Genomic DNA, 142,067 nt, shown 5'->3' on the forward strand with positions numbered 1-142,067 from the left:
TTAGAGCCAGATTTGGATAGACAAGCAAAAGCTATTAACGAGGTATAATAATAGTTTGTGACCTTTATATAATGCATTTTGTATATGTAATGTGCATTAACAAAAAAAAAAAATTGTTAATGATGTAGGTGAAATTATTTGTTGACGGCCAAGGAGAATTTGGAAGTGCACTCACAAAGAAAGCAATAAATCAATCTCTTCCAGGTACTCAATACATTTATGTCTATTACAAATAAGAAGTTATCATCATTTTTTGTTAAATATATCATAGTGATTAATAAGTATGCATTTTCTTTATTATAGCTGAATGGTGGAACAACTATGGCGACGAAGGTCCACATCTACAAAAGATTGCTGTTAAAATTTTAAGCCAAACTTGTTCTTCATCAGGTTGTGAAAGAAATTGGAGCACATGGTCATTGATTCACACAAAGTTGCGCAACCGTTTGGCAATGAAAAAGTTGCATAAGTTAGTTTATGTGCACTACAATATGCGACTTCGAGTTAAGAATTTGATGCAAGAGCGAAGCAATGAAGATTTATACAATCCAATTGATCTGAATCATATCTTTAATGATGATGATATATTAGATGAGTGGATACGAGAAGGAGAGGAGCCTATTTTATCATCTGATAATTTGGATTGGTTGGATAAAGGTCTTCCCACTAATGAAGAAGCTAGAGAAAGAGATGTTGATTCTCGTCGTAAAGGTAAGGCTTCTAGAACAATTTCTTCAAGTTCTAGTAGTGATGATGGTGACAATAGGGGCAGTAGGCGGAGTGGTGGCACTAGTGGGGGCAATAGAGGAGTTGGTGGCACTAGTGAGGGTATTGGGGGAGATGGTAGCACTGGGGGCGGTTATGTTAGTCAAGTAGATCCTGGCATGTCATGGGCACAAGGAGGTGAAAATTACTATGCCACACAAGATACAGATCATGGATATCGACCAGGGATATGGGAACAACGAAAGCATTTGGAAAGACTAACTACATTTCCCAGTGATGATGATTATTCTAGTGGGCATGATTATCATAGATCAAATCATCACCGTATTGATGAGCACTTACAAAATTTGGGTATAGGATCAAGGCCGTATTTCAGAGGGGTAGATGATAGATCATATCACAACTTTAGAGACCGTGATAGCTCTTCCAGTACTTTTAGTAGAAATGATTTTAATCAATTTCCAATGATGCATCCAGAGGGATATTCAAATACTGGAACACGAGCTAGTGACTCATATGGATATGATCAATCTTCTAGTAGCAGTAGCATTGCTTATCGAGGTTTTGGATACTATCAAGCTGGTGTTGATCCCGAACAGCCTTCGAAACCATATTTTCTTGATTCTGGATCATCAAGCCAATCATCTCACCCACCATATTTGAGTTATGAACCACTCTTTCAATCATATCCTCACTACGGGAATTGCCACCCCAATTTGTATGCTCGTCGTAGGACTGATGATGAAGATGATTTTGAACCCTCTCGTCATTCAACATGGAATTGATTGTTGTATTGTATGTGTTGTTAGTAAAAATGTTATTATATTTGAAATAAAATAACTTTCTTTTTATTAGCATTATCATAAATAACTTTGAGCAGATACTTTTATAACTATTTAAATAATGTTAAATGTGAGACGATTTTATTTTTTTAATTTTTTGAGCTTATTTACTTGTATATATTTTTTTGATGATTTACATAATATTTTTATATTTTTTTGAATTTTCTAATTAGCTTATTTTACGTATCGCCCGATACCAGGCCGATACACCGAGACCGATACGCCTCGGGACCCTCCGAGTCAGTGACCGATACCGCGACTTTGAACCATGTCTTCAAGATCAGCAGCAGCAATAACGGCGCTGCATGGGTACCATGATCATCAACAAAAATCATTCCATTGTTTGAATGTGGGAATATTTTTAACGAGATGACCATTTGCAATTTATACGACCACCTCCCTCTCATACCTATTTTCCTCATACTCCCATCACACAACAAGCCAAACCATTCCATCATTCCCCTCAGTACCTCCTGCATGCAAATCCATTGTTCCCAAACCCATTGCCCATAGCCGATACCTATCTCACCGTATTCTTCTCATTTTTTTCTTCAAACCCATTGCTTATACTTCGTGCAACCATACCCACTGCTATCCACCCGCGTACACATCCACCTTTCATAATGCATGCATGTTGCCACCTTTTCTCTCTCTACCCCACATACCCTTCATACCCATTTTCCCCCACTACCCATTTCCTATCTATGTGCATGGAACCATGCGTACATGGCCACCCTCATCCTCATGTCCCTCATACTCACTACCCATATCTCACCCCCTTATGCATTTCCATTATTTCCATTACCCAGGATGCCTATATTCTTCTCATAATGCATCTAATAAACCCATTTTTTCTAATTCCATTTCTATTACTTACCTCACCTATCGTTTTTCCCATCATTCTAATCATTGAACTCACACATCTCACTTCCTCTCACCACTTCCATACCCATCTTTCATAATACCCATCTTCTCACCACCTTTTCTCTCTCATACCCATTTTTCTAACATACCCGTCACCACCCGTTTCTCTCTCTAAACTTATTCACACCCATCTCCTGCACCCAGCAGCCGCAAACCACCCATTTTCCATCTCAACCCGTTCGGCTGTTCTGTGATTGATGGACCTCATGGTGACATGGGTCTCACGACTCTTAAAAAATAGGTTTTCGTTGAAGAAGCTCCATGTCGTTCTACGGTATTTGGAGGACGCCCCAGCCCACGAGCAAGTATTTGCTGAAGCCTTTTTGTTTCCCGCTGATGACATTGTTTAAACAAATTGGTGGATAAAAGTTAAAGACATGAGTTTTTTATATTATTTTTTATTCTTCATTGGTGGCATGGTTCCAGCAGGCTTTATTATTATTTTTTCTCTTTTCTCCCACGTGCCATCTTCTTAATTCCACTTTACTAAAATTTTCATTTTTCTGAAAGTCCTGTTATCAAATAATTCTTTTAAAAATCCCAACATTTCAAATTCATTCATTTATTTATTTATTTTATCTATTTTATTCATTTATTTTTTATTTGTCTATTTATTTATTTATTATTTTATTTAAGAATATATATATACATGTATCATTTCCAAAATAATCTCGTAAAATGTTATTTTTAAATTTATTTTACGAAACTTCATATCTAACATTCAATTTTCCAAAACTCCAATATTTTAAGTTTAATTTTTCAAAATTCAATTCTCGAAATAATTTTCTAGAACTCTAACTTTAAATTTAATTTTCCCAAAATTCAATTTTTCAGTTCCAATATTCCAAAAATTCCATTATTCAAGTTCATTCGTTTAAACATTATTTTTGTTAATATTATTATTATTCCATATTTATTTATTTATTTCTTTTAAAAATTTCGATCATTAAAGTTTAATTATTCAAAAAAATCTTACTTCCGAATTTAGTTTTCAATCTAAAAAATTTTCACTATTCACTTTCATTCGTTTAAACATTATTTTTGTTATTATTATTATTCCATATTTATTTATTTATTTCTTTTAAAATTTCAAATCATTAAAATTCAATTCTTGAAAAATCTGACTGCCGAATTTAATTTTCAATCTCAAATATTCTACTATTCACGTTCATTTGTTTAAATATTATTCTCATTATTATTATTATTATTATTATTATTATTCCATTCATTTATTTTACAAATTCTAATAATTAAAGTTCAATTTTTCAAAATTCCGTTTTCCGAATTTAATTTTCAATCTAAAAAATTCCACTATTCACATTCAGCTGTTTAATGATTATTTTTGTTATTATTATTATCCCGTTCATTTATTTATTCACTTATTCATATATTTAAAAATCTCGTCTCCAAATAATTTCTCAAAATCTCAATCTCTAAATTCAATCTCACATCTCTAAAATTCTATTTTTTGCAATTATTTACCTAATCTTTATTATTTCACTCATTCATTCATTCACTTATTTGTTTATTAAAATTCCATATTTAAATAATTCTTCAAAATTCCGATTCCCAAATTTAGTTATCTGAAATTCCAATTCCTTTCAAATTTAATTTCTAAAATTCTCATTCTTATATTTAATTTCTAAAAATCCAATTTTCAAATAATTTCTAAAACTTCAATTTTCAAATAAATTTCAAAAATCCAGTTTTCCCTCAAATAGTTTTAATTTCTATTTGGTGACGCATGTGATATGTTTTGTGCTCTTTATTATACACTGACCCCATTTTTATGATAACGCATTGCTCGTTCGTGGCCCAGGTATGCATCCCTTCCCATTCTGATCATTCTCTATGCATGTTTTGATTCCCATGTGTGCATGGTCGATTTGAGTATCTGTTGGTTTTCCTATTGATCGCCACGTCAGCTTCATCTTATTAGTAGAGATCCGATTTTAGGGACTTAGAGGGGTGTTACGGTCTTTACCGTACCTTCCTGATAAGTAACCTAACCCCCGAGCCCAATCCGGTTTTTCACAGACCACCTTTTTCAAAATAAGGAGTCACATTTAGGGTTTTCTTTCTTATTTTGTTTACCCTCTTAAAAATAAAACAAATATAAGTGGCGACTCCAAGTCATATTTTTTTTAATAAATAAAAATTATTTTAGAATAAAGATCGAGCTTGCCATCGAGTGGAAAGCGCATGAACTGAAATACGGGGTCCACGAAATGGCATTAAGATTCTTCCATATCTCAACTTAGCTCTTTGATGGCTTAAATGTGTTTAAAACGCCGGATGATGAATGTTGTTGTAGTGGTTACAAGGATTAAAAGAAAGAAACCACGAGAGTAAAAGCTTGTAGCACCGGTTGCAAGAACCAGAAGAGGACAACTTAGGGAGCCAATTGAAATAGCCTTCTTGAGCAAAGCACAAACCTACAAGATTGAAATGAAACCCATTTGTAGGGTGAGTTTATTATTGTTGATATGGTTCTTATTCCATATGACTAGGAATCTTTTGGTATAGATCCATAGCTTGGAGGAGGATTTGGGCTAGGAGTGATGATCTCAATGGATCTTTACTCTTGGTGTTTTACACGACCATAGAATGGTTTTGGACCCGGTATCTCACGGGCTGCAGAAATAGGCCCAATTGGCCAGGGTGTGCAAGGTCGCGGAAATAATCTGATAGTCCCTTCTCCTTCGACAATCCTCTTTGAAATCCCATTTCAGTAGCCCTAGACTCCGACGATCCTACACCTTCAAATTAAGGTAAAACAAATTTCTCTCCCGTGTTAGATTCTAAAATCCCATTTCTGAACCCCTTTTTTCTTCTCTCATTTTCCTTTCTCCTCTTTCCACCTCTCCATTGCATCAAAATCGTAAATAAGATGGATTTGTTTCTATTCAAATCCATTATCAATGGTTGTTAAATTTTCTTTTTGATTCCTTCAATTTGATTTTTAATCTCTTGTTTAACAAATCATTTGATAGGAATTTTTGTGCTACCATTTCAGTAGCAGATTGCATATTCATGTGGTGATCACTCTTCACAAAATCGTCATTGTCGCTCCTCTGGTACTTCTTTTTTTTCATTTACACGCGCTAAATTTTCTCTAACAATTTGTATTCTAGGGTTACTCTGTTTTTGCTATTTTAGTTTGCGAAGCCTGTTTATTTTGCTATTGCATTTGCTTTTGGGCTCTCTAGAGTTCTATCACTCCTTTTGCCTTGAAATTGCAGTTACCTTTAGGAGGAGTGGAAAGAGAGGCATAAGGAAACTTCGGAAGATATATCTTCAAAATTCTTCAATTCGCGATTTGTCCCACTTGAGGTATTAACTCTAGCCTTAGCAGGCATAAAGAAACTGTTAAGACTTATTTATTGCGTTGCGAAAAGAGATTATAAGTGAGGAATTGCCTTTATGCTGTTTCTAGCAGCCTCCTTATCATAGGAAGGAATGACTTTATGATGATATACAGAAATGGCTAAGGGGGTTGATTTAAAGGTTTTTAACATATATGCATTTAATATTTACTTTTGTTTGATATTCAGATTGCAAATTATATTTACAAAATTTTGATGCAAAATATTGTGGGAATTTAGCACAGAACTGGGAGCTGATCAAGAATGGTGATCTTGATTAATAATGCAGGTCAAAAGATTTTGAGGTAGGGTTGTAGTTACTTGTCACAATTTTGTGGGACTCTGTAGAAACTTTCTTAAAGATATGGAAAAATTAACCTGAATTTCTCTCTCAAGATTTCAAAGGAGATTACGAGCAGTTTTGTGAAAGAAAATATGTGGTCAAGTTTTGTTTTATTAACCTGAATTATGTTTTTGTTGAAGGTTTTACAGGTTTTAAGGAAGATATCCAAATTTATTTCTGATTTTCCTGTAGCAGCGTTTGATCGTGTACCACTTTCATATTTATCAGCTAATTTCACTTTCAACACTGTTAACTACGTAAGTTTTTTGTAGATAAGTGATCATGCATGTGTCCAGAATAGACAGTGGTTTTTTATCCTTAATCAATTTGTTTGAATGAATTTACATTTGATAGGTTGCTGACTTGTATGGAATTAGAGCTAGCCTTGTGGATGGTGGTGAAATTTATTATCATAAAATCATTGTTGTTTTGTGATAGGTGATTTATTATCATGAAATTTATTACCAAAAGGCCTCTATACTTCATGTATCTTGTGTCCCACCAATATCTGATTCTGTATTTTCTTCTTTGTGGATGATCATATCTCGGTAGCAGTGGGTTGCAACAGTTCTATTTTTTTGGCTCCCAAGTTTACTAAAATTAGGTTTTGTATATTATTTTTTAACTGGCTTATGGAATTTAGATTTCAGCACATCAATCCTGGGCCTCATACTCTGTTTCTTTTATTGTTTTCAAACTGATCTATGGTTTTACATTTATTTAACAGTTTTTTCTCCTAAAAATATGTTCAGAGAGAAACATAAGCCACCATACTGATATTTCCTGCTTATTTTTCAATCACCATCTGGTTGTAGCCATTTAAAGTCTGAAATGTTGTCTGCCTACCTATAGTATAGGTTTCTGTCACATTATATAGGGACAAAATCCTTCCCTGGTTTTGGGGTTTATTTTAAAATTTAAATGCTTCTCTATTTGTAGGGAGGAAAAATCCGGGACTTGCTTTTCCAAATACTTGAACAAGAAGAGGATGTCATGATAAAACAAGGTGCACAATCTAGAGAGAGTCGACTAATGGCTTCTAGGTATGGTGCTCAATCCAAAACTTATTCAAATAGGGCCAAACCAGCCTTTAAAATGAGATGCCTGTATGTACATTTAGCAACCATATATGTTTCTCAACAATGATCAATATTTATGCCCTATATTGCTGTAATTGAATTTGTTTTCTATGCATGTCTTGTTTGAGTTGTGATGCAGTGGTTTAATGATCACCTGGATTTCATCCAAAGAGCATGTTTAAATCTTTTTTGACTGATTGTGGTATTGTTCAAACTTTAAATCTTTCTTGACTTGATTGTGGAACTGTTCAAACTAATTCTTGTTTCCTTTGATAAAATATTTAGAAGGAATGGACAATACCAATCAGGAGAAGCATTTAATGCATCATCTTGCGACAGATTTTATAATAGTAAAACCTTATTTGGTAAGATCATTGGATGGAAATTTATTGATAGAGGGATCCTTATTCTTTTAAAAAAAATTATGATATAGGAAAGTGATTGGAGCCAGGTATTATTTGAGTGGCTATGAAGCTGAAGAAGATCTGATAACGTCTGTGTCATTGAAATCCCCTAGGGACAGTTCTGGTCATGGCAGCCACACAGCCCCAACAGCAGCAGGCCGGTATGTGACAAACATGAATTATAAGGGCTTGGCAGCTGGAGGCGCTAGAGAAGGTGCTCCAATGGCAAGGATTGCAGTGTACAAGACTTGTTGGGACTCAGGGAGATTATTTTAATGATGCCATCTCCTTGGGGTCATTGCATGCTGCTAGCCATGGGGTAGTGGTAGTTGCTTCAGTTGGAAATGAAGGAAATTAAGGTTCAGCAACAAACCTTGCTCCATGGATGATCACTGTTGCTGCTAGTTCAACAGATAGGGATTTTATATCTGATATCGTATTAGGAGATGGTGCTAATTTCAATGTAATGCTATTTCCTTGTTAATGTCTGTAGATTTATACATTATTCTCAGGCTCTTAAAACACTTCTTGGTCATTGAATAGGGTGAAAGTCTGAGTCTGTTTGAAATGAATGCCTCCACAAGCATCATCTCTGCTTCAGAAGCCTATGCAGGATACTTCACTCCCTATCAATCCAGGTGAAGCAGAAGGTACCTGACAATAAGTATAGTCTTATATATTAATGCATAAATGAAAAATCTCAAGTTATGTTTTCTTGTTTACTTGTCCCTCTAGCTACTGTTTGGAGAGTTCCTTGAATAATACTAAAGCCAGACGGAAGATTTTGGTATGCCAACATGCTGAAAGTTCAACAGATTCCAAGCTGGCAAAGAGTGCAGTAGTCAGAGAAGCTGGTGGAGTTGGAAGGAGCACGGGGGACAGGATTCTATCCTATATTAATCATACAAGGTTTTTTTCTACTCTTTGACGATGAAGATTCGGTGTGAGATAATTGAATTACTTTGTGTTTCTCATTTAAGGCTATTCCATTTACATGAATAGCAAACCGGTTTCTAGAATTTTCCCTGCAAAAACTGTATTGGGATCTCATCCTCCTGCTCCTCGAGTTGCAGCATTTTCTTCAAAAGGTCTCAATGCCTTAATCCCAGAAATTTGTAAGGTATATTCCTACTAAAGATCATCAAATTTTATGTGGGCTGCTCCTTTAATTACTTGTTTTTAATTTTATTCATGCTTTATTTCTGATTATTCTTCTTTTTAGCCTGATGTCATGGCTCCAGGATTGAATTTCCTTGCAGCCTAGTCTCCAGCAATTGAGAAAATGCATTTCAATATTCTCTCTGGAACTTCTATGGCTTGTCCGCATGTAACAGGAATTGTGGCCTTGGTCAAAGCCACCAGCTTTGTATAATGTCTTGCATTAAGGAAGCACTCACCAGTGATTTACTTACTATCAAATATAAGGACCTAAAATCCATGGTAACCTTGTGACAAAATACATGCTCCTCTAGGCTTTGTCAACAGTGTCATCCAAAGCTCGTTATGCTAGCTGTTACAAGCACACATATAACTAAAAACCATAGCCATGGAAACAAATATTTAAAATCAAAAGGAGCTTTTACTGAAGACAGCTCAAACTTCTCAAGCTCTGGAGCACACTTCCCCATCACATTTCCATCCTTCACCAGGTTTTGCTTTCTCCAATTTATTATCATCTTTGATTCCTTTGTCTTCGTCTAGTGCGCACTTGGGATGGAGGTCGAAATCACATTCTGCACAATAGAATGACCACAAATGTCCCTCCTTCTCACAGCCATTACATCTATACATGCGACGCTTAGTGAGCACAAGCTCATGCTGTTCGTGAAGGGCGTGCTTCACCTTTGCTGGCCACCCCTTTGCCATCTCCTCATACTGCGCTTCGATCTCCTTTATATGTTCATCAGTGAAGGGATAAGCATCAGCCCCATGAATCATAACAAGATTTCTGGCTTCTGTTGTCACTGTCCGGCCAGTTGGTTCAATGGCTATGAGCTTGGGGATGCTCCTGACCTTGAAGGTGCGGCCCAAGGAAGCTTTCCTTTTGTCCCCAAAGGGAAGTGCCAGCCATGGCATACCTGAAAAGAATTCATCAAAGGAGGCCTGATCCCTGTCACTAGAGATGAAAATCACTTCGAATGCTTCATCCTTTGCCTTAATATTCTGGTATGCTTCTATAAGTTTTGGTAGAAAAGCGCGGCATGGGGGGCACCAATGTGCTGAGAAATATAGGAGGATGTTCTTCCCTGCTAGGTGAGACACTGGAATCTGTAACAAGTGCAATTTGTAATTGATTGGGACGGAAAAGTGCAAAATGAGAAAAAGAGATGGGATGCCGTGTCTCATTCAAGAACATAGAGCAGATGTTCACGCATCCTGTGAAAGCAGATCTTACCTTGACTCCATCTTTCGCAATCACAAAATCTGTGTCCCCTGAAACCAAAATTGACTCAAGCGTCTGCGCTTCTCGTTTTGCCTTCTCAATCTCCTCGAGCTCCACAAACTTCTCTGGTGTAAAAGGGTATGCCTGAATCCCATGTTGCTCGATAGCTTCGGCAACATTGGAATGGAGAGTCTTTCCATCTTGCCCAATAACAACCAAAGTGGGTAGGACTCTGAGCTCAAAGTAGCGAGCCAGTTTCCCGCAGCTCTTGTCATTGAAAGGCAACGCAAACCAAGGCATGCTTTCAAAGTATTTTTTGAATGATTGTTCCTCATCATCAAGCGATATCATGACTATTTCAAAGCTCTCCCCCTTTGCCCTTAGTTTCTCATAAACTTCCGCCAGTGTTGTAGTAAATTCCTGGCATGCTTTGTAGGAGGACAATGAGAAATACAGTCCCACTAACTTCCCTTCTAATTCAGACACGGATACCTGGGATTGAAATACATCAGGAAGAAACAATAAACACCAAGTTCAAGCTCATAGATGTGAGATTAACTGTGCCTAGAATATTTGGATAAAGAGCAGTGCCTTTGAAACTTACCTTCCTTCCATCAGCTGAAATAACATGGTCACGGGATTGTGAAACCAAGATGGATCTCAAGGATTGTTCCTTCTTGGCTGTTTCTTCCTTTTCCTTCAGTTCTTTGATCTTTTCAGCTGTGAAAGGATACCCTTCCACTCCATAATCTTTTATGATCTCAACTCCCTCACTGCTCAAAACCTTGCCAGATTCATCAAGCATCGCAAGGCTTGGAATCCCCCTCATCTTGAACAATTTCTTCAAGTGATCACGCGTGTCCGAATCAGAAAATGGGATTGCAAGCCAGGGCATCTTGGAGAAATATTCATTGAACAACTGATCGCCTTTGTCAAGTGAAACAAAGATGATTTCAAAATCGCCTTTGGAGGAGAATTCATCGTACACCTCTACTAATTTAGGGGTAAATTGCCGACATGGCCCACACCATGATGCTGAAAAATATAGCCAAATTTTCTTCCCCTTCAAACTCTCTACTTTTACCTGTAAAACAAGAATTTAACACATGAATTCCCTCTTCACCACCCAAAACCAATTCATAGTACTAGGCCAAGTAAACTCTTTGCTGCTTAGGAGTCTTACAACAACTCCTTTGCGTTATTCCCTTTATCTCCATCGCATTTTTCCACAACCTTTTTCAAAAAATTCAGCTAACCGGATTGTTGAGAGAATTGAGAAAAAGGGTGTGGCCAAAAGGAATCTTTTTCATTAGAATTAAGCTTGTTGTTCCATTCAATCTTTCTTTTATGGTAGAATAACAACAGAGAAGATCGGGAATACCTGGTGGCCATTATTACGGACAAGGAAGTCCCGATTCTCACTAGTGAGGAGCAAAACCAAATCGTGAGAAACGCCATCGATTTTATCAGTAGCCATGTCTTCGATTCTCACAAGTCTTGAGCCTTCACCTTTGCGCTTTGGTGGCCACCTCTTATACTAGTCTGAGCCGTGTAGAATGATCCAATCTACAAGACTCAGCAATGAAGCGAGACAAAATGATTGGATATGTCAATGCCCAACGACGGATCGACCATAGTGGCCACGCACTTGAGAAAAAGACACAAGGTGAGGAGGGGAGCTGATGAGCTGGGTCTATTTTAATACGAATATGATACAAATATGCTTATGATATAGCCTTTTAATTCAACCTTTTTGTGGAAAGAAATTGCAGTTTCCCTCCTAATCAAGTAACTTTGTCATGCTCGTGACCAAGAGCCACAACCTTTTACATCAAACAGATGAATTGGCCAACAGATTGGAACATTTTCATGATATGAATAGCATCCAACAATGCTCTACCGGGAAAAATGGTCGTTTGAAAAATGATTTTTAGGATGAGTGTATAATATTGGAGATGGTTAGGCACCGATATAAGTCTCGGGGTAAGTCAAGACCTGAAATAAGTGTGTTTTATGGAATGGGTTAAGTGCCTTTTGTGTAACTTGGGATGATTAAACCCTAAGATGAGTGTGAATGAATGTGAAATTGAATGATATAAAGAGAATTAACGTGAACTCATTTATAACTGATTGGTTTCGATATGAGATAACCAGATCCTTAATTTTTTTTAAAAAAAAATTGGCTCTGAATACTATTTACTCTACTTGATGTTAATATTAGAGAATAAAAGAGAAATAAAAAGGATAATATTTTATAATGAAAAATTACATGATTAGCCCGTAAAGTTGTTGACAACTGCACACATTCCCTTATTTTTCTAATGACATCCAAGTTTGTTACATGCCCATCGTTAATTCATTTAATTGATAAATGAAATATATATATAAAAAAAAAACTCTTATTTAAACTCAAAATCACTTCTTTTTAAAAAAAAAAAATTAAAAAAATTATTAAACCAATCCCTTTCTTTTTTGTTTTCCTCCTTTTGTTCAATCTTCAATTTTTTTTTCTTTTAATTTCTTTTTAACAAAAATATATTTAAAGAAAAATTATTCTTATATTCCCTAAGATTATTGATAATTACATGAACATACTCTTAGGTTTTTAATACTACATCAACTTAAAAATATCATTGTTTATTTAAATCTAAAATTACATTATTTTCTTTTTCTACTTTTTTTATTGTTCCCTAGCCCATTATTCTATCCTCTCTCTCTTCAACAAAACTAAATTCTTTTTTATTGAACTTATACCATCAATGTATTAATATTAGTCAACAATTTTATTCCATTGTTGCACTAAGTTCAATGTTATCACATTCAAGGCTTAAAGATTGAGGTATGCCTTTGAGGTAATTAGAGTGTAGGGGATGTCTATAATGTGTTTATCAAGTGACATGTTGGAGAAAGTATCAAAAAGTGGATTCGAATGCGCAAAATAGATGTAGGGGATGTTAAAACACCCAAAGGCAGCCATTCAAACCTCTCGAGGAATGTTCATATGTTGCCTCACGATGTTTTCCCCATGGGTCACTCAAATATTGATCCATTTTTCTAACATATTTTTCAACTTTTTTCAAGGGTTTGTTTTTCTAGGATTTTGGTATAAATATAAGATTTTTATAAGCATAATAACATAGTCATCCCTTTTTACCCTAATATTCATCTCTTAAGTTTTTGATAATGATTTGGAAAGGCCTTTTGAAAAAAGAATGGAGTGATTTGTTAGTATAGAACCTTTAAAAGCATGACATAATATAACTAACAATAAATGAATTTTATTAATATTTATATTATGATCAATTTCAATTTCACTATCTCATTTATGTATTGTATATAATGAGAATTTAGGTCTACACTACTTGCATTATACATAACTCGGGTGCATTAAGAACTGCATAAGATCCAACTTATGAGTTCCATACAAGTAGATGAATTGTCCATAGCTGATTTATAAACCTAGGTAATCAATCTAAGGAAGTAGTGCACTGCGTCTTAATTAGAGGGATGACTTGTTTTCATCATCGAGATGAGTTTCTTATGGTAAATGCACTAATGTGCATGGTTATATATTAGATGAACCCCCAACAAAAGACTCAACCTGCAAGTAGGCTACCACTAGGGCAGTTTACCTCTTAACCAAATATATAAATAATAAAAGTCATTATATAAACAAAATATTAAAAGAATATTTTAGAGAACAAATTAATTATAATTATTTTATAATTAAATGAAAAAATCTCATTTAATTGATTACCAAAAATATAAAAATTATTATGATAATTTTTTTCATAATGTTTTTAATATCATTAATAGATTAATTAAATATTAAAAATTTGTACATATATCATTTAATACAATTGAATTAAATGGATTATAATTTTAATATTAAATATATTTTAAAATTACACATATTATAATCAAATATCATAATATTATTATGAAATAATATTTGATGTAATTTAATAATAAATGAACACTTATAAAATTCATTTTTTTTTTATCAACGTATAGGATATTATTATCAAATATGATAGTGAAATCAATATTTGGTTAATCTCAGTTTTGAAGATAACAAAATAAAGTTTAGAACTAATTATTATATTTCAAGTGTGATTAGGCAAGACGGTTTCCAAAATAGCAATCACAAAGACAAATCAAGCAAAAGAGAAATTATTAAGAAGAAGAAGACCTCAAAGAGAAGTGTTTTTCAAGACCCAAGCTTCATAAGATTTCTTTGTGAGGTTGTTGGTGCACTAGGATTTTCATGCATTACATTCTTTACTTATGCACCAAAATTATCCAAGAGCTATTTTGTTTTAAATATTTTAAAATTGGATGATTTCATGTTTTCAACTAAAATCTTGTATCAAATGTTTTCCAAACTTGTTTAAAAGGTTTTAAGTTGAAAAAGTTGGTTGTTGAGCCAAAAACGGTTCAACCGGTTGAACCGGATGAGGAACCGGTTGACCCCCAGCTCAATCAATTGAGGGGTGCAAAAAAACTATCTCTCTTCCAGAACGGTTGTTCAACCAGTCAAGGTTGAACCTCAATTGGTCGACCCCTATCTCAACCAGTCGAGGTCCAGTCAAGGGGCGGTCAAAGTCCAACAGTCACCTGTCAAACATTAAATGCTAGCGGCTAGTCAACTGGTCAACCCCTGGCTCGACTGGCCGAACCCCCAATGGCTAGTTTGGTTGTTTTCTTCTATAAAAAGACTTCAATTTTCATTATTTTATGAGCTTAGTCTTTCTAAACATTTTTTTAATATATTTAAGTCTTGGGAGAGTGTTTTGAGCGCACCATTGTTCTAAAACTTGCATATTATTAGTGCACCATTTAATCCTAGTTTACTTGTATCATTTAAGTTTAAAGCTTTGTACTAGGAGTTTGTGAAATTATTTGTATATCTTTGAGAGGAAGAATCTAAGTGTGAAGTATCACTTAGGGATTCTCAAGTGTGTAGTATCACTTGAGGGGTTGTTCAAGAGTGGGGTATCTCTTGAAAAGTGTAAAGGGTGCTTAGAACCAAAAGTCTAAGAGGGTGGATTGGAACCATAATCCAATTGTATTACTTGAAGGCTTGGTTTAAAAACCTTGAATTAGTGGAACCTCAAACTTGGGATTGAAGTTAGAGGATAGTGGATATAGGTCGGGTTGTGCCGAACCATTATAAAATCTTGTGTTTCCATTCTCTCTTCCCTACTCTTTTACTTTATATGCAATTGTATTTATATTGTTTTATTATATAATTGCATATAATTGTCTCTTACATTCACATAGTTTGAATTTGCAAAAAGATACCATCACCCTTTTCACCCCCCCCTCTAGGGTGATTACCTTAGATTGTATTAAACTAATTTTTCTAACAATGATAAATCATATTATATATATATATAGCAAATTATTTAACAAAATAACTTTAAAATGTCCATTATACTTCTAATTACATTTTTATGAGTTTTTTCTTATATTTCCATGAATTTTGATCAATTTTAGGCCTACTAATATTTTATTCCAAAATATCCGCCGATATATCTCCAATATTTCCAATATATCCAATATATCCGTAAAATCGAAGTACCAATATATCTATGATTATTGATATTTTCATCCTTGGGTGAGTCATGGCATTGACTACCAAGTAATCAAGACTTCACTAAGTTATTATATTGCATGAGCTCTTAACCTTAAGAGAATATTGAGTTAGTGTTGAGACCTTCATATAGCTTTAACATACAGGTAAGAGCCTAAGGTAGTCATATATTCTTATGGATTAGGTCACTATTGATCAAGATAGGTGACAACATGTATTCTTAAGATAAGCTCCATAATATCTCATGGGTTTGAGATAGTGTGTCCCATTATGTAATCCTAAAGACTTATGATTATGAAATTTGTAGCCACAATAATTCTTTAAGTGAAATTTGACATGCTCTTGTGAGCTAGCGTGTGTCAATTGACCACATAATAGGAGGATCTAAGATTTAAGAATGGTAGAGGTAATCTTAAGAGGTTGATTACATTTATCTCGTTAGATTACATACATTAGTTTATGAAAAGTTTATATACAACCATTAGTAGGTCATGAGCCCAAGTTTTCTATCTAGATCTAATCTCATAGGATATTGGAGTACAGTTGATTCTCTATAGTGAGATACTAAATCAACTTTAGAATTGGATTATGAATGAGCTAGCATTTTTCTATGGGTTCTAATGGTCCTCCCTTAAGTTCATATTCTTTGGTGGCACATTATTTGAGGGGCATTTTAGTTCTTTACTCGTATGTTTACTAAATACATTTTAGTAAATATACAAGTTGACGCAAAAGCTTATAAATTGTTTTTCTTGATTGGGCTAATTAATTAATTAAAGCTTAAATTGAGTTAATTAACAAACTAAGACCTAATAGGTTAGATTGAGTGGTTCAAGTCCAAAATGGGCTCTAGTAACTTAAGGCCACAAGCAAACTTATACAAACCTCCTTAAGGGTTTAGAACTTAAGAGTTTTGTCATTCAATTTTCAAGAGAGAGGAACCCTGACCTCCATCTTTATAAGGAGGATTCTACCATCCTCACATGCCAATATCTATAACAGAGAGCGACTAGGAGAAAGATTACAATGTTTTTGAGATTCACACTACCTTCTTCACCAGCTGGAATTGATTTGGGAACATCCAAATCACATGTATTATTTTTAAGCGCCTAGATTTAAGGTTCAAATTTGTGAATGCTTTTGTTAGATTGATCTGGAAATCCTAATGATAGTCTTACATGGACCCCTATGATTCAAGATTTGGAATGAAATAATCCAAATATTCCAATAGTGATCGACTTGCTAGCCTTAACATGAGATTGAGTATTCACTAAGGAGCATAGAGTCTTGCAATGAGGACGTGAAGGATTGCGTAAGTTCTTAAGAGCATTTAGATTAGGTAATTTTGTGTACAATTCCTTAAGAGCATAGACCCATGATTTTTGTTTTACATATAAGGCATTTCAAGAAAACTCCATTACATGTGTTCTTATGTATGATTTATTTTCTATCTTCATTATTAAAATTATTGAAATTATTAAGATGCAGATAAAAATTAAAATTTGGATTAAATTTCTTGGATTACCTATTCACCTCTTCTCCCCTTCCCTTTTAAGCAATTTTGGATATTTAAAAACAAATTTTCATGTGGTATCAAAGTAGGTTAAAATAATTAAATGTTTTTCAATTCCTATTGCCTAAGTCTTGAGGTATGGAACCACAAAGAATTGGAATATCTATCTATTATCTTTCATTCTTTGATGGGAGCAACCACCCTCAAGAGAAAGTACTAATTTTATTTTATTTTATTTTTAAAGAGTTTGGAAGTGAAATATGGGTGGTTACCCCTAATTTCTAGATTAGGATGGTAGGTCAGGAGATAATATAAAGCCCAAGCAAGAATGGGATAAAATAGACAATGAGGGTACTAAAACTACTACAAAAACCCTTTATTGTATTTTCAATGGTGTGAGTATTGATAGGTTTAGTAGGATCACAACATGTAAATATGTTAAAGAGACTTGGAATATTTTAGCAGTTACTCATGAGAGTATTGCCATAGTGAAGTTGTCTAAGTTACAAATGTTTACTACTAAATTTGAAAATATGAAAATAAATAAAGATGAATCCTTTTTCGAGTTTTCTACTAAACTCAATGACATTGTTAGTGTTTTTTTTTATATATATTTTTTTATGAGAGTGGATGAGTTAGTATATTCACCATAAACTTTTTGCATTTAAGATAAAATATTTATAGTCAAAGACTTTCAAAAAGTTAATATTGGGTTTCTTGTTTTTCCATATTTTAGCAGTTACTCATGAGAGTATTGTCATAGTGAAGTTGTCTAAGTTACAAATGTTCACTACTAAATTTGAAAATATGAAAATAAATAAAGATGAATCATTTTCCAAGTTCTCTACTAAACTCAATGACATTGTTAGTGCTTTTTTTTCTGTTTTTTTATGAGAGTGGATGAGTTAATATATTCACCATAAACTTTTGGAATTTAAGATAAAATATTTATAGTTGAAGACTTTCAAATAGTTAATATTGAGTTTCTTGTTTTTCCATAATTTATAGAGGGTTTTCTTTATAATAAGTTTCATTAAAACTCAATTTAGAACTTAATAGCTTTAACCTAAAAATATTTTGGTAAATCAATTTAATTAAGCATAAATCAAGTCATTTTTTTTTTATGTTGTATTTTTCCTTTCAACTATTCTATATTTTTGAAAGATTCTAGGGGTTGAAAAATTATGGTGATTAAAATGGCAATCACCATTCAGAAATAAAAACCATATTCTTGATTAGAATCCTAATTTTTTTGAAGCCATTTGGAAATGCCAATGTTTGGCATCAAAAAATGATTTAATGATGATGGAAATGGTAATTGGAATGAAAATTACCAAGAAAGAAATGATTGATCATTCATCATATGAGAAGTAAAAATTTCATTCACTGGAAGCCATATGTCATATGCATATGATGTAAATGTAATATCGTAAATTATTATATTATTTTACCCGATTTTTTAATGTTTATCATCTTACAAAAGAACATGGATAATTTTTTTTTTAAATTTCAATTTTTTTATACATGATTAATAATTGTCAAGTTAATGGATAATATTTTATTTTATTAATTTAAATCATACTATATTAATGTTATTGATTTTAATTAAGAGATATTTGTTTTACTTATCGGTGGATGAAGGCTCCGACTGTCCTTGAGATACAAGGATGATAGAGGGTAGGTGACCTTTATTATGACTTTACCCTAATTATTTAAATCAATTATGTCTTCCAAAAGAAGCAAAACAAAAGATTATATATATATATAAAAGTAAACTAATTTCACTTTTTATAAAGGGAAGAGAAAAAAGATACCTAAGATCAGAACTCGTAAGGAAGGACCACAGGTACAAAGAAAGACCAGGAGCCATATCCTAATCCTTTTGCTTTTATATATATATTTTTTTCATCTTCCCTTGGTTGCAGTCGAGAATTTGATATATTTCTGCACAATACATCGAGTTAAACAAGCCATGAAGCGGACCATTGACATGGCTATTCAAGTACCATTTCCTCCTTCTAAGCTAATAGAAAACAAGGAATGAGTCATAAATACATTTCTAGTAACACGGCAGGAGATACTTGCTTAGGGGTGTGCTAAGCTTAATTATGGCCTCCTACATATGCAGTCCTGTTACATGCATCACTAGGAAAGTCAATAAAAATCAACCTTAGCTGCAACCTCTAAAGGTTGAGCCTCTCAAGCTTTGAAACAGACTTTCCCGTCGCATATCCATCCTTCTTCTGGTTTTTCCTCATCCATTGCATCATCTTCAGTTCCTTTGCTGTCTTCCAAAGCACACTTTGGATGGAGATCGAAGTCACATTCTTCACAACTGAAAGCCCACACATGTCCTTCCTCATCACACCCGTCGCACTTATAAATCTGATGTTGAGTGAGCGCAAGCTCGTGCTCCTCATGAAGAGCATGGCTCAGCTTATCAGGCCACCCCTTTGCCATCTCATATTGTGCCTCTATCTCCTGTAAACGTTCATCAGTGAAAGGATAGGCATCGGCCCCATGATCGGCTACAAGGTCTCTGGCTTGTGTTGTAATAGTCCGGCCAGTTGGTCCAATGGCCACAACCTTGGGGATGCCCTGGACCTTGAACATCTTGCTTAAAGATTCCTTCCTCTCATCGCCAAAGGGAAGTGCCAGCCATGGCATTTCAGAAAAGAAATCATCAAAGGAGGTCTGGTCCCTATCGCTAGAGATGAAAATCACTTCAAAACCACTGTCCTTGGCCTTAATCTTGTGATATGTGTCAGTAAGTTTTGGCAGAAAAGCACGGCATGGAGAGCACCATTGTGCTGAGAAATATAGGAGGATGTTCTTACCCACAAGATCAGACACTGGAACCTGAAACAGGAATAGTATGTCATTGATCACAAAATTAAAAAGGGGTGGGGCGAGGGGAGAAAGGCGGCAGGGGAAGGGATGAAAGCCTCGTTAACAATACTACCCTGTACTATATCCAAGAAAAAAATCAAGAAATGTTCACACATTTAGTGATGAACATCGTGCTTGAGTGCCCAGATTATGGAATTAAATAAATAATAGGCTAAACATAGAGCTATCAGCATCCAACACTCCTGGAAATCTTACCTTGACCCCATGTTTCCCAATCAAATAATCTCGATTCCCTGAAACCAAAATGGACTCTAGAGTCTGTGCTTCCTGTTTTGCCTTCTCTATCTCCTCAAGCTCTGCAAACTTTGCAGGGGTAAAAGGGTATGCCTGAATCCCATACTCTTCAATGGCTTCTACAACATTGGAATGGAGTGTTTTTCCATCTGGCCCAATCATAACCAAAGTGGGTACTGTCGAGAGTTCAAAGTACCTAGCCAGCTTCCTACAGCTCTCATCCTTGAAGGGCAATGCAAACCAAGGCATGCTTCCAAATCCTTCATTGAATGATTCTTCATCATCATCAAATGATATCAAGACAATTTCAAAGCTCTCCCCCATTGCTTTCACCTTAGCATAAACATCCACTAGTTTTGAAGTAAAATCAATACATAATTTGTACGAAGATAATGAGAAATAAAGCCCCACCAACCTCCCTTCAAGCTTAGAGATAGGTACCTTGCATTCATATTGTCACAAAAAAAATTTAGATTAAAGGCAAAACATTCCATTTCAAGTTAAAGTCCACAAAAATGAGAAACAATTATATCTTGATTATGCGATAAAAAGCATTGCCACTGAACTTACTTTCATTCCATTGGCTGAAATTACGAAATCACGTGAGTCGGAGACTAAGATGGATCTCAAGGACTGTTCCCTCTTGGCCACTTCCTCCTGCTCTTTTAATTCTTTAATCCTCTCTGAAGTAAAAGGAAAACCTTCCACTCCATACTCTCGTATAATCTCAACCCCACTATCAGTCAAAACCTTCCCATTTTCACCAATGATCACAAGGTGTGGAATACCACTCACCCTAAATAGTTCATCCAAATGATCGCGTGTATCTGAATCAGAAAATGGTATTGCAAGCCATGGCATCTCAGAGAAATACTCCTTGAACATCTCATCATCCTCGTCAGCTGAAACAAAGGTGATCTCAAAATCACCTTTCAAGGAGAGGCCATTGTACACCTCTACTAACTCTGGGGTGAATCGTCGACATGGGCCACACCATGATGCTGAAAAATATAACCCAATCTTCTTTCCCCTCAAACTGGTAATCTTAACCTGTAAAGTTCAGAATTTAAAAGATGAGTTCCCATTTAGATCAACCCAAAAAATAAGCACATTTCCACAAATATAGCCATCTGGTCAATGAACATTTTCCTGCTTAAGACAGCTACATAAAAGTCATCTAGTTCATCTGAGAGTATATTTGCCAAAAAGTGCAGGTTCACATGCTTAAAAGTAACCATTAAAATTTCAAGACCCTAAATTCTCACAGTTCAAAGCTACTTTTCCTGCAATCAACCCACATTCAGACACAATTATCATATGATCTACACTAGTTAATAGGCAAATTAAGCCACATGTACATAGAAGTTGCCTGCATCACCAAATTAATCACCATTTGCTATCTGAATGGCTCAAACATTTTAATCATCAGTCTGATGTCTTTATTCTCCAGATTTTGCCTAGTTTCCAATCATCGGTAAGGAAAACATTAGAACCCAAATTTAATAAACTCTTCTGAAAGTTCCAAATTTCACTGGATTCTAAAGAAACAGGGGAATTAGTTGTCTGCCAAATCTACATTAATCCCATTTTAGAGCGGCTTTTCTGTCTCCAAACCCACCTCCTAGCCAACCTCTTGAAATCCACCTTCTAGTTGCAGAATCTAAAAACCATTCCAGTGCAGTGGTCTTGTTATCATTTCATTTATTCAATTGTTGAACTGATGAAAAAATCAACAGGGCATACAAAAGTCCATTATCAAACTTAAATTTTCTACCCTATTTTTAATGGGAAATGGGTAGGGGTCGGCATGGTTCGTTCAGGTTGGTTCTTAACAAACCCAAGGACTAAACCACGTAGAACAATTTTGATAAAATCAGAAGTAGAACCAATTTAGTCATTGAACAAACCTGACTTGCTATAGCATCAGTTCATTTTGATTCATACAGTTTGAGACACACATGTTTTTTGGAAAAACTGCAGTGAAAGAAACCCGTTTCCCATGTCAAATGACCAACTACAAGGTGTAGAATAAAATCTAGAAACATGATAATCCAACCTAAAATATTACAATACAATCTAAAAATATGATAATCCAAACTGAAAATATTTCAATAAATATTCATCATCCAAAAAATCTGTTATTGACGTTGAGAGAAAACTGAGAAAGAAGAGGAAACAAGTGAATTAAGGTAAGCTTTAAGAGGGGAGGGGGTGGTGAGGTAGGTAACTTTTTATGGTTCAGATCAACTCGGTTTAGACGGACCAATGATTTTTTACCTGCAAACAAAACTGATCATTTTGGATTTTTCATAAAATTGAACCAATAAGTTTCAAAAAGAAAAAATTGAAAATACCAGCGTAAATCAATTCGGTTAGGTCAGGCTGGTTCTTTCAGGGGATCAGCTTGGTGGGTTTTTTGCCCAGCCCCAGAAATAGGCCCGAATCTCCCACTTTTTTTTAAAACAAGAAATCAATAAATAAATGACTATGGATGAGAGTCATGTGAGAAGTAAAAATTTTCTTACTTCAATCATAGGCTTATAGCAAGCCTATTTCTAAACTATCCACCCCACCAAAAATCACACAAAGCAATTTTTAGTTGCAATTGCAATGAACTCATAAAGCTTACCCTGCGTTTGCTTCTTGTAAAAAGACGGAAGAGAAAGAAAATTTTAAATGTTATGATTTATATTCTATCCTTCGTTTCCTCTCTGGAACCAGGAAGAGCACAATCCAGCGAAAATTCAGTAGAGAGGAAAAACAATTCTATCCGTTTGGTTGCCAAGAAACCAGAAGAAGCGAAAAACGAAGTTCCATCCACCCAAAAACCCAACTCAACTAAGCCATATAGTTTGATTAGATTCAGGTGAGTAGAACATTTTCTGTTTCTTAGATTCCCTCAATAACAAAAGCAACAATCACAGAACATTTAGTCAGAATTTCAATTCATTACATCTTCCCAGCAACACAGAAGCATACGAGAGAGAGGAATGACAGAACAGAGAGATGGTTTACCTGATTGCCATTGTTGCGTATAAGGTAGTCCCTGTTGGGGGAAGAGAGGACGGAAACGATATCATGAACTGCAGACCCATCCTCACAGTCCATATTGCGATTACAATCAGAGTAGCTGTGGAAGATAAAACGAGGAATTGGGGTTCCGTGGGAACAGAGGAATCGTATTTATAAGTGGGAGTGGAGTGTGAAGTACGTGCTTCTCCCGGAGTTGATATCCCCACTATTATCATAATTTGCTTGGTGATTAAGAAAAGTTGATGTCCTGTGCGTTGAACCAACGCCCAGCCTAGATTCTCAATCCTTTATTACTGTAAGATAAAAGCTATAAAGATGAACTGACACGAGCGCCATATAAGACTGGCATCGTCCTCATATAATGTATGTACGCCACATCATTTTATTTTATATTTAATTTGTGGACTAAGGTAAGCATTTATGCTGTGGATGAAAACAAGGATACCCATAAAATAAAAAGGCAAGTAGTATAATGTAAGCTTCTCAACTGGACAAAATTAAAATAAAACCAGGTGATACATAATATCAATTCAATTGAAACTTAGGTCATAAGCCTTGGCACCATCAAGTCCAAAGATCCCAAAGTGCCTCTCATACTCATCCCCGCTCTTGAGGTTCTCATCAAACAGGTCAAACACGAACACTTCAACCCCAACCCCAGGCCTTTTAGGCGTTCCAACCGAGTTCCGTGCCCGTCTAATCACATTGTTGTTATAAGCCAACGCATTCTCCGGCGTTGCCGCGTCACCCCCGTCCCTCGGCCACCCTGTCTCCGCCACCACTACCGCCACTCCGCCGAATCCTTCTCTTTCCATGGCCCAAACGAAAGCGTCCACCGACGCGTCGAACAGGTTTGTGTATGTCAATGCGCCGTCTTGAACTGTAGTTCCCGATCCGAATAGTGCGTAGTCCAAGGGTATGTACTGTTTGTTCCTGATGTAGCTGATGTACGGATACACGTTCAACAGGAACGGTGATCCGTGGTCCTCCAGGAACTGGAGGTACGGGACCATGACGGATCGGAGGTAGGGATCGAAGGTTCCGGTAGAGGGAGGGGACGAACTGGAGAGTACGGACGCTGCGTGTGGCGACGACACCTTTATTTTGTCTGCCAAACCTAGGATTTGGAGAGCTTGGTAGAGGCTGATGATGGAAGGAAGTACGTAGGGAGTGTAGAACGGATCCTTAAGGAAGACCTCGTTGCCGACGGCGATGTACCTGACTTGATCGGAGTAAACATATGCGAAAATGTTGGATTGAAGCCAGTCCAGCGAGGCATTGACGGTGCCGGTTGCGAGAGAAGGGAGGACTTCATTGGGAACTCCGATCATGAGCTGAATTCCGGTACCGGAGAACGGTTTTAGAGTGTCCGGATCGGCGTTGAAGAGCCGAATATTGGAAATTCCGTTGGATTTGAGGAGGTTGACGACATTGGACGCCGGTGGGAGGTTGTTGGCGACGATACCGTAACAAATGCCGACGGGTGCAGCAGCTGGGACAACAGCGGAAAGAGAATTTAAAAATCAATAAACGGAGCCACTCTTGGTTTCTGAGAGAATATGAAAAAATGTAGAACTTGAGTATTCATTAATTGTTAGATAATTCATCTCAGGCCATAACCGTAAGTATTTTATCATTGAGAAAGCAAAACAATGGAAAGAAAAGACTCAAAGTCTCTTTGTATTATTCTCTGCCATTTTCTTAGCAACTCAAAACCTAATCATACATTAGCATAGGTAATCAAGGAAAGTTAATTTTGCTTGTAGTTTAGAAACCTGTAGAATGTAGGAGAAGCAAAAAGACAGAGAAGAGGAAAGGTTGAATCCCCATTTGTTATGTTGGGTGTCTGCGTCTCTGTTCGTATGATTCTTCAGTTAGACTTATTATTGGAATTGGATTTGTTGGTTTGAATTTGGTTTGAAGTGTGTTGTTATTTAGGTTGATGTCGTGTATTGGTTTGGTTTTGTCAATACGGAGCTTTTGCATTTTGACCCGGTTTATTTGGATTTGGGACAGCAAAACTACGCCTCACCGGTCACATCTCACACCCTTTTCTTCTCTCTTCACGTGTAAGTTTTGTTCTGTTTCTTTTTCTTATTCTTTCCGATCGTTCCAGGAATTTGTGAGAAAATGCTATTCAAATAATGATTCTATTTTTTTAATATTAATTTTTTAGCATCGGATTATGTGACAAAATTTCCCAAAAAGAAAAAATCAAATCAAGTTGGAATATGGATGTAGAATCGCCCAACTTGAAAACAATCCAATTCTTTTAGTTAGTTTAAACAATTGATCATATTTAAATTTATTCAACAATTAACGATATATATATTTTTTGTTTGAATAAGGAAATTCAAAATATTTATTTACTTTTTTAAAATTTAAAATAACTTATTAATATTATTAATATAATTAAAGTTAATTTATTATCAATAATTTCAATTCAATTTATATTAATTGGTATCAATGAATTACTTATTACTTTTAATTGCATAAAAAAATAAAATATTTTGATATTTTCTATTCAAAAAAAAAAAAAAAACAAGTATTACCTAAGTTTATGTTAAGTTAAATCAATCCAAGTCTAACCTTAATATCATTTAATAATTTTATAATTTGTACTATTATGAATTTACTTATTTTTTGTGAAATAAGATTAGAAAAAAAAAAAATTATGATGGGCTTAACCAACCTCCATGCAACCCAATTTAAACTGGACCTATACAGCCCAACTGAGTTGAACTTACAAACGAATTGAAAAATTAAGGCCCAGTTAAACACCTAGAGCAGCAAAGCTAGAGGTTTGATCTTGGGTTAAGCATTTTTAAGTTCAGACATGAATCTAAATTGTCCACTTATAGCCCAGTTAAACTAGATTTATAGGACTTTATTTGTCTTGCTACATAACAATTAAAGAATTAAGAAATACATAAGATTTTAAATAATTAATTTCATTTTTTTTTTCTTTAAACACTTTAAATAAAATTCAAACTGCTTGTATTTTCTCTTTCTAACTACCAAGATGATAACAAAATAAAAATGAAAGGGAAAGGGGCATAGGTGGGGATGGGCAAGGATGAAAATATCGGTAATTACGGATATATCGGTATTTCGATTTTACGGATATATCGGTAGATATTTTAACATCAAATATCGATAGATCTAAAATTGACCAAAATTTATAAAATTATAAAAATAAAACTTTTAGAAATGAAATTAAAAGTATAAAAGACATTTTAAAGTTATTTTATTGAATAAATTAATGCATATATATATATATATATATATATATATATATATAATATTGTATGTGTCAATAAAAAATATAAATTTGATAAGTGTATATTGATTATTAAATTATATCAAATATTATTTAATAATTATATTGTGATATTTGATTATAATATATTTATATATATATAATATTGTATGTGTCAATAAAAAATATAAATTTGATAAGTGTATATTGATTATTAAATTATATCAAATATTATTTGATAATTATATTGTGATATTTGATTATAATATATTTAGGTGAATATTTTAACACAAAATATCCGTAAACCTAAAATTGATCAAAATTTATAAAAATATAAAATAAAACTCTTAAAAATAAAATTAAAAGCATAATAGACATTCAAAAGTTTTTTTTTTAATAAATTGATGTATATATATATATATATATATATATATATTGTACATGTTAATAAAAAATATAAATTTGATAAGTATACATTGATTATTAAATTATATAAAATATTATTTGATGATAATATTGTGATATGTGATTATAATATGTTTAATTTTAAAATCTATTTAATATTAAAATTATGATATATTTTTACTAATTAATTAACATAAAATAATTATAATTAATTTGTTATTTAAAATATTTTTTTTAATATTTTATTTATATTCTAACTTTTGATATATATTTCTTTAATGCATATTATATATCAAATGTCAAGTTTGCGTTAACTCGAGTTAGATGCATGTTGAAACTTTTTGTTTGGGTTCGAATCCCGATACACCGATTTTATGGTGATATTTTCTTACTGTGGATGAGTTGGCGCATGTAGAAAGAAAAATGGTGTATCTTATCATAATTGGATATATGATGATTGGGACTCAACTCTCAAGCACAGAAAAATGAATGCTTTCTTCACTACCCGGCAATGATTTGGAAAGTCATAACAGGTGGATGATGATTAAACTATATGATTGCTTCAATCATCATCATCACCATAACACATAAGGCAGAACTCCCTTTTGGAAAAGAAAGGAATAAAGATGACAAGCAAAAGAAGGGTGACCCCCACGAAGCCCACGATCTTTGTGCCTAGGAAATTGTTACCTGATCTTTGGACAAAACCCCTCATCAAAGCAAGATATTATCTTTCACCTATGCCTTTATCACACCCTATTTACACCGGAGCTCACGAGTAATTTAAATTTCTAGCAATGTAAAGAAAGTGGAGCTGCCATGCCAGTGCCTGCTCTTTTGATGGGGCCTTTGGGATTGTGATATCCAAAGCCTCCAAAATCTTCCTTTCTCTTCTTACAAAGCAATCGGAGGGAGCGCACCCTTCTTCGGCAGTAAAGGACAGGGGGAATATCTTTGGTTGTCTCTTTATTAAAGAAAGTTGGTCCTTTTCTCACTTCAAAAACCTTATACTACACAACCCGGTGTGATCATCAGGGGAAATGTTCTTGATTCTTTCGTGACTTGAGCCAGGTCTCTCTTTCTCAGCACTCAAGGAACTACCCACAACTCATACTAAACCCAATTCCCCATCTTCTCCTCTTCTCAAAAAACCAAGGCTAGAAAATGTCACTCCCCCAGCAGCAGCCACCAGTTATTTACCCCAATACTGTCACCAGACAGCCTCCTTCCCACTCCAATGGATCATTTGGGACCGTCTTTATAGTCCTGGGCGTGATAGTTGTTATATCTGCTATCGCTTGCGTTCTTGGAAGGCTCTGCAATCGGCGCCGCCACCACCATCCGAATCCTAAACAAAACTCTGCTTTTCGCCCCAAAGAACCAGACTTAGAGTTTGGTTTTGACAAGGGAAGGCCAACTGCCAAGCCGGCAGGCAACGGAGGACCCAAACACAATGGACACAGACCATTTGAAAATGGCGAAATCAGAGCCGAAAACAAGCCCACGGAATCTACTGCTGCATGATGATGGTGCAGAATTCGTAGGAGCTTCTTCATGTGTGTTATTTTCTGCTGGCTGTTGTTATTTAATTACTTCTGGAAAAGTCATTCTGGTTTTTATTTCTTCCTTTTTGTCTCGTGCTCTTTCCTTGTTGCTAATTTGAACTGGACCTTGAAATATGTAATTAAACACAGTATAATCGTGACATACGATATGGCCTCTATTTCATCTCAGAAATGCCAAGGGTGAATTGGGAACAAGATTTAAAAAGCCTCAATAATTTGTACACGGTGGTCTTGGCTTGATCTTGCCAACTGTGGTTGTGCCCGGTCATTAAGACGCCCTTGGACAAGTTTTGACGGCAAAGATGATGTTGTTGGATGAATGGGATTATTTTGCTCCACTATTTTAACCTCTCAAGTTAAATTGTCTAGCTAACATATCCGTTTTGATCTGGCATCAATTCCTGGAATTGAGGGAACTACCATAACCTTACCTATTAGCCAACTTAATCATTACAGGAGCCTGTGTCACATCAGGATATCTGTATCCTTCAATAAACGGCCCAGGAAGATGAAAAAGTGGTAATTTTGTGAACCCTTTTCCCATGGTGATCACAATAATGGGAAATCGTCTATAAATAGGATAAGAGAGAAGAAAGAGAGGGAGAGAGACCTGGGCCCAACTATAGCAGTATACTGGGAAATTATTCTCGAGAAGAGCTAGCTAGGCTCACTTGAGGTAATAATAATTGGCGCTATTTGTAGACAGAAGACAACAAAAATGTCACTTTTCTCTCTCATTTCTTTTTCTTTATATTGCTTGCAGCCTCTCTTTATGGAGGATCATTTGCATAGAGAGAAAGAATAAGATTGAGAAATTATATCTCATTGATAATTAATGAATGCTTATATATAAATAAGCTTTAAGGAGATAAATTTTGATTAACTAAAATTAAAAGAATAAGTCTATCTTCTACTCTAGATTCAAATGTAAGTTTATATTCTATAATTTTATTCTAATTCAATCTTTGCTCTAATTTAAATATAAGTTTATCTTCTATAGTTCTATTATAATTCAATCTTTGCTTTCTATTCTAAGTTAAATTAATAATAGATAAATACTAATATTTAAATTAAGAATAAAAATAAACTTTTACTAATGTTACATGTCCTTTAAGCTTAGATGAAGGCCTGATAGGCTAAGCATAGTTGACAATTGAGATGTTGCTTAATTATAGGTAGACTTTAACATCTCTGAGAGAAAATGAGTTATTGCATGTTTTGACCATCGGCAACACATCAAAATGGACATGATCTAAATACAATCGCTTGATCCTTAGTCGTCGTGGGTGTGTGCGCAAATCTACTTCTCTTTCCCAAGATGCCACACATAGCTATTAAAAGGCAGTCTTGTCTACTCAATATGACTATTGAAATTCTTGGGACAATTATGCTTAAAGGCTATTAGGGCTGAAAATTATTCTTTGATATGAAAAGTAACACAAATTTGTCCTTATCACTTGCCACGTCAATGAACACATCACCGGTTGAGTGTGTATAAGTTGAGGAAAGGTTCTCCTAAAATTGCTAACCAAACATGCCTTAACCTCATATTAAAACGAAACAGAACATAAGTGTCTTACATTTTAGAAACCCTAATCATTTATTCATTCATCATTTTGGGTTTATCATCCAACAAAATTGTAGCAGAAACTGATGAAAGAGGAGAGGCGCGTTGGGCTGAACATAGGCTTGTTATGGAGGCATAATGGGTTTCTATGTTGTTAGGCACTGAACGTATGAAATCTTTGTTGGTTGTTTTTTTGTTATGCCATTAAGGCATGTTTGGTTGTCGAGAAAAATCAAACAAACACTTTTCTTTGTACGAAATATTTTTTGCACACATTGATTCTACTTGCACATATTCTTCTTTCCGGATTTTCAAGAGTGTTGGTATGGTTTGAGTAAGGGGTTATACCCACATATTTGGTTGACATATGGTCTTGTTTCCCTAGATTTTTTAAATTAGAGATAGTAGTGTATTTGTTTTCTTTCGTTTCATGTTTTCACGACTTTTAAATTCAATTAGAGTGTTAAATTTTTATGGTTTCTTTGGGGCCAAGTGAGGGAAATCTTGACTAGAAAATATTTTGCATTCCATCCACTCTCAAATTGAAATAGTAAATAAATTCACGTAATATTTTTCAACTTGTAGGTTGTTCTTCACATGGTTTTTTTATTTTTTATTTTTGGTACTTTATGGTCTTATGTTAGGCATTTTGTAAGATTTTTTTTTTCTTTTTTGCTTTGTTGTGAATTTATTCCAAATAAAGAAATGTATTGCTAGTCATTTTGTTTGAAATTTATTCCATTTTATAGGTTTGGAAGAGAAAAGTTGAAGAGTATTTAGCACACTTTGGAACACCTTCTACAATAATGAAATTTTTGTAAGAATAGTTGGTTTTCTTAGGTTCATCATAGAACTTTTTTGGGAGTTCCCCAACATCATTCTTGATTCTATGACAATTATCTATTTTGTTTCAATGCAAAGTAATTTTGGATCCTAAATTAATAAATTTTTATGTACATTGTTTAACTATTAAGTTGTAACTACCTAGTTTACATATACTTGTATGTTAGAAAGAGGGTTGGAGGCTTGCAAGATATAAAAGGTGGCATCCAAGAATTAGGCAATGAGCAAGGATGATGAGCTTCTTAAGACAAACAAAAATCATAACTAGGAATGATGTTGCAAAAGTTTGCATTCAATTAATTGTTTACTTGGGGTTATGTATGTTCATATATGAATTTTTCCTATCTTAATTCTTACTTGTGCTTCTCTACTTACCATCAATCATACATAATGTTAGAATTACATGTTTTCTAACCAAGCACTCCAGTTTGAGGAAGCTAAATTTAAGGAATACTAGTTGGAGTTCAGCTCGTACCAAATGTAGTTTGATGATGTGATGCTTGTTTTATTGATATTAATGTTAAAAGCACAGGTTTTTGTGAAAGTTAGACACTCCTTATACATTGTAATAACTTAGTACATGTGTTATAGATTTTGTATGTGTTTATCTTGTTAAGATTCATGTATTTATTGTCGTGGATCAAAATTAGAGTTGAACTTCAAATTTGCAATCATAGTTGAATTAATATTGTGGCAATGACTTTGTTACATTTGAGGAGGCCAGATGATTAATTAATTGCTTGTTTGGCATGTCAGTATGCTTACAACCATAATTTTCTTATTGTAATTCTCTATTGTCAAGTTTGCAAATTCCTCCCATGTATACTCAAGAGACAAGGTTGCAACTTTTGCTTAGTGTGAGGTTACCCAACCCCATTATCATTTAAATTTAGATTTCCCTAGAATCTTCAACTATTCCTTATTTTTTATAATACTCTTATTGACTTTACTTCTTTCAATATAGGGAAACTTGTGTTTTGATGGGGCCATTTGGGAAATATATGGTTTTCGGAACCCAACTTTATGAAATCTGAAAACCAGCTTTTAATGTGGAAAGTTATATATTTTTCATGCACTTTGAGCCAACTGCATATTTTGTGCCGAGATTGCCCCTCGGGTCTAGTGATTTTCCAAAATTATCCTTTTTGTTCCTTTCTTTTTTCCCTCCCGTACCCACCATCCACCTCTCCTTATCTTCCCAGTGAAACCGACTGGCACATTGCCAACGTCATCACCAGTCGCCACTACTCTCTTCTCTCTACTTCTTCACACTCTACACAAATCTCCACCACTCTCTACCTACTCTCTATCTGTCTCCAATATTCAAAGCCCACATGGAATCCAGTTGTTTTTTGGTACTTAGACAATGTTGAATGCCACCCAAAACCATTCAGGGGTTTGCATTTCTTCTAGGATTTGTGTACCTACTCTCTTGATTTTGTTTTTTCAAGTCTTTTCAACTATGGTATTTTCTGGGTTTGGTTGTAGCTGTGTTTTTGTGGGGGGAAATGTGACTTATACTGATGATGGTGGTTGCCATTTCTGAAGTAGCTTCGACCAACCCACCAAACCCCAAGGCCTCCTCTCACACCCACGATACCCATCTTCGAAATCTAGCTAGACCTCCATTTTTGCCTTCTAAGAAGGATAATGGCATCGTTCCTAAACAACCCAAATCGAGACAGGTCTCTTCCAGATACATGTCCCCATCTTTCTCCACCTTCACTTCTGTGTCCAGGCGCTGCTCTTCGCCACTTATCAGCTGCTCCACGAATTCCACCGCCTCATCAACGCCATTGCCGGTGGCGGTGGCGATGTTGACCACTACCAGCGACCCACTGCTCTTGTTGTCTCTCATCGATAGCAAAACCGGACTGCACTTTGTCGGCTTCATCACCGGCCGTCGCTCACAGCTCTCTCCGATCGGCAACCTCCCTCTCTCTTCCCTCTTTCTCTCTCTTGGTGATGTTGAAAGGGAAGGAAAAAGAGAGAAAGAGGGAAGAGAAAGAAAGAAAGAGGAAGATTGTCGACTGGAGAGAGGTGTGAGTGGCGGCGGGTGATGACGTCGATAAAGTGCCAACCGGTTTCACTAGGGAGGAAGGGAGAGGAGGATGGTGGGTATGAGAGGAAAAAAAAAGAACAAAAATGATAATTTTGGAAAATCACTAAACTTGGGGACAATCTCGGCACAAAATATGCAGTCTGCTCAAAGTGTATGAAAAATATATAACTTTCCACATTAAAAGTTGATTTTCAGATTTCATAATGTTGGGTTCCGAAAACCATATATTTCCCAAATGGTCCCATCAAAACACAAGTTTCCCTTCAATATATGTGTGGGATGCCTTCTGTATGAATATTGTAAGATTTAAACCAAAAAATAATTATTTCCTAATTTACTTTGCTTTCTCAAGCTTTTTTCCATGGTATAAGAGTGAACACTAAGTGTTTGCTTCTTTTCAATAGTATATTACAACTTTTCTTGCTTTTATGCAACCCAAGTGATTTAATCACTATGTTTATAGCTCTAAAATGATTTGATTTTTGCTCTGTCACATTACTTTGTTAAGAATAGCTCTCTCATATGTTGATGAATTTAAGTAAAGTCAACATTTTTTTTTATCTTTCTCCACTTTTTTTTCCCTCTTTAGAACATGGACTTGTTTAGATAATAGGATTATGTCTCTAAGTATGATCACCCTCTTTATATTCCTAGCTTCGTGTGTGATTTATGAAGGGAGCATTAGTTTACCAATCAAAGAATATGATATGTTTGTTAGGTATTTTTTATTATTTTATTGTAGATGTTGTAAGTAATAATTAAAAATATGAAAAACATTTTTTAAGTTTTTATATTGTACATAATTATCCAATATTTTTAGGGAGAATAAGTTGACAAAGTTATTTTCCATATATGAATTACACAATTTCTCTCAACTGAAATCTTGCATTAATACTAATAGGGAATTACCATGATTGTACCAAGGTTTTACATAAGGTGTACAAGGTATTTACCCTAATTGTACAAGTCCATTTGCCTCACTATACAAAAGGTGTACAATGTTATCCTTTGTGAAGCAATTTGAGGCTCTTTACCGTTTGGAAAACTCTCTTACTCTTTTCCCTTAATTAGTTCTTTCATTGATAGTTTTAGGGAATTATCATGACTATACCAAAATTTTACCCCATCTATACAAGGAATGTACCCGAACTATACAATTCTAAAAGCCTCATTGTACAAGGGTTGTACAATGGTATCCCTATGAAGCAATTTGAGGGACTTTCCCCATTTAGTAACCTTGTTTCTCATTTTCCTCCATCTAAGTCTTACACTAATACTAATAGGGAATTACCATGATTGAATGAAGGTTTTACATGAGGTGTACAAGGTATTTACCCTAATTGTACAAGTCCATTTGCCTAACTATACAAGGGGTATACAAGATATTAACTCTTAACTATACAAGTCCATTTGCGTAACTATACAAGGGGGGTACAATGGTATCCTTTGTGAAACAATTTGAGGGACTTTCCCATTTGGAAAACTCTTCTACTCATTTCCCTTAACTAGGTCTTCTATTGATAGTTTTAGGAAATTACTATGATTCTACCAAAATTTTACCTCATCTGTACATGGAATGTACCAAATCTGTATAATTCCAAATGCCTCATTACAACAGGGCTATACAATGCTATTTTTTAAAAAGCAATTTGACAGACTTTTCCCCTTCAACAACTGTGTTTCTCATTTCCCTCAACTTAAGTCTTGCATTAATATTAATAGAGATGTGGACCCCGCATTTCGGCTCAATGCGTTTCCCACTCGATGACGAGCTCGATTTTTATTTTTAAAAAAATGATTTTTTATTAATTAAAAATTGACTTGGAGTCGCCACTCATTTTTGTTTTATTTTTAAGAGGGTAAACGAAATAAGAAAGAAAAACCCTAAGTGAGACTCCTTATTTGGAAAAGGTGGTCTACGAAAAACCGGATCGGGTTCGGGGGTCAGGTTACTTATCGGGAAGGTACGGTAAGGACCGTAGCACCCTTCTAAGTCCCTAAAATCGGGTCTCTACTAATAAAATGAAGCAATCATGGCAATTGATGAGGGAATCAATGAATACTCAAAGTGATCACGCACATGTGAGAATCTAAACATGCATACAGAAAATGACTCGAGCGGGTGTGGATGCGTACCTGGGCAGTGATCCATAAAGCGCTATCAAAAAGTGAGGTTAGTGCACAATTAAAGAATAATTTCGAGCACGTCATAGAGCGAAATAAAATCGATCATGCATGACAATTAAATCAAACAAACAATCAATCAATCATAAGGAAATCACATATGTTGGGCCCCCACCAAAGCCCGATCTATCTTGCATGAATTAATCTCATAAATTCCATTATTCGGAATTACGGAAAATGCGTTCTTGCTTATATAAAATTAAGAAAGATAGAAAATTATTTGAAAACCAAAGTGGAATTAAAATTGTTCGAGAGAAAATTGAATTTTTGAAATTTATTTGAAAATTGGAGTCTCGAAGATTATTTGAGAATTAAATTTAAGAGTTGGAACTTTGAGAATTGAATTAGAAAGAAATTTAGAATTTTGGGAATTGGAAATTAAGTTCAGAAGTTGGAATTTTAAAAAATTGTTTAAAATGGAATTTTAGAATAAATAAGTAAAAATAATAATAATTAAATAGATTAATGTGAATGTTGGGACTTTTGAAATTGGAAATTAAAATCGGAAGTCGAATTTTCAAGAATTGAACTTTAGTGATTTAAAATAATAAATAAATATGGGATAATAATACTAATTAACGAAAATAATATTTAAACAAGCAAAAATGAATAGTGGAATTTTTGGGATTAAAAGTTAAATTAGGACGTTAGATTTTTTTAATAACTGAACTTGAATAATTTGAATTTTTAAATGAAATAATTAAATAAATATGGGATAATAATAGTAGTAATAATAATAATAATAATAATAATAATAATAATAATAATAATAATAATAATAATAATAATAATGACTAAATAAACAAGTGTAAAAAAAATGGAATTGGGGATTAGAATTTGAAATCCGGAACTTGGAGGAATCATTTAAATGGGTACACGGTAAACTAGAAACACATATAATAATAAATAAATAAATAAAACCCATGTCTCATAACCTAACACTTGGTCCATCAAGTGACCTGGGTTGTTTTTTTTTATTGCTACCCTAAGAACATTCCCTTGGCTTGCACGTGGCCATTGACTTTTTTAATAAATTAAATAATCTTTCCTCTCCACATTCTCCTCCATGCTTGTGCACCTCAATATTCAGACATTCAACTGATGCACTCCCTTCTGCAGGCCCAGTAAAACGTCTAGAAATTCAAGCTCAAATATTCAGATTTTTTTTTTCTTTTTTTTTAAAAAAAAAACTTTCTAACACACTCTGCAGTCCATGCGCGCAAGCTCATTCCCACCCCAAACTTCCCACTTCCTGATCTCTTTGAGCCTTCCCTAAAACCTACTGAACACAGCTCTCACCCTTCACCTCCGAGTCGGCTGCAGCGGTAGAGCACTAGACGACGCCGTGCTCTTCGAAATGGCCTTGAACCCGATCTCCCGCGGACCATCCCGCGACCCCGCTGTTTGGTTTGCGGGAAAGGAAGAGAGCCCAAAACAGTTTTCCGGCGAGAGAAAGTATAGTAGAGAGAGAAAGGTGGAGGAGAGTGCGCGAGGATGACAGTCATGCATGAAAAGAGAAAAATCATATTGCTAAATCAAGCCTCCTTTCACGGAAACCACTAAGCTGAACACAGGTGGAAAGAAAAACTCGAGTCTATCCCAAGCAAAAGTGAGAACAGTGATCTTAGACACCTCGTAATGGACGTGATGAAGTGAACCTCACCAGTTTTTCTTTCAAAAAACCAATCAAGGAAATAGAGTAACCAAGCCAAAAAATGAAAAAAACCTCCAAGAATATGGAAATACAGGGTTAACAGAGAACGTACCTCGGGTCTCTCCTTGGTCTGGATTCCTGCTCCCTTTCTCAGCTTGCTCCTGGCGTCAAAACCCTCCCATCTACCTCACCCACTCTCCTGTGGCTTCCATCAGCAGGCATGACCCCTCTGAAATTACGGCCATCCCTCCTCTGCCATCTGCAGCTGGTCCCCCCTTTGTTTTAAAAGAGAAAATGCCCCCCCCCCCGAAGAAAGAAAACTCTCCTCCCGGACCCCCACCATAAAAGGGGTCTACAAATATGCCCCTCTTCGGTAGAGCTCACGAGTGTAAGGAATATGAACACTGGAGTGAAAAGTAAGTGTGACAAGTGAGTGGAATGAAGTGAACTCTACCGAAGAACAAAGGAGACCCCCCAAAAGGATGTTAGTGAAACACGAACTCACTCAGGCCAACAGAATGAACAAACGAGGCTCTAATCCTAAGAGAAAAATGGGTCTCAAAATGACTCCGAAGCCACACTAAAGGATCTAGACTCTCTCTAAGACATCTCCGAGAGTGACTCAAAGATCGATGTCAAAGATGAGTAACGGTCGAACCACCTTGAAGTACGAGAAAGAACGTGTCCGAAGGAGACTCCCTATATGAACTACATGAGAACGATACGTGTAGAGTGCCCAATAACATGACCAAAGTATGTGTCATGAACTCAAAGAACTATGTCGTGTGCAGTGGAAGGGGAATCCCAAAAGAGCAATGACGATCAAGCAATAAGCTCCAAGTAACCGAGTGAGGGGAATGACTCTGAACAACCAAAAACACGTAAAGATGGTGACTCAAAATCAAACAAGACTCAACTATGCAGGTGTGACTCGGAGGTGAACAAGACACAACTCAATCTGAAAAAACAATGACCGATCGATATAGGTGCGGTCCCGACTAAACTGACATGACAAGGAGATGGCCGATCGATATAGGTGCGGCCCCGACTCAAACTCAAACTGATAAGATGATGACCGATCGATATAGGTGCGGTCCCGAAAACTGAACTGTCATGACAATGAGATGGCCGATCGATATAGGTGCGGCCCCGACTCAAACTCAAACTGATAAGATGATGACCGATCGATATAGGTGCGGCCCCGACTCGAACTGATAAGATGATGACCGATCGATATAGGTGCGGTCCCAGAAACACAAACTGACATGATAAGGAGATGGTCGATCGATATAGGTGCGGCCCCGACTCAAACTGACACGATAATGACCGATCGATATAGGTGCGGTCCCAGAAACTGAACTGACATGACAAGGAGATGGCCGATCGATATAGGTGCGGCCCCGACTCGAACTGATAAGATGATGACTGATCGATATAGGTGCGGTCCCAGAAACACAAACTGACATGATAAGGAGATGGCCGATCGATATAGGTGCGGTCCCAGAAACTGAACTGTCATGACAAGGAGATGGCCGATCGATATAGGTGCGGTCCCGACTCAAACTAACACGATAATGACCGATCGATATAGGTGCGGTCCCGGAAACTGAACTGACATGACAAGGAGATGGCCGATCGATATAGGTGCGGCCCCGACTCAAACTCAAACTGATAAGATGATGACCGATCGATATAGGTGCGGTCCCAGAAACTGAACTGACATGACAAGGAGATGGCCGATCGATATAGGTGCGGTCCCGACTCGAACTGATAAGATGATGACCGATCGATATAGGTGCGGTCCCAGAAACACAAACTGACATTATAAGGAGATGGCCGATCGATATAGGTGCGGTCCCGACTCGAACTGATAAGATAATGACCGATCGATATAGGTGCGATCCCAGAAACTGAACTGTCATGACAAGGAGATGGTCGATCGATATAGGTGCGGCCCCGACTCAAACTGACACGATGATGACCGATCGATATAGGTGCGGTCCCAGAAACACAAACTGACATGACAAGGAGATGGACGATCGATATAGGTGCGGCCCCGACTCGAACTGATAAGATGATGACCGATCGATATAGGTGCAGTCCCAGAAACACAAACTGACATGATAAGGAGATGGTCGATCGATATAGGTGCGGCCCCGACTCAAACTGACACGATAATGACCGATCAATATAGGTGCGGTCCCAGAAACTGAACTGTCATGACAAGGAGATGGCCGATCGATATAGGTACGGCCCCGACTCAAACTGACACGATGATGACTGATCGATATAGGTGCGGTCCCAGAAACACAAACTGACATGATAAGGAGATGGTCGATCGATATAGGTGCGGCCCCGACTCAAACTGACACGATAATGACCGATCGATATAGGTGCGGTCCCGGAAACTGAACTGACATGACAAGGAGATGGCCGATCGATATAGGTGCGGCCCCGACTCAAACTCAAACTGATAAGATGATGACCGATCGATATAGGTGCAGTCCCAGAAACTGAACTGACATGACAAGGAGATGGCCGATCGATATAGGTGCGGCCCCGACTCAAACTCAAACTGATAGGATGATGACCGATCGATATAAGTGCAGTCCCGACTCGAAAACTGACATGATGGTGATCTAATCAAGTGGCCCAAAGCCAAAGGATATCTAGGATAACGATGCAAGCAAATTCGGAAGGATGAGATATGCCCCAGTATGACAACTCATGAGGATTGACAACTAGGTCAAAAGATAGTGAAGCAAGTGAAAGGTCCGATGATCCTAAAGAAGGCTAGAAAAGGAGGGTATGCCCTAGTATGCAGCCCGCAGGGGTTAATAACTAGGTCAAAAAGGTGAATGAAACCTGTGAAAGGTCCGGTGTTCTGAGAGGAGGAGGGATGCCCCAGTATGTAACGGTGAGGGTCAACAACTAGACCAAAAAGTGAATGAGACCTATGGAAAGTCCAATGATCCTAGGGAATGGGGGTATGCCCCAGTATGTGACAGTGAACAAACTGAGATATACAATGTCTCGAAACTACTGTACCCTGAAATATGCTCATCCATCATGTAATGAAAATGTCCAACCTCAGATAGGTAATGCCAAACAGGACCATGTATCGTGACACCATGCTGACAAAACAAAACTAATTGGTGAATAACAACAATAGTGATCAGTGCTCAAAATACAAAAAACAAGCAAATCAACCCTCAACATGCCAACTGTCAAAGTGAAAACATCGTCACTAATAAATCAACAATCTGTCAGGCCCTGCTATCATGGAAGATGTTGAACCTAAAGTCCAAAAGAATGTATGAAAACACAACCAAGGTGATCGAGGACTGATCTACATCTCCTCCTAATCAAGAAAATAGTGAGGTCATGTGCCACAGTGGGATGTGTAGGATAAAAGAAGGTGATGATCAGGCTCTGGTAAGATAGAAAGTACAAAAGTATCAAGGGTGAAATGTCTGAGTACAAAGTGAAAGGTAAGGAGATATCCGAGATCATCCAAGTATGCCGAGAAGACTAAACCCGAGGTGTCAATAGCTCCATAATCCATCAAAAGTAGCAGTCACAAACAGAAAGTCAAGTCTTGATGTCTAAACATCCGACTAGGTGGCTATGCCCCAGTATGTCATGAGGATAACATGAAACAATCCAATAATCTCCATATCACTCGTCGGATGCTCCAACGTCAAGAATCAATCTGATCTCCCTAAAAAAAAAAAGGATATGCTCCAGTGTACAGGATCTGATAGGGTGACTATGCTCCAATGAAAAATCAAAGTCCGTCACCAATGATAGGGCTACACCTCAAAATAAATCGTCATCTCAAGAATCAACCAGCGATGAGTAGAGTGTGTCCCAATGCAGAATCATCGAGTAAAGTGACTGTATCCCCAATAAAAGCGCTCTCTGAAATGGCTATGCCCCAGTGTAGGGTCATCCAACAACTCCTGATCCATCATAATCCAAGTGAAGAAGCGAACTAACTATGCCTCAGTGCAAAGCATCATCCTGAAAGAAAACGTCGTCGATGAGTGGGGTATGCCCCAGTGTAGATAGTGTCGTCTCTGAAGATCCATCACTGATAAGAGGGGTATGCCCCAGCGTAATCCATCACCTCGACTCCTCATCCATCATGCTCCGAGAAATAATCTCCAACTAATCTCAAGTATTGCCCATGTGTGAGCCGTCAAACACAATGTGAAGTCACGGCCTCAGGGTGGTCTTCAGACACGGGACGTAACGTAGGCCAGGGTAATAAGGTGAAAGAAATGAAAGAAAACTAGGCTCAAAGATCCCAATGATATAATCCCCATATCCCTCATGCATGAAATGCAATGCATAGAAAACGTCATGAGTCCCGAATCTAGGGGTCCCCACACCAAAAGTGATGATAAAGGGATGAACATATCGAATAAGCAAGAATAAAGTGTAGATGTTGAACTCAAGTCAAACATCAAGAAGGATGAGAAAAGAAAGAAGTCGTATGAGGTATGGTGAAAATGGAGTGATAAAACAAAGATAAAAGAAGGTAAAGAGATGGGAAAGTGAGTGATGGTCAACCTGCATCAAAGCATGGAAAATAGTCACATCCGAAAATAGACGGAATGATGGATGGAGCAAGGATCCAGAGATACTAAAGAAAGGTCACTCGACTCTCTCACAAAAATCGAATGGGTGACTCATACTCTCACCCAAAATATGCATCAAGATGAATCTCAGAAAGAAGCTCTCATACGAACTCTCTCTAACACAGGAACTCAATGAAGCAACCTGGCACGTCCATATACATGCCCAATGAAGAATGATATAATGAATAATGCGCTTTTTTTTTTTCTTTTTCTTTTTATCTTTTTTTTTTTTTTTTTTTTTTTTTTTTTTTTTTTTTTTTTTTTTGCGCATACCCTGATCAATAATGAATGAACTCCCATGAAAATGCATACCCAAATAATCAAACCCTCTCCACATACGAATGTAACATGAATCCTCACCAACAAGACAACCTCTCAAAATAACATCTCTGAACCACTGCCCATGGGGCGAACGGGGGAGGAACGTGACAATCCTCCATGCAGTGACATGTGAAAAACCACCACTCAAGGTGAAACACGGATAATGTCGAGTAAGCAATAATGAAAGAAAAGACAGAGAACGAATATCACAAGTGGTGATATGTGATATAAGAAAAATAGTGATGAAATGATGTCCAAGTGGAAAATATCACAGTCAAGAGTGAAGAAAGAGGCTCGAATATGTATGTCAGGTCTGGAACTCATGACGCATCCAAACATAGCATGCAAGCACTACAGGGCCCCTAACCTGGTGTAATAAGTAAATGAGGTGATGAAAGAAAAGGTTATGTGCTCGTGTGAGGCTTAAAGGGCTAGCAACGGGTAACTCTATATGTGAGGGTGATAAAGTAAATAGGCTCAATGAAATGATGGACACCCATCCTTTGACCAAAACCTCGAACATTGTGCTTTCAAGATCCCACATGGCCAATACTAAAGACTGGCATCCATTCAACATAGTCATGGTGACTCCTCTGAAATCATGCAAAAGCTCCCACTGATGCTCTATGATAACCATCAATGTCCTCTAAAAATCGACTCACAGTATCATCACAAGCCACTCACCATCATCTCATAAAGTCACCATCTCTAATCATCCCGACTCCGAAGTCATGCGTAATGACTCAAATATGGATGCTCCATGGCGATCCCTCTGTCTTAGCAATATAATCAAACAGTCAAGCCACTCTCTCATCACAATCCATCTATCACTGTGTAAAGCTCACCTCGGGTCTAACCATCTCGGACTCTACCTAATCAGATCAAGGAAATGATGGAAAGGAAAGGCAATGGTACTGTAGCATGATAAGGCGAACAAGGGTAGTAAAGTCGTGTAATGGTACCAAGGCGTGGTGTCATGTCAGGCTTAAAATGGATAGGTCATCAAGTCCATAGAGTCAAAGTACGAATATGGATATGGTACTGCTCCGAACAGAAGGTGAAAATGGGTCATGGTCTCAAACTCCCTAAGTCGATCTCCTGATCCTAGGTCAATAGGCTCAATATCCTCCATGATAGGTCAGGCCAAAGTGATCATGACGTATAAGTGAAAATCTGTCTCAAATCAAAAGCATAGCACACATCAACGCAAAATATGCAAAACATACTCATTAGAAAAGAGAATAACACATACTCAAAGTAAAAAGATCATATCACTAAATGAACCAAATGAGTACATCATGTGTGAAGCGATAGAGGACTACAAAAGACTAGACTCCCAGCATGAACTATAAACAACAACTCTGAACCAAACTGGACTCGACAGAACGGGAACGACTCTGACGACGACCATAAATCAAAATGAAAGGTTCTCTGAGCTAAACCACTGCAAAATGATGTACCCATGTCAACTGAAACAAGTCCCCAACCCGAGATGTCCCAAAATACTATGCGATCATCGATACCATCAACATCCAAATCAATCTACTGAAGACCAGGAGGAGGAGGAACTGCATGTGTAGAATGCGTAGGCAGAGGATTGGTGGTCACACTTGGCCCAGCCAAGTTGACCAACCCTGAATCGATCAAGTCCTGTACCGCGTGATGGAGTGCCGAACAACGCTCAGTATCGTGCCCCGGAATCTGATGATACAAACAGTGCTCATGTGAACGGAAATGAGGAGGAATAGGATGGGGCAAAGGCCTCAGCGCCAAAGGAACAATCACTCCAGCGTCCCTGAGCTTCTCAAAAGCTCTAGTCAAAGTCATGCCCAACGGAGTGAACTATCTCGCGGGCCTCTGTGCAAAAGGTCTAGGCGGTGGGTGAGTAGCGGCTCTCGGATGTGGTGGTCACGGCTGCATGCTAGTCTGAGCAATGTAAGGCTCCTGAGCATAATCTAGCTGATACTGATACTATGGAAGAGAGAAAGGAGCTCTGACTGTAAGAGGCCTATAAGCTGAGTGATGCGCAGGCCTCTGGTGCTGATAGCTAATAGCACCAACCTCTCCAGGTCTGGTAGATGATCCAATCGGCCTCTTCCCCTTACTGTCAGGGGAAATAGCAGTATCTGTCCATAATCCTCGAGCAATAGCCTCCTCAACACTAAAAGCCACCTGAACCAAACTCTTGAGGTCCTGAAATGGGACGCCCACAAGACGTCTCGCGAACCTCAGTTGTAGGTTCCGAAGAACCATATCAATCTGATCCTGCTCCTTAGGCCGGTCTATCATACCAGCCACCTTTGCCCTCCAACGAGTGACAAAGGAAGAAATAGACTCGTCTGGCCTCTGCCTAGTGGCCTCCAACTCTTGTCTAGATACGTCAATATCAGCACTGAAAGCAAACTGAGTCAGGAACTCATGAGCCACATCCCCCTAGGTGCGGAGTCTCGAAGGCTCAACCGAAGCAAACCACCTCTGAGCTACTCCACTAAGTGACATAGGAAAGAGGGCCACCAACTGCGCATCGTCGATACCATGTGCCCTCATGACCGTGTTGAACAGTCTCAAGTGGATCTTGGGACAACCAATCCCACTGTAACGCTCGATGTCTGGCATGCGAAACTTGGCGGGCAAGCTAGCCGCCGGTATGCCGTCTCTGTCATCCCAAGTCAAACCTCCGTCCTGCAATCTGATCCGTCTCATCATGGACTCAAGCCTCTCAACCTTGGCCTCCTGCTCAGCTAATCGAGTATCCTCGATAGTGGGAACCATGAGAGGTGGCACTGTGACAGTAGGTGGTGGAATGGTCTCATAATGATCTGCCAGATGGAACGGAGTACCAAGTGAAACCCCAGGTAGACGAGTCTGTACTGTCTGAGATGCATGAGGAATCGTCTCGTCAGTGACCATGCCAGCCGGATGAGGATCCTGGCGAGAACTCTCTATCTGATCCAAGCGTTTACTGACTCCGGCCATGAACTCCTGAAAGGAAGCAAGTGTGGAAGCTAGCTCGTCCGACATCTCAACTGAACTGTCTGAACTCGGATATGAATCTGCTCTGATCAATCGTCCTCCAACTCTCCTCCAAGAATGTGACTCCAGACTCAAATGACTCCTAAACTGACTCCCTACAATGAAAACAAAACGGATGAAGGACACGAGATAAAACTCTAAAATACGACAATACAACATGCAAGCACATGGTCCTGAGATGGCAATTCAAAATCTGGATGTATGACGAAAACTTTAGAGTCATAAAGGTGTCCACTGTGAGATGGCTACAAATGTGACCAGAGAATTCCTATCAATAATCCGAGATAAAAGAGGTGTGAAAAAAAAACACGCTATCACGAGATCAATACTCCATCTATAACCACATATCCTTGAATCAACCTTCAACTCGAGCTCCATAAGAGAAAAATAATAAGGTGATCAAGGCGACTCTCTCGAAAAAAAGTGTGAACATGAAAACGTGTCTTTCACCTTTCCGTAATGAAAATATGAGCATCGAGTCGAAAATTGAATCAAGGATCAAACAAAGAATGAGGTATCGGGCTCATGATAGGTGTACAATGCTAAAACAAGATGATCATGATCGATGAACATATCCCGGAGTAACAAGTAAGTGTCAACAAAGTGAAAGGATGTGTCGAGCCAAGAAAGAAAAACGAAAGCCCTAAGGAAAAACATGACAAACCCATCGAGTGAAAAACATAATCCAAGGTGACACAATAAAGGTGATTCGACTGATACTCAAACTCAAACCGATCTCTAAGCACTCTCAAATGGAGACTAAAAAAAAAGAAGGAGCAACAAATCCAAACTATGACTACAAAGGCTCTGAAGGCTCTCAGATGCACCCACGTGTGAGGAAGGGAGTCCTAATCGAAGGACTACGGCTCAACCTACGAGGTGAAGGTGGCTTTAAATGAATATGGGTGGATTTTAAAGATCCCTAGCAGAAGTGATCATACCCTCCGACGGTACGCAACCCTCTGCACGCCTCCGAAGAGACGGGGTGCTTCCATGCAAGGTGGTCATCACCTCCATACATGCACTACCTCGACATCCCAGGGGGTTTCCTATGGTAAATCCTCTCAAACTCTCAACGCTCAATAGTCAACTAGAGTGCACAGTGATCAGTGTGGGTGCATCTGAAACCCTAAGAAGCTAAAGCAGAAGATGGAACACATTGGTCGCACAAATATCCATGAAACCTAGCTCAGGGCTATACAGGTCTTCAAAGTTTGGACTCCAATCAGCATTAATATATCGACCACCTCCAGAATGCTCCCAAACATAGATATAGCCCGTCGCTAGACCCTACTCCTAATCACTAGCTCAGTCGAAGAGCAAACAGAGCAAACAAGTCTCATATCAAATACGAGATCAAGAAAAACAATGTCGACCGAGACTAGGGACTTGGAAATAAGGGGATAAGTGTGTGTCCCACATAGACACGCAACTCATGCAATCACAACAGGATGAGAGAAGTCATGCAACAGACAGTCATACAAAACAGGTATATATCATCCAAATCTACACACAAGCTAATCGGGAAGAATATCTGACAATGATAGCATGCTTGATTACTACCAAAAAGTGCTATTTTGTAGACCTAATTATAATGGTTTTAAGCACCTTTGTGTAGTAATCATATTCATTTAACCCAATTAATTCATTAAGGTCCTTAGTAATTGGTTTTAACCATTTTGTGGCAAGTTTACATGTTTTTATCAGCTTATGAATCAATTCAAGCATGCCAAATGATGGAGGAGCTAATTGGACAAGTTAAAGCAAGGATTTTGGAAGTTTACAGGCTTGAATTTCAAGTGGAAACACGAGCACAAGCAAAGAGAATGCAAAGAGGAAAAACAAATGGAGAAGAGGAAAACAGAGGACAGCAGCTGCAGTCTTCTTTCAAACTTTTGGAGCACTTCCCGAAGTCCATTTTCTACATGATATATACCATTTCAAAGCTCAGGAAGTCAAGAATCCAACGCTTCAAACCGTGTACAATTTGGAGCTGAAATGAGGAAGATATGGCCTTCGGAAGACAACTGCATCAAATCTTGTGAAAATTTCGCAAGGTGAATTTCTCCTTGCGAAATTTCGCAAGAAGGATTTAGGCACATTGCGAAAATGCCGAATTTCCTCTGTTTCTCCATGCACGCACCACCGACTTCTCAGATATTTGTAGCTTGATATTTTCTCATGTAAATTCCTTTTGTAACCTTGTATTCAGCCATCATAAGGCTTTATCTTGTAATTTTGCTATATATAGAGGTGCACAACACCTCCAAAAGGGGAGATTGGAAAATGGACGGATGGGGTGATCGATCCTCTGTACATTAGCTTAGAATAATATAAAGCTCTGTTTTTCTTCTTTTCTCTTTTCTTTCTCATTTTCTTAGTAGCCAAACAGCCTCTGAGGACTTTTCCTCAGAGGATGATTGGCTAAAACCTTTAAGTTTCTCAAAGTATGGATGTTATGTGATGGCTTGGATGCAATCCCATGGAAATTTCTCGCACCCGGAAGGTAAGGTAGTCGTTTTTCATTAATGGTTCATTAATGTAAATTTTGGTTTTTATTTCCTTTGGACAACTTCCAACGGCCAATACTTGATAAGCTTTTGGATTTCTATCCATTAGTTATCTCCTACGAGCTATTGGAAGGTGAGGTTTTCAATTCCAAGTTTTCCATTAATCCATTAGAACCAATTTCAATGGCCATTGAAAGGTGAGTTTATCACCTGGAATGACTTTGAGTTGCCAATATTTGGTAAGCTTTTGGCTTTAGACCATTAGTTATCTCTTACGAGCCATTCAAAGGAAGTCTAAGGTGAATAACCATTGATAAAATCCACTACCATCTGTTTTGCCATTTTAAAGGATTAAAACTTGATTTGCTAAATCCATACCGGTTCGGGAAGCAAGCATCACCATAGTTGCAACCCCAACGCGAGGAGCCTATCCTGAGATTTCCAATTTGCATAAGAGCCAAAGCATAGCTATCCTATCTTTGAGAAACTTGTTTTTACACCCTTTCATTTTAGTCTTTAATGTTAGCTTAAATTAGTTTAAATCTTTCTCAAACATTTTCATTTTCTTTTAAAGCTAACATCCATAAGAAAATCACCTATTTTCCTAATTTGAATATCACTTGTGTTTGCGAAAACCCTTCCTAGTGAACGATCCTAGAACCACTATGCTATAGTAGCTTGGCTACTTTAGTAATAGTATTTAAGGTATAAATTTTGTTGATACGCCTTTAAAGCTAAGCTACCATGAGTCGCATCAATGCTCCATGATAATCAAGATAATATATAGCCGAGAGAAACAATCATGTCAAATCAAATGATATACAATGGTGAGTCTATACATGTGAGGTGATCAGAACAAATATGGAAAAATCAGGGTCACGGTGCTAAGCAAGGTAAGATGGTCAGTCAATATAAACAGCATATCGATGTCTCGAACAAATAATAACAATGAAGCACGGGAAAAATCACCACAATCGGAATCCTCAATTAAGATAAACAAGCATCATAATCAACATGTCAATGTCCCCTAGTAAAAACAAACACCTAAGCATGCATCCAATGGCATTGGGAACTCTCAATGTGCAATCAAGAAATAGGTACTCACTGATCGACTCATCAAACGCCACATTTGCTTCATCTTAAGTTCAAGCTTGACCCTCTAATGATCCCCAGTGGAGTCGCCATTTTGTGGACCCCGCATTTCGGCTCAATGTGTTTCCCACTCGATGACGAGCTCGATTTTTATTTTAAAAAAAAATGATTTTTTATTAATTAAAAACTGACTTCGAGTCGCCACTCATTTTTGTTTTATTTTTAAGAGGGTAAACGAAATAAGAAAGAAAAACCCTAAGTGTGACTCCTTATTTGGAAAATGTGGTCTACGAAAAACAGGATCGGGTTCGGGGGTCAGGTTACTTATCGGGAAGGTACGGTAAGGACCGTAGCACCCTTCTAAGTCCCTAAAATCGGGTCTCTACTAATAAAATGAAGCAATCATGGCAATTGATGAGGGAATCAATGAATACTCAAAGTGATCACGCACATGTGAGAATCTAAACATGCATACAGAAAATGACTCGAGCGGGTGTGGATGCGTACCTGGGCAGTGATCCATAAAGCGCTATCAAGAAGTGAGGTTAGTGCACAATTAAAGAATAATTTCGAGCACGTCATAGAGCGAAATAAAATCGATCATGCATGACAATTAAATCAAACAAACAATCAATCAATCATAAGGAAATCACATATGTTGGGCCCCCACCAAAGCCCGATCTATCTTGCATGAATTAATGTCATAAATTCCATTATTCGGAATTACGGAAAATGCGTTCTTGCTTATATAAAATTAAGAAAGATAGAAAATTATTTGAAAACCAAAGTGGAATTAAAATTGTTCGAGAGAAAATTGAATTTTTGAAATTTATTTGAAAATTGGAGTCTCAAAGATTATTTGAGAATTAAATTTAAGAGTTGGAACTTTGAGAATTGAATTAGAAAGAAATTTAGAATTTTGGGAATTGGAAATTAAGTTCAGAAGTTGGAATTTTAAAAAATTGTTTAAAATGGAATTTTAGAATAAATAAGTAAAAATAATAATAATTAAATAGATTAATGTGAATGTTGGGATTTTTGAAATTGGAAATTAAAATCGGAAGTCGAATTTTCAAGAATTGAACTTTAGTGATTTAAAATAATAAATAAATATGGGATAATAATACTAATTAACGAAAATAATATTTAAACAAGTAAAAATGAATAGTGGAATTTTTGGGATTAAAAGTTAAATTAGGACGTTAGATTTTTTTAATAACTGAACTTGAATAATTTGAATTTTTAAATGAAATAATTAAATAAATATGGGATAATAATAGTAATAATAATAATAATAATAATAATAATAATAATAATGACTAAATAAACAAGTGTAAAAAAAATGGAATTGGGGATAAGAATTTGAAATCCGGAACTTGGAGGAATCATTTAAATGGGTACACGGTAAACTAGAAACACATATAATAATAAATAAATAAATAAAACCCATGTCTCATAACCTAACACTTGGTCCATCAAGTGACCTGGGTTGTTTTTTTTTATTGCTACCCTAAGAACATTCCCTTGGCTTGCACGTGGCCATTGACTTTTTTAATAAATTAAATAATCTTTCCTCTCCACATTCTCCTCCATGCTTGTGCACCTCAATATTCAGACATTCAACTGATGCACTCCCTTCTGCAGGCCCACTAAAACGTCTAGAAATTCAAGCTCAAATATTCAGATTTTTTTTTTCTTTTTTTTTTAAAAAAAACTTTCTAACACACTCTGCAGTCCATGCGCGCAAGCCCATTCCCACCCCAAACTTCCCACTTCCTGATCTCTTTGAGCCTTCCCTAAAACCCACTGAACACAGCTCTCACCCTTCACCTCCGAGTCGGCTGCAGCGGTAGAGCACTAGACGACGTCGTGCTCTTCAAAATGGCCTTGAACCCGATCTCCCGCGGACCATCCCGCGACCCCGCTGTTTGGTTTGCGGGAAAGGAAGAGAGCCCAAAACAGTTTTCCGGCGAGAGAAAGTATAGTAGAGAGAGAAAGGTGGAGGAGAGTGCGCGAGGATGACAGTCATGCATGAAAAGAGAAAAATCATATTGCTAAATCAAGCCTCCTTTCACGGAAACCACTAAGCTGAACACAGGTGGAAAGAAAAACTCAAGTCTATCCCAAGCAAAAGTGAGAACAGTGATCTTAGACACCTCGTAATGGACGTGATGAAGTGAACCTCACCAGTTTTTCTTTCAAAAAACCAATCAAGGAAATAGAGTAACCAAGCCAAAAAATGAAAAAAACCTCCAAGAATATGGAAATACAGGGTTAACAGAGAACGTACCTCGGGTCTCTCCTTGGTCTGGATTCCTGCTCCCTTTCTCAACTTGCTCCTGGCGTCAAAACCCTCCCATCTACCTCACCCACTCTCCTGTGGCTTCCATCAGCAGGCATGACCCCTCTGAAATTACGGCCATCCCTCCTCTGCCATCTGCAGCTGGTCCCCCCTTTGTTTTAAAAGAGAAAATGCCCCCCCGAAGAGAGAAAACTCTCCTCCCGGACCCCCACCATAAAAGGGGTCTACAAGAGAATTACCATTAGTGTACCAAGGTTTTACAGGAGGTGTACAAGCTTTTTTACTTTAACTATACAAGTCCATTTGTCTTATTGTACAAGAGGTGTACCATGTTATCTGTTGCAAAGCAATTTAAGGGACTTTTCCCTTTAAACGACACTTTTGCTCTTATCCTCAATGGATATCTTTAACTATCAGCTTTAAGTAATTACCATAATTGTACTAAGGTTTATCCATTTCATGATTTAAAAATCTTCTCCCATCATAATAATAAGTGTCCCAATGAACAACAAGTCACTCACATTGATTATGAAGTTAATATAATCTTTGTTAAATGTGAAGTAACAACAACAAACCTTAAAGCAAAATTGGATCTTTTCATGCCATTAGGAAACTAGAGGAAGTTTTATAGCAACTCATACAAGCAGCCAAATCCATTGGAGAGACCAAGCTTGAAGCAAAATTTGAAGAGGTTGTTTCCATGGTCAAGATGGACTGTTTTTGCAACATCATATACTTGTAATTCTGCACTAGTAATTCTGCTAAGAGCCTAAGGAGATTCTTTTTTTTTACACTATTAAAGGATTCAATAAAGGGAGAATATCTCTATTTTTAAAGCAATAGGAAACCAATATGTAAGTATATGTATATGTGAAATAAGAGACTCGTTTGGGGTTGAGCAAAGTTTTGACACGTATTGACATATGCTCCTTTTTTTCAATTCATTATTGTAGTAAGAATGACACAAATTGTTGAAAACACTCCAATTTTTAGGCCATCCCACCTTGAAAACATAACCGGGATAGGGATGACATTTTTAGTTTTTTGGTAAATGGGAATGGGGTACATCAACCCGTCGCACCCCAAGTTTGGGATGGGGATGAGAAATAAATTATATAACTGGGACGAGAATAGGGTAAGGGTGTCGTGTCTCGACCCCATTACCATCCCTATGCTCTAGTATGCTAAGTCGTAATACTTAAAAAGTGATAAGTTTTTTAAATGATTTTACCATTTTTTAAAAGTAAATATAATAATTAATATATTATTATACTTTATTTTTTTGGCATCTATTATGATTAAGGGAATTTAAAATTAAAATAACCCATTTCTTTGTATTATTTAAAAAAGTGATAAGTCTTTTAAATGATTTTACCATTTTTAAAGCCAATATAATAATTAATATAATATTATAGTTTTTTTTAGCATCGATTACCATTAAAGGAATTTAAAATTAAAATAACTCATTTCCTTCATGCATTGGTACACTAAGACAGAGTCCTTCCCATGTCCCCTTCACAAATTGACTGCTCTATGGGGCTAGAATTTTGGTGCTTTTGCAAAGATTTGGCAACTTATTTTCTAATAATAATGGCATTATGTGGGAATTGCTTTATAGGGAATTTCCAATCTTAAAATGAACCATATTTTCTTTTAGTCTAAATCTTTTCATTCCAAATACAATATAAATAAAAAATAAATTAACTAAAATTAGAGTACAAAGAAATAAAATTAAAATAAAATATTTATATCAAAATAATATAGGTTGGTAAATCAGAAAATTTAATCTACTTAGCTTGGAATCATTTCTCAAGTTCAAGTGTTTCATTTTCATATATTCAGATTTTATGGCCACATTTATGGGGCCATTATGTCTTTTAGTAAATAACAAATGAAATGAAACCAAATATTAAATTATGGCAAATAGTTGAACTCTAACAAAAAAAAAAAGTAATAAAAATAAATCACAAACTTTTTGCTCTCATTTTCACTCCACTTTTCTCAATAACCAAACAAAGGACTGAAATTAGAGATTTTACCTAGTTTGGTACCATCTCAAATATAATTCTCATACGCCCCCCAATGAACCAAAGCTCCCAAAAGCATAGTTTTGTGATAAAGTATAGGAATGCCAATTAGATTTTGAGTAGATTTAGAGTTTGAAAACTTGAGGGATTTTAGGTAAGCCAGTAGGGATTTGGGACTTTCATAGATTTTAAGGATGTCGATTCAATTTTGAGAAGATTTGAAGCTTGAAAGATTTTAGGACACTTGACAAGAAATGGACTATGAGAGATTTTAGGGTTTTTAAAGTCACATTTGCTAATGTGACGTAAGGACTCCACCTCATTTTTAAAGGACAAAGCTCTTAAGGGTATTTTTGTTGTTTACAACTTATAAATTACTCTCATATATTCCAGAGCAATTTCATAAGTTTCTCCAACTTTCTACACTAATTATCTAAAGTATAACCCTTTTACACTAATTTTCAGCCCCAATAGCCCCTTAAGCATAATTATCCCAATTTTGGGACAACCCTTAATAACATATTGCTAATTCTAGATTTGTTGAGTCATAGAAGTCCACTTGGAAGACGGTTATCCCCAATTCATTGTTCATACCATCTCATTTTTTGGTGTTGCAATTTGAATGCATTGGTCAAGTTAATGAGTAATATGAGGTAATCTAAACTTAACTCAAATTAAAAAATAATTAAGACAATCCCAATTCAATCTCATCTTTAACCTAAGGCACTCAACACAAGCATAACCCAACCTCATTTATCTAAACTTAGGTTAAGTTCGGATTGGATAGGTTACCTTCGAGTTGATCGGGAGATTCAAAATCCATCAATAATGTTCTTTTTCAAACTTTTTTCTATATATTTATACCAAAATTTAAATAGTAAATATTAAAAAAAAATAGCAATTAAAAAGTAAACTTAAAATTTTATATTTAAAAAAAATGAAAAAGTATACAATATCATGTAATTTGATATTATTTAAAAGAAATCTAAAAGGAAAATAAATATTATTATATAAGATAATATACATTATAAATGTTATAAAAACATTAAATTAAGTTTAGGTTAAGTTCAAGTTGTCCAAACCTTAACATAAGTCCAACCCAAATTGAAATCAAGTTGAAAAAATTTAACCCAAGTATTGAAAATAATTGTCAAGTCTTGCCCAAATATTAGTTTGGTTCATGTTAACTTAGGTCATACCAATCCGTCCAAATTACACTCCCATCATTTTTATATAGGATTTTTACTAAAAACACAATTACATTAACTTCCCTTCCTTTTATGTTTTATAAAATTATTAAATAGAATATGTCATGTCATTGTCCAATCCAAGAGAATAATATAATGAAAAAATGAAATATAATAAAATTATCTTAAAATTAATAAATTTTTAATTCAATATGAAAAATAATATTCTTTTTAAAAAATAATGATAGGGAGTTTAAAACTTAATTTTTGTTTATTTATCCTTTATTTTTTTTATTTTCCTTTGCTAAAATGGTTATGAGCTTAATAAAGTTTATATAAAAAAATTACTCAATTTTTTATGACGTGATGATATTTAAAAACTAAGGGAAGTTTGTATTGCGGTTTTAACTTTAGTTCTTTTAATTTAAAATGCAGTAGAAACAATTCCAACGCACAAAACTTAATTTTCTAGTAATCAATTTCACTGATTATGATTTTTTTTAAAAATATTTTAAAATGATTATTTAGTTATTTTCCAATTCAAAATCGAGAACAAAATTCAATAGAAATCACTAAATTATAACTTGATTTGAATAAAGATATTTTGTTCATTAAAAGAAGAATACCATAGCATAAAAAAATCATAACACAAAACTTGAAAGCTTTTAAAACTTTTAGAAGCAAAATTGATACCAGTCAAAAAAAAAAATTATAATAAGATATTTTCTTTATAATAATAGAAAAATATTTACCAATACTATAAAAGATAACAATTTTAATAATAAAATTTATAATAAGATGTTTCCTTTATGATAATAGAAAAGTCTTATAGGAATTATACATTGTTGTGCTCCATAAAAATATTCTATATAAAAACTAATTACCTAATTATTATTGTAATAGAAAAAGAGTTATTTGGTATAAAACTATTAAAGTAATTTTTTTTATAAATAACATAGATTAAGAAAATAAAGAAAAATGCCCCTATCATTTAACAATTATAAATATTTCATACATATTTATTTCATTATTTCAATATATGTATATTATAAGTATTTCATATATATGTATATATATATAAGAAATTAAAATTGTGACAATTATTTCAGATTTTTATGTTTTCTTTCCGATATGATTTCAATGTCACATCTACACATAAATGCAATTTAAGTTTTTTAAAGATATTAATTCTTATAGAAATTATAAATATGGTAGAAACCTTTAATTCAAGTTAATATCATTTTTTATATCATACAAAATTATAATAATTAATTCTATCTAAAGTTTTTTTCCATTTTTTTCATAATATGGAAAAATCATTTAGGAAAAAAATTAAAAATAGGATTCCCATTTGTAAAACAAAAAAGAAAATTATAATTTAATGCACCTTCCCATTACTTTCAAAATGCCCCAAAAATATCCCTTTTTGAGTTTGTGGAGCCATCCCACAAGTCTTTGATTAGCTTTTAAATTTTAAAATAGTTGAATATTTTAAAAATTATTATTCAAATTAACTAATTTTTTAAAACATATCAACTTGTTTTAGTTTTTAATTTAATGAAAAAATGTATGTTATTTTTAAAAATATTTCTTATTTATGTCATGAACTTCTTGAGTTACCAATAATAATTAATTCAAAAGTTTAGGCCATAAATAACAAAACGCTTAAAAATCAATACTCCATGTAATTTTTATTGATGAAGATAAATGTAGGATTTTTTTTTAAATATATATATTTTTTAAAAATGTTATTAAATATAGTTGTTTGAAAAATAAATACAAAAAAAATTACACTTTTCATTACTTTTTTTTTTTTAATTTTAATTTTTGTACTAAACATACCTTTGCAAAAGACGAATTCGTTTTTATACTTAACTCGTCTTTTTAAAATATGAGTTCATTTTTTGTATTGAATTCATCTTTTAGTTCACATTTTTTATATTGGACTTATTTTTTAAAAAGATGAATTCACTTTTACATTGAACTTGTCATTTCAAAGACGAATCCTATTTAAAATTTAAAATTACTGTAGTTTTAGAAATATTTTTTATATTAGGGTTTTTTTAAATATATTTTTTAAAAATACACTACTCGTACAACAAACCTAATAAATGTATATATAAATATAGGCTCATCACTTCTATGTCATATTAGTAATTAAAGTCTAAACTTTTAGACAATAAATTCATCAATACTATTTTCATTGGGTAATAGTGAAACATAAAGTCAAGATAATTTTCAAATAATTAACCTCTTTTATATATATATATATATATATATATATATATATATATATATCTATTTATTTATCTATTTGTCTATCTTGTTAGATTTTATAATTAAAATAAAAGCATGGTAGAGAATTTCAATTTCAATTAATATTAATTAATGGTTTTATATATATCTTAACATTGGCATGGCTGAAGGTTACTTGGTGGTTCGTACTATGCTTCGTCAAAATTTGAAAAACAAATAATGTGGGTTGAAAGATTTGGCATGGTATTAAATGCTTGGTACCTGGAGTGAGTAACATATCCATATTTAGATTGATTACGATATTAAAGTGCTCTTATCTTGCTACAAGACCAATTCAGACTCCGTGGAGCCTATTTGTAAGAGGAGGAATATCTCATTGGCTATTTTCCATGAATTATCAAATGAAAACAAAAAAAAAAAAAAATAGGGATGAGACATTCTCAAATCAAATTACATAAAAATACTAATTTGTGTTTGAAAATTCATAGTTCTTGAGAATAAAGACGGCAACGACAACAAGGTAGAAAAGTGAACAAATGAAAGCGGAACAAAGCCATAAAGATACTAGAACATAGCCAAACAATCTATCTGGTTCCTAAAGAAAAGAAGTTGTCATAGTAGACAAAGAAAGAATGGAGTCCTTCTGCATTTAGGTTGTCTGCAACACTGAATGTCTGGGTCTGGATGTTGTAGTAGTAGTAGGTCTGGTTGGATGACATAAAAATCAATAGATTTCCGTCATCATGATTACTAGGGATGAAGCCCTGAATCATACAGTGATGATCAAGTGGAGGCAGGTCGATGCGGTGCTCTTTAACCCAAATTCCATTTGCTCGATCCTTCAGCATCCATACATCCAAGACGAAGAAAGGCTGATACCTGTTCACCAAGCACACACAGCCTTTTAACTCTTGCAAAGAAAAAGATATGAAATCATCATCCTCATGATCAAGACCATATAGGTAATCTTGAGGACCGGATATGAATTCAAACATTTCGGTTTCCAGATCCAAGCGTAGAATGTGGTTCCTTTGACTGCGAAGAGCATGGTCTGAAACCGGCCAATAAATGGCTCCTTCTACGCTAGCGTGGCTTGTCTGCGAGACTGAACAAGGGCAGTCTCCTATCAGCTTCCAAGAGCCTGAGTCTACATGCTCCCCATCTCTTATGGTGAAGACTTCACAGCCAAAATCGTAAGCACCATTTTTTTCAACATTACGCATAAACAGGCGTACAATTTTATACTGATCCAAGGAAGGTGCACGTCCTATTGCTAGGATGTGATGTTGTTTAGTCAGAGTGAAAAACCCCATTGGAGGAAGAGAAGCGGAGAAACGGAATGAGTAGGGAGAGCTGGGCACCTCCGCCAATTCTTGGGTGCTTGGGTTGCAAACGTACAGTTTGTCATGATTGAGAGAAAAGCAAATGAGTTCACAGTAAGTGTATCCAATGATGGCAAAAGAAGAGGTTACCGGAAGATCCACTATGAAGTGGTTCAAAACAGCTCCACCCATGTCACTCACAGTGATCACATACGTGGTGGAGTTAATGTTGTCTAGGACAAGCATTAAAGGGTGTTGCCTCCAGTGCTGCCGATGAAGAGTCCGGAGGTTGGGATTGGAGATGACGCTCAACCATTCCCTAGACACACATCTGCAGCGGTGGAGGCCTTTGACTGTCAGTCTTGAGAAGAAATCAAGCATCACATCGGTGTGCAGGCTGCTCCAAGCCATAGTCTTAGGACAATGGATCACTCTCCTCTCTTCCTCTCTTTCTCTGCCTTTTGCCTCGTGTGTTGTGGAGGAGAGGGGGATGGTAAACACCTTTATATAGAGAAAGGGCGAGACCTAGAAACCATACTAGATGTTCATGTATACCCTAGAACCCTACTCCCTTCTTTTTAAGGAAATGTTTCTCACTATATGTAGACAATAATGAGTTAATGACTATATAATGAAAATATATTTTTGATAGTAAAATAAGGTAGCCGATACCCTAAGAACCCTAATTTGATTCTTTGAAACATAACAATAACATAAAAGTGAAGATATGTTTCAATAGTAGAATAACTAAGAAAAGTAAAAAGATAAACTACGTAACTTCTTGTTTGTTTTTGTCGAATTTTAAAATAAAAGTTGTTTGTTTGTAGGAAATAGGCATTTTAATTTGTTTTCTGTTTTTATCGATTTTTAAATAAAGATCATTTAACTATGTAGTTGATCAATCTTATCGCACAATTTTAAAAAGATTAAAAAATAAAACAAAATTAAATGACTTTGAGTAAATGTTTCAATGAACTTCAATAATAAATATAAGTTTCTCTAATTTGCTTATTTGTTGAACCACATTCAAATTATAAGCTTCAAAATAATTAAACTTGTTTTTACCTAACATAAGATGTTTCGTTGTTGGAAATGGATGTCTTAATTTGTTCTCTGTTTTTCGATTTTTAAATAAAGAGCATTTAATTGTGTAGTCGCCGACCAATCTTATTGCATAATTTTGAAAATACTAAAAAATAAAACAAAATTAAATGACTTCGAGTGAATATTTCAATGAACCACAATAGTAAGTATAAATCTCTCTAGTTTGCTTATTTGTTGAACCACATTCAAATTATAAGCTTTAGAATAATTTTACTTGTTTTTACCTAATAAAAGATGTTTCGTTGTTGGAAATGGATGTCTTAATTTGTTTTCTGTTTTTTCGGTTTTTAAATAAAGAGCATTTAATTGTGTAGTTGCACGCCGGCGAATCTTATTGCATAATTTAAAAAAGGACTACAAATTAAATGACTTTCAAGTAAATATTTCAATGAACTTCAATAGTAAATATAAATCTCTCTAGTTTGCTTATTTGTTGAACCACATTCAAATTATAAGCTTCAATATAATTTAACCAGTTTTTACCTAAGAAAAGATATTTCATTGTTGGAAATGGATGTCTTAATTTGTTTTCTGTTTTTTTTTTTTTTTCAGTTTTTAAATAAAGAGCATTTTACTATGTAGCCACCAACCAATCTTATCTAGGGATGGCAATTTCATGGGTTAAACAGATTATTTGTCCCGCTCCGCTCCTATTAAGACGAGTATGGAACTATACTGATCGGGGATGAGGCGAGTATGGAGCTCTTGTCCAAAACCCAAATTGGGTTTAGCACAAGTATGGGTGTTATACGAACTCACCCCACCTTGCCGTAGATGAGAATTTATGAATTGACTCGTCTCATAACTAGTTGTTTCAACCCGTATTTTAGGGCTTCTCTTAGACGACTCCTCTTCTCCCCCATTTCTTTTGCCCTAAAACCACATTCTTCCCCAAAACCAGATCACTATTTCCTCAGTATCTCTTTTTGTCGATTTTCTAATTTGCAAATCCCAAAGGGCTTTCTAAGATTGTTTTGGCAATGAGGTGTTAGGGTTTCAACCATGGCAACACCTTTATCCAAGATCGAGGCTCGTGATGTTGGCCTGTCATGTCTTCTAACAATGCCAAGGGCTTGGTGTTGGCCCTTTCCTCTAATTTCTTTCATTGGTGTTAGCTTCATCAGCAAGAGAAAGAGTTTTGAAGAAAGTGGATGCTTTTTAGGGCTAGCATTTCCACAAAAAAAAAAAATAAAATAAAATTTGTGCAATGGATTTTGGAGTATTTGATACTTATGTGCAATAATTTTGTAAAACTAAAAATGAAATTTTGGAATTGTTTAATTGTTATTGTGCTTTTTGGTTGTTAGCCATGGGATTTATAGATTTGTTTTGCTTGGTGTATGATTTTGTGTTACAACCTTGATCCGACAAAAATACCTCTTTAGGACGGGATGAGATTATTATTCTTTTTTGTAAACGTGGATGAGAACACATCAACCCGCCCTATCCAGGGTTTGGGATAGGGATGGGAAAAAATATATAATTAGGATGGGAATGGGATAAGGGTGCCCCGTCCCAAATCCTCTCCGTTGTCATCCATAATCTTATCACATAATTTTAAAAAGACAAAAATAAAACAAAATTAAATGACTTTGAGTAAATATTTGAACGAAGTTCAATAGTAAATATAACTCTCTCTAGCTTGCTTATTTGCTTAACCACATTCAAATTATAAGCTTCAAAACAATTTAACTTGTTTTTACCTAATAAAAGATGTTTCATTGTTAGAAATGGATGTCTTAATTTGTTTTATGTTTTTGTTCGGTTTTTAAACAAAAAGAGCATTTAACTATGTAGCCAACCAATCTTATCATATAATTTTAAAAAGTATAAAAAATAAATAAATAATTAAAAAATTAAATGACTTCCAATAAATATTTCAATGAACTTCAATGGTAAATATAAATCTCTCTAGTTTGCTTTTTTGTTCAACCACAATCAAATTATAAGCTTCAAAATAATTTAACTTGTTTTTACCTAATAAAAGATGTTTTGTTATTGGAAATGGATTTTTTTTTTTTTTTTTTTGGTGTTGTTGGGTTTTAAATAAATAACATTTAATTGTGGAGCCGATAAATCTTACTGCATAAATTAAAAAAAAAACACTAAAAAATTAAATTAAATTCAATGACTTTGGATAAATATTCCAATGAACATCAATAGTAAAAATCAATCTCTTTAACCTACTTCATTGTTAAACATACCACTTCTAAATTATGTGCTTCAAAATCATTGAGCTTGTTTATCATATATGAATAATTAATTATTCATATACTTGAAAATTTAAAAGAATGACGAGTTGTTCCTATTTTACACTAGATTGGACATATTTTTCATTAAGTTAGATGACAATTAATAATTAAAACACCTCTAATTAGGAAAAACTAAGCACGATCCAATTCAATCCGAACCCAAATCCAATTAAAAGATAAGTTTATTTGAGAATTGGGTGTATACATTTAAAACTACAACTATTTGCATTTATATGTGTTGCATGCTATCCTCCATGTTGTCTTGCCATTACAACATATTCAACTCCCCCCTATTTTTGGATTGTTTTTTGGATATCCTTTTAGCAATTATGAATGTGACATGTCAAACTTTAAGTCATTCCATTAAAAATAAATAGGATATCTTAATATGAATGAAAACTTTAATTCCCATTTATATCAATCATAATTATTTAAAATCCCTAAAAATCATAATTATTTATAATCCATATAATTTTATATATTACAAATTTTTACATGCAATAAATTTCTTCTCTCTTTATACTTCAATGAGTTATTTTGTATAATGAAAATTTGAGTTTTGACCAAAAGCACCCCTTTTAAAAATAAAAATTAAAAATATAGATTAGGTTCTAAATTTTTCTCAATCTAGTACGTTACAATCACACAAACATCTACATCATAGAAGCGTAGTTGGTGAATACGATTTTGAATTTTTTTTTTTTTTTAAATGGTCAAAACTATAATCATCCATTATAATTTTAAATTTAAGCTTGAAATCGTTGTTAGTAACTACAATTTTGAACTTTAAATTTTTTTATACATATAAAATTATGTTGTTTCATTTACAATATTTTAGTTTATGTTTTAAATAAATTTAATATCATGAATTTATTATATTACTTTTATTTTCTATTTATTAAATTTATGTGATTATTTTTTAAAAAACAATATGTGAAATTAAATAATTGGTATTTTTAATTTTATATGAAAATATTTTTGTTAGTTTTATTAAAAAAATTGGCATTATAAATTATTAACCACTTACATATTAATAAATAAAAAATAAAAATAATACAATCAATTCATGATATTATGTTTATTTTAAAAAATAAACAAAAATACTTCAAATGAAATATTTTTGCAACCAACTACCGTCGTATGATGTGTGGATGCTTACATGATGAAAACTCACTAAATTTGAAATGATTTTGCAACCAAATCTAATTTATGGATTATTTTTTTGAAATGGCTATTTTTGGTCAAAACTCTAAAATTTTCATATCGGATTTAAAAATAATTATAGACATGAAAGAGAACCATTTCAAATTGATAATAAATACTTTCATTTTATAAAACATGATAAAGTGAAGGTGTAATAAGCAATAAGAACTCTTTTAACAATATAATATTGTTGAAAAGTGAAAACATTAATTTTGTTTTGCATCAATTGTTTCTTTCATATAAAAATATAATTATTTTTCTATTTACATTTATTACAAAATTGATTGTTAGAACATATCAAAAGTTTGTAGAGCTTGCTTACTTATGGAGATGAATAGATGTTTAAATCTTTTGGCAAAAAGAAAAAATGTAATTATTTTTTAATCCTGTAGTAATAACTTTTCAATTTTAATTTAATTAAACTCCATAAGCAATTATGAATGATTAATAACAACCCAACACAACTGAGACAAACTATTTTTACTTGGAAAACCATCCACACAAATGTGTGGATATAATAACCATGGGGCCAAACACCTTGAATCAACAATCCACTATTTAAGAAACTAATACATATAATTACTTAACAAATATTATCCTTAAACTTACTCTCTAAAATTTATACTACAATCCATGTTTGCAATACAGTATCTTGTGTGCTTTAATTGATTTTGTCTTAACTCCTAAGAGGATGTAGGTCTCCTTCACATCCAAATGAATGAAAATTTAAACGTATTTGAGAGTTTTGGGTAAAACATAAAAAATAATGACTTAAACGTTTAAGCGCATCTTGTGTGCTCCAATTGATTGTCTTAACTCCTGAGAGGATGTAAGTCTCCATCAAATCCAAATGAATGAAAATTTAAATGTCTTTGAGAGTTTTGGGTAAAACAAAAAAAATAATGACTTAAAAGTTTAGGCACACTTCACATGAAAACACTTTCTCAATAAGAATATATAAAAGAAAACCTAGTGGATTTAGAATAAATTTAGAAATCATATTTTACCAAAACAATAATTTAGAAACTTAAGAATTTTAGATAGATTTGAAAAGATTTCATACTTTAAATTCAAAAATATTTTGAAAGATTTTCCTTTAAAAAATTTTAATTTAAATTATTTTCCAAATTCGTTATAAGATTTGTAAAGATTCTCTTTTTAAATTTTCATAAGTCCATTTTATGTCTTTTATGTCATTATTCTCAAATAACTCAACTATATTTACTTATTTAATCCAAACTTAATTCTACAATGACCTTGAATCTTCAAAGGAGTATAAATCACATATATGCAGAGTTCTAAATTAGAATTGACGAAACAAAATTATGAACTCAATCTAACTAGCCTAATGCACTAACACATATTTTAAATGCCAACCCACCTATTTATGTAATGAGATACTAACAAATGCAATGAGTAAATTAATAATAGTAGTAGTAGATACCTTTTTATCTATATTTATTACAAAATTTATTGATTACAATGTATCTAATTGCCATCCTGTGGGGGGCTTCCCTCCACGTGTTCTTCCCAGACTTAAGACCTTTTGGTCGTTCAGAGCAAACATATAACTCGTCTAGAATCACTTCATCTGGACCAAGATAAGCTCCATCTGGCACTAGAAGTGAGAAGCTTTCCTTCTTCCACAATGTCAGACAAAATGAACAGACCAAATCAGTTAACCTTTCAGACGGGCCTATAATCCCAGACGGAATGGACAGACTGAGCCGGTTGGACCTATCAAATGGACAAATCCATCTAGTCAAGTCCTCAAGATTTTTGGCATGTGTGGTCAACCACGCTTGATGTCTGAGCTTCGGACTAGACTACTGATGTCTGAGTGACGGCTTAGATACCTGATGTTTGAGCGACGGACTAGACGTCTAATGTTTGAGCGACGACCTAGACGCCTGACATCTGAGCGGCAGACTAGACGTCATTTACACCCAAAAGTCAATGTCAATTAATTGTTACACACAATCCCAGACATTGGCAAGCAAAATGAATAGTTAGCTACACAGTCCGAGATTTTGGCACGACAATCAGCAAATAACACCAGTCAACAACCCTTACTTGATGTGATTGCCCAATCCACCCAGCGTTGATAGTCCATGCAATCATCATTATAAGAAAGGTTGGAGTGCATAACAAGCGTTATAATGATGGTGTCATCAGCTCTATATAAACCCCTCAAGAAGCACGAATAAGCTGCACACACTCATTTTCTCCCACAAAAAAATAGTTAGAGCTATTCTCAATGATTTCTGACTTAAACTTCGGAGGGGCGTGTCTAGACCACCTGTCTGGACATCTTTCTATGTAGAGAAGAAATATGTCCGACTCCAGTGAAGCTGGACGAACCTGACTCCAGTTGGCTCGACACCAACACATCCTACCTACTTGTATAGTGAGGTCCTAACATTATCAAGAAAATTGAATGAAATCAATTCTTTCAAATTTAAATTAGAAATTAAAGTTATACAAAATTGGAATTAGAAATGGAGGTAGGTATAGTTTGAAAAGTATATTATTAGGGTAAATATGCTAAATTCATTTTGTTTTAACTAATGATGAGAATATTGGTTTTTACAAATATATTTGTAATTTGATTTTATGAATATATTATGAAATATTGGTTGATATTTTAATACAAAATATCAATAAGAAGAAAATTAATCAAAATTCATAAAAATATTAAAAAGTTTCTAAAAAATAATTTACAGAGTAATAATAGATCATTTGAGGTTGTTTTGTTGTGTGTGTATATATCATACACTGCTCACTGCTCAATAAAATAAGTAACGTTAGCTTGGTGCTACTATGCCTATGTCCTCTTGTGCGTGAGGAACTGGGTTCAATCCCAGTCGTCCTCCACTTCAATTCAATTAAATCTTTGAAGATGAAGATAACACCTGCGGTCTCACGGCCAATATGGACATTAAAACTTTTGAAAATAAAATGTTATTAAGCTGGGCTGTCACGGCCCATATCATAGACTTCAAAGCTTTTGGAAATAAAATATTAGATGGGCCAGCCCATATCATCGAAATCTTGTTCGGGGATTTGACGACACTTTCAACCTTGGTTTTAATCCCTAAAAAGAAATGTTACCGTGCCAGAGAGCAACTAATTCAATTTTTTTTTACCATTGGGTTTAGAGCACTAATGGGCTTAGACCTTACTTCGTGATCTTTGTTCTTTTCGAGATGATACAACAATATACCTTTTTTTAGGGTCCATTTATAATACAATTTTTTTTTTTTGGTGGATAAGCATTACATATATGTTTTCAAGTCTCGTTGTTTATATCTTAATCCTATTTGTTTTGTATTTTTCATTTATTTATATCTTTGTTAGATAACCTAAATTTCATTCAATGACTTTCGTATAAAGTTCAATTTTAAACAAAGAATCATTAGAACAATTTATTCCTGCCATGATACACTTTTGGCCAAAAGTACTCTACCAATTCCAACAAATTTTCATTTTAGATTTTAAATTTGCTCGAATTGTATCTCTTTAATACTGACACTTTTGGTCAAAAGTCTACCAATTCCAACAAATTTTCTTGTTGACTTTTGAATTTGCTTGAATTGTATCCCTTCTATTCCTATATCGAAAATATACTTACATGCAAAGATTAGAAGTAGAACTAATCTCCAAGTGGGTGGCATGATAATCCATGCCTGCAGTCCCTAAAATGTCTGCATTTGTTCATTGTAGTTTTGTACCCTTTATTGCTATTGGGAGTAGAGTGTCAAATAATAGGGAAAAAGTAAGCATATATGCCCAGCCGTGCAAATATTCCCTTTTCTGATATCCTCCCCCAGAACTGAAAACACTGTACCACGCGCAATTGTAGAATGCCACTAAGCAAGTCTATCTTCTAAAGCAAATAAAAGCATTTTTCATGTGGGTGAGTTAGTGTTTTCGGTGGAAGCGTGTATGTCGCAGCCGCTTCAAAGGTGGTTGAGATTGCTTTTGTACATGGAGCCTGATGATTGTCCCGAAGTTATGGGTAGCTTTCAGTGTAGCTTTTTGAACCATTCGATGGCCGTTTTTATCCTCAATCTGGTAATCAGTCAAAACTGCCTCTGCAGAGTGTCAGATTCTTCTGACACAGAGATCATAATGATACTTGATTAATAAGGAGACATGAAAGGCGGTTTTAAACTAGAACAAAGAAAGGAGGCAAGTGCTGAAAAAGAGGAGGCATGAGAGGTTTGGAAAAAGCGATGGAATGGCTGAGACCCCTTGTTGAGAAGAAGACATGGGACTACTGCGTTGTTTGGAAGTTGGGGGACGACCCTTCAAGGTATCAATCATATTATGCTACCATAGTCGACTACACACCCCTTGCTCATTAAATTAATTAACTTCCTTCTTTTTCCTTGAATGACAATCTACATAGGTTTGTTGAATGGATGGATTGCTGTTGTGGTGGTGGCTATGGTCTTGCTAATGTCAAAGTTGAAAGAGAAGGGCAGCATTTGCCTCCCCTTTGCAGGGATAGATACTCTCAGCACCCTGTAAGGACTAGAGCTTGTGAGGCACTTGCCCAGTTTCCTTCTTTCATGCCCCTATATTCTGGGTACTGTTTTTCCCTCTCTCTATATATATGGTTCCCCCTGTTGTTATTCCTTTTCTTTCATTCTGTTATTGCAACATCGAGTCCAAGAAAGACTTTAATATTTGAGACTAAAACCAGGATTCATGGAGAGGTGGTGGTATCAACCCAACCCAGGTGGCTTTCCCATGGCACTGCCCTGGATTCAAATCTTTCTCATGTGGGTCTTTCTCTCATTATGCTCTTATAATCTCATGTTTTATATATGAGGTTTCACGTTTTAGTTTTCGTTTAATGAGAAAAGAAAAACTAATTTTCCTTTTACAGGAGTTGGTTGGAACCCAGGTTCTGATCCCAGTAGTTGGTGGCCTTATTGAGCTATTCATTGCAAAGCATGTAAGGCTTGTTTGATTGTTTACTAAAGTTCAACATGATTGAAATATCCTGAGACTCGTATCGAAATGGTTCACCTTTTTAGGTACCCAAAGATCAGAATATCATAGACTTTGTCACAGCTCAGTGTCATATCTCTTCGGAACAAGAAGTAAGGAGCTGCAACAGTGTGAGTCCCAACGAAAACTCTCTTGATCCATTGCTCGGCAAGTACGGAGACAATCTTCCACCTCCCCTGCTCCACTTGAGTTCCATTCTCCAGCTGCAATTTCTTCCCCCAGCAACCCAACCCTCCATGTATGGTTTTGAAGGATCTTCCAACGTTTCTGATCGTTTGAATGAACATCCATCATTTGATTCAAGTTCCTGTCTTGCACCAAGACACAAGTCTTTGAAGCGGCCAATTGAAAAATCTTCATTCTCTATAGACCATCATTACAATGAAACTTTGTTAAAGCAACAGCTGGGTTTGGGTTTGGGTTTAGTTAGTGCCACTCCCATGGTTGAGAAAGAAAATGAGAAGGCCAGGCAGAAGCCCGAAAGCGAACAATACCACTCCAAGAATCTGATCACAGAGAGGAACCGAAGAAATAGGATTAAAGACGGGCTCTTTACTCTACGTGCTCTGGTGCCCAAGATTTCCAAGGTTAGGCTAAACTTCAAGTCAAAACTATACTTCTCTATTTGCCCATATCTACCTTATATTTTCAATGTCCTTTTAGATGGACAGGGCTTCAATTCTTGGAGATGCGATCCAGTATATTGTGGAGTTGCAGCAGGAGGTGAAGAAACTCCAGGATGAGGTCAATATGGAACAAGAGGGCAGCAATATGAAGGATGCTGAATTGAAAAGAAGTTCTAGATACTCACCAGCTACTACTACCGAACACAACCGAGGCAGCTCTAGTATCGGCGAAAAGAAACAAATAGAATCACAAAGAGTCAGTAAAAACTTCTTACTCATCACTTTAGGGAGGAAAAAGAGGGCATAAGTAATATATTTTTGTCATGAACTTCGTATATACATGCATGAATAATACATTCTGGGCTTTTGCATAGGTGCAAGTAGAAGTGAAGCTGATTGGCACAAGAGAATTTTTGCTGAAGTTGTTATGTGAGCAGAAGCGAGGTGGGTTTGCAAGGCTGATGGAGGCTATCAACGTTTTAGGGCTTCAAGTTGTTGATGCCAACATCACCACATTTAATGGCAAGGTCTTGAACATTTTCAGGGTTGAGGTATGACTAAAGAAAGGGCAATATATGAATTAATGCTAATAGGGTGTAGGGAGTTGGAGACAACTGGACATCCCATGGAAAATCAATCTCTCCATGCTGTTTTACATAGCACACAAAATATTGCATTATCAACAGTTTTTTTTCCCCTTTTTACTAGGGGTCATTAATTGAAATCCTATGTAAATCACAATGGACTTGTTTCAAATTCTGGACTCACTTTTCCTTGGGACATCCAAACCATCTCCTGCTTTTCATGCCCGCAGTAGTTAATTGGCTTCTATCTAATATGTCTAGTATTTTATTTGTTGATCTGGAAGGCAAACAAGGAGTTCCAACCGAAGAAATTGAGAGATTCATTGATTGATCTAACAGGCTAGAGAAATCAGAAAGTACATAGAAATACATTGGGATGAGAAGAAAAAGAGAGCAAGTTGTGATTCAGAAAATGAAGCATTTACTCTCAGCATTGAGAGCTCTCCTGTTCATGTATCTTCACTTCATCTTGTATGATCATATGGTCTATCACCTTTGAAGATCAAATTTAGTTAAACGCTTGATCTCTTGTACAGGAGGAGGACATATACATATCAAATGACTCGTGTGTCATGTTGCTTATTTTTCTTCTGTTTAAGGAAAAGATTTTGATCGAATCATTCTAAAATGATTCACTAAAATTTTACAACACGGTTGGTTTAATTTAAATACTTTGGAAAATGCCATAGTGACTCTTTGAGCAAGAAACTATTAAAGCTCAAAGGCTGCAAGAATAGTTGTTTATTTCATTACAATATATATATATATATATATATATATGTAGAAATAGTTATAAATAGTAATATTTGACCCTCTCCTAGAATCAAGTAGTGAGTTATGGAATTAAGTAGCGGTACAAGTTTAGAAATAAATGAATTCATGCCTCATATGAATTGAAAAAACAATGAGGACCCAAAATTTAAGCCTATGGGTCCAAAATTATATTTTAAGACTAACTTAACCCTTGGGTGTTACATATATCCCCTTAAATAATTTAAAGGTAAATAATTATAGTTAATCCATGATCATGGTAATGTCATTAAGTTGAAATTTGATATTTATTCTTATGATTTAGAAATATTAAGTGATCCTAGAAAAATGGATTTGTAACTCAAGGAATTAAGAAGTAATCTAGTTAGTTGATAGCAATTTTCAATTTAGATTATAGATATTAGTTCATAGGAACATCATATAATATATCGCAACTAAAGGAATGAATTATTCTTCATTGTAATTATCATACAATACCCTAGCACAGTTAATATTCTTTAGTGGAAGAAAGATCAATTATAGAACTTTTGAAATTTTGTGGGAGTCGGTTTATTTATGGGTCTGAGTAGTCCCCATGTTAACTACCTTTTTATGTGTGCAATATTTAATTAGAATAATTTAGAAGACTAGGGTGCACTATGGTCTTAGGTATGTCATAATTGTAGTCTTAGTTAAGGCTAGCTCATTAAAGACAAGTTCAGATCCATGACCTACTATCCATTACATTCAAGTTCCCTATGAACTAGTGTCCATAATCTAACAAGGTAGTGTTATCACCTATCAAGATTACCTCACAAATTCTTGAGTTACAGATTCCACTTATTATATGATCAACTGACATACTCTACCTCCAAATAGCATATGTCAAATTCCACTAAAAGAATTAATGCGATCATAAATTTCATGATCACATATCCTTTAAATCACCCAAAGGAACATATTGTCTCAATCCCATGAGATATCAGTGTCTCTATTGAAAATACTTTTTCTCACCAGCCTCCATCAACAGACTCAATCCATAGGGAAATATGACCACTTTAGGTTTCACCCATAGGTCAAAATCTCCTATTGATTTCAAGACAAACTTAATATCCTCTTAAGATTGAGAATCCATGAAGTATAGTAGTTTGGTAAATCATGATAATTGATAGTTTTACGTCATGATTCACCTTAGGTCCTGTCCAATGTGCATCACATATACTAGTGCACTCACTATAAGAAACTCATCCTGATGGTCAAGACAAGTCATCCATCAAAGTAGGATGTAGTGCACTATAGTCTCTACTGAATTGACCAAATCCATGAATTGAATGTGGACAACTCATCTACTTACAAGAAACTCATGACTTATATCTTTTATGCAACTCTTAATACACCTAAGTCATATACAATGTAAGAGATATTGGTTGAATGCTCAAATCAATGTCAATGCGTAAAAAGGATAGCACAGGGATAGTCAAGTCTAACTTTTTTACACCATGTCTTGCTTTTAGAGGCTCAATCCCAACATAAACAACACTATTGGAGATACTTTTTGGAGTTGCCCCTGATTCCTTCATCTCTTTCTTTGTCTTCCACTTTGTTCTTGGTAATCTTCCACATAGTCTTACATACTTAAAGAAAAGATACTCTTGTAGTCTTTAAAGCAAGAAAAAGTGATAGATCAACCCTTCATCGAGCATATCAACTTGTAGATGCAAGTCTAGGCAAGCTTTTCTTAAAACCCTAAATATAAGGATGCATGCAATATTGTTATCGTTTGCTATGTTTTTTTTTATTAGATTCCAATATAAACCCCTCCCATAAGTTACAAACAAAGAAGGAAGTTTGCGCTTTATGACCTTCCTCACTGAGAGGGCCCATTGGTCAAGATTAGATTTTTTGTTCCATCGATCATATGAAAATTCAATCAATACTTTACTTGAATATTTATTTTGAACCCAAAAACTAGGTTTAGAATTAAATAGTATCCCTTCTTGTCTTCTATCAACCCTTGTATTTATGGGATCCATAGTTTTAAAAGGCTCAAGGCGCACCAAGGCACAAAGTAGTCCTGGAGCCTGAGGCGCAAGGCGCATCTAAGGCGCGGGCTTTAGTGAAGTGAGGCGCACCCTTTATTTTTCTCCTATTTTCCCCCTATTTTTCTTTTTCTTTTTCTTTTTCTTCTTCACTTCTCCAGCACGGAAGAGGCTAGGGCAAAGAATGGCAGTGGTCTCGGGTTGAGAAAGCCAGAAAAGGGGGCTGGATGGGAGGAGCAGGCCAAAACGGCGTCGTTTTGGCCTGTTTTTTTTTTAAAAGAACGGGGTCCAAAACGGCATCGTTTTGGGCCCAGCAAATAAAAAAAAAAAATTAGGGCTCCCACGGCCCCGCCTCCTCTCTGCAACTCGACGGCAGGAGGGAGAAGAAGAAGAAGAAGAAGAAGAAGAAGAAGAAGGAGAAGGAGAAGGAGGAATGCGTACCTGGTCGGAACCTCGAAGGCGACTCAGGCGACCGCCTCGCGCCTTGCCAGAGGCGAGCGCCTTGCGCGCTTAAGTGGCGCCTTCGTGATGGGGCGTCGCCTCCCTTCAGGCGAGACGCCGGAGGGTGGCGTCGAGCCGCCCCGAGCCTAGGCACGCCTTTCAAAACTATGATGGGATCAAATAAGATCATTACTAATTAATTCCTCATATGCTAAGCATTAATAATATTAAGAAGCATCCAATAAACTAGAATCAAGACAAAAGCAAGATAAGATCTTTAAAAAATTCTAGGTATCAAATCTAAAACATTTTCATACATTAAAAACATGTCACCATCAAGACACAAAACAATCCTAAAATTAAGCCTAAAATACCCTTCTTTAGTTAAAGAAATTAGCTACTAAAACATCACATCATTACATCCATGTTGACAATTGCAAAATAGCTATAAAGTTTAAATAAAAATTTAAAATGTATTCAATCTAAATTAAAACTTGGAAAAGATTAGATCTTTAACAATGAAATCATGCATAAACATGGAAAACAAAGATACTGAAAGTGCTAAGGCAAATGAAACTGAATGAAGAATGAAAAATTTGCTGAAAACTCTAAAAGCTTAAATGGGAATAAATGTTATTGAAAATTTGAACTGAAATTTTTGAGATTGTATGCGTCCAAAGCTCCTAAAGAGATGACTGAAAGACCTCTAAATCAGCCCCAAAATGTCACTTAAATTTGGTTAAAATTGACTCTAAAGTCCCAACACATGGCAAAATTGCAAGCATCAATTAGGCTTAATTTAGCCCCAAATGTGAACCAACTAAATTTGGGCTTTAGGAAATCTGCATGAGGTTCATCTACAAAGTGTAAGGTTAACAAATTTTGCACTAATGTTTGTCCAGTGAGGCAACCCCAATGGAAATCATATTGCGAAACCTAAAAGAGATATTTTAAGCTTTATTCTACTCAATGTTTGCTCAAGGTGGGTCCATGAATGCAAGGTGAGCAGATTAGCATTTTCCTTGCTTCTTTATCTTTTCATGACTCCATAGACATGTGACTTTCCAAGTATCTTATTTTATCCTACAAAATATCACCAAAAAGCATAGAAAATATTAGAAAGTAGAAAGCAAATAATTAAAGAATAACATAAATTTAAGCTAATAAGAACCAAAAATGCTTTGAAAGGCTTTGAAATATAAGGAGTGGGAAGCATTTTTTTAGTGTTAACAATCAACTTCTTCTCGAGACTATTGGTTGGAACTCTCCATGGCTGTAGATACATGTTCAAAGAATGCTTAGCATCATTTTCAATCCCTACCTATGGGCTCTTCACTAGAAATGATCAAGGCAACAATACCCTATGTAGCTTATATTAGACAACATAGACTCCACCAATGATATGGTCACACCATTGGGAGGGGTGTGGCGTTGGGAAAGGGCATGGTTGGGGCTATTCTTCACCACTTTTATATTGGGATTTCGTTTAATCATTTCTTTTTCTATTCTCCAATACTATTATTCTAAACTCTCTTTTTTTCTCTTAACCATAGCTATCTCTACATCTGCAACCCAAGTACCAAGAATTGGTTGGGTATCTAATTCTCCTTATCCTTTTAAGTCCTCTTCTTTTTCTCAAATGTGGTTTTTCACTTTTACTAGTTAGCATAGCATCCTAGCAATCGAACATGTACCTTCCTTGAATCAAAACAAAATTATATGCTTGTTTATACATAATCTTAAAAATTAAATGTATAGTATTAGCAATGAAGTGTTCAGCATAAGAAATAGTACGCATGTAGACTCTGTAGGGATACTTGGATCTCTCCGTTCCTTATACCCAAATTAGGTTAGGTGCATGCAAAACTTTTCTAGGCTTTTCTAAATCCTATGCATAGCATAAACAAGCATAATTTTAAACAACGGATTTAGATATTAATGCTAGAAAACATTATCTTTGATTTGGACGTTCCTAAATCGATTCCTTTTGATAAAAAGTATATTTATAGTTGCAGAAAGTCTTGTAAACCCACAATCTTCTAACCAATGGCTCTCAACAATCAACCAATGAGGGGAAAGAGAGGATGAAGGCTATGACTCTCTCTTTCTTTAGAGGTGGAAGATGAAGTTATGAAAACCTCAACCCCAGATTCCTAACTTAGCTTAAGTGACTCAAGTCTATTGTAGGCTTGAGTCACTTAATCTAACCAAAAATGAGTTTTAATTAATTAATTAACCTCATAGGGTCATCTAATTAATCGGATAGCCCAATCCTGAAACTTTGTTCACTTACCCTTGTGCAACCTTACATAATTATCAAAACTCTCTCATACACAAAAGTGGACCTAAGGCTAATCCAAACCCCATAAACCGTATCAAGGTATATAAGTTCGAGCAGAGACCACTAGGACCATAAGATAGTACTAGAACCCTTAGAATCTAAATCTGAAGTTGATTCAACATTTGACTATAGAAAATTAACTACACTCTAGTACCCTATGTAGATAACAATGAGACATTATGTGCTCAGATTCGTGACCTACTATCCATGGCGTTCAATCTCCCCATGAACTAGTGTCTATAGTCTAATAAGGTGAAAGTTATCAACCTTTCAAAACTACCTTTATTATCCTTGAGTTACAAATCCTCTTATTGTGTATTCAACTAACATGTCTTAACTCTCTAAAAGTCTATGTCAAATTCCACTTAAATAACTATTATGATTATGACTTATATGAATACACTTCCTTAAGACCACCTAAGGGGACACCCTATCTCAATCGTATGAAATATCATGGTGTCTCTATTGAGAATACTAATTGTTTCATCAATACTAACCCAATCCATGGAGAATGCTAAAGTTACTGCTAATTTTAGTACAAGTTCAATATTCTCTCAATGTTGAAACACAACACAATGAAGTGGTTTGGTGTAGTTATGATAACTTGATAATCTTATGTCATGACTCACTGTGTAGGTCATTTCCAATGTGTATCCATATACACTAGTGCATTCACCATAAAAAACTCATATTGATGGCCTCAATCATCCCTCCAATTAGGAGGTAATGCACTACAAGCTCTAATGAGTTTACTAGACTCATAAACTAGTTATGAATAAGTGATCTATTTAAAAGAAACTCATGACTTGGATCTTCCATACAACTCCTAATGCACCCAAGTGACGCACAATGTAAGAGAAACAGGTCAAAATGTTTACAAGGTATAATGCATGGAATTATGATAAATAAAAGTGAAAATTAATTAATAAATAATAAATTTCAAACGTCTATTATATCATGTTATGCTTTTAAAGGTTCTATTTTAATAGACTTTGGTGCTTGGAAGTTGATAAGAACTACCCTTGTTTAGTTTCATTAACAAGTCATGCTTTTAATAGGGGAGTTATTTATTGGCTAACAATACATTAAGATCTTCATAACCAAAACAAGCACATTCTCTTCTTAGATTTGGAAACGCCTGTAGCATTCCACCACCATCATCATAAACATTTCCATATACATAATCTTGAGGATCAGGAACAAATCTCCATGATTTAGTTTTCATATCTAAAAAGAGAACATGTTTGTTTTGGTTATAAGAGTTTGATCTACAATCTAGTAATAATCAATTGCCCTACTAGAAGCATGACTTGTCTACAAAACTAAACAAGGGAAATTTCCTATTTACCTCTAGGCAACAAAGTGTACCACACATAATTTCAAGATTATGTATAAATAAGCATAGAATTTTGTTTTAATTCAAAGAAGGTGTGTGTTCAATTGCTAGAATATTATACTAACTAGTAAAAGTGAAATACCAATTTAAGGAAAAGAATTTGAGGACTTGAAAAAGTAAGGAAATTTGGATACCACAATAATTCTTAGGCAATTGGATTGTAGAAGTGGAAAAAGTCATGATTAAGAGAAAAAAAAAAAAAAATGAGTTCGCAGTAAACATACAAGACAATAGAAAAAGAAGTTAGTAAAAAATTCCCTTATGAAGTGGTTAAGAATAGCTCCAACCATGCTCGTAATGGTGACATATACCTAGTGGAGTATGTCTAAGGTAAGCCAACATAGGGTGTTACCTCGAGCGTTGTTGGTGAAGTGTCTGCCAGTAGAGATTGTAAATGATACTAAGTCATTCTCTACACACCCATCGACAACCATGGAGAAGTCTAATGACTAGACTTGATAAGAAGTTGATCCTCACATTCCTATATAGATTTCTACTAGCAATGATCTTTTGCACATTGGATCCCTTTTTTTCTTTTTTCTCTTCTTTTGTCTTGTTGTTTGTTGTAAAGGATCAAAGATTGTACAAATACCTAATTCTGAGCAACGAGACCTACAATGCCATATTATATACTCATAAACTTTACTAACCCCAATTTTGTTCCATTTAAGGTAATTTTTATTACTATACATGGACAACAATTACAACAAAAATGAAAGTACATTTTGATGGTAAAATGAGTTGTTAGATAGTTTAGTACCCTAATTTGATTCTTGTTAAGGTAATGTTTATCACTATATATTGACAATTATTATAATAGAAATGAAGATATGTTTTAATAGTAAAATAAAAAATAATAGCAATAATATTTTTCTTTTTCTAAAGTATAAAATTATGAAATTTTGAGAATTATTTTAACATGAGACATTTTTAATCATCTGGCTCTAACTCCACTTTTTTCACAATTCTGGTTCCTAGTGTTTAGACAAGACAAGATGAAGAAGAAACCGCCAATTAGTTTTTCTACGATGTTTTTCCTTTTTTCTTTTATTGTTTCTAACTCTCTTTTTCTTTTTTCTTTTTTTCTTTTTTTTTTTCTGGCTTCTTCACGAAGATTTCTTCTGATTTTGAAGTTTTTCTTTTCTTTTCTTTTCTTTTTTTATTTAATGGGGTTTTCTTTTTATTGAACTACAAATTTTCCTAAAAGCTTAAGCTTGCAGGATTTAAGTTCAATACGCATATCATGCTCCTTAATATCCTCCCCCATGTGCGGCCCCATACCCACACGTGGAGAGATCCCATAGAATTGCAAATTAGGGAGAGAGATACCAAAAGAATTGCAAATTAAGGGGGAGAGATACCAAAGATTGGAAAGAGGGTAAGAAGAAACAACACCCCCAATTTTATGTTAGCTCAAGACAAGTGAGAGTTGGGTATGTTTTTAGCAACCTCAAGCATTGAAGTGTCATGTTGGTAAAGATAAATGCTAGAAGACCAACAACACATGGTCTACTTCATCAACAAGATGTTTTTACTTTTTAGATGTTGAAGCTCATTATTTAAGATTTTTTAAAAAAAATTCTACTCTTCCACCTAAAACTAAAAAGCTTTAACCCTATTTTCAATGTCACGTCATCGATATTTTGACTAAGCAACTGATTCATACCATTATCCACAATCCAAATCCCTCAGGTTGTCTTGTCAAATGGGTTAAGTCATATACATTCTTAAAACGACAAGTGCTAGTTGACTTCAACGTGGAATTAGCCTCAACCAATAAAACATCCATAGATGCACTAATTGGAAAAGCTAATTGCCCAGGGTGGTGGTCTCTCAACATACAAATGCCTCTTCTCATTATTTGATGAGCTCACTCCTTAGTTGTTGACATACATAACTAGTTCTTTCAAATTTCTCACAAACATCAAATGTAGTAAAGAGCTTTTTGGAAAGGAGTGAAAGTGTCAGATTTGATTCTTGACTTGTCTTGCTTTGACTCCCTAATTGTTGATCTAAGAATAATATTGGTGAATTCTCCATATTAGAAGGGCTACCAGCTTGTATTTCTTGGATTTGAGCTTCTAAAGAATCAACCCTCTCCATAATCATATAAATGAAATCATTTCATTGTCAATTTATCAATTTTCTCCTTAAACTCCAACCGCTTCACGATGTCATAGTACTACCCATAGGCTTTTATACCAAAGTAGATGTAGTATCTTAAAATTTCCAACACTAGAGAAGATTTTTCCTTGTTGTATGATGAGATAAAAAAAGACTTAAAAATCTTTTTTTTAAAAAAAAAAAAAAAAAAAAAGAACAAAGAAAAGATAGATCATTGACAATTTTATCAAGGTTTCTAGGCAATCACACTTAAGGAGGACAATCACACCTTAAGAAGTTTGATAACTACTATATTCTCAATAAATTCTTTTTGTTAAGATTGAAAGACTATATAGGCTTTCACAGACTCAAGAAATTTCTTTTCCTAATTAAATTAGAAACTAAAACAAATAGAAATTTGACTAAAAGAATAACTATTAAACCATTTTTAATAAAATAGGAAAATAGACTCCAACTAAAACTATGAGACACTAAAACTATTAAATTTACTTTTCTAAATATTTTACCTTTTTCTTTCATAATTCTTCATAGGGTGCTTTATGTGTTGTTCCCCATCAGATAGACAACTATTAATACTCCATTTGGCCCTTGGAAGGATTTAAGGAAAATGTGAAGGAAAGAAAACAATATGGAAAATTTAAACTCAACAAATTTTTCTTACATGTTTCGCCAAATTTATTTTTCTTTTCTTTCTTCTAGATAAAGAATAAAGAACTTGAAATTTATAAATCTTTAAATAATTTTAATCCTATATTATTTTCCTTCATACTTTGCATGGTAAATCAAGCAAAGAATTTGAAATTCATTTATACATTTTTTCTTTCCCCAACTATTTTTCATGATTGAATCTGGAAATTTTACAAATAAAACAGTTTTCATGTTGCAAGCTAAAGCCTCTAAAAGCAAATTTTCATAATCAACAAAACAATAAACAAATGGAAAAAAATATAGTTGATATTCCTCTGAATCATTCATAAGGAATGACATTGTGAAAGGTAGAAAAAATAATTCTTTACCTTCTCTGACGACAAGAGGCCTTTCCAGGGCAAGTAAATCTGTAACAGTCTCATTATAAACCTCTAAAAAGAGAGGTGAACCATGCAATTTCCATCACAGCTCCTTTGCCTGATCTTGGTGAAGAGACCTTCCAATAGATTTACAGCCTGTGAAGCAAATGCACAGATATCAATTCATCAAATATTCAGAGAAGATGGTGGTTCAATGCAACAATACAGTCCAACCAAAATCCAAAAAGAACCAGCAGAATCCCCTCAAAGGTAGCACCTCATTGAAAATTTTCAGCTAGTAAGTTCGAAAAATAAAAAATACAGATGTGTGAATGATAAAAATAGAATAAAGCATGATCTACAAGATTAGTCAAACAACTATTAGCAAGCAGCAACTCTCATGAGCGAAACAATATTGGCAATGTCATATCCTGGTCTTTTACATTTCAAAACTAAAAAAGTAGTAGTGTAATTAGCCAGAAAGCAATCCAGTCTGCTTAGAAACCCATGTTTCTTGTTTTACAATATATCAATATGCCCAGAGATGGACAAACAGTACATGAGGATGAGGAGTCATAAGCAGTCCAGGAAAGAATAGAATAACAAATACATACTGGGTATTCAGATATTAAATTGTTCAATGATGTGTGAACTACTTCTGGTTTACAATAAAACCATGATAATAACTTAGTAACTAACCAACAAAGATAAAGTACAATCTTGACAACATTAATGAATAGCCATCCACAGGTTTCTTTGCAGTCTTATAAAGGGGAAAATTAATGGTCCAAAAGAGCTTCTATGGACAAGATATGACTTTCCAGTTAAGATGGTGCAGCACTTTTCTTTTTGTTTTTATTCTTCTTATTCTTATTTCCATTTCTGACAGCTTTCGCTTCTTGCACAAGAGTTCTGGACATGGTGCAGACTTCCTCATCCTTCCTTGCTGGCTTAAACACCTTAGTGATTGAAGGGTCCAACACTTCACTCGAGCAATGCAGCAGAACACCCACCCTGGTTGCCTCATCCCAAAGCTCCCTACCTTTTCCAAAGTCGCCTGATCTACAAAGCTTCGGAATAAGCACATCATATACTGGTCCATAACCACCCAATGAGCTTCTCTTCATTCGCTCGAACATCTCAAGAGCATAATTCACCCTCTCAACCCCACAGAGAACACCAATTAAATCATAATAAAACTTCCGATCCGGAACCAATCCCTCTTCAATCATTTCATCTACTATCTGGTTACCTTTCCCAAATCTCCCTGTCAAATATAGTACTCTTGCAACAAGATAATAGCTGACCCAATCAGGAGAACAACCCAACCTCTTCATCAAGTCAAGTATTCGACAGGATTCCTTAACTCTTCTAGTCCTACCTAAACAGGAGAGCAATATGTTGTAACTAATTGAGGTTGGGGTTATCCTATTGGATCTCATCTCCATCATCACATTTAATGCTTCGGGTACAAGACCTGAAGGATTAGATTTAAGATTTCGCTCACAAAGGCATCTAAGGAATGTGTTATAGCAAAATAAATCTGGCATAATGCCAACTGACTTCATCTCTTTGAGAATTCTTCGTGCTTCTTTCACATTCTTCTGCTCAGACCATCCGTAGAAAAGACTCCTATAAATGCAAGGCTTTACCCCCAAAATCTTATCCTTATGGTGTCTAACAACTCCTTCTGCTCTTCTGGCATGACCTTTAGAGCAAAGGGCATTAACAATTGCAGTAACTGTAACGCTATCATAGGAACACTTGAATTTGTCCAGGTTCTTGAAAAGACCCAAAGCATCATCTTCTCTCCCCAGACCGACCAATGTCTCAGCTACAATACCAAAAGTCTGAGCCTTCATCTCTCTACCCTCGTTACTGAGATCTGAAACCAAAATATCAATTGCCTTGAGGTCTTTCTTCTCCGCAAACACCTGAATTGCGTAATTAAAATCATCATCTTCCAATTTACAATTGAACTTCTTAGAAGACCACAAGAAGAACCTAAGAAGCCTTCTAGTGGGTGCCTCGTTTTTGCAAGTGTCAAGAATCTGGCTAATGAGAGATGACGTGAAAGAAGCATCAAGCCGATCAAGACTTGCTTCCAAATCATCTAAACTGCCGACTCCATTTGAAACAACATTGCAAAGCTCCTGCAGGACCGGCGATGGGCCCAGTGGCACCGTAGAGAAGAGAGCCAAGGGAAGGCGTCTTGGATTCTGAGTATTGATACTTTGCAGTGTGAAGCTTTTCCATTTTGATTTCAGTAACCACATGGTGTTCTTCTTCAAGGAAATTCATCAAACAGGTTTTCAACCATGGGAAATAGCTTCTAGAATAACAAACCCTTTCCTTCATCCAATCTGATTTTTATTTCAAAAACCTTCTACTACGTCTGCTCTGCATTAAACAACACAAGAAACCCATTTACAATTATAAAATCATGATGAACAAAAAGGATTGAACAATTGTGCATATTGCAAGTACGTCCACGCAAACCCTAACCATTGAGGAATTCTTCAAGAACAAAAAACCGTTCCCAGCCTTCAAATTCAAAAATTAACTGATCCCAGTACAACAAAGCAGTCCACAATTTAACAATCAAGAGGAACCTAAATATACTTCTCAACTCCGTACCGTTAAGCATATTTATCGTTTAAGATCCTAGCACAACATAACATGATCGATTAAAAAATTGCCAGATGATAAATGAATCTCCAAATATCAATCTGAAATTATAAAGTTAGAACCAAAAGAAAGCCAAAAAAAAAAAAAGAATTCGAATTCGTCTATCAGACTCTGTTTCGTGTCTAACCTCCATGAAGAAGACCATCAGTTCGTGGAAAGCTCGGAGAAGAACACAAGAATCACCATTAGAGGATTACGCTCACCGTGAAAAACAAGAACCCACTTCCACTACTGTAAGATATCGATTTTCGCAGGATGCCGAAAGGGAGAATATCCGATTGGCCTGCCCGGAACAGAAGAACAGAATACTAAAACGGTGTCGTTTCAGTTGACGTAAGTCGCTTTAAAGAATTGCGTCGTATCAAAATAGAGAAGTTTATACAAACACCAAGATAATTGAATTTAATGTGTCTTTCCATGATATATATATATATATGAAAGCCTATTGAACCCAAAAGAATAATATCTAAATGGAAGGTTACATCCAGAGATGAATGAAGGTGTATCATCAATAAATTATGGGAACCTTTGAAATGCCAAAATAAGCATTCTTGGCCCCATTAAAACCATTTGAGCAAAGAAATGGTGCATGAAGTGTTCGATTTTTTTTTTTCTATTCATAATTATATTTGTATAATAAGTATGAAATTCCCGGTTCAATCAACAATGAATATATATATATATATATATATTCAATGAATCTTGTATATAAAACACTAAAATTATTAAGGGAAAGTTAAAAGGATTTTTTTCATTTCCATGAACATGGAGTTACAACATTGCTAAGTAATAAGTAGTAATCAATGACATAAGTTGTTATAGCAAATTTCACAGACATTCAATGGTAAGGTCTTGAACATTTTCAAGGTTAAGGTATGGTTTGTAGAAAATGCTATAAACTATCAACATGGATTAGATGTTAAATTATGAAGTTTAAATCGATCTTGTTGCGCTATATGGAGGATGATGGAGGATTGAGCTCTTATTTATTGAATGATGAGTTAATGCTATTATATTATAATTTTCTTGTGATTTAAGGTTTCATTAGCGAGAATTATATATGTAGCGGAGTAGAACTTTCACCATCATCACTTTGCATCCTCATTTAATTGGTGGACTCTTGAATATTAATAGGCTCCTTGAATGTAGGGATTATATTGCTCATCAAATCATATTAAAACCTCTTATCTTTCTTTATTCCCTACTCACATGTGATCAAATTAACATTACGGGCTTAGAGATAGTTCCACATCCCTTGGAAATTCATTTTGTCCATTTTGTTTTTACATTGCATACAAGGTATTGCTTTGGTGGTGTAATATGGAGATATCAATAAAATCACCTTTTTTTTTTTTTTTCCTATTTTACAAGGAGTGATTGATTGAAACCCCATGTAAACCACAACTAGCTTGTTTCCAATTTTAGACCTAATTTTTCATGGATAAATCAACTCTTGCTTTTCTTCTCCATGTCATACCAATTTATTTATTCTAGAAGGCAAAGGAGGAGTTTCCAGTAAAGAAATTGATAGATCCATTGATTCAGTTAATAGGTTAGAACGATGTGTGATAAATCAATTTAATGATTTAATATTATTTAAGCACATAATTTAAGTCAACCTTTCTTTTTTTGCCCTTCTTCTAACTTTTTTCCAAATGAAGAGCTAATAGAGTTACACTTTCTTACTACATTGCTTTCTATTTATAAATAAAAGTAAATATGATTTAAAATCAATGAAGATGAATATTCGTTAAAAATAATAAAGATAAATGCATCAATTTAATGATTTAAAATAAATTTAATTTAACTTTATCAAACAACTTTAATATTTAAAGTAAAACAATTAGTAAATAAACTTTAAATTAACAACTCAAAAAGAATTTAATTTAAAATCAATTAAAATTATTAAATAATAAGTATTAAATTTTATTAAACATCTTAATAAGAGAAAAGAGATAATACACAAAAAAATATATAAAGAGAATAACAGGAGATAGTATCTTAATTCCAAAAAAATGAAGGGTCCTATTGTGATGAAGAAATAATGCAAGACAATGGAAGTAACATGTAAGCTCAAATTGGAATGAAGTCAATCACTTGATCACAATTGGAAGCCCCTTACAAGCATTCAGACAAAACTGCAATTGCCTTTACTTTGAATAAAACAGGCACTTTACAAGCTCCCCCACAATCTGCATATCATTAAGAATGCACCATGACTTCACAAAAGAAAGCTTTATACACAGTCAAGCAAATGCATTCACTTATATGTTTTTTCTTTGTGGGGCAGTGAGGGGGTAGATCCCAGAAAATTTTCCCATGTCTAAATGTCAGAAAATTCACCTCCAGAGTCATTGGGCCTCACCAGATCGATCTCGCTGCTCGCAACTATTTGCCATTCATGGCTTGGGTTTCTGACTCAGTTAAGGTACTTGAAGTTGGGGCTCCAAGAGACACTTCTTTCGATTGGTATTCCCCACTGTACATGTCATATTCTGAGCTGTCATCACCAAGTGCCATCCTCCTAAATCTTTGAATGTCCTGATTGTACTGCCCAGAATCATAAATGGTGCTCTGACCATATTTCACTCCATTGGTGAGATCAGTCGATTCGCCTTCACTGTCCAATGCTCTTACCACCTGGAAGAGAGGACATGGAATTGTGTTCAAATCTGAAGGCAGTGAAAAAAGGGGCTGCTATATAGTTATAAGCAAACAGCAAAGGAGAATAAGTTCATGATATAAACAGAAAAGGAGAAAAAGGGGAAAAACCAAACAAGAAGAAGAACAAGCACACAGTATCTACTTCACTCAGTATGCTTACAGTTTTAGCATATAATGTTGGGGAATTCTTTTTCTCCTATACAGTACTTCTCATTGAGAATCTGATTTGCTTCAATTTGCTTTGCGAATAATGAACACATTACTAAAATAAGAATGAACCAAGGATATATCAACGACTATTTAAATCACCTTTGCCATGCGGGGCCGCTTTGGAGCAGAATGACGAACACAGGCAGCAGCTGTCTCAATCATTCTAAACATCTCGCTCTCCACGTACCTGTGTTCCAGCCTTGGATCTATTAATTCACTGACATCACCAGTTTCAAGAGCATGAATGAGGAGCGGGCGAGCCTGCCAAAATCATGACAGCAAATTCTTCAAATGGAATCTAGTCTGTCAAAAATATTGAGCTACAAGCCACAGATTCTGTTTCTAAAGAGCTCCAAGCTTAGGAGGGGTATAAAATCTAGGAAATTCTGGTTCTAAGTAGATAGTTCCTGATCATATAACAACGCCCCAGTGTTTTTTCTTGTCAAATAGAACATGGATCCAAGTTCCTTGATAATGAAGTGGCAAACTATAGGCGATATGAAAAGGCATAGGAGACAAACAAATCACAAGGTTATAATGAAACAAGAATGATTAAACAGCATGAGACAAGAATGATCCATGGCACTGAATGTGCAGCTGTGGTACTGAAATGGATGTATACTCACCCATTCAACCAAACTCTCATCTCCCAAAGGTTGAGTTGGATCAACACTTTTACGCCCTGTTATAAGCTCTAAAAGTACCACCCCGAATGAGAATACATCAGATCTATCAGTCAATTTCCCACTTGATGCATACTCTGGTGCCATATACCTGACAGCCAAACTGGACATTAGTATGACAATCACCAGAGATGCATTTAGGAGAACAGTTTGGAAATGTTGAATTGCAGGTATTAGAAATGGATTAATGGACCCCACACAGAAATGGCAGCTTATGATAAAAGCTTGTATCTTAATCTTTCCATTATTTGCTAAGTGTCTACCAGCTCTTTCTTACTTTCCATTATTTCCCCTTTTCTTGTCTGAAAACTCAAGCAGACCCGTTAATTTGAAGATGTGTTAGAGACATTTGACATGTATGATATAGTTGTACTAGGGCTTTGCTTAATGCAAAACCTTATAAGCTCCAAATCAAAATGAAGCTTAAGATTCCATACAATCCAAACTCACCCAAAAGTTCCCATGACTCGAGTTGATACATGGGTATTATTGTCATTTGATGGTTTGGCAAGCCCAAAGTCTGCAACCTGTGATTGAAGCAAGATGAAATCAGAATCTAGGATACAATATTCAAGTAGGCCATATCTTTACTACTATGACCAGTGGAAGAATTCAAACACCCAGATAAAAGCCATATGCATACCTGCGCTTCAAAATCATCATCCAACAGAATGTTTGCTGACTTGATGTCCCTATGAATAATTTTTGGATTACCTACAAACAGATTGCAAAAGATGAAGTAATCGGATAATTAAACATCTACATACCAATTAACTTGAAGATGAAGAAGTTTAGAAATAAATGGTCTGGATCCATCTACTCATGGAAGATGGATATATGGTTTAGAAATAAATTGGGGACCTATCAATACCTGTTGTATGCACGTATTAGATTGGTATATTAGCAAGTTTGTTCTTTTTTAGTTTTGATTTTTCGTTAGGGTCTTTCCTGGTTCTGACTTCAGTATGAAAGGAAAAGTAAAAGTTCCTCTGGTTTCCTATAATGATTTCTATTTAGGTTCTATGTGCCATGCAAGAGATGAGCGAGGACAGAGCAATCTCGACTAATGAAAATGCATTATAAAAAATAAATAAATAAATAAATAAGACTTACAGTCTTCATGTAGATATGCCAAACCACGAGCAGATCCTATGGCAATCTTGAGTCTTTTCGTCCAGTCCAATACAGGCAACTCTTTACCTGACAGCACAAATCAATTTCAAACTAAGAATCACGATGAGGACGTTATATTTGATGGGGAAGCAAAAGCAAATTTCACTACACCATGCAAATGATGTTCAAGTGTCTTGTTTGGAAGGAATTCATAGAGGAGTAATCTTTGATTCTCAGCTATAGAATATCCCACCAAAGAGACCAAATGCCGATGATGAACACGACTAATAATCTCAACTTCAGCTCTGAACTCCCGTTCGCCCTGTCCACTGCCTGCCTTGAGCTGCTTAACGGCCACCACTCTCCCATCTGGCAGCCAACCTTTGTAAACATATCCAAACCCACCCTCACCAATGATATTTTGACGAGAAAATCCATTGGTTATTTCCATCAACTCTTCATAGGTGAAAAGGGACTTAGCACCGCCTATGACACCTGATTCTGGTCCCCCAGGGTAGTACATTTGCCCTCCTTGACTCCCATAGTTGTTTCCATTTCCATGTTGAGAAAGTGAGTGTTGTGAACCATAAGGAGCTGACATCCCCATAGGTTGCTGTCCATAGTAATGCCCATCTGCAGAAGGAAAATAAGCTGTTAAAATGATAAGATACCAAGCAATGTGAAAGCTCAAAAGCAGATAGGATTTACTTGATTTCACAGAGTAGCTTGCAGTTGGTGGATTGTATTTTGCAGGAATGACCCCTGAATGCTTCTTCTTCCGTCGAGAGACCACAAAAAAGATGGCAACCAGTGCAAGGATGACCACTCCAGCTACTGTCACACCGACAACGACAACAGGGCCAGTCTGAGAACTCGTACTTGATCCCGATCCCGATGATTGGCTAGATTTCTCTGGACTGGATGTTCGGGAAGGAGTGGATGAACTTGGAACCCGATCTGATGGTGGAGGAGGGGGGACATGTGAAGTGGTTGGCGTTGGAGGACTCGTATCAGTTGATGGAGTGGGATTAGGAGTTGAAGGAGTAGGAGTAGGAGTTGATGGTGGTGGTGGAGTACTAGGCAAATTAGGAGGAGGGATGGCAATGGGAGGAGAGAGTGACAATGGAGGGGAGATGATTTGCGCTGGAGGAGCTGGCAAGGCCTCAGCAGGAGGGGGAGGAGAAGGAGATGTAGGAGGGGTTGGGGAAGGAGGAGGTGCAGTTTGAGTAGGGGTGGGAGGAGGTGAAAGAGCGATAGCGGCAGGTGGTGGCGATGTTGGTGGTGGTGGGGGTGAAGAGTTTGAATGTGATGGTGGTGGAGGTTTGGGAGGGCCTGAACCGGAGGACAGTGGAGGTGGAGGTGGAGGTGAAGGCGAAGGTGGTGGCGGAATAGGAGGCGGTGACTCGGATTTGGGAGGGGGTGGTGAGGGCGGTGATGTGTTTGAATCAGGTGGTGGGGATGAATCGGAGGGTGGAGGGGGTGAAGTTTTGGATGTAGGTGGAGGTGCCGAAGGAGAATCATCATCAGGTGGAGGAGGTGGTGAGGTTGATGATTTTGGTGGAGGAGACGAGGAGTCCTCCGGAGGAGACTCAGGTAAAGAACCCGGCGACTCCGCCGAGTCCGACATTCTACTTGCTTTGAAATTCGAGGAGGGTGCTCCTCACAATCTTAGTTTGTTCATCCTATATCGATCAACTTTGTAACCAAACAACAAAAATGTCTACATAAAAAGTAGTAAAAACACAAGAATCCAATTGATGTAGTTTTTGTTTTACAACGACTATGAAATCAAAATCAAAGTGGGAGATGAATGAGGAAAAGAGGAGGATGGAGGAGAATGTGAAGAGATTGGAACCTGTTTTGAATGCATGAAAATGGGAGGTTGTGATGCAATTGCAGAATCTGCGAGAGCTATAAAGCCTGGGGATTCCCAACAACGTCCCTGACCCTGCACCACTCCCACGAAAAGCTTTTGGGCATGTCTTCCTCTCTAACCAACTGCACCAAAACCCCTATAATTTCTGCAAGTTTTGTTTTTGTCTTTTTCCCTTCTCTCTTTGTTAGATTTCTATTTGTGTATTTGTGGCCGTTGCTCTTCGCCCCTTCCTTGAATTTCGGCTTGCCGCGCAATGATATTGATACCATGCTGACTGCGCAGTATCTCTCCTCGTGGACTGGTACGAAATCAAAAGGCCCATTGTCTTAACTTTCTGACGGGCCTTTCTTGTTTTGATCATTCAAATTACACGATGGAAGAAGACAACTTCAAAGTCACTCATTATTTATATCAGATGTTAAATATAGTTTATATTTTTATATCAGATGTTAAATATAGTTTATATTTTTATAAATATTATTATTTATATGTAGATAATTCCAATCTCTCTTTTCAAGTTGAAAGGAAACTTTGGTGTTTATTTGCTTGCATTAACTTGCTGCCAAAGCTATGATTTCTCCTCAAAATTCATGATTATAAAATTAAACTTTAAAAAATTAAATTAAATTATAATAGTGAAAAAAAAAATTGGTTCCCTGCTCACACCTCAGTATCACCGAGGCATTATAATTATCCATCGTTTTTTCTTCTTTTTTATATATCTTTTTTAGTATTTTATTAACTTGGTGGTGTTTTTTTTAATGGAAAAAGTTAAAATATTTATTTTTTTATTCAATTAAAAGTGACATATTGATATCAATCAATATAAATAAATTGAATATATTGATAATAATTTCACTTTAATTATATTAGTTGATATTAATAGATTACTTTTAATTGAATGGAAAAAACCTAAGGTGATATTCATTTTATTTTTACTTAATTTTAAAATGGAACTTAAAACTAAATAATGTTTAATAGTATTAAGTATTAGATTATTTATTTTTGTAATATTTTATTTTTATTAAACATTAAAAAGTAAAGAATATTAGCATGTTAATTTTTCCATTAAAAAATTACAAAATATTTTTGTTTTTTCTATTCAATAAAAAATTTATAATAAATCATAAAAAAATAGAGAAAAAAAAAACAACAACAACACAAAATCTGAAAACAAATTGTTTTCCGTAAAAAGTTAAAAAACAAATACTCTATGATATTTTGACTTTTTATATTTAATAAAAAAACAAATGAATACAATGGAATTGGAAATTCAATAAAAAAAATATTGTCTTATTATTCAACACAAAAGTAATTTTTTATTGTTATATTTTTTTAATAAAAAATATTTTTTATTGGGCACAAATTGGTTTTGAAATAAGATGGGTGAATACTAAATTCAAAAGTAGGAAATAGAATTTCAATATCACATGCACACTTACGCCTACTTTTTTATTTTAGGAAATAAATTCCAAAGCAAGGCTGGAAAATTCTAAAGTCTTCTAAGAAAGAATAATAGAAAGAGAAAAGAATAAAAGAAAAAGAAGCAAAAAAGGCCCAATGGTCCAGCCAATAAGCAGATGTTCTTTAGTATTTACGATTCTATACGTATAAGGTAACAATAAGAGATGACTTGCTTTCAAAGTAAGCAAGACGCCAGGGACCGACCCCGTGGCCTGTTCTCCTACCACATTTCCTAATTTATCCCTTGGTCCACATGGAACATGCTCATAGAGAGAAATTGGAATACCGACCTACTCTAACCAATATTCGTACACATGTATATCATAGCCGTCGAAAACTTAAAGACGTGACTATTCCTAACTTTACAATTAATGTCATTCTTCGCTCCCAAGCAACTAAATCTTTTTAACTTACCACTTAGACTGAGATGAAATTTTTTTCATCCAACGGTTCAAATAAAATAGAGGCATGATACTAAATTTTTTTTATATAAAATAATGAAATTCAATATAAATAATGAAATTAAGATATTTAATAATATCACAAAATTTAATATAAAATAATGAAACTAAAATAGGTAAATGAATATATTCAATTGATCTAACTTTTCGATTCGTATTGTAATTTTTGAAATACCTTTTAGTAAATTTTTTTAAAAAAAGTTGAAAAACCAAGAGGCACCTTCATGAGGGGTAGTTGAGTAATTTTAAGATATTGAAATAAAATATCCAGAAGAGAAGTTTAACGTGACCGCCTCTCTTAGGAAACGGCGGCACGAAACAAACCGCCTAATCACACCAATCAAAATTATAACAAGAGAGTCGGTTTCGTAACATATTTATACTTCCCCAATGTCTGTTCTCCATGGGCCATTCCTTGCCGCTCTCTCTCTCTCTCTCTCTCCCAATCTCAGCTCCCTTTTCCTTCTCTTTAATATCTTTTTCGTTCATGATTCGTTGAAAACTTGGTGAGAGTTTTTTTTTATTCCTTGCATTAATAGATGGAGCGTGTTGGTGCCGAGGAACAAGTCTCAATGACTGTGGACGACCTTGAAATCATCCACCCCGAGGCAGAATCCGATGAATTCAGTTCTAGTTCAGAGCGAGTCGATTTGTTTGCTTGGAACAACGGAATGATCAGAGTTGATGAAGGAAATACAGAGCACGACACCATCAAGAAGATGTTTCTTTCCGGCATGGGAGCGATCGGGAAGGGTACGGATGTTGTGGCTATACACAAGAATTCGCATTCTACTTTAACCGGCCAAGCGCGATTTGAATCGTTTCGAATATTTTCGCAGGCGGTGGGGAAAAAGTGCGGTGGTGATGCTAATATCAACTATGCCTGGTATGGCGCCTCCAGGGGTGAAGTCTATGATATTATGTCTCATGGATTTAGCCGACTTGAACGGCCAAAAGCTGGTGAACTATATGGTTTTGGGGTATATCTATCTTCTGCAAAGTTTTCCATTGATTGGTAAGCATAGAATGAATATTGTTCTTGTTTATTCTGCCTGTTTCTGTTTTTTCTTTTCGCTTTTGTTCTGGAGTTCCTGTTTGATTGCAGGGAAAAATAAGAGGGAAATTGGAGGTTCCTGAGTCTTTTGTTTTATGTTGCCTTGGTGAAAAGGTCAACTGAAGCGGATCAAATATAGTTGTATTAGGGTTGGTGCGATGTATTTTTAGCTTTCTTGGATTCCAATGAATTAAAAGTCTAAAATAGAAAAGTCCCCACTATCAATAGAAAATATATTTTTATTTGAACTTTAAATGCACTTTTGACGAAGCCTTTGAAAATATGATGAATACTTCGATAATTTTTATCTGTTCATACAAATAACTGAGAATTGCTTTTTAAAACTGTGTTTTTTTAGTATGGTTGTTGAAAATGTTGCCATGCTGTTCCTTAGTTTCTTTCCTTTAATATTGCATTTACTTAGTAAAGGAGAATTTTCAGAATGAATTATCCAATTGTCTCAATTCTGATGCTTCCAACATTGTGCCAGTGCATTATCTTCAGCAGAGGATGAAAATGGGCTAAGGCATGTGATGTTATGTCGCGTGATATTGGGCAACATGGAAACTGTTCATGCTGGTTCACAACAGTTTCATCCATGCTCTAAGGAGTATGACTCTGGAGTGGATGATGTTTCAGCGCCTAGAAGATATATCATTTGGAGTGCTTACATGAATTCTCACATTCTTCCCAGTTACATCATAAGCTTTAGGGCCCCTCTGAAGGGAGGTAATACCAATTCCAAACAGCTACTTCTCTTTAGATTGAACTTTGAGCTCCAGAGTCTGGATGATTTCCGATTTAAATTCTAATATTCTTTTGGGTCTTTTATTTTCAATTGGTTAGTTCCTCGAAGAATTCAGGCGAATTTAGTAAAACCCACCTCCCCATGGATGAAGTTTCACACTCTATTGTCCGTACTTTCAAGGGTTTTACCTCCTCACAAGATGACCCAGATTTCCAAATATCACTGTGATTTCCATGTAAGTACTGTTTTCTATTTTAAGACGGAAACCATTTTCGGTGAGTTTGCTTTGTTTTGTCCTTATTTTCGGAATATGCTTGTTTCAGAGGAAAAAAATTACGAGGCAGCAACTGGTAAAAAGATTAAGACAGATAGCTGGAGACGAGATGTTAACCAGAGTGATCAAACTTTACAGAACCAAGGGTCAGACCTCCTGTGTGCTACATCCATGATAGGGGTGGGTCTCCATTCTGAGGTGGTGTTTCGAGGATGATATTCTTTTTGTTTGGAACATTCATTCTTGGTATGGTTAGCTGAATGGCAAAGGATGTTCGGTTTTTCGTAAGGTAAGGTGGGCTTGTATGGGCCTCCAGAGTGGTCCAAATGGAGTTTTACCCTTTTTATATGTTGAAAGCTTTTCAAATTCATTGAACACCACCACACAAAAACACACCCGCGGAAGTCTCTAGGCAGGTACAGAGTGGTTCATCATGTTCCCTGTAGATATTGATGCTGAACAATATATTACTCATTGTTGTCAGTTTCGATACTCGTATATCCCAAAGCACAAAGTGGAATTGAAGTCTTTGCTCTGAAGCAGCATAGAGCCCGATCACAATCTTCCTGAGCTGAGGAGCTTAGTGTAGTAGATTGGCTTCTTGCCATTCCCATCTGAATCTTGAGTTGTAGATGTGAGGTACCAGTGGTTTCATTTGGTATTATGAACAGAATCATGTTTTGGGCCCTCGGGTTCTTTCTTGAAGTTTTCATATTTTAGAAAATTTTGCTTTCCTTTTCTTCCAATTGAAAATTTCCATTTCAGCACAAATTTCTGATAGAGTTATGCAGTATTGTGTTCCAGGTAACAGAGACCACATAGATTCAATATCCTGTCATTAAATTACAGCAGATATTCATGAATACTAAATTTAATGAATTACCATCTCAAATTTTTGGGCTTGTTCACCTGCACCATGCCCATTTGTATATTTTACATGGAAGGTGACAGAGGATGGTCTTTTAGTTAATTAATAATAATAATAATAATAACTACTGTGAATAAATAGATGAGCTGACGACCCCTAGTTGTTGAGCCGACCACTCGACAAAGTTCTTTCTCATGAACCTTTTTTGCAACTGAATGACCTGAGATAGCAAGTCCCTTCATTTGCAAAAGCTAGAGACATCTACGTTTAAATCATCCAATTTACTTTTATGAGCCATCGTGTCATGTGAAAAACAATGTTTAAGGGAATAGTGAAGATTTTCAAATGAACCTTCTTGAATGAAATAAAATATTATTTTGAAGTAAAAATATCCTTCTAAGATATTTGTAGGACGAAGCAGTGAGGTGGGCAATGGGCAGAGGACAAAATTTTGGTATGATGTTTAATGTGGGGAGGTTGCATTCAAGGACCATTTTCCTTGTGTAGTCTCATGTGGTATACTCTATTGATCTACAGTTCTCCTCAGTATATTGGAGACGGCTTTTCCACCTCTTCTTTTGATCAAATTTTGTAAATTTGGAAGAGATGATTTATCCATCACTTATAAAGTATTATTACTTCTCATAATTACGTTTGACATAAATGCATAATTTAGTATCTTTATGTTCATCATTTCCCCCCAACTAAAAAGAAGTCAAGTTTGGTGAGTTATGTTGCAAATGTTACTCGTAAAATATTCAGATCAAGTCAACAAAACTCCTTAGTATCATCAGTAGAAGGACAATCTTTCCATCAAACAAGAAAGTGTTGACTATCACCAGATGGGGAAGTCTTGTATTAGTCCCCTAATACATCCACAATCACATCAACTGACGATGATGACACAGGAGCAAGAGGCGTTGGAGTAGAAATTGCCCTATAGAAGAAGGCAAAAGCAAAGGCTTGAATGTGTCTAAGGAAATAAATCTGCTACATTGAAGATTGAACTTATAGTTATGTGTGATGGAAAATCAAGCAAATATGCATTAGATGTAAGCCTTTGAAGGATAGGGAATGGGCCAAGTGAGCAAGAATGAAGTTTCTTGATGAAATTTTTATGGTAGTGCTCATGATAAATGCAAGCCACAACAACATAATCACCCACTTTGAACTCTTTATACCTACGATAGGCATCAATAGCAGGTTTATAATCTAGATTACTCTAAAGTCATTTTTCATTGTATCTCAGTATGTAAGTCACAAATATGGTTAGCAAAGGTCTCCATGAAGAAGGGCATTAATTAATAGGTGAAGAAACAAGATTAATGGGTTAGCAAGGCAAAAGACCATTAATAACTTCAAAAGGATTTTTTTTTTTTTTTTTTCCTGTGGACTGATTAATCGAGTTATTATAAGCAAACTCAATGATAGAGATCCCAATTCTCAAGCTTCTCACCAACTAGGAACCTAAGCAACCGGATGACGATTCACAACTTCTATCTAACCGTTTGTTTGAGAATGAAAAGCAGAGGAATACTTCAAAGTGGCTCCAAACAATTTCCAAAGCATCTTCGAAAGATGGTTAACAAACTTGACATCCCTATCATACACAATGGTAGAGGTAAACCATGTAACCTCACAATTTCATTCAAAAACAACTCTGTCAATGATCTTGGAACAGGACCATCTTAGAGAATCTATCCATAACTATCAAAATGGAATCATAAGCTTTAGTGGTCCCCGACAACCCAAGGACAAAGTACATGCTAAGATCACACAAGGTGTATGTGGAATCATTAGTGGAGTGCACAAACCTATGTTTTGTTTCTTAGCCTTACCAAGATGACAGGAACAACATTGGGACACTATTCTAGCAACATTGCTTTTCAAATAAGGCCAATAAAACATACATTCTACAAGAGCTATGGTTTTATCCATAACAAAATGTGTAGCTAGACCTCCAAAATGTAACTTGAAAGCTAGAAACTCTCCAAATGAAGTACTAGGAATGCGCAATTTAACTCCCTTGAAAAGATAACCAACACAAATAAAAAAGTTGGTATGATTTCTATTATGACTATCTAAGAGATTCATAAAAATAAAACCAAAGTCTTGTCAAGTAAGATATTCATCCTTAATTCGCTTAAAACCTAATACTTTATTTATTAGAGTAATGGATAGTGGCAATAGGACTAGGGGTGTTGGCAGCCTTATTTTCTACCCTAGAGGGATGTTTGAGAATGGAAGTGTATTCTTGGAACCCATGCAATATATCTGTCACTCAACTTACATTAGGAATTAAGGTATCAAAGGGCCTAATGGTCAGATTAAAGATAAACTCCTGTGTTAACAGATAATATTTTGAATGACGAAGAGATCGCACCACAACATAAAACTCCTCATCATAGGTAGAGAACCGTTGTTTTACCTCATTGTGTTTTTCATTAAAGTACACTAGAGGATGACCATCTTAACTTAAAACACCACCTATACCTACTCCAGAAGCATCACCAGGTACGTTAAAAATCTTAGAAAGACAAGGGTGTCACAAAACAAGACTCTCAATCATTTTCTGCTTTATTGCTAGGAAGCTTTATGGACTGCAGGGGTCTAATAAAAGTCTCCCTTTTTCATGCCCTCAGTAATTGGAGCAGTGATGGTATTGAATCCCTGAGCAGATCTCCCACAAAAAGGGTTAAACCATGAAAACTACAACTACAGTCAAATTTTTGGGTTCAGGCCAAGCTCTTATAGCCTTTACCTTATCAGGGTTAGCGGAAATCCCTTGAGTAGGACACAATAAAACCTAAGAAAATCACTCAAGTTTGTGTGAAATACCACTTTTTAAGGTAAGCATACAATTTCTCAACTCTAAGACAATGAAAGACTTGTCTAAGATGATTTAAATGCTCTTCCTTTGATCAACTATAGATTAAAATATCATAAAAATAGTCCATAAGGGATTTTTTGAACAATGGTCTCAAAACATGTCATTACTCATGAAAATACTGCAGGCGTCATACCTTTCAAAAAGCATCACTAACCACTCATGCAATCTATCTTGTTCTAAAACTTGTCTTCCATTCCTCTCTAAGTTTAATCCTAATTTGATGGTGCTCACTAAGTCTGTATATTTTTTAAAACTATTGGGAACCAGCTAGCTCATCTAACATATCTTCTAGCTAAAGAATAAGAAATCTGTATTTAATTGTGATTTTGTTGATGACTCTAGTATTCACACACATTCTTCAAGATCCATCTTTCTTAGTGGTTAGCAAAACAGAACAAAACAAGGACTAAAACTATGGTGAATAAAACCCTTAGCTAAGAGACTCTCAATCTATCAATTCAATTTATCTTTGTCCACAAGATACATCTCATGATGAGGAAGATTAGGTAATTGGTATCCTTGGGTTAAGTCTATAGGATTCATCTAGCAAAGGAGTAACTTCAGAAAGGTAAGCTAAACTAGACTTAGATGAAAGGTGAAAACATTCCTTAGCTACAAGGGAATATACCAAAGCAATTACAAGACTTATAGTAAGTTGCCTCTTAGGAGAATGCAAACTAACATCACATTTAATTTTAGCTCTCAAACCATTTATAAACCTAGCAATAATGACCTAATCATCCTCGTTAATTCCACAACATAATAGTTGATCTAACAAGTGATTCCTATGATAGGTTGGTTTCATCTTTTCCCACATAGTAACAAGGTCTTGACTTAAATGATCGAGGTCAGCAAGACTAATTGCCAATAACTCTTAATAGACCCTACCAATTTCATCTTAACAGAACGAACAAATTGAGTATCAGTAAAGTCATACTAATCAAAGTAATCTTCAAGATTCGCTAACCAATCAAGAAACATACTTGGGTCTAATCTACTATCAAACTCTGGTATCTCTACCTTAACCCTTCTAGTGGTATCAACTAATTCATCATACCTAGATTAGCCATAATGGTACTATGAAAGTGCAGGTCAACGCACCAATAATGGTATCTATCTTGATGTTCCTAATTCCTAAAGGCATTTCAAGGACCTTCATTGACAAATTATGACCTAGAAGACTCTTTCCTATCTTCATTAATAGGCATTATGGCACCAAAAACCTCATCCTCATGAACATCATCATTTTCATCTAAGGCTCTACCATTAACTAGATCTTTGTGTATGGGCAGCTTTCCTAGAGGTATGGGTAGCAAACCCACTCGAGAATCCCTAATCTTCTATGGTTTGCAAATTAACTATAGTGTTGACCCAGTTTAGATTCATCTATTGTTTTCCCCTCATGATGCTCTCTAAGATCTTTCAACAAATGGCCCAAGTCCACATTCAATTTAGTCACAACAGCTTTGACCTCTCTCAAACAGTTTATAGGATTGTTGCACTAAATTTTGATGTTTTGTATATCCCTCTGAAAGGTCAAATGAGAGTGATCTAATTTAGCAACCTTCATGTTTGGTGAAAACAAAGGTTGAGAAAAAAATGAAAACAAGTATAAATTATGAAAGAAAATGGTAATGCTTAATAAAAAATTCTCCTTTGGGCTTAATAAATTAAGGAAAAAAACATGCAGTGAGATTCAAACAGATGACCTCCCACTAAACAAGGCTCTACTACCATGTTAAACAATGACAAAAGCACAAAAACTAGAACAAACAAAGGGTTGTGATAAAGCAGTAAATCTGGAAGAGAACATGAGGCAAGGTTGTGTTATTTGAGAACCTTAAAAAGTTAAAAGAAGAGAACACTTATAGTTACTTGTGATAGTTGCTCTTTATTCCCATCCATACCCCTCTTTTGTACAAGAAAGTCAGCCTCTTTTGCATGGACAAAGAAGGCAACCACACTACGCCTAATATGAGAGATTCCAACTAACATGAGAGTTATAAACACAACATATAAAATATTTGGAATGAGCAATTACACCTTCAGCATCCTAAACCGGTCACCGAGTGGAGCAAGGCCATTAAGAATAGCCCAGGCCAAAAACTCTTTTGAGCGTGCATGTTTAAAGAAACGGTGCTTCAAAAGCTTCTCTGATGTGGGACGCTTCTTTGGATCCTTCACTAAGCAAGCACCTACCATCTCTTTAAACGACTGCAAAAGTCAATTATTTTCAGCCTGGTGAAAAAGAAAAAGAGAAAAAGAGAGGAAAAAAAACCATTATCATTCAATAAGTTTAAATTGAATAGCATAAACCTTTGAAAATCTTCGATCCCTTTCATAGTCAAGACCAGGTGGTGCATTTTGTAATGTCATCAGCAACACCTAGATAAAAAAAAAGGGAAAGAAATGTCATCAGAAATAACTATAATAAGTAAGAAACAGGACTAGAAGAAGATTTTAAAATAAGGAGTTTCTCAAAATCAGCCCTGGTTTGATCTATGTCATTCAGAATCCAGGCACACTTAATGAAGGCTGTGAGCTTTTTAACATATGTTGTTCATAGCTGGGGAGCATCCAGAATTTCTATATTGAGAAAAATAATTTTAGGACAGCACCAAAATGTGACTAAATTAAGAGGAACACAGCAGGATTTAGAGGAGATTCATTTTTGTGAGTAAAATGTTGTTTCTATGTGGCATATCTATTGTAGGGGTGGTCCTACATATCAAAATTAAAATTCTCAACTTTGGAAATATGTGCCCAAATTGGAAAAGAGGGGAAAGAAATGGAACTTCTAAAGCAACTATTTATTTATATTTTTTATATAAGTATTAACACACACACACAATATGTATATATGCATAGCTGCCAATGATAGGCTGTAAGCAAGGGGCAATGGGAGGGACAGGGTCAATCAAAACCATTTCCTCTGCCTTTCATTGACTCTCACGCATATGACATAGGAAGTGACTTCGTACCAATGGAAGGAGTTTAACAACTTCCAATACCCAGTTCTTCCCTGAAAAAACTAAAGTTTATGGGATCTCATGATCAATAGCCTACAGAAGTCATTTTTAGGTGCCTTGAATACAAATAATGGTGAGACTGCTCCATGGGTTCACCATCATCAGGACATCGGAAGTCATTTAACTCCTTCAATTATTGCAAAGTCAATTCCTATGCAGCATGCACAAGAGTGTGAATGAAATGCGGAGGAAATGGTTATGACCGTAGCTGTCCCTCTCATTTCCCCTCCCTTCCTTTCTGCCTATCATTGGCCGCTATATATATCCTTTAACGTCTGGGTATTTTCTGTGTCAACATTCCCTAGCTCCATCAAATTTGTGCCTTGCATTATCTTAGTTGCACAGAATTGTGAGATTGACCTTCATTGGTGGATACTTGGAAAATGGGGCATGACCATGAGCAAGTTCCAGAGCGGTTATTCCAAAAGACCAGATGTCTGCTCTGTTTACAGAAACTTACTTCAGAAGAAAAAATGAAATCTAAAACTACACCTTAGTTTAAAAAGAAGTTAGAAATATATGAATCATTCACTTACTTAAAGTCATATCCATTTAATTGCTGCATAACTTCAGGAGCCATCCTATGAATAATAGGGATAATTTTTTATTTGGACAAGAAACAAGAAGGCATGGAAGTGAAAAATAAGAGTTTTAGAATCAGAAAAATGAGATAAAACAGATTATTAGCCAATAGAAAGAATCCTGATAAACAAAAAATGGCAGTGGTAGGGCCCAAGCAAGAACCAGCATGGAGTTCCCACAAATGTGTTCCTTGAACGTTGTCTATCTCCAGCATCAAACATACACGCCGAAACTCCAAAGTCAGCCAACTTAATTGCACCTTTGGAATCAACCAAGATATTCCCAGCCTAAAGAAAATCAAAAAGCCAAGGAAAAGGTAAACTATGGCCAGGAGTAATGGTGTATCCCAAATAAAGCAGGAAAATTATACCCACCACCAAAAGGCTACATGTTGTACGCCATGACTAAGAAACATCTTGCATCAATAAGCAAAACATGTACCAACATATGCAGAGATGTATGCCTTTTAACTGATAATGTATCTAAAATTGAAATCAAAACAAAGCATTGTCCCTGCAACTCAGGTCTGGATGATATACATATAGTAGCATTTCCCAGAAACTTTTAAGTCCCTATGCTGAAAAAAGCTGGTAGAGCTAGCAAAAGCAACAAAGGGAGTCACTTCACTCTATTTTGTAAGATTAAAATTTTCGTTATCAAGAAAGAACCGATTTTTTGGTGCAGCAAAGACAATAGCAGCAGGAGTTCTCAGGCACTGCTCTCAAGATCTAATTGGCTGTCATAATCAATCAACTTGAGTACAGGATGAACATTCCGTATTCTTGGGGAAGCCCATCATCCAGCCAAAAATTTCATGTAATAGACAACAGACACCATTAGAACCAAATCATGATAGCAGGATGGAATACCTTAACATCTCTGTGGATGTGTCCATTGGAATGAAGATAAACAAGAGCTTTAAGAACTTCATGTAATAGTGTTGCAATAACAGCCTGTTCAAAACCCTCTGGATAAGAAGATTTCATTATGTGAAGACAAGATCCACTAGCCATATAAGGCATCACAATCCAGAGGCAGCTTCCCACTGAGAAAGAGCAATGTGCCCTGAGTACATTTGGATGATCAATCAGGCTCATAGTTTGTACTTCATGTCGAATACCATCCTGTTGAATCCATACTCAGGGAGGAGGAAAACCACAAAATCAGGGAACCAGTGATAAAAACTCTATAGACAACATGCAAGGAAGCGTAGAAACTTTCTTATCACAGCAAGTAATCAGAGACACTGAAAGTATCATCTTCCCCATGACAATTAAAATGTGGAATATTGTCAATGCGCAAAATCTGAATGTCCTGATATAATACAAAGAATGAGCACTCGCATCTTACACTTGAAGTGAAGAGAAGAAGATCATCAACAGACATATTTTATAATGGAGGATAACATGTATAATTAACCATGGAGGAAAATATATCCAAAGGAAACTAAAAAACTTCATAAATAAGAAATAGGCAAAACAAGTTATTGAGATTAATAAAGGGAACCATAGAAATATTTTTAATGCCTTTGTCCCCAAAACATTGATTTGAATTGCATAACTGCATAAACTGACATGCATGAGCATGAGTTGTTGATCATTAGCATCATGAAAAGACAACATCTAAACATAGTGCTAACCAGGCAGTATGAACTAGCAATGCAAGATTCTAATCAGGATAATACACATACTACGCATACACTAATCGGCACATGCCTATATGTATGCATGTCACGTCTCTAGAAGCAAAGGAGTCTGCATACCAAGTTATCGTTGCACCTCTCCAGATCCATAACCTTGACAGCGACTATCTCATTAAATGGAATGCAGAGAGCTCTGTACACTGTGGCACTAACACCTTCACCAACTTCCTCATATAACTTGTAATCTTTTGAATTGATGGGAAATTTCTTGTTTGATAAATATTCCATGGCTTCTTCCTATGGTACATCATTGAGACCCTCCATTTCTTCTAGAAAATCAAGAACTGATAAATTAAGTCATATCTTGAAGGAGGTAACAACAATTAGAGTCATAATTTATGCAAATATCCTCAGTGCCATGTTTTAAAAAATTTCAATCTCATGTAAAGTCATTTTGATTTAAAAATTTAAATCAAGAGAAACCTCAAACACTTCTAGCAGGTATCAATCTCGGGACATCCCAGACTTGTGTTCTAGAATAGAGGGATGGCGTTCTTTTTTAATGCATGGAGGAAATGATACCTATTTCTCACACTTTCTGCCAACATTTAAACAATTAAAAATTTGATGACTAGTTGGATCAGAAGATGGAGTGCCCCATATTTGTATCGTCTGAAGTTATTGTCATATCTTTACTTTATTTGAGTTCTTGAAAGCCTAGAGTTTGGATTTGATAGAATAATATATATCAGTTCAAAGAAATCAGCAAAAATTTTCAGTAAGTTGATTTTACCCACGTTCAGAGAACAGAATAAATCAAAATTGCAACATTTATGGTAAGAATATTATAACCTCTTCAGTGGAATATTTAAAAGCTAATTAAAATTGCTATGCTTTAGCTTACTAAGATCAGCAAATAACAAGAAGGCAAATCTTGAAATGTGTTGCTACAAAATAATAGTAAAGACAAGTATACAGATACGTAAACAAAATTTCAGAATTTACAAATCAGCCATTCTGCCAGCTCTTTAGACTATTTTTTTTTTTTTTTTATGAAAACCAGTTTTACATTGCATTTCAACAGTAGTTTAGTAACTGGTGATAAATGATGTCAATTTGAAAACATCTGGACCAAATTTCTGAATCTGAAATTCAGTGCACAACGACAATACGTTACCATTTTGCTCTTAAAGACCATTTCAAAGTGACATTTTTTTAGCCTAAATTCCTCATCAGAGACGATAACACTATTCTATTGGAAAATAAATTTTGATGCTTTGATTAGAACATCAATCAAAAGCCCAAAACAGTCTAAAATGATGTCAATTTGTATATTAGAGACAAGCTAAAATGACATCGTTTCGACTACATATCAAATGACACCGTCAAAACATTCATACATAAATCAGAACGCTACATGTATTTCCAACATTGTCACACCAAGATCAACAGCAAACCCCATGACAAATCAAATCAAACACATCATCTGGCATATCAACATACAGAAATTCAGTTGCCGAACCAATCAACACCGCCGTATGTTATAAATTGACTAGAAGCTAAGCATTAAAAAATCATTAGAGCGATCAAGTGTTCTTGTGACAATGGTGCTATCCAATTCTGAACGCCGAAATTTAGTTTGACTAGAAGAAAAAATTGCTATAAAATCGAGATCATCATCAAATCGAATAATCAAATCAAGAATCGATTGAGAAACCGGAAAACAAAGAGAGAGAAAAAGAAAAAAAGAAAAACGAGAGAGAGCGACGGTAATGAGTTTAGAAGAGATTAAAGATTACGAGGCATGAACGAGTCCGGCTGCTTCGGAGGCGAAGAAGAAAGAGGAATGCTTCGAGATGATGGTGATGGTGACGATACGCTTGGATGACTCCGCCATGAATGGTACGGAATCCACTCCGTCGTCTCTTTTGTCTCTCTGCTCTCAATAATGCAATTTTACCATTTTACCTCCCAATGCAATTTCACCAGAAATGGAAATATCATCAACTCCAACTCCCCACTTCTCTCAGATTTGCCAAATAAATTTTAGCGAAACCGTTTTTATAGATCCAATTATAATTATAATAATAATAATAATATTTTCCTTTAATATATATATATTTTTTGGTAATACAAGATGAGGCAATATTGTAATGGTAATTACAAATTTCACCACCTCGAAAGCAGACTCCTACAAATACAAATAAAAATAAAAATAAATAAAAAAGCAAGAAAGAAAAATTGAGGAAACCCAAATGCATAAATATATTTTTAATTTCTCAACTATTATCAGAATATAAGACTATATTTGGTTTTAGAATATTAATATTTGTGCATTTATGAGGAAAAAAAAATAGAGAGTAAAAGTAGAAAAAAATAATAAATTATTTTTATATACTATTTCAAATATATTTAACTTATTTGAACTTTTTTTATATAAATAGTAAATTAATTTGAAAATATATAAATTTTTAACTAATTTTTTTATATTTTATATTAAAATAAATTATAATTTTTTTATATTTAATAGTAAAATAAGAAATGAAATGAAAAATATTTTTCTTAACAACTTTCACATATTAGAAATTGAAAGGCACTGATTTTTAGCCGCAGTGTGTTACATACTAAGAATTAATCGTAGTAGAGAAGTGAAGATCCAAGGGTCGGCAACCTAGTATTGTTGTTGGACACTTCTTTTTTTTTTTTTATCATTTCTAGAAAATGCTGATGGAAGAAAAAAAATATATAAAAAAAAATTAATTTTTTATACTTGGTTTTATGATACATTTAGTTAGAAACTCATGCATTAAATAAATAAAATGATTTTTTTCTTTTTTTTGTCTTATTTCATATTTGTCGATTTTATATATACACTCTGGACCCTCATTTAAAGTTTTTCAATGTTTTATACGTATATTTTTTAATTTTATTCTGTTTTTTTAATTTAAAAAGTAATTCATACTTTGTGTTATAGGCTTAAGTACTAGTTAGCTTAAGTGAGCATATCAAAGTTGTTGCTATTAAATTCTTATTATTGAACTTTTTGATTTAACATAGAGTTTTTATTAACTCTGAAGGAAAAGAAATGAGGTAACCCTAAAATTCTCACATTAGGGTGACTTTAGGCTATGCAAGAAGCTTTTATTAAAAATCGTACTGTAGACCCTCATTTTTGGTCTATAGGTAGGAGGTATTTTGGACCACATTTTTACCACTTTTGAGAAGTTTTGGTAGCACGTGTATGACCATATTTTGCATGGCCACCCTACGTGTATGACCTTATTTTGCATGACCACCCTCCTAGGCCCATTTTCACAGCCCATAGCTTCGTGCATGCCTTCAAAAACTGGATTTTCAAAAATCTTGCTTTCAAATAATTTTAATTCTTCAATTTTTCTTTCTTTTTTTTTAAATAAATTCAATTTTAATAAATCAATTCCTACCATTTTCCACTAGGCATGCATCTTTCATTTTTTTCCTTGACTTCAAATATTTTTTCCATTTTTTAAAATAAAATTTATTGCCACATTTCTTTTTTGTGAGCACCTTTCACAAATTCTCCTTGATTTTTAATAATTTTCTGATTTTCATTTTTTTAATAAGCATGAATAATTCTATAATTTTAAATAATAAAATTTATGAAGTTAATTCATGCTAAGATAAATCGGGCTTTGGTGGGACCCAACATATGAGATTTTCTCATTAATTGATTGATTGATTGTTATGTTTGATAGGTTTGCCTCACTTTATGACATGCATGCAATTATCCTGTATTCGTGCACTAACCTTGTCTCTTATGATAGCACTCAGCTTGCGACTAAGGTATGCCTTATACCCGATCGTGTTTATCTATTTATTTGTTATCATGTGTGTCTTGCTTTCACACCCTTGATCACTGTTCGGTATCCATAATTAATCAATCAATTCTCACACTTGTTTTAACTCAATCAGTAGAGACCTAATTCTTAGGGCTTAGAGGGGTGTTACGATCTATCAACATACCTTCCCAATAGGTAACTTGACCCTCGGACCTAGACTCGGTTTTTCACAAATCTGTTTTTCCTTCAGGAGTCACATTTAGGGTTTTCTTTCTTATTTTGTTTTTCCCTTTAAAAATAAAACAAAATAAGTGGTGACTTCAAAACTTTTCAAAAATAAAAAGTGAGTCGCACCATTTACGAAGTCCAAAAATACGAAGTCAACATGTACTTTTTGTTTAATTCCTCTTCTATGTAATGTCAATATTATTGATTGTAAATGGATATACATCAATTATACCAAATTTATTTTATGGCCAAGGGATTTTATCAATCTTTTGGCATCGACTGTAGAAAAACTTTCAAATTTGTGGTTGAAGTAACAACTATTTATACTAAGTTGGATTTGGCTCTATCTTGAAATTGGCACATTTTTCAACTCAATTCTCGTTATAACTTCTTGAATGGTTTAGTTGGCGAAGATGGTTATATAACTCAACCTCAAGGATTTGTTCATCCATAATTTCTAGACCATGGATACAAATTGCAAAAGGTTCCTTATGGCCTCAAGCATGCTCCTTGGGCCTAGTTTTAGTGTCTCCATGAAACTTACTTCGTTAAGGTTTTACCAACTCCACATTGATTCCTCCATGTTTATTTTTTTGCAACTTTGATCATATCACTTTCTCACTGCTTTATATGGACAATATCATCCTCAAAGGTGATTCAATTCCATTTCTTCTATCTTTGATTGCTTATCTTCATAGGAACTTCCCTTGAAAGATTGGGCCATTAAGCTATTTCATAGGGTTACATGCTACTAGAAATGACAACACCTTGCATCTCATCCAATCCAAATGTATTACTAACCTATTGTTGCGCACAAAAATGCATGAAGCTAAAACTTGCCCCACTCCAATTATTTATGGGAAACAACCTTGCATTACTAATGAGGATTCGATGATTGATTCAACTCTGTAACAAAGTATAGTTAGTGTTCTCCAATACCTCACTCTTGTCCAACATCACATCTATAGTTAATAAGACTTATCAATTCATGCACAAGCCCACCACATTACACTAAGGGAGTGTAAAGGATTTTTTTGATATCATAAAGGAATTGTCACACATGGAATGACATTAACAAGGTTAAGTTTTCTCAATCTTACAACTTGTATTAATGCGGATTAGACTAGTAATTTAGATGACAAAAAGTTCATCCATGGGTATGTGATTTATCTTGGTTCAAACCTCATTTTCTAAAAGACAAACAACAAATAGCGGTTGTTCGACCTAACACAAAGTCTAAATACAGAGTAATTACATTATTGTTACTAAGTTAACGTGGATTCAATTTATCTTAAAAGATATTGGATTCACATAACACTCTCCATTAGTATTGTGGTGTGCTTGGAGCCATATTTCTAGTTGCTTATCCAATTTTATGATACGAATGATTGATCCCACCTCTTATTTTATTTTAAAAGAATTCTAGCAACTTCAAATTCATAACACCATAATTAGTATTTGATGTTTCTTAACTAGGCTCTTTGTACTGCTTGCAAGTTGCAACACTAACCATGAAAAATGAGAAAAATCTAATGGAAATTAATATAAGACATGAGATGAGTTTTAGGTGAGAGATTATTATTATTTTCTTTGGATCTCCTATGCCCTGGTGGAGCCAGCATGTGCCAAAAGGAGGTACATGCCACACTTGAAAAACCAAACTACTAGGAAAAAAGAAAGGTTTAACATTAAACCATATTTATATTTGGGAAACTTGTGTTTTGATGGGACAATTTGGGAAATATATGGTTTTCGGAACCCAACTTTATGAAATCTGAAAACCAGCTTTTAATGTGAAAAGTTATATATTTTTCATACACTTTGAGTCAACTGCATATTTTGTGCCGAGATTGCCCTCGAGTCTAGTGATTTTCCAAAATTATCATTTTTGTTCTTTTTTTTTCCTCCTGTACCCACCATCCGCTTCTCCTTCCCTCCCCAGTGAAACTGGTCGGCACTTTGCCGGCGTCATCACCGGCCGCAACTCACACCTCTCTCCGGTTGGCAATATCCCCATCTCTCTCTTTCATTTCTCTCTTTTTCTCTCTTTTTCTCTCTTTCATTCTCATTCGACATCACCAAGAAAGAGAAAGAGGGAAGGGAAATGGAGAGAGGGGGAGGTTTTCGGCCAGTGAGAGCTGTGAGTGACGGCCGGTGATGAAGTTGACAAAGCGTCGATCAGAGGCGACAACAGGTGATGGCGATGGTGGAGAACCAAGGTTGGAGGGAAGAAGGTGCGACTGAGTTCCACCGTTAACCTCTACCCAGAGGTGAGCTCACCCTCGTCGACATCCCTCTCGCCCTTCCTCAACGTCTCTCCCTACGCTGGTGCTTCCGCCGTCAATGATTGCGAGAATTGCCCTACGACGGCGGCGACAACAACAATAACAACAACGCGCATGATCAGCATGTGCCCTAGTTCTCCACCATCGCCACCGCCACTACTACCAGCGACCCACTACTCTTGTTGTCTTTCATCGATAGCAAAACCAGACGGCACTTTGTCGGCTTCATCACCGGTCGTCGCTCATAGCTCTTTCCCGTCAACAACCTCCTCTTTCCATTTTCCTTCCCTCTTTCTCTCTCTTGGTGATGTCGAAAGAGAATGAAAGAGAGAGAAAGAGGGAAGGAAAAAGGAGAGAGTGAGAGATTGCCGACTGGAGAGAGGTATGAGTGGCGGCCGGTGATGATGCAAGCAAAACGCCAACCAATTTTACTGGGAAGAGAGGGAAAGGCAGATGGTGGGTACGAAAGGAAAAAAAAAACAAAAAGGATAATTTTGGAAAATCACTAGACCCAAGGCAATCTTGGCACAAAATATGTAGTTGGCTCAAAGTACATGAAAAGTATATAATTTTCCGCATTAAAAGCTGGTTTTCAGATTTCATAAAGTTGGTTTCCAAAAACCATATATTTCCCAAATGGGCCCATCAAAAAACAAGTTTCCCTTTATATTTTGATACCACATTGCCCTCAAATCAATTTTTTCTACTTTGTCCCCCTATCCTACATTTTTGGCTCCTTCAATACTCTATAATTATTTGATTTTAATTATTTGTTTTTTAATATAACATTATAAAATAGGGTAACAAATTATGAGTTGTTTGGCAGAGTTTTTAAATATAGTTTTCTATTTTTAAAAATGGAAAATAATATTTAAAAATTTATAACACTGTTTGGTTATTGTTCTCTATTTTTTAGTTTTTAAAAACAAAGTGAAATAGAAAATAACTTTTAGAGAATAAGTAAAAGTTGTTTTCACTAATTTTTAAAAACAATAAAAATATACATAGACTTTATTATTTCTCTTCTACATAGAATTATTATTTTTCAAGTTTTTTTGTTAGACAAATTAACTTTAAATTAAACAAAATTTAATACGTTGGATTTGTTAATAAGTCTATTATTTTTAAAAAATAATTTAAAACTTAAATAATAAACTCATTAATACCATAAATTTATGAATATAATAAAATATCATTTTTCTAACATATAATAAAATAATATATTTTCTACTAAAAATGTAATTTATGATTTTATTGTAATATTACTATTTATGTTTTACTAAAAACTATATATTTTTTAATTTATTTATAATTACAAAATTATTTTCATTTTACTTCAATTAAATTTAATTAATTAATATTATATAAATTGAATTTAAAATGTTTTTACAAAATCAAAACAATGTTTTTTTAAATATATATATATATATATATATATATATATATATATATATATATATGTCCAAACAAGATTTTTGTTTTTTATTTTTAAAATCCTTTTATAAAAATAACATACCAAATATCCTTAATTTTATAAAGCATTAAAAAACTTTTTTTGACTCTTTAACTTAAAAAATAAAAAAAAAAGTTTCTAAAAAAAAGCATAAGAAATCATGATAAAAAAATAATAATAATAATTAAAGTACTTTTTTGACATATATTAAAATTGTTTTTATCTTATAGAATTTTTTTTCAATACAATAAAAAAATTATTTCATAATAAAAAAAATCTTTAACTCATATATAATTGTAGATTTTATTTTTATTTTTAAATAAGACTTAATTTAAATTTGATTTTATATTATTATAAATTAATTTTATAAAATAAAAGTAATACATCATCTTTAAAAACAATACAAATTATTTTATTCAAACAAACTTCTTGTTTTAAAAAACGATTTTTTAAAATATCTTGTCAAGCATTTTAATTTTTTTTAAATTTTAAAAGAATTATTTTTTATTTTCTATTTTTAAAAATAAATTTTTAAAAACGCCGTCAAACAAACTCATATGCTTTAATAATATTTACATTTGTTAAAGATTTCTAAGAATTTTAATTCTCACCTTTTATATGGTTGGGGATGAGGAAAAAACAGATGAGAATTGAGCAAGGAATGGAGGTGGATGGTGCTCGCTTCTTGCTTGAGACTCAAGCGTAGAGTTAAAAAATCACAAGGAGAGCAAAACGAAGTTTCTCCTTCAAAGCATCCATTTTTGAACTTGGAGGACCACATCGTAATTATCATCAGAAATGTTATTTAATTTTTATTTTTTTTAAATCAAGTAAAAGATGAGGAATTGGTCAATAATTGACAGAGTCAACAGTCAATTTTGACCTTGTGCAGCAAGGAAAGAGAGAGCACGTAGCAACTGGCAAGTGCATCTCCGGTGTGGAAGTGGGCCAACTGGCCACTTGTCTGCAAGGGAATTCGCTTTCCTTTCTTTTTATTTAATTACTTGAATTTAAAATTAATAAAAAGAGTCGGACCCACCACCCACCTTTAAGAAATTTTATTTTTCGTAATCAAGGATGAGTTTTCTCATATTTTTAAAAAACCCGTTTTATAAGCTAAAGATAACTTAATTGATTCGACCTTGGATTTGCTTCCCATGATCATCAGTTCGAGGTCCCTCAGGGCCCATTAGTCAAGGTGAGGGCCCGGACATTCATGATTATCAAATATAAAAAAAAAAAAAAAAAAAAACCCATTTTGTTATCTTCAAATGAAGATAAAATAAAAAGTATCCTTAAAATTAATGTAATTCAATATAATAATATTTTTAATTAAATTAATTTATAACATGATTATTAAAAGGATTCAACATATCTTCTTAATAATTATTTTTAGTTAATGAAACATAAATATTTTTAATTCTAAGTTTTATTTTCATTTCATATTCAATGAAATTTTTAATTCTAATTTTAATTTCATGTAATTTCTTATTCATTATCTCACAAAGTTTATAAGCAATCACATTGCAATCATTTGTGAAAATGACGGGACTTATGACCATCACAATCAATCATTCACTAAACTTCTTAAATCTTAAATCTGGGACGATATTTGCTTTTTTTTAACTTAATTATAAATAAAATTTAAAATTAAATAGTGTTTAATAGTATCAAGCCAATAGTTTGATTTTATAATGGTTTGATTTTATAATATTTTATTTTTAGTAAGTATTAAAAAATAAAAACTAACATTTTATTTTTTTATTTAAAAAAAATCAAATATTTTAATTCTTTTTCTCTTCCATAAAAAATTATAATAAATTATGAAAAATAAAAAAAAATAAATCATTTAAAAACAAATTGTTTTCAAACAAAAAATTAAAAAAAAAAAAAAAAACCAAACACCCTCTCTTGGCTTCTTTACCATTTCCATTGCAGTAAACCAAGACTACCTTTTGCTTGGAATGATTGGACCAAATACAAAAGAAAAAATAAATTTAAAATTAATAAATTATTTTTTATCTTATTTTAAATTCATTTACTTATTTGACCTTTTCATTTAAAAATGAAATAATTTTTTAAAAAATATAAAAAATTTAGCTAATTTTATTTATATTAAATTTTATTTGATATTTTTCATATTATAATCAAATATGAGGAAATTATATTTCTTTAGTATTATTTTTTTCTTTTCTTAAACATTGTTTGGGATAGCTTCCCAATTTTGGCTTCATTTGGAAGCCAAAAGTGAAGTCAAAGTCACAATTTTTAGATGATAATATAAAGAATTTTTTATATAAGCTTAATTAAAGCTTTTACAACTAGCAATATTTTCCTAATTTTCATTTTATTCCATTATTAATTAAATTATTTATTTATTTTTAAAATTTATTCACACTCATGTTATAGACTAAGTAAAAACTTGCCTATGCGAGAATATTAAAGTTTTATTATTGGATTTTTGTTATTTACTTTTTTTATTTGAATGTTTCATTTGAATAGAATTTTTATTAATTCTAAAGGAAAAAAAAATGAGGTCCTCTTAAAATTCTCACTCTAGAGTGGTGTGAAGTCTATGCAAGAGGATCATACTAATTCCTCTTCAAGTTTGGATTTAGTGTCCCATGAAACTCTACTTCATTGTGGTTTTATTGGCTCTACTACTAATTCCTCCATATTTATTTTTTACAACTTCAATCATATCATTATTTTACTAGTTTATATGGATGTCATCATCCTCATTGTGATTTCATTCCACCACTTCTCTCTTTGATTACTTATCTTCATAAGAATTTCACCTTGAAAGATTAAGGCCACTAGGCTATTTCTTTAAGTTAGAAGCCACTAGAAATGACACCACCTTGAAATTTATCCAATCTAATATATTAATGATTTATTCTTGTATAACCTTATCCCCACTATCATTGTCTTTGGGAAATAATTTTCCATTAGTGATGGGGATCCTATACTTGATTTGACACTATATTGAAGTTCAGTTGGTGCTCTCTAATACCTTACTCTTGCTTGATCCAACTTATCTTCTATAAGCCAATGTTATTATCTTTATAAAAACAAATAATGAGGAAAGGATAAAAAATCATAACGATCCATATGGTTGTTGTTTTTGTATTTTGTTATTTTTTGTTATTTTTGCATTGTATTATGATTCTTTTGTTTAAAAGTTAAAATTCAAACTTTATATTAGAATTAAATTTGATCTAATTGTAATGTACTAAAAATTTAATTTGTATATTTCATATATATAATTTATCTTTACTTTTCCTCTATCTTCACTAGTAATATACATGTAAATTTATAAAACTAAGGATGAGATAGTAGACAAGTATGTTAGTCTAATGGTTGAATGTGATATATCATACATATACATATGAAACTTTTCAAAGGTTAAGCATTAAATAGATTAGATTGAAAGGGAGAATTTCAAACTGCTGTACCAAACCCACGAACTCCATCAATTTCCATCCGTCCATGCTATCCAGATTTAAGACCACAGAAAACCGGTCACATTGTGCTACTGTTAACAATCAATTTCCATGGGTCCATATCAACCCATTCTTTTTCCTTGAAATCACCTCTCAATTTGCTGAGACATGTTGCATTAACATTATTAAATGTGATTTAGATTGTCCACTTATAATATTATCGATATGTGACATCTCATATTGAATATGAGAAAAAAAATTTTATTCTATATAAATATGAACTTCTTTTAATCCTGTAAACGACTTTTAAAGTCGTTAAATTTTTTGGACTTAAAACGGACAATATTTATATGATTGTAAGGTAATTGTTACACTCTATCTAATATCCCTTTCGCTTATAAATGTTTGGGGTTTTTAAGCTTAAAAAACCCTTTACGGATATTAATTCTGGCTTAAGACTGAAGCATCAAGTTAAAAACGTCGCAAGGAAAGCAAAACGAAGCTTCTCCCCCAAAGCATCCATTTTTGAATTCGGACGTCTCGGAAGTATTGTTATTTAAATAAAATTAAGAATAATAATAATAATAATAAAAAAAACCACAAGTAAAAGGCGAGGAATTAATCAGTAGATTGACGGGTCAACGTTTGACCCTTGTGCAGCAAGGAAAGAGAGAGAGCATGTAGCAAGTGGAACTGTGGAAGTGGTCACTTGTCTGCAAATACAATAATATTTAGCCGCTGTGATTCTCTTTCCTGTCACTTTATTTAATTATTTGAATTTAATATCAATAAAAAAAATGAAAATAAAAAAGTCAGACCCGCCCAATATTGAGAAATTTTAATTTCACTTTATTTAATTATTTGAATTTAATATCAATAAAAAAAATGAAAATAAAAAAGTCAGACCCGCCCAATATTGAGAAATTTTAATTTTCAAAACGAAGGATGGCATACTCTTTAATAAACCCATTCTTTTTTCTAAAAATGAAAATAGGATGAAAATATCCTTAAAAATTATTATAATTGTTTTAAAACATATTTATACCTACAAATATTTATAAATAATATAAAAATAAATCATCAATTTTTGTTTCATATCATAAGAAATATCTATTAATTTAATCGATCTTTTGATCCTATATTAAAAAGTGTTTCACTTTATAAAGGATATCAATTTAATCTTATAATTTTATAAAACATGTTAAGAATATTATAATTCAGAAGTGTTTGTAATATCCTATTAGAGTTATATAAATATATACTTATTTTAATTATATAAAGTAGTTTTAAAACGGATTGAGTGTGATTCGTTACAAAATTTTATTGAAAATTTTAATTCTGATTTTAATTGTTTGCATCCCCTTTTTTAAATTCTAACGGTTCTGATTCATTAACTCATTAAAGTTAATAAACATGCCATTAATTCAATGACACGTGTCTCCAGGGGAACGACTAAACCATGTGCTTTAAGTTCACGTATGATATGATATTACATTGCAACCATTTATTAACAAAACGACACTGATGACCAGCGCCAACCAATCATTTACCGAACACCCCGACTCTTGCAACAGACGACCTTTCCTTAGGAAAGATTTGCGGTAATTGAAAATAAAATTAAAATTAATAAATCATTTTTATATAATATTTTATTTTAATTCTTTGATATAAAAAATAATTTAAATATAGATAAGGTTTTAACTAATTTTATTTGATATTTTTTAATACCTTTTTCAGACCTTAATTTGAAGTAATATTTTAATTTTGGTTTTACTTGAACAAAAACTCAAATTAAAATCATAATTTTTATTAAAATTGAAAGTATTTTATGTATAAATTTAAATAAATTTTTTTTTGAAATAATATTTTTTTGACAAAGTATATGAAACTATTTTTTAAGTTATGAACTCTTTAAATAAAATTAATTATACGGACCTAAAAGTTATTATTAAACTTAAAAAATGTTTTGACTTCTCAACAATGGAATGAAGTAAGGATTTAGTTATACTCTTTGGAAAGATTCAAAAATAACTTAAGCAGTGGGATTGCTTTGGATAGTGTAAATAGATGACAAAATCTAAAATATTTTGGAAAATTTTGGGGTGATTTTATTATAGGATACACCCTTAACTCCATGAAAAATTTGGGGTGATTTTTTGTGGTGTAACAGATGCCATGGTGTGTCTGATTTTTCTTTTTAAATAGTTGAAAAATCAAAATAAAAACCGGTAAAAAGTTAAATAAAGGATTTCAATGGATTTTAGAATAATTATTTCTTTATTTACAAAAAAAATTAAATGCAAAGTAATCATATTTAATATATGATAAAATTGTAAGTTGTTCGAAGGAATGAAAAAAGAAATGGTAAGGGAAATATTTTTTGGAAGGCAAATATAAAATAAAATAAAATATAATTAAAATTTTAGATATTTTAAAATTATTTAATCTTTATAAAAATAAAACATTTAAAACTAATTTAATAATTTTGAATTTTCTTTTTCTCTACTTTCTTTTCCTTTAATTTTCCATAAAATTTTTAACGAAATATAATCTTAATACTTTCAATAATTTCTTAAGAACTTATTAAAAAAGTTGTTAACGTACTTTAAAAAATTATTTTATTTTAAATAAATTTAAAAAGAAAAATTGAATTTAAAATTTGTCAAACTTAGTTTTTAAAATTAAAAATCCATTTTTTAAATTTAAAACAAATTAAAAAATTTTAATTTCGTATTTCAAGTCAAAAAAGAGGTAATTGAAATTACTAAATAAAAAGGGTGAGGCAAATATTGAAATGAACCCCTTTCTTTTTATATTTTCCATACCCATAAATAGAAATACGAGAAGGTTGGACCCTTGACCTGGACTTGTAAAAGTACAAGGACGATTTGTAAAATGCTTTGGCCTTGAAAATCTGTAATGGTCATAGACCTACCATGTATGACCATGGCTTTCCAAGATGGAAGGTCGGGAATCGGGATACATGAATTTTATCACACTTCTCTTCTGTTCCAAAAAGACAACAGCTTTTGAGATATGGTTGGCGGCTCATTCTAGAAAACACCACGTAATTGGGCTGACCAGCCTCCGGTGGTAGACTGGCTTCTGTCCATACTCATTTTACCAAACTACCCTTTTTTTGTTTTTAATTTCTTTCTTCGCCATTTAACATTGATTTAATTTTTGGTAAAGTCTCAATTCTTCAAATAAAATAATACAAAATGAGACACACCGTAATTTATTTTAAATCATAAGAGGGAAGTCTAATCCTTAAATTTGAACGTTACATCATGAATGAGATAGGGGTGGGGGATTTGATTTGAATAGTGAATAGTCGAATGGATTCGTGGGCAGCCTCGGAGGGCGTGGCGTAACGCACCCACCTTCCCTCTTTTTCTAGAAGCAAGAAAATACCACGTGGGGCAAGTCAGGAGTTTCCGCGTGTAACGTTCAACGCGTCGACCTGTGTGAACACCGCCCTCTCTCGCCTCTAGAAACCTAAAAAATAAAACAAAATAAAATCCAAAACCGCCATCAGACATTTCGGCCCCGCATGCTCTCTTTCTTCTCATCTTCTTTCTCCGTGCATCTCCATCCTAGAAGAGTTATTAAAATAATATTGTATATCTCTATTCAACCATCTCCAAATCTTCGGCCTATAAATACTTCCCAAATAGACAGAAAGAGAAAGGGAGTTCTGATTTGTGAATAGATTGAGATATGCAAGAGGGTATGACTCTGAACCTATCTCCAGCCTACAACCGCCATTCATCCAAGGATTTTGCGGAAACTGCTGATAACATTACCCAGGCTTTTGGCGCTATGGATGTCGGCTCCTTTGATTTTAGCCAAAACCTCCAGGTAATCGTTTCTGAAGACAACAATGGGGAGGCACTCCTTGAAGAGAACTCAAAGGATCATGGTTTAGTGGAGATCTCACAGCCGCACAATGAGGCTGAAGAAGATGGGAAAGAGGAAGAGGAGGAAGAAGAAGAAGAAGAAGACAATGATGACGTGGAATTCTCTTTTGTTCGCGCAGATCCTGATTCGTCCCCCATTTCTGCTGACGATATCTTCTTTAACGGCCAGATTCGGCCAATGTTTCCATTATTCAACAGAGATCTCCTCTTCGCCGACAGTCACGAGGGAGACTCCGAGGCTTCGGGCAAAGCCTCGCCTCTTCGGCCTCCGTTGAGGAAGCTATTCGTGGAAAAAAGTGAACATCCTTCGTCTTCCTCCTCGTCAGAGTCCGATGAACTTGAGGGGGTAGCCCCCGGAACCTACTGTGCCTGGTCGGAAAAGGCGGTAGAGGCGTCACCTGGGGCGTGTAAGAAGAGCAATTCCACCGGATTTTCGAAGCTCTGGAGGTTTCGAGACCTGGTCCTTCGGAGTAACAGCGACGGCAAGGACGCATTCGTGTTCTTGGATCCGTCGGCGGCGAAAGCGAAAACGGTTCAGACAGACGAAAAGGTCGACAGAGCGAAAAAGATCGAGAAAACAGAAGTTTCGGTGGAGAAGAGAAATTCCGGCGATGGAAAGGTGGGCGGCGGCAAGGTAAAAGGGAAAGGAGTGAAAGGGGAAAAGAGGGTGTCGGCTCACGAGAGCCTCTACATCAAGAATCGAGCATTAAGGGAAGGAGGGAGACGGAAATCTTACCTACCGTACAGGCAAGACCTGGTTGGATTCTTCACCAACGTCAATGGCCTCAGCCGGAACGTACATCCCTTCTAATTTCCAAACAAATCATCCATTTCATTTTCCATGAAGTTCTTTTTTTTTTTTTCCTCAAATGTGTAGAGAGCAGAAATCTTATTAGGGTTCCACTCTGGAAATCTGGGTTTGATTGGTATGTAACACGACGGTTGGTGTAAATCCATCAATTAATTGATTTTTTCATCCGCCAAAAAAAATAAAAAATTGCAGTGACTTCTCATAGTATGAAGTTATGAACATTGTGCAAAGGTCAACTTCTAGAATGATCACTCAGTTGTGTTCATCTTATTTTCTTCTTTAGGAAATAGCATTTTTTTGTTCTCCAAAAAAAAGTCAAGTTTCATGTAACATGAATCAACCCATAAACAGACCTATGTTCCTTTCATAACAAAATGCTTGAATTAGTCTTAGGGTTCTGTTTGGATGCATCACTATGCCAATGCAGCAAATCCCAAGAATATTTGCTTCCTGTTTGGTTGGTTAATAAAAGCTAAGTCAATGTTTTGCAATGGAACGCCATTTCCATACCCATAAGCACAATAAGGGAGTAATATCCATAATCAGAAAGAACTGAGCCTTAAATAATCATAAAATATAGACGTACAGGTGCAACCACCTCATTATTATAACTATAGGCAAATGTGATTTGCATCATCCCTGTGGAAGTTGAATGTGTCAGCCTATTTATATATATATACACACATTTCTCTTTTCCCTATACAAAAACTATTAGACCAAGGTGATGTCCTTGTTCATATATACCTACTAATATGCTCAACCACGCACATTAAATACACACCTAACTTCATCGCAAGTCAAATATTTCAAATCTGAGATTTGAATTTATATAAATATTAGAGCAGTGCTCATAAATGGGACCCCCATCTGCTGGTTCATTGTGATGATGAAATCCCTCCTCTGGGCAGTCTTTCAGAACACTCATTCCAACTGGGTCAGACAGCCGGAATATGCCATAGCTCCTGAGGCCATCGATCTCAAAAGGTAAGCTTCTTACAACAGAACCTAGGGTTTTATCAAAAAAGCAAAAAAGAAAGGAATGTATGTTGCAAGTACATGGTGTTAGATGCTTGTGATGTTACTCCAGGAGAAACCAGAGTAATCTAGATTTGCTCACAATATTTACCTATAATGCTTCAAATTGAGTTAAAACTATAAACTTTTGCAAATTTACTGGTAAATGAGAGAGTGCACTACTCAACTAATCAAATTCAAAGGCCAAGCTTACATGCAAATAAAAAGATCAGCCAGGCTTTATGGTCTAGAAAATGCTGGTAAGTGAAGGAAAGTGTCTGCAGAAAGTGCAGAAGTGAAATGAGGATATCTGGATCAATTAGTGGGGAAATGCAAGAAAGGATAAATTAGATATCTTTGCCTCTGTAATTAGCTGAGTTAGTTTGGTCATTTTAACAAGTACCGATCAAGCACTAGCGAAAAGGTAATGCAGCTCATGTTGAATGTGCTATAAGAACAAGGAGCAAGGCCTAAAAGGACAAGGATTGAGATAGGGAGAAGACACAGGGTATTCATGTAGATAATCCCAACCAGTAGGTGTAAGGCTTTGTTAACTTCCATTGTATATGGTCAAACTTAATAATTTTGGAGTTGGAAGTTGGCGACTACCAATATGTGGTGTCAAGATTCGCACCTTGAGGTATCAGTTGGAGCCATGACAATGGCAAAAGCCTCAGGCACCATCACCTGAAAAGTGTTAAATGATGGTGGAGCCATCTGATTAGCATACAAGGGAATCAAAACAAAATCATTGCAGTTCAAATTTCCAGAGTTTGCAAGTAATCCAACAAAAGTGTTTGATTAAGATAAGCATTAGTTAAAAGGAAAAATGTATCAAATAATTAGATTGCAAAAAAAAAAAAAAAACATCAATAATTTTTGTAGTGGTTGAAACTATAACATTTAAGTATGTATATATATATACATATCGAGAAGCTTCATTCAGGAATCAACTTCTATATGAAGTTTGGACAAAAAACCATTCATCACTAGGTAGTCAAAAGCCTAAAATATTAAAAAATTTAATATAGGATAAAAACTCATATGTGGGTATACTAAGAATCTGTTTGGCAATGCTTTTTTGAGAACACTTATAACATAAAAAGAGCTTTTGGAAAAAAATTAAGTATTTGGCAAATTCAGAGAGCACTTCTAAGAAATTGAAAAATCCCTTGTACTGCTTCCTGAAGAAGCACTTAACATGTGATTCTCCTAAAAACACAAAATACTTCCAATAACAGCACTTCAAATAGAAACACAACTAAAAACCCTATAGGTAACCTAAGAAAAACGAGGTTCCTCAAAACAAAAATATCCACTCTTTAAAGAGTTAATTACCTGATATGAGTATTGCGTGTGCAAATCAATTGATGACATGAAACAACTCTGAGAAGGATGTGTCTGAAAATAGATATAGGAGTGAAGAGTCAAACAAAGACCTGCTAAAAATTTCATCAAGATCAGACCAGATAATCTTTATGAACAAAGAAGAAATGCTTCCTGATCATGCACAGATGCTTAAAGTATAAGAGAAACATTTTTAAAGACAAGTCGTCAACAATTTTAGAAGAAAAACATTTTTGAGCACAACTAGTCAACAATTGTAACCATGGTGATAACATTGTAATTAAAATAAAACAGATGACAGAACATTCTGAGCAAATTGTTGGTCTTGCAACCAACAAGAAAAAGCTTCATTTGAGAAGCATTAAGCACACACTGTTCTTGGTTGCTGGAAGAGTTGTGTATTTGCATCTGCACTTTATTCAACTGATGGAAATTAGGAAGTATAGCTGCTCTAAATGTCCTGAAATTTAATGTAAATAAGTTCACTTTTTTATGTTGGTCCCTCCTCTTAAATTTCGCTTAAGCTGGTTTTTTATATCTACTTTTCCTCCATACCAAATCCTGAACTCAGGGGTAGTTGCCAAAACACTTTTCCACCAAGGCAGCAACAGTTGATTGTTATTATTATTTTCCTTTGGTTTGTAAGGTCAAATGCCAGTTTCCAATGCAGAATAGTTTGTAAAACTAAATTCTGGGTCAACATCCCAAAATGCACTTGTGCCAATATGCCTACACTCAAACTGGGAACCAACAAGAGCTACAAATGAGCATGCCCTATGGTCCAGTGGTCTGCAACTTTGGATATCAGAAAAGTATTGGCTACCAATGGCAACAAAATCAAGCTTATCAAGTCTTTCTGTCAAGGTTCTTCCAACCAGAGAAACTTCCTCCAGAAAAGGGCCAATGTTCTCTCCAACTTGAAAATTCTAAACTTTATTACGGTTAAGGCACATTGTCTACGGCTAATGTCATGGTGTAGATGGAGAACTCCATTTTAAACTTGTTCAGAGAAAACAGTGGGTGAATTGGTCTGTACATGGAAAAGTCAGGTTTATCTTCAGAAACTTGTTCATACCAAAATCTGCAACTTTCTATCAAGGATCAGGTCAATCAGTTATTGACAAGAACTATGCATACTGATGATGGTAAAAATACTCTGCCAATAAGGTGAGAATAAGTTATATGGGTGAAAATAAACCTATCAAAAAGAAAGAAAATAAAAAAAGAAAAAGGGAAGAAAAGAGTTGAGACAATGTCTTTCTTGTCAATCACTGATTGACCTAAAAATACGCACACTGATGATGGTAAAAATACTCTGCCAATAAGGTGAGAATAAGTTATATGGGTGAAAATAAACCTATCAAAAAGAAAGAAAATAAAAAAAGAAAAAGGGAAGAAAAGAGTTGAGACAATGTCTTCCTTGCAAAAATGTTATATGGTTGCAATTCATTCCATCATGGTAAATACATCCCTTATCACAACAAGGTGCTACATAGGATCCATTGACAAATGCAGACAATCTTAATACTTAACAGATTTCATAGCATAGCACCAAAACCCGTAGAATGCCCCAAGCACAAACAATGGTTTACTTATGATTCATTGTGGAATGCGATAACAAAAAAAATGTCATTTCATGATTGATAGCACCAAAATCATGGAAATATTCAAGTGCCTCCAGACTTTGGAATTGCATGAGTAGACAACAGAGATTGAAAACTAAAAATAGGAATGCATACATGGATCCATCCTACAGGAAAAAGGGACTGTTCATTTTGTATGGCAAAAATCTCCTCCTCTTTTATAGCCTGACACTGCATTCAGCATAAACAAGTCAGCAGAATGAATACTGAAGTATAGCCTTTTAGAAGAATACTTGGAGCCTAAATCTCAAATGGAAACAAGATTATAAACAAAAGCCCCAGAGGCTTACACTGTTGGAAGTTGATTCCTGCTTGGGTATTATCAGAGTGGTTACATAGAAGGTCCCCATTTTCTGGATAGATAGGGGAAAAGAATGTTAGATTCAAGCAAAAAACTTATCCCCATTTTTTTTAATGGATATAGGGCAAAATAAAACATTAGCTCATGTTCATAAATTATTCTTTTTACCTATTTCCTGCTTTTCTAACACATGAGGGTAAAAAAAATGCTAAAATGAAGGAAAAGAAACAAAAGAAACAAAAGAAAATTGAGAAACTATTTTCTCATCTCCTTGGGTCATGACAACATGACAACATGACACAAGAACACGTAAGTTGTCCATCCACCTACATCGGACCCCTTCTGGTACAACAAGTAGTTAAAGAACCATAAGGATGAATATATATGAACAGACTTTTTTTTTTTTTTTTTTTTTCTGATATGCAAACTAAATATATAAATATTTCAAGCAAAAAACTGTCAGCATATTATGTTGGTTGATTGAAAGATTGACAGAGTACTATTCAAATCTTTAAAACCACTTGACCTAATATGATACCACTGGAATAGTTTCATGGGGCAGGGAAGGCACATCATCGGAAACATGAAATGGGGCAGGCCAAATCTGGCTTGCATTAACAATTGATGGTAAAGGAAAATGCCAAGACTTATACATGCTTGATTTTGTTAAGTTCTGACCATGCCTGAGTCTGGGAACTGCTCAAGCAACACTATCCTTTATCATTCTCTCAATGTAGAGTAGTTTTGGTTACTCAGTTACATATATTGGAAGTATCTAATAGGATTCCATCCAACACTGTAACCACATAGGGCCATATTTCAGGAACCAGTCACAAATGTGTTATGGCCACACAGGGCCATAGAGTAGTGATTTTAAAGGCCATCAAAATTGTATGGATAATCTTAACATCAAATTGGACAATTAAATGTTGAAAATAAGGTAATACATTAAAAATACATTGCATGACCATTTTGCCTATAAGGATAAAAAACTGAAGAAGGATTCTCTAGGTGATCATAGATGCAGAACAGGAGAACCCTATTTGGATTAAAGCATGAGTAGAGCATGTTCTGTGGCATAAGGCAGCTGCCCCTCATGGGTTTCAAAATTAGCCATGAAAAAGTCTGCCTCAAGGCATTCTCACAAACCTCAGTCTTGGAACTTTACAATATAAAAGATGACATTTGATTCTATAAGGAATCAGAATCAAAATCAGCATGAACCTTACAAGGAAAGCACCAAGAATCCCACAAGTCTCCACATCATTCTTTGTGTTGTCTCTAGCAAGTTCAAGAAAATCCTCCATCAACCGTGCTGACTGAGAAATAGAACTATTAACTTGTTACATATCTGTTTTAAAGGCAAATGAATGGAACTCTAAAATAATCTGCTTAAAATAAAATTTGGAACTCCAATACTGAAAAAACAAGATATATTTCAGGCAATCCAGGAAGCATAAGGATCAAACTAACAATTGTAGCACAATCACTACAACAGAAGAATATGAGCATGTGTCTTGAGCTCTTACTATGTGTACATCTTGCAGTTTCTTGGATACTGCTGTCTCACTGCATGACTTTGAATGTCCAGGTTCTGAATCAGAAACTTTGATATGTGAAATATGTTTATCATGATGTGCATTCTCTGTGCAGTAGATTATAGGAGAAGGAGAAGCCTTTGTAACAGCATGCACAGTGATACAATGTTCACTAGCGGTCATAAAGGAGGTGGGCCAAGCAGATTCAAATGGGGAGCAACTAGTGCTGGAATCCAATGAACAAACAGATGCCAACTCATCCTTTTCCTCATTGATAATCCTGAATCTGTAATATGGCATGACAGAAGAGAAATTGATATGCTCTGCTGAAAGAATAAAAATCTTCTTAGAAATGCTAACTTTGATCAATTATACAAAGGTTTCATAAAGTGAATATTTTTCTTTGATCAACGAGAAAGATTATACCTCTGATTTCTCATTTCTGCTATTCCACAGTATTTGACCTCTGCAATAAATCACTGCGGAAAAGCAATGGCATCATTTAATTCTCAAGAAAGAGATGAGAGAAGGAAAACTACTTAACTTCAAAGTTCTCTCACTACACTCTCCAATTCCCAGGAGAATGCCTTTAACAATAGACTACTCAAATGGACTGACAACATCATTCCTAACATACTCTGTGAGAGACACTACCAACATTAATGGTAAGATGCCATCCTTACCTTTAGCTTTAAGTGTCATAGATATTGCAACAAAAAGCACGAAAGAAAACCATAGAAAACTTGTGCATGAAAAGGTCAATTTTCTAAATATGTAATACAAAACCAAAGAACCAGTTTTATGTCAACATAACCTTAGATTGCATTTTAGGCTTTCATGCAGTCTGCTGCTATGAACAATAATGTACTATATTAGCTTCCTTTCACTTAGATTTGAAAGACATAACTCTTTTGGAACTTTGAAGCATTGCCTGCTAGTGGCTTTACTCTTTCCCATTCTTTGACAAACTCCTGGTATACCTGAGAGCAATTGGTAACAATTTTTTTTTTTCACAGACCCACTTGTATAATGCACAAGGCCCAAACAAAACTGTTTCATAAGAATTTAGTTGTGTGCTAAACATACAGTGACAGACAGCATATATGTAGCAAGGACACCATTGTTTTAGCATTTTTCTTTCGATCCCATTTCAAGTACACCTGCATGTATGCATGCCAAACACCATGTTGACACTTCTATAGTGGCACTCATGTTGCAATTCATTTTCTTACTTTCTTCCAACACTGCATATTCATCTTGAATTTTAATATAGTTCAACAATATTTGACCATTTCCCAGGCACACTGTAACGCTCAGCAAAACTTCAGAAAGTCTGAGAATTCAGGTAAAAACAATAGAATACTAAAATTCCCCTTTCTAGCTTGTCTTCCTTGTAAACAAAGTAAAGATCCTAAGTCACCCAATAAAATTTGGTGACTCAGGTCTCCCATAAGGAAAAGCATGTTATTAAAACTACCTTCAGCTTAAGATATCATATATAAATACAACTTTAAAATGTTAAGAACACATGTAATACGTAAATTACATAAAACACAATACAGCTTCCCACAGCCCATAAATGAATGAATAAATAAAACAGAAAAAAGGAAAAATTAGAAACAAAATCCAATAAAAGCCAAGAAGACCACCTAGTTCACAGCAATTAAGCAGGGAAGATCACAGCACTATTTTGGATGGTAACAAAGGCACCATCTGGTTCCACTTGTTCCTTGGGTCTATAAAATCACAAAGATTTGGGTCTGGTACCTGGACCTGACCAGGACCTGGATAACATATATTCTCCTTTAATAGGCAAAATAGCAATTTAGTTAAAAACACCAATCAAAATATGGGTAAAGTACACAGGAGGTATATAGAGGTTGTCAAATGGCAAGAAAGAGGAAAGTAAAACACATTAGTGTGAGCCAACTGAATCCACAAAATCTCACATCAGTGAATAACTTGCTCCACACAAAATCTGAAACAAAGCACAAAAAATTCGTTAACAATTGAATTGACTACTCAAGCGCTCAAAAGTTCTTTGGCTCCTCTAAACATAATAGATCAAACCTCCAAGCCTTGCTTTGATTTTATTTTTTTTTTGCCCAAGAAAATCCCCTTTCGATCCTAACAACACCTCTTTCACTATACGAGGCAATGACCATAACACACTAAAGGATAGGATTGGCCAAATCCTCATCACTCTTGCATGGGCAACACCGATTGGCTAAAAGCCTGGTCTCTGCTCCTTAGTTGTTCTATGTCAATTTTTTTTCCCATATCACCTTCCAAGTGAAAAAAACCCCACCTTTTGGAGGAGCCCCAGAACCCCAAAATTCTTTGACTGGAAAATGATCTCTAGAAACAATCCAAAGAACTATAATAGGACTTTACAGAGAACTTCTCATCCTTCTTAAATTTCCAGTCAACTTGTCCTCATAATCTCTTCTAACCCTTGTGTTTTGGAAACTATATATGTGTAGAGTATAAACCTGGTTTCACCAAATGAATTTAACGGGCCAGACATAAAAAGAATTGCCCATCCAGTGACAACCATGTATGTTGTTCTGAGGATTAGGGCATTTGTTAAGACTCAAACCTTAATACAACTAGCAAATAAAAAGACAACTAAATACTAAGTAGCAGAACACAATCAACATAAACAAAACACCAACCCAGTAAGGTTAACAAATAAAGTATGAAACCCTTGAAAACTAAAAATTCAATTCCCAGTCCCATGAGTGAAAACAAAAATATAAAAGAAGGATATAAAGAGACATATGCCTGCAACATCCGCATAGCTACACTCCTTTGCCTGATGATTCAGACATCAATTGACAAAACAATTATCAATTTTTGAAAGGGGAAAACTAGAATAAAAGAAAGCTACCTGGTTGACGAGTTGATTGGCTATTCTGTAGTTGAAAAAGAGAGGAAACAGGGTGTGAGCTCCTCCTACATGGGTCACAGGAACTGAGGCTTTCACCTTCCTGGGATACAAAATTTTCGACTTGGCTCCGATTATATAATAGTCTGCTTTAGACAAATTTTTGTGTCACTGTGCGATTGGCAAGTGTTAGGAAAATTTCTAACATTACAAACACAACCGAGAAAATGATAACCGGGAAAAAAACTGAAAAGTGAACTAATTTTAGAAAGTCTTCAATAGCTTGTTATAAAAATATGATTTTTTTTTAGAATACATTTTCATTATTTTAAAAAACATCACACTATTATTTTAAAAAATTGTTCTTTAACTATTCCGAAAAATTATTGTTTAGGATCTGTGTTTCAGAAGTGGCCTTTCACAATGAACCACATAATAAGGTTGGATGACAAATAATGATAAAGACCCCCACGAGGTGATTATGACATACATGGAAATCCTACTCAAAATGTTGGATGATGCCCCCCTTTTTTAACAATTAATATGGGGGGTCGACTCGGGCTGATGTTTATCTCTTCAAAATCCACCAATAATTATGAAAATGGAAAAATCACACTTGATCTTCTTCTGCCAACCATTGGCCCTTTTTGCATGCACCAACTGTTACAATATTGTACGAACCCCTTATTGGAAAGATCAGCAAATCCATATTTAGTGGCAATGAGACTTAAAGAATCACCATTAAGTGATCCAAGATTCTGTCTATAAGATAGAAGCTATCATATACGACATTATTGGTGTCTCCTGACTCTCCTCTCAAAGGTCACAATGTACCTTTAGAATTTAGAAGTTATTAGTGGCTATCATTCTTGAATAAATTAAAGATTTGAAGTAAAATCTCCACACAAGTATCTAATTAAGCTAAATAACAGTTATCATCGTCTAACCTCCATACATGAATATAGGTCATCTATGTGACTGTGACATGAGGTGGTACATGTTGATACGAGGTCAATTGGATCGGATTCTCCCATTATTGTGCCATTGGAAGTTCTTGCTCAGCGACTGGAGGTTGGGCAAGCTATTTTCCTACACAAAGGATGTTTGGACAGATTTTTCGAGCATGTCCTTCCAAAGCTTAAGTTAGACACAAGTGGGTTTGAACCCTTAAAGAGGAGAGTAAAGGAGTTAGCCCTTGCTCGCGTACCTGGGTTATGCCTAGGAGGGTCTTTTATAGTGCTTAGGAGGGAGTCACTATAGTGCTGAGTTGGCACTTTGACTCTTAGTGCAATGATGGCTATCTTGCTAATGGTAGGATAATCATTGTAGTTTAAGGTGGCTAGCTGGTGCTGTCAAATGGTGTGTCATGATGTATTTGCCAATCATTTCAATCTTCTGTAAGTATGGGGCAATGTGTGATAGTTTTCTGACATGGATGTGTGGATTGGGAAAGGCCTCATCGGCCATACCTATGTCAAGAGAGAATGATTACATGTAGTAAAGGAGAATCGAAAGCTATTCGGGAAACGTTGCCAGCTTGGGGATCTTAGTGTTGCTGGTTGAAAGCCTATATGGCCCAAATAGGAAGCTCCGAGTGCTATGGTGACCATCCGAACAGTACTAAGGGGAGCGCCACGTGGACTAACATGTGGGTTGACATGTGAGGAGAGGCCCTTACAATGCCCCCTTTTAACATGGGTGGCTTTGTTCGGACAGATGTGGACGAGTTAAAAAGGTCCCTTGGAGTCCCCCAGTGTATGTAGGACACGTGTCGATCTAGGAATTAAATGAGGGTCGTTTTTTTCGAGGGCACTATCAGGTAGCGTGTCGATTCGGTGCGCGTTCCTAGGTGGCCTACCTTTTGGGACCCCTAGGGTTTTGGTCCCCTATAAATAGGAGACGTCAGGCCCCTTGGGATACCTTATTGGACATTTCTTAATTTTGGAGTTCTCCTTCTTCATCCATTCTTCTGTATTTTCCTCGTTGTGACTCTAGTTGCTTTTTTTATTCCTTTACTTTGCTGTCTACCTTTTTCGGCCACTGTATTGCCTTTCCTGGTCCCGCTTTTGGCAAGCCTCACTTTCTACTATCGGACATTCATTTAGACTTTGGTAAGCCCATTTTTCCCCCTGCATTTGGTTTTCTTATTTCTTCGTGCTTGTTTGGGTGTTTGTTGAAGCTGCATATGCAACTTTTTGGGCATAAAATGGATGCTTATGAAGTATAGGGTGTAGGATTTCAATGTTCTCCTTGGGGAGGTAGTCGTCGTCGACGACAGGATTGGCAGTGTTTAATAGAACTAGGGTTTTTTCTCTTTTCCTTCTTTGTTGGTCCTTTGAGGACTATACTTAGGCTTTTTCGCTTGTGGTTATTGCAGTGTCGTGGTGGAGAAGTCCATAGTTGAGGCTTGCCTGGCAAACATGACTAGGTATCTCGCCTAGGAATGAACTTAAAATCCGCCACAACCATTTGCTGCATATTTGGGGCACTGCTTGTTGGTAGAGGGGTCGGGTGATTATTTTCTAACATCCGGCACTGTACCGTGCAAGTCTCATGCGCTCCACTGCTCCAGTATGTCAGCAAGGAGGGACATTGCTTCTACCAGTGTGGTTGGTGGGCCAGAAAGATGTTCGGATAGGAGCAGGTGTCGATCGTACCTGTCTAAAAAACCCTACTGAACTCATTTTTGAACCGGAGTTTTGAGAGCGTTTCCACATCCTAAATGGAATCTCCATACACTTGGTGGATGGTGCTCCTACGTCTATTGAGAAGGAGTCTCCCAACGTCATTTTTTTTGGCAAGGAACAATTTAACGCAGGGCTCCTCCTTCCCCTTCCTTCGTTTTTCAAACAATCCCTCCATTATACCAAAATTCCTCCGGATTTCATTCATCCGAATGTTGTTAGGGTGTTGATGGGATGCAACATCCTGGACATGCTTTTTCAACTAGACCTCTCTCTGCTAGAGGTCCTCTTCGTCTACACAATCAAGATGAGCGGGAATGGTATCTTCAGCCTGTCCACTCAAATCCCTTCTCTCCAATTGGTGACAGGGCTTCCAGACTCTAATAAGGGTGATGCTAGGGGGCACGTCCTTGTTCAAGGCATGTAGGCCAGTTTAGTTAAGCATCCGGATTCGGACTTTCGCCCACGTTACACATTGAGTATTCTGGGTAGAATTGGCTCATTTTTTCCTTTGCTTGCTCTTTGTAGTTTACTGGTTGTAGTTCTAATACTAACATTCTTGTTTTGTGTGACGCAAGCAAGGAAAGGAGAGGTCGGCTAGTGGAGTGGGTGGAGAAGGTCTCTTTTGATCACCTTAACAAGCTGTTCGTAATTTATGCGGTCAAAATGAATCATTAAACCCTCCTAATGAACCAGAATCTGTTGGCAGTTGTCTAGGAGCCTCAACCGTACGTCCTTCTTGTCATTCACCGCTTGTTCCCTAAGGTTCTAGTGCCCAAGGAGCATCACATGCTGAAGAATCTTTCCTTCTATGAAGTTGCATGTGAGGCAGACGCTAAGGCATGTTAGGACCGTCTTGACCAGAGGGAGAAGAAGAGGCAAGATGGGACGTTAAGGCAAGCCCTGGGTGGAAACTGTTCGGTCACTACTTCCATCATCCTTCCCACCCTTCCTCCTCGGCCAAAAAAAAAGTCTGCTGCTAAGGCTACTAAGAAAGCGCCTGCTCCGGCACCCGTGTCTCCGTCTGCTTCGACTTCTTTTACATCTGCTTTGCAGCTAGCACTGTCCCAAACTCAGAGGCTAACTTGAACTTCCTGGGAGCTAAGTCGGATATAGATGTTGAGCTTGTGGTGCCCGTATCATCCATTAGCCAGATGGAGAAGAGTAAGACATGGCGGCGAACCTACAAGCGAAGTTTAAGGAAAGGTAGCATAAACGCTTTTTCAAATCCATTGCAGTCGCTCTACTCCCTGCCAGAAGGTCCCATGTGGAGGACCCCCATGTGGAGCCTATTTCACACACTCCTACAACACCCATGCCCCCTGCTGACATTGTGGGGCCTAGTAGTGCGCCATCTCTAGGGTCCTTTGTAAGGAAAGATGTTTACCCGGAATGAGGTAGAGCTTCTACCGGTTCGGCCCCTACCTACGATGGCACTGATGAAAAAGGCACCTCAGTGCCTTTTCGCGTTCCTAGCTGAGAGGAGATGGCGGCTTTGTTGAAACAAGTTTCCTGCTTTACTGAGGTCGAGCCTTTCTTGATCGACATGGTGAACTTTTTCCCGCTCACCAAGTGGGTTTCAGCGGACTTGGGCGACAATCCTCTTGTTAATGTAGCTACCCGACTCTCATATAGCACTCCAGAGTCTATAGTCTCCTGCATTCAGCCGATGCAGGACTACTCAGCTCATAAGACGAAGAAAGTGGTAAATTTTGTTCCTCCTTAGTTTTTGAGTTTCCTCCATCTTTGATTTCTGACATTTGTTTTAATGTTGCTTTTAGATAGTGGTTGACGTCCGCAACCTGATATGACAGCGTGGCTTGCTTTTTAAGCAGCCGGAGGTCGCTAAGGCCATGAGGACATTCATTACCCAGTAGATGGGTGGCAGTGAAAAACTGCGCTCTGAGTTGGCAAAAACAAATGGTGATCTTCCTGCCGCTCAAAAAGTTGCCGCGGACAGAGCTGAGGTACTGAGGAAAACAGAAGGGGAGAGAGAGATGGCCTAAGCTAAGGCACGTCGGTAGAGAAATGAGGGGAAGACTGTGGAAGCCAGGTGTAAGGATGCTGAACAGGAGAATGATCGCTTAAAGAAAGAACTTGAGGAGCTCCAGGCAAGGTTTGCTGCTCAGAAGGAGTTGGAGGATGAATTCCAAAAGCAGATTGATGACATGTTCTTCTTCGATTATTAATGTTGCATGAAGAAGAGCGACATCACCTAAGATACCCCTAGCAACCCTTCTGATTATTAGGGTACCGCAACCGACACATCCACTCAGGAAGACGGAGTTCCTTCTACTGTTGACTCCTTTGTTGGGCAGTGATATTACTTGTATTTTTCTTTTCTTTAATTACTCTGGCTAGATTTGGCCTTGTAATGAACAATTGTGCATTTTAATGAATACTTGTTTTTTTCTCTGCTTGTTTTTGTGCACGCTTTACTTTCCTCAAACCAACTTATTGATAGTATTGCTTCAAGTTAGACACATTCCAGGGGTAGAGCGGGGGTATTTTGTTCAGTGTTTGCAAGTGGTATGCCCCTGAGTCCCTAGCCTTAGCCACAATATAGGGTCCTTCCCAATTTGCTTGGAGTTTTCCAACCATTTTTTCAGCTGTGTTTTCAAATACTCTTCTGAGGACTAGGGTCTCGGCTTTGAATGCGTGTGGTTGGGCTTTTTTGCTATAGTGGGTGATAACCCTTTGTTGGTAGGATGCCATCCGGATGGTCGCGTTTCCTCTTTCTTCGTTTGCTAAATCCAGATGTCTTTCAAGCTCTTGATTCTCATCTCTTTGACCTTGGACGACCGTCTTGGTTATAGGCAGGCCTATCTCGGTTAGGATGATTGTCTCCATTCCATAAGCAAGAGCAAAAGGGGTGTTTCTAGTAGGTTGTCCAAGGGTCGTTCGGTAGGCCCATAGGATCTTGAATAGCTTGTCCACCCACTTTCCTTTGGCTTCCTCCAGTTTTTTTTTTTAGCGTAGTGAGTAGGGTTTTGTTTGTTGCCTCCATTTGTTCATTGCTTTGGGGATAACAGGGCGTGGAATATAGATTTTTGATCTTTAACTCCGAGTAAAAGGTTCTGAAGGTAATGCTATCAAATTATGGCTTGTTATCTACTACAATTGCTTGTGGGATCCTGAATCAGCAAACAATGTTTTTTCTAAACAAACTTGGAGACATCATTGTCTTTGATGTTGGCATAGACTTCTGCCTCTACCCATTTGCTGAAATAATCTATGGCTACGAGTAAAAACTTTTTCTGCGCGGCTGCAACAGGTAAAGGTCAATTATATCCATTCCCCATAATGCGAACGACCAAAGACTCATGACTGGATTGAAGACTTCGGAGGGCATACGAGGTATGGGGAAGTATCTCTGGCATCTATCACATCTTTTGACATAGTTTTCAGTATTCTACCTCATGGTGGGCCAATAGCACTCCTGTGAGTGAGTGCGATGTGCTAAGGTACGCCTGTCTACATGATTGTCACATACACCTTCATGGAGCTCGGTCAAGATGTACTGTGCATCTGGATCATTCAAAGACTTGAGGTACGACTCCCCAAAAAATCGCCTGTAGAGGCTATCCTTAATTAGAGTAAAGATGGCAGCTTGTATCCAAATCTTGTGGGCCTGCTTTTCTTCTTCAGGTAGCTCTCATGCCTGAAAGGTATGCCTTTATTTAACGCATCTAGTTGGTATTTTCCTCACTGGTGCTACATACTAATATCACTGCGATTGAGGATGTGGTTTGGAGGTAGATGGGCAGTAGTAATGCCTCATTTATAGAGAGAGTGGCAACTATCCCGGCCAAGACGTCAACCTTCATGTTTTATGTTCAGGGCACTCTTTCGACGACCCACTCGCTTAGTTTTGCTAAGTTAGCTTGAACCCATACGAGGTAGTGAGCCATGCGTTTGTCCTTAACTTTGTATTCTCCCTGAATTTGCCCAATGACTAGTTGAGAATCGCTACATATCCTCACTTTAGTTGTTGCTAAAGTAAGGGTAAGGTCCAACTTGACTAGGATTGCTTCATATTCAGTTTCGTTGTTAGAGGCAGGGAAACCAAGTTGGATAGCCTGTTCTAGCTACTCTCTGGTTGGTGACTGTAAGACAAGGCCTATCTAGGAACTTGAGGCCCTGGACACTCCGTCAACATGAAGAACCCACCACCCTTCTTCATGGCATTCCGTGATGAGAGATGGCTGCTAGGGAACCTCAACTATAAAGTCAGTCATGACTTGTCCTTTCATCACCAGTCTAGGCTGATACTTGATTCCGTATTCACTTATCTCTATGGCCCATCTTAGCATTCTCCCGAGCAGGTCTGGTTTATGCAAAATACTTCTGAGCGACTGGTTTGTGAGCATAATCACCTAATGGGCTTGAAAGTATGGGCGGAGCTTCGTAGTGGCGTTTTTCAAGGCTAAGGTCGTCTACTCCATCTTGGAATATTGGGTCTCTACATTGACCATTGTCTTACTTACGTAGTAGATGGGTTTGTGTTCTTTGTCTTTCAAGTGACGGGATAAAACAACACTGACCGCGTAGTCAGACACTGCTAAATACATGTAAAGTTGCTTATCAGGTTCAGGACTACTTAAAATGGGCGGTTGGGTTAGTGTTTGATTCATTCGAATGCTAGATCACAATCATCCGTCCATCCGATCACGTTTGCCCCATTTAGTATGAGGAAGAAGAACCTTAACTTGTCTGTGAATCAGGCTATGAAGCGCCTTAGTGTTGCTAGGCGACCCGTAAGGTGCTGCAACTCATTCTTGTTATTTGGGGCAAACGTCTCCATGACAGCTCTTATTTGGTTCAGATTGACTTTTATTCCTCTTTGTGTTACCATAAATCCTAGAAATTTGCTCGCGCTGACACCAAATGCGCATTTGGCCGGATTAAGCTTCATGTTGTACACTCTCATTAGGCGAAACGTTTTTTCTAAGTGTAAGGTGTGTTCGCTCCTGGTTTTGCTTTTTACCACAATATCGTTGATGTAGACTTCCATGACTTGGCCAATTAGAGGTTTAAATATTTTTGTCATGAGCCTTTGATAGGTGGCTCCAGTGTTATTGAGCCCAAATGACATGACTATGTAGCAATACAACCCGTGGGATGTGACGAAGACAGTTTTCTTTTCATATGGTTGGAACATAGGGATCTGATGGTATCCGGAAAACTCATCTATGAAAGAAAGCATCCCATGTCTGGCAGTGGAGTCGACAATCTAATCTATCTGAGGCAAATGGAAGCTATCCTTTGGGCAAGCATCGTTCAGATTGGTATAGTCAACACAAACTTGCCACTTTCCTTATTTTTTTGGAATAATCACTACATTCACCAGCCAATCTGAAGACTCCACTTCTCTGATAAATCCGATTGCCAGCAACTTGTCTACCTCAAATTGGATGATCTTTTGCCTATCCGGGTGGAAGCGTCAGACCTTCTGGTGGATGGGTCTCGAGAAAGGTGTAATATTAAGTCGGTGTAAGGCTACCGATGGATGAATTTTGGGCATATCAAAGTGAGTCTATGCAAAGACATCTTTGTTTTGATGAAACACGTCTTCAAGTATTTTTAACTCTTTCGACGTTAGGAGAGAGCTGGAGTAGGTAACATGATCGTTGCTTTCCAAGAGACACAAGGGTTGGAGTGGATTAGCTACTGACAGATCTTTGTCCACCGGGTTCTGTAATTGTTATTGCTCCTCTGCATTTGTCGGTTTTGTTCATAGCTCACTACCGCTGGTGGATCTGGATTCGCGCGCTACTTGATAACATTGGTGTGCGACCAGTTGGCTACCAAAAATGTCGATCTCTTCGTCCTCAGTAAGATAACTCACTACCCGATGATACGTAGAGGGGATGACCTTCATGTCGTGGAGCCATGTGTGTCTCATGATGACGTTGAAATAGGACAAATCTTCCACCACTGAGAACTACACGTTCTGGATAACTGGACCAACCTAGACAAGTAGCACAACGTATCACAAGGAAGTTGTCGAGGCTCCATTGAATCCAAATAGTATCCGCCCGGGATTCTCTAAAGTAGATGGTAGGAATCCCATCTGTTTATATGTTGACATCTGCAACAAGTCAGTTGAACTGCCCGGATCGACTAAAATTCATCTCACATCAAAATCACTTATCCTTAATGTCAGGATCAAGGAGTTTTCGTGTGGTTGTAATACCCGATTAGGGTTTATTAAAGGGAAGACGATTGTCCCATCCACTAAGCGTGCACCCCCGCTTGGAAAATTGTGTTGGATGGAGCTGACCTGTTTAGACACGGAGGTTACTCGAAGCAATCTTTGCCTTTTTCACTTGGAATTGTATTTTTCATCAACGGGGCCCCCATGGATGTAGTTTGTGACAGCTTTGGGAGCTACGGAGGTAGTGGGCACTTGGGTAGTGAAATTTTGGGTTGTTTCCCTTCGTGCTTCGTCGTAACAGATGTATTGTTTCAGGTGTCCCTGTTTAGCCTCTCTACCAAGTAGTGGAGATTTCTACATTGCTCCGTGGTGTGGCACTGATCTTTATGATAAACACACTTTTTGTTCCAATCCCGTTTTGTCAAATCTGTCTTAATTGGTTTTAGCCACCTGAAATCGGACATATCTTGGATCATAGGGAGGAGTTTGTCATATGAGATGCTAAGGGGAGTTAGGCCAACTTGGCTGGGCTACTGCTGTCATTCCCGCTCCTTGCCGACTTGCCTCAACTGGTTTGAGGGCTTAGAGCTTCCAACATGGTCATTTTTGGTAGGTCGACTAGTAACCAGGACCTGTTGTGTGGTTGCGCGGGCATTGTCTTTAAGCATGGAGTATTTGTTTGCTCGTTTGAACAGGTTGTCCATTGTTACATGTGATTTTTTAGCAATAGATTCAAAAAAAGGTGTTCTAGAACAAATGCTTCTTTTAAAGATTTGTAAGATGGCATCCATACTGCACGATTCTACTTAGAGCACAACATGTCTGAACCGTTTCACGAACTCTCTCAGGGATTCATTTTCCTGCATCTTTATGTTTTGCAAGGTACTTATGTTCTGCTTGTATCGTGCTGAACATAGGTAATGTCCCACAAAAGCTTCTAATAAGTCCCAGAAATTACTCACGGAGTTCTTTGGGAGACGATGGAACCATGATAGAGCATGGTTGTGCAAGTTTGCTAGAAAGACCTTGCATAACAGCGCGTCATTCCCTATGTCAAAGGTCATGAGCTGCATGTAATGCATGATGTGATCAAACAGATTACTTGTTCTGTCATATGTTGTGAATTTCGACACTATGAACCCTCTTGGGGGCTCGTAGTTGATGATGTAAGGGTTGAAATGCGTGAAGAGCATGTTATCCAATTGCCTGTTGATAGAGCTGGGTGGACCTCATTTTGTCAAAGGTCCAGCATGTGGTTGTGCTAGTGTATAGGGAGGCCAATCTGGCATCACCGTTGCAGTCGAGGGACTAGGATAGATCTCCTAGGCCGTTGTTACACGTGGTATCCCTTGCACACCAGGTGTTTGAGGCTCCAGCTATGCGCGCATTACATCAGATAGTTGCAACCTCCTATTGCGTCTCCTTTTTGTTGAGATGCAGGTGGAGTCAAAGCTTTCATTTAACAACATTAGGCAAGTTGGTGGAACCTTTTCTTCAGGTCGTACCTCTTGACTACTAGAGAGGAACTTCACATTTCTAGGAAAGGACACCTCTTCATTTTGTTTGGAGTTCGTTCGCTGGTTTTTGGGCTATTTACTATGAGAGAGGCCTGATGAAAATACCTAGATACACAACATGTCGTTCTCTTTTCAAAGTCTCTTTGTCTCGTGGAGCAAGGCCTGCACTTGTCGTTCACTCTCTTGTTGGCATCTCTCCATGTTTTCACGCTAGCCGAAGTAGCCTTTGCTTCCTATGGCTGACGATTGACTTCTCGAGGGCATTAACATCCTTAATTTGTTCCCACAGACGACGCCAATGTTGATATGAGGTCAATTGGGGTTAGATTCTCCCCTTGTTGTGCCATTGGAAGTTCCTGCTCAACGACTAGAGGCTGGGCAAGCTATTTTCGTACACAAAGGATGTCCGAAAGATTGTCCGGGCACGCCCCTCCGAAGCTTAAGTTAGACACTGGTGGGTTTGAACCCTTAAAAAGGAGAGTGAAGGAGTTAGCCCTTGCTTGTGATCCTGGGTTATGCCTGGGAAGGCCTTTTATAATGCTTAGGAGGGAGTCACTGTAGTGTTGAGTTGACACTTTGACTCTTACTACAATGATGGCTGTCCTGCTGATGGTAGGGCAATCATTGTAGTTTAGGGCGGCTAGCTGGTGCTATCAGATGGTGTGTCATAATGTATTTGCCTGTCGTTTCAGTCTGCTGGAGGTATGGGGCAGTGTGTGATAGTCTTCTGACATGGATGTGAGGACTGGAGAAGGTCTCATTGGCCATACCTATGTCAGGAGAGAATGATTACATGTAGTAAGGGAGAATCGAAAGCTATCTAGGAAACATTGCCAGCTTAGGGATCTTAGTGCTGTTGGTTGCAAGCCTGTATGGCTCGGATGGGAAGCTCGGGTGCTATGGTGACCATCCAGACAGTACTGAGGGGAGCGCCATGTGGACCAACACATGGGTTGACATGTGAGGGAAGACCCTTGTAGTACAAGAAATGAAAAGTAATTAGCCATGGGAGAGAACGAAAACAGTTAAAGAGCTTGCTCTAGGTACTTGGCTCTTTTTTTGGTTCATTTTCTGATGAGTGCCATACTTATTTGCCAAAAAAAAACAACACAAAAAGGCAAAATATAGCTTTGAAAATTATTAACCGTGCATACTTCGGTGGAACATTATCAGGTCATGTAGACAATGAATACAAGAAAATCTCAATAAATAAATATTTAATAAATCAATAATCTTGTTTAAATAATAAAATCTTATAGTATACTAATTTTGGTTAGTATGCTAAAGTAAGAATCTCGTTAAATATATAAAATAATAATTATTAGAAATCCTCAAGGCCCAGGAATATAAATTAATAATTGATGCAATATATAATATATAGCAAATAAGAATTCATAATATAAAAAATAAAACTTCATAATATCGTATTAAGTAATTTTTTATTATTTCTATTTGTCTTAATTCACTCCTTCTCATAATATATCACATATTCAAAACTTTTTCATCTTTTAAGACATTAAGATTTGATGCAATATGTTTTTTTTATCTTAACAACTAATAACCATTTTTTAAGTTTTAGAATCTCTCAAGTTTCTACGTATTTATTTTTTTATCACATTTATTATTTTAAATTTAATAGTCATATATATACAAGTACTCTATAACAGAAGCATAATGGTCTTTATAAATTAATAAATACTCATTGATCTATAAATTAATAAATTATTCATTTATTGATAAATCAATAATTCCACAAAAAATAATAATTTCTCTTGAACCCAAAGAATATTGTTTCATAGGAGTATTATATATTTAGGATGGGTATTCACTTTATGGAAATAGTCTATGCAGTCCACGAGATTGGCGTGGTGGAGGCTTATGTGAACATTTGGGGTGAAATTCTACAAATGTCAAGGTGCCGAGGCTTAAAGCTCAGAATACAGGTCTTTACATGCCTTCAACCATTTCCAAATTCTATTTTGAAGGATTTGTCAATGGATTTTGTCTTATGACCACCTCGTACTCAATGAGAAGCCTACCCTGTTTTTGTTGTTATTGACAAGTTTTCAAAAATGGTGCACTTCATTCCTTGCTCCAGAACTTCTGATGCTTCCCATGTAGCAAGGTTGTCCTTTCATGAATTTGTCAGATCAGGAAGTTCCTCAGCTATTACCTTTGGTTGAAATACTGAAGTTCTTAATCATTTCTAGATCACTCTTTAGAAAAATGTTTAATACCTCTCTTTACTAAAGAGTAAAGACAAAGCCTTTCCCACTGTAAAATGATCCTTCAGCTTCCACTTGGGTGTTTACATGCCAATTAAATGTATTTTGATTGCTTGTTATACTAAATTTAAATACAAACACTAGACATGTGATAACAGTTGTGGAACAAAGAATTGTTGTACCAACAGTCAAAACTCTTCCACTCTCATCAACAACTATTATCGTATTGATACATTAATTCCACCTGACACCTCAATCTTTAACTTTAGGATTGGTCATTTTCCAATCAATGGTTCTGTTGTATTTTCATTTGGGCTTGGTCGGCTAAGGGTTTCTAGACTGGGTTCCAAACTAACCTTTGCCTTGTCCGACTTCAATGATTAATCAAAAGGGATTTTATTTGAGTGTATGCAACCATGGCTCACTCCTACTTGGTATTCTGCCTCACCTTTTTTTTTGGAATATATATACAAACATATATTAGATGGGTCAATTGAGAAGGTGCCTATTTGTTGGTTGATTGAGTATGCTCATCCTTTGACCCCTTGACTTGGTGGGTGTTGAGTGTTGAGTGTTGAGTAGGTGATTGAGGTGCTTGGTTAGGAAGGGATGGCATCAACCACACTTCATACTCCCACTAGTGTTATAAGCCTTTCTCTGCTACCAGCTATCCTTCATCTATGGTGAATAATGGGATAATTATTCTTTCGCCATTGATGTGGAGGCAAAAGGGAAATGATTTCAGATGATTTGAATTAATTCATTTTAAAAAAAAAAATCGATCACAAACTTGGAGGGAAGTAAAAAACTTATAGAAGACAATGAATGCCTATGAATTTTATATCTTAAAAGTAGTTAATGGTACCTAAATTTTTATATCAAACAAATTCTTCTATCAGCAACATCTCAACTCCTTTGAACAAGGTTTGTCAAATCCTTGAAGAAAGCTTATGACATCAACGCCTTGGTCATCCTTTGAAAGTTTCTTAACATCAAAATGTAGAATTGCAACAAATGGAAATGAAATTTCCTAGTTTTGTTTTCCTTGTCAACTTGGAAAAGCACACAACTTGCCCTTTGGTCATTCTAAAATAGCAAGCAAATTACCATTAGAACTTGTCTTTTCTAGTATAAATGGGAGCCAACAAGTATACTCTCCTTAACTTGACTCTACCCCTTAGAAGCAAAATTTGAAGCCATGCCCATTTTTATCAAATTCAAAGCTTTTGTTGAACTCCATTTTGAAAAGAAAATAAAAACCATTCAAACTTTGAATATCATCATTTCAAATTAACTCAAATGTATTTAAATTCGAATTTATATACGGTGTAATTTGGTGTCACGGATACAGTATATTTGTACCCGATTTTGTAGACAGCACAAACAAGAGTTTAAGACTTGAGTACTGTCCAGCCAGTACGGGTCTCTCATTTTTCATTTCAAACACTAACCGGGAGGGTTGTGGAAGACCCGGATATATACATGTTTTGACAATGGTTTGAGCCAAATGGGAAATAGGATGAGGCACGGGGAGAAAGAAAAAAATGAAGATCAGTTTGTATGGTTAAAAAGCATGCCTGATCTCCAACATGAAATTCTCTATCTACAGGATAGAAGCCTAGGCCCCTGTTAATTCACCTTTCGCTTTCTTTATCCAATAGGAAGATAAAGCTCCTAATGTTCTTTCATTTTGTCCTCAACAACAATGCTCAGGTCATGAGCAGAGCTTTTTCTGCTGCAGTCTCACCTTTTATGTCCCCCGTCCAGTTCCCATCCAACGAAAGCAACACTAAACTGTTCTCCAATTCCCCCCACCCCATTTGCTCCAACAGGCCTTCTACAAGCACCGCCATTTGCGCATCCCAAAAGCTAACCTCTACTTTGGTACTCTCTCTTTCTCTGTCTCACACGCATATAACACACACATGCATCATCTGGAATGGGATTTCCTCCTGTGGGCATATCATGGTACATTAAAATATTACTGGCATTGGGTTCCATGAGTTTTGGCAGACAGCCTATTCAATTGGTATTTTGGCATTCTATTCTCGAGTCTCTAATGATGAGTAGAAATCTAGTCTCCAGATTATAGTTCACCCCTTTATCTTGACCAACCATGGCCCAAAAAGAAGAAAAAAAAATATTGAATTTCTTCACTGAGTTCCATTTTGTTACCTTGTTGTTTTAATTAGTCTAATATATTGTGTGTTCAGTCTTACAGGTGAAAGGAGAAGGGAGAGACCATCATGTCTGGAAAACTTAGAAAGTGTGTGATGCTATGCTGTGGAGGAAAGCCCCCAGTAAGATCTCTTGACTCTTAAACTGGAAATCTACATTTTGTTAAATCCTGGATAATATAATAATGAAACTAATTAAAGAAGAGTAGAAGCTAGCAACGTTGACAAATATACAATGTCTCTTTCAAATGCAATGTCATTTTCTGGGGAATTTTGAAAAAAAAAAAAAAAAAAAGAGACTAGTTCATAACGCCCCTACAAAACCTGCTTTACTCAAAATGTTTACTGGGGTCGTCATCTTATGGGCGGGTCGCAACTCACGCCCAAGGAAATTGGTTTCTCTTTGTTTGGTTCAAGAGTCAAGTCGAGCTTCATTTCTTATATGAAATGGGTGAAGAAGAGGTCTACAATAATGCTAGGGGACAAGAGCAGAGAAGAGGCCCACAATTATTTGAATTCGACAACCTAATTCCATCCAGAAGTTTCTGTGGATTCTCCACCATGAATCGACGGTCCAGCATTACTGTACATGGTCCTCCTTGAGTCCACAATAACGTGTATGACCCAGTGCTCATGCCCCAAGTTTCCTCTCGATCTGGATCTACATTGGGAATTTGGTTCATGTCATAGGTAAGAACAAAGAATTAGTGGGAGTCTCATTCAGCTTTACACCTGGGCCCATGTTCCCAAAGTTTTACGGTCATTGTAGAAAACACTAAAGAATGAAAGGGTAAGAGGGGGGGGTGGTGATGCCAATGGTCAGTCACCCTGGCTCTTCAATATTGACTCTTTGAGTTTGTTATTTTAATGGCTGAAAACGAAAGGGCTATAATTAGAGCGGAGAATAATATGGTGAGGTTGGCCTCACATGGGGCCGAGCAGCCATTACGCGTGATTTCGGTTGACATAACCATCGCAACATTCGCCAGCCACCCATCTTGCTGTAATGGCCCTACCACCTTCCATCACCAAAAAAAGACAATATATATATAATAGACAAAGAAGAAGGAAGAAAGTAAGGAAAGAAAAAGAAAAGAAAAAAGGTGCAACAATTTTTCCCCAATTAGCTGAACTTGTTACAGACTGCCATTATCTACTGGTCAGTCAATTATGGAGTCCCATTTAGGTCGGTCAAATATGGCGTTCCATCTACTCCCATATGTGAAATTGTTTTTGGTACATTTAGTGTTGTTTTGATGTTTAATTTTTTAAAATAAAAATTAGGAATATTTTGTATGAAAAAGTATAAATTTATGTTACATTTTTAAAATGATTTAAATTTTTTTTAAAGGCTCATATTTACACCTAAAAAGAGATATTAAAACATTTTTGGACAAAAAAAAAATTGAATATATATATATATATATATATATATATATATTGCACGTTTCTTGAAAAGGACTTTCATTAGAAATTCTATTTGCTTTAAAAGGATTTTTAAACATTTTTAATTAATTGGTTTTTTTCGAAGAATAACATATTTTTTTTATATAAATGTCATTGATTATTTCAAATATTTATATATATGTTTTTGTTTTAAAAAAAAGAGTTATTTTTATAAGAAAAAAAAGAGTTAATTTTATAAGAAAAAAAAGAGCTTTTTTTGTCAAAATGAAACCAAAAAATGAATAAAAAGTTAGATTTCCAAAATCGGGTTATCAATGACCCCTTTAATCAAATGACCCATTTTTTTGGGAGGCTAATATTCTAGTAGTGCTTCACATTTAATATTTTGTAAAAAAACTTTTCATGATCTTAATAATTTAATAAATGTATAGAAAATATATTTGTTGAGATATTAGGAATGTTTAGATATTAGGAAAGTTGAGATATTAGGAATATT

The 142,067-nt window shown here is 35.5% G+C and overlaps 14 protein-coding genes and 2 long non-coding RNA genes across 50 annotated transcripts in view; 7 read left to right on the top strand and 9 right to left on the bottom strand.

Annotated features, from left to right (window-relative positions):
- The first annotated feature begins 5,131 nt into the window (after positions 1-5,131).
- On the top strand, positions 5,132-9,135 carry LOC117918600 (subtilisin-like protease SBT5.5). 20 transcript variants are annotated; one of them, XM_034835364.1, is made up of 11 exons: positions 5,157-5,263; positions 5,509-5,569; positions 5,735-5,825; positions 6,047-6,162; positions 6,341-6,457; positions 7,140-7,243; positions 7,797-8,146; positions 8,227-8,321; positions 8,419-8,592; positions 8,686-8,803; positions 8,906-9,135. In XM_034835364.1, exons 7-11 carry the CDS (start codon positions 8,069-8,071, stop codon positions 8,945-8,947), a joined length of 507 nt encoding a protein of 168 aa, XP_034691255.1. In that variant the 5' UTR covers positions 5,157-5,263; positions 5,509-5,569; positions 5,735-5,825; positions 6,047-6,162; positions 6,341-6,457; positions 7,140-7,243; positions 7,797-8,068; the 3' UTR covers positions 8,948-9,135. The 20 variants fall into 20 exon arrangements, 7 of the variants coding, with proteins under 7 accessions (XP_034691255.1, XP_034691264.1, XP_034691273.1 ...); XR_004651911.1 differs by lacking the exon at positions 8,906-9,135 and adding an exon at positions 5,932-5,999 and having other exon boundaries at positions 5,133-5,263; positions 6,098-6,162; positions 7,565-8,146; positions 8,419-8,871; XR_004651912.1 differs by lacking the exon at positions 8,906-9,135 and adding an exon at positions 5,932-5,999 and having other exon boundaries at positions 5,133-5,263; positions 6,103-6,162; positions 7,565-8,146; positions 8,419-8,871.
- Positions 9,087-11,605, bottom strand: LOC117918594 (probable nucleoredoxin 1). Its single transcript, XM_034835350.1, has 4 exons — positions 11,448-11,605; positions 10,671-11,150; positions 10,079-10,558; positions 9,087-9,951 (listed from the first exon to the last, which is right to left on the bottom strand). The coding sequence occupies exons 1-4, from the start codon at positions 11,541-11,543 to the stop codon at positions 9,286-9,288; spliced, it is 1,722 nt and encodes a 573-aa protein (XP_034691241.1). The 5' UTR covers positions 11,544-11,605; the 3' UTR covers positions 9,087-9,285.
- A 6-nt stretch (positions 11,606-11,611) lies between these two features.
- Positions 11,612-12,213, top strand: LOC117918662. The gene is made up of 2 exons (XR_004651916.1): positions 11,612-11,732; positions 11,830-12,213. It is a non-coding gene; the product is annotated as an uncharacterized LOC117918662 (long non-coding RNA).
- Positions 12,214-19,022: 6,809 nt separating this feature from the next.
- LOC117922877 (probable nucleoredoxin 1) lies at positions 19,023-23,518 on the bottom strand. Its single transcript, XM_034841386.1, has 4 exons — positions 23,335-23,518; positions 20,890-21,369; positions 20,281-20,760; positions 19,023-20,034 (listed from the first exon to the last, which is right to left on the bottom strand). The coding sequence occupies exons 1-4, from the start codon at positions 23,425-23,427 to the stop codon at positions 19,375-19,377; spliced, it is 1,713 nt and encodes a 570-aa protein (XP_034697277.1). The 5' UTR covers positions 23,428-23,518; the 3' UTR covers positions 19,023-19,374.
- A 282-nt stretch (positions 23,519-23,800) lies between these two features.
- On the bottom strand, positions 23,801-25,267 carry LOC117912611 (glucan endo-1,3-beta-glucosidase-like). Its single transcript, XM_034827276.1, has 2 exons — positions 25,128-25,267; positions 23,801-24,844 (listed from the first exon to the last, which is right to left on the bottom strand). The coding sequence occupies exons 1-2, from the start codon at positions 25,180-25,182 to the stop codon at positions 23,883-23,885; spliced, it is 1,017 nt and encodes a 338-aa protein (XP_034683167.1). The 5' UTR covers positions 25,183-25,267; the 3' UTR covers positions 23,801-23,882.
- A 2,571-nt stretch (positions 25,268-27,838) lies between these two features.
- Positions 27,839-28,728, top strand: LOC117921920. Its single transcript, XM_034839871.1, has one exon. The coding sequence runs from the start codon at positions 28,181-28,183 to the stop codon at positions 28,538-28,540; it is 360 nt and encodes a 119-aa protein (XP_034695762.1). The 5' UTR covers positions 27,839-28,180; the 3' UTR covers positions 28,541-28,728.
- Positions 28,729-56,846: 28,118 nt separating this feature from the next.
- Positions 56,847-57,995, bottom strand: LOC117915216 (F-box protein At5g65850-like). The gene has a single exon (XM_034830780.1). The coding sequence runs from the start codon at positions 57,993-57,995 to the stop codon at positions 56,847-56,849; it is 1,149 nt and encodes a 382-aa protein (XP_034686671.1).
- An 8,301-nt stretch (positions 57,996-66,296) lies between these two features.
- On the top strand, positions 66,297-68,858 carry LOC117912335 (transcription factor bHLH90). 2 transcript variants are annotated; one of them, XM_034826891.1, is made up of 8 exons: positions 66,297-66,458; positions 66,555-66,734; positions 66,852-66,930; positions 67,038-67,106; positions 67,189-67,749; positions 67,826-68,044; positions 68,163-68,339; positions 68,712-68,858. In XM_034826891.1, the coding sequence occupies exons 1-8, from the start codon at positions 66,358-66,360 to the stop codon at positions 68,847-68,849; spliced, it is 1,524 nt and encodes a 507-aa protein (XP_034682782.1). In that variant the 5' UTR covers positions 66,297-66,357; the 3' UTR covers positions 68,850-68,858. The 2 variants fall into 2 exon arrangements, with proteins under 2 accessions (XP_034682782.1, XP_034682789.1); XM_034826898.1 differs by having other exon boundaries at positions 68,657-68,739.
- Positions 68,859-72,369: 3,511 nt separating this feature from the next.
- On the bottom strand, positions 72,370-76,460 carry LOC117922583. The gene is made up of 2 exons (XR_004652508.1): positions 75,692-76,460; positions 72,370-72,685 (listed from the first exon to the last, which is right to left on the bottom strand). It is a non-coding gene; the product is annotated as an uncharacterized LOC117922583 (long non-coding RNA).
- Positions 76,461-78,871: 2,411 nt separating this feature from the next.
- Positions 78,872-81,539, bottom strand: LOC117922574 (pentatricopeptide repeat-containing protein At5g61370, mitochondrial). 2 transcript variants are annotated; one of them, XM_034840731.1, is made up of 2 exons: positions 81,286-81,539; positions 78,872-80,865 (listed from the first exon to the last, which is right to left on the bottom strand). In XM_034840731.1, the coding sequence occupies exon 2, from the start codon at positions 80,744-80,746 to the stop codon at positions 79,295-79,297; it is 1,452 nt and encodes a 483-aa protein (XP_034696622.1). In that variant the 5' UTR covers positions 80,747-80,865; positions 81,286-81,539; the 3' UTR covers positions 78,872-79,294. The 2 variants fall into 2 exon arrangements, with proteins under 2 accessions (XP_034696622.1, XP_034696617.1); XM_034840726.1 differs by having other exon boundaries at positions 78,872-80,870.
- A 1,616-nt stretch (positions 81,540-83,155) lies between these two features.
- LOC117912839 (proline-rich receptor-like protein kinase PERK12) lies at positions 83,156-87,809 on the bottom strand. 3 transcript variants are annotated; one of them, XM_034827603.1, is made up of 9 exons: positions 87,684-87,809; positions 86,537-87,510; positions 86,000-86,461; positions 85,829-85,915; positions 85,359-85,429; positions 85,166-85,242; positions 84,659-84,806; positions 84,132-84,293; positions 83,156-83,798 (listed from the first exon to the last, which is right to left on the bottom strand). In XM_034827603.1, exons 2-9 carry the CDS (start codon positions 87,453-87,455, stop codon positions 83,547-83,549), a joined length of 2,178 nt encoding a protein of 725 aa, XP_034683494.1. In that variant the 5' UTR covers positions 87,456-87,510; positions 87,684-87,809; the 3' UTR covers positions 83,156-83,546. The 3 variants fall into 3 exon arrangements, with proteins under 3 accessions (XP_034683494.1, XP_034683486.1, XP_034683476.1); XM_034827595.1 differs by having other exon boundaries at positions 86,537-87,548; XM_034827585.1 differs by having other exon boundaries at positions 86,537-87,809.
- Positions 87,810-90,047: 2,238 nt separating this feature from the next.
- Positions 90,048-92,445, top strand: LOC117924632 (probable inactive poly [ADP-ribose] polymerase SRO2). Of its 3 annotated transcripts, none has more exons than XR_004652845.1 (5): positions 90,048-90,644; positions 91,174-91,412; positions 91,530-91,666; positions 91,755-91,999; positions 92,190-92,445. XR_004652845.1 is itself a non-coding variant. In XM_034843319.1 (4 exons), exons 1-4 carry the CDS (start codon positions 90,169-90,171, stop codon positions 91,878-91,880), a joined length of 978 nt encoding a protein of 325 aa, XP_034699210.1. In that variant the 5' UTR covers positions 90,048-90,168; the 3' UTR covers positions 91,881-92,445. The 3 variants fall into 3 exon arrangements, 1 of the variants encoding a protein (XP_034699210.1); XR_004652844.1 differs by having other exon boundaries at positions 91,755-91,994; XM_034843319.1 differs by having other exon boundaries at positions 91,755-92,445.
- Positions 92,446-97,334: 4,889 nt separating this feature from the next.
- LOC117912827 (serine/threonine-protein kinase fray2-like) lies at positions 97,335-102,728 on the bottom strand. 2 transcript variants are annotated; one of them, XM_034827573.1, is made up of 8 exons: positions 102,516-102,728; positions 100,837-101,042; positions 99,944-100,198; positions 99,237-99,361; positions 99,029-99,073; positions 98,853-98,934; positions 97,780-97,848; positions 97,335-97,677 (listed from the first exon to the last, which is right to left on the bottom strand). In XM_034827573.1, exons 2-8 carry the CDS (start codon positions 101,002-101,004, stop codon positions 97,501-97,503), a joined length of 921 nt encoding a protein of 306 aa, XP_034683464.1. In that variant the 5' UTR covers positions 101,005-101,042; positions 102,516-102,728; the 3' UTR covers positions 97,335-97,500. The 2 variants fall into 2 exon arrangements, with proteins under 2 accessions (XP_034683464.1, XP_034683455.1); XM_034827564.1 differs by having other exon boundaries at positions 100,837-101,045.
- A 12,788-nt stretch (positions 102,729-115,516) lies between these two features.
- LOC117915968 lies at positions 115,517-116,895 on the top strand. Its single transcript, XM_034831750.1, has 2 exons — positions 115,517-115,707; positions 115,759-116,895. Exons 1-2 carry the CDS (start codon positions 115,664-115,666, stop codon positions 116,672-116,674), a joined length of 960 nt encoding a protein of 319 aa, XP_034687641.1. The 5' UTR covers positions 115,517-115,663; the 3' UTR covers positions 116,675-116,895.
- A 335-nt stretch (positions 116,896-117,230) lies between these two features.
- Positions 117,231-125,675, bottom strand: LOC117915976 (AMSH-like ubiquitin thioesterase 2). 9 transcript variants are annotated; one of them, XM_034831773.1, is made up of 10 exons: positions 125,408-125,673; positions 123,332-123,497; positions 122,944-122,996; positions 122,509-122,803; positions 122,209-122,298; positions 120,969-121,031; positions 120,775-120,849; positions 119,027-119,089; positions 118,323-118,375; positions 117,231-117,636 (listed from the first exon to the last, which is right to left on the bottom strand). In XM_034831773.1, exons 3-10 carry the CDS (start codon positions 122,955-122,957, stop codon positions 117,462-117,464), a joined length of 828 nt encoding a protein of 275 aa, XP_034687664.1. In that variant the 5' UTR covers positions 122,958-122,996; positions 123,332-123,497; positions 125,408-125,673; the 3' UTR covers positions 117,231-117,461. The 9 variants fall into 9 exon arrangements, with proteins under 9 accessions (XP_034687664.1, XP_034687672.1, XP_034687651.1 ...); XM_034831781.1 differs by lacking the exon at positions 125,408-125,673 and adding an exon at positions 123,604-124,138; XM_034831760.1 differs by lacking the exon at positions 123,332-123,497.
- A 14,029-nt stretch (positions 125,676-139,704) lies between these two features.
- Positions 139,705-142,067, top strand: part of LOC117917313 (carbonic anhydrase 2-like) — a 10,388-nt gene continuing 8,025 nt past the window's right edge. Inside the window, exons 1-2 of the mRNA XM_034833544.1 lie at positions 139,705-139,871; positions 140,201-140,287. Coding sequence (XP_034689435.1) covers positions 140,234-140,287 — 54 coding nt within the window. The 5' untranslated portion in view covers positions 139,705-139,871; positions 140,201-140,233. The remainder of the gene's footprint in view (positions 139,872-140,200; positions 140,288-142,067) is intronic.

This window comes from Vitis riparia, chromosome 1, assembly GCF_004353265.1.
Source record: "Vitis riparia cultivar Riparia Gloire de Montpellier isolate 1030 chromosome 1, EGFV_Vit.rip_1.0, whole genome shotgun sequence".
NCBI classification, from domain to species: domain Eukaryota; kingdom Viridiplantae; phylum Streptophyta; class Magnoliopsida; order Vitales; family Vitaceae; genus Vitis; species Vitis riparia.

Bases quoted from the DNA above. Each gene is read 5' to 3' on its own strand.
- LOC117915968 (XM_034831750.1), top strand. From the start codon at position 115,664: ATGCAAGAGGGTATGACTCTGAACCTATCTCCAGCCTACAACCG. The intron at 115,708-115,758 runs CCATTCATCCAA...TACCCAGGCTTT, and splicing joins CTATCTCCAGCCTACAACCG to TGGCGCTATGGATGTCGGCT.
- LOC117922877 (XM_034841386.1), bottom strand. From the start codon at position 23,427: ATGGACTGTGAGGATGGGTCTGCAGTTCATGATATCGTTTCCGTCCTC. The intron at 21,370-23,334 runs GTAAACCATCTC...TGAACTTTACAG, and splicing joins TACGCAACAATGGCAATCAG to GTTAAGATTACCAGTTTGAG. The intron at 20,761-20,889 runs GTAAGTTCAGTG...TATGAATGCAAG, and splicing joins TTTCAGCCAATGGAATGAAA to GTACCTATCTCTAAGCTTGA.
- LOC117915216 (XM_034830780.1), bottom strand. From the start codon at position 57,995: ATGGCTTGGAGCAGCCTGCACACCGATGTGATGCTTGATTTCTTCTCA.
- LOC117922574 (XM_034840731.1), bottom strand. From the start codon at position 80,746: ATGTGGTTACTGAAATCAAAATGGAAAAGCTTCACACTGCAAAGTATC.
- LOC117924632 (XM_034843319.1), top strand. From the start codon at position 90,169: ATGGAGCGTGTTGGTGCCGAGGAACAAGTCTCAATGACTGTGGACGAC. The intron at 90,645-91,173 runs GTAAGCATAGAA...ACATTGTGCCAG, and splicing joins GCAAAGTTTTCCATTGATTG to TGCATTATCTTCAGCAGAGG. The intron at 91,667-91,754 runs GTAAGTACTGTT...TGCTTGTTTCAG, and splicing joins AATATCACTGTGATTTCCAT to AGGAAAAAAATTACGAGGCA.
- LOC117918600 (XM_034835364.1), top strand. From the start codon at position 8,069: ATGATCACTGTTGCTGCTAGTTCAACAGATAGGGATTTTATATCTGAT. The intron at 8,322-8,418 runs GTGAAGCAGAAG...TTGTCCCTCTAG, and splicing joins TTCACTCCCTATCAATCCAG to CTACTGTTTGGAGAGTTCCT. The intron at 8,593-8,685 runs GTTTTTTTCTAC...TTACATGAATAG, and splicing joins TCCTATATTAATCATACAAG to CAAACCGGTTTCTAGAATTT.
- LOC117921920 (XM_034839871.1), top strand. From the start codon at position 28,181: ATGTCACTCCCCCAGCAGCAGCCACCAGTTATTTACCCCAATACTGTC.
- LOC117915976 (XM_034831760.1), bottom strand. The intron at 120,850-120,968 runs GTAAGCCTCTGG...TGCTGAATGCAG, and splicing joins AGGAATCAACTTCCAACAGT to TGTCAGGCTATAAAAGAGGA. The intron at 119,090-120,774 runs GTATGCATTCCT...ATCTATTTTCAG, and splicing joins TTCCTGTAGGATGGATCCAT to ACACATCCTTCTCAGAGTTG.
- LOC117912839 (XM_034827603.1), bottom strand. From the start codon at position 87,455: ATGTCGGACTCGGCGGAGTCGCCGGGTTCTTTACCTGAGTCTCCTCCG. The intron at 84,807-85,165 runs GTGAGTTTGGAT...TTTGGCTGTCAG, and splicing joins CGAGTCATGGGAACTTTTGG to GTATATGGCACCAGAGTATG. The intron at 83,799-84,131 runs GTGATTTAAATA...CCTCTCTTCCAG, and splicing joins AGCGGCCCCGCATGGCAAAG to GTGGTAAGAGCATTGGACAG.
- LOC117912335 (XM_034826891.1), top strand. From the start codon at position 66,358: ATGAGAGGTTTGGAAAAAGCGATGGAATGGCTGAGACCCCTTGTTGAG. The intron at 68,045-68,162 runs GTCAGTAAAAAC...GCTTTTGCATAG, and splicing joins AACAAATAGAATCACAAAGA to GTGCAAGTAGAAGTGAAGCT. The intron at 68,340-68,711 runs GTATGACTAAAG...TTGATCTAACAG, and splicing joins TGAACATTTTCAGGGTTGAG to GCTAGAGAAATCAGAAAGTA.
- LOC117918594 (XM_034835350.1), bottom strand. From the start codon at position 11,543: ATGGCTACTGATAAAATCGATGGCGTTTCTCACGATTTGGTTTTGCTC. The intron at 11,151-11,447 runs GTATTCCCGATC...CTTGTTTTACAG, and splicing joins TCCGTAATAATGGCCACCAG to GTAAAAGTAGAGAGTTTGAA. The intron at 10,559-10,670 runs GTAAGTTTCAAA...TTTCAATCCCAG, and splicing joins TTTCAGCTGATGGAAGGAAG to GTATCCGTGTCTGAATTAGA.
- LOC117912611 (XM_034827276.1), bottom strand. From the start codon at position 25,182: ATGGGGATTCAACCTTTCCTCTTCTCTGTCTTTTTGCTTCTCCTACAT. The intron at 24,845-25,127 runs GTTTCTAAACTA...CTGTTGTCCCAG, and splicing joins GCTTCTCCTACATTCTACAG to CTGCTGCACCCGTCGGCATT.
- LOC117912827 (XM_034827573.1), bottom strand. From the start codon at position 101,004: ATGGAATATTTATCAAACAAGAAATTTCCCATCAATTCAAAAGATTAC. The intron at 97,849-98,852 runs GTCAATCTCACA...TTTTTTATCTAG, and splicing joins CCAAGTATCCACCAATGAAG to GTGTTGCTGATGACATTACA. The intron at 97,678-97,779 runs GTTTATGCTATT...TGACTTTTGCAG, and splicing joins GGGATCGAAGATTTTCAAAG to TCGTTTAAAGAGATGGTAGG.